We start from the raw sequence: 144,179 nt of genomic DNA, 5'->3' as shown, positions 1-144,179 counted from the left end.
TCTGAACGTGTTTTCAGTGCTGATGGTGCCATTGTAACTTCAAAAAGGACCTGCCTCTTGCCCAAAAAATGTGGAGAGGTTAACACTGATCAAGATGAATCAGCACTTCATACCACCAGAGTACAAAATACGTGAATGCACGCAGGAAGAAGAGGACACCGACTTAGGTGATGGAAGTTCTTCTCTGTTAGCTGACCTACTCCTGTCTCAATTCATAGAGTTTTAGGATGAGCTCTACTTCCCTGACACCAAGGCCTGAAAATGACTTCCTTTTTTTTCGTCCTTATTCACTTTTATTCCTGTGTGTCTTTCTTTGTTTTGCAACTTTTACCACAACAAAACTCTAATCACCTAATCACAATAAGTCCATCAGCAGCACTGTCTTCATCTTATTTTCCTTATTGATTTGAAGGTGTTGCAGTCTGCATTCCTGAGGTTCACAAGTTCACAACTCAATCATGCTCCTCTATCCTCCTCCTCCAGACTCCCCCTATCCATTTCCCTCAAGGCAGATGGATGGATTACGAAGAATAAAGAAACTTTGTCTTCGTAGACGAGTCCCCTCAAGCGGGACTGAAATTACTGACTGACTACATGCTTGCTGATTGCTGACAGAGTTACTTCTGAAATTGACAGGGGAGGCTGCCCTGTGGGCCCTCATTTTCCGAAGAAGATGCGGACAAAAAGTAGAACAGGTAATGAATCATGAGAAGATGGCATGCAGTGGACAGCAATGGCTGTCTGGTTCTGATGAAACCAATTGCTGTTTGTTTTTTGTGCATGAAATGAATCATATGTCTTGTCTTAGTTATTATTTAATCTTTTACACAGTAATTGTAACTCATGTCTACTACTCTGTTTTTTTTACCTTGTTTAATTCAAATTGTACTTCAACTTCAGGGGCCACTATGTTGCATTTTCCAATATGCAAAATGTCTTGGAGTGGACTCACTTACCAATATACCATGATGATTGATTAAATAATATATCTTTTTTCTTTGCAGTCACTCACTGGGATGGATGGATCATCAGCGTCGGTTTACGGAAGAACTATAGCCAATTCGTGAGTGGCAAACAGGTAAACCAGTCTACAATAACTACTACAGCAGAACTACATGTCTGTCTATTCGTGGTATGTAGTCGTCGAGGGTGAGGCAGTGTACTGTTGTTGTTATGCCAGGCAGAGTCCACTCCACTCCAGACAGCAGTTCATGTAAAATCGGGCTATGTGGCTTGCTGCATACAATTAGATATGCTTTGTCTGTCTGACAAAGAGCCTAGGTATGCTACATCAGGTTGCTTCACTCAGTGGTACCTGATTTGACCGTCTGCATGGCCCTGCCTCAAGCTTGGGCCAAACATCCGTTATGTTTGCGAAATTTGCTGTTTTTCGAGAATCTCGCGAAATTACCAAAAATTCACAAATTCTTGAGCGGAAAAGATTTTTGGCCCATGCTTGTGGCAGGGCCATGCAGACGGTCAAGGCAGGCAACACTGAGTGAAGCATCCTGATGTGGCATACCTAGGCTCTTTGACACAGACAGACAAAGCATGTCTAAGGTTTAGGGTTCAGTGCGATGTACTAGGGTTTTTGGGTTTAAGTTGGTAGGGTTCCCGCTGAGTCTAGGGCTCAGGGCCCGATGCAGGCTCGTTCATAATAATGTTGGCAAGGTTTTAGGGGGGTTTGGCGTTCTTAGGTTCAGAATTGGCAGAATTTTGGCCTTTATGGATGTTTTGCGGGCGTGTGTATTTGGGTGAAAAGTGAAAACTATTCGTAGACCTTCTTCTTCTTCTTCTTCTTCAAAGAGCGCAGTGGTTTGATTTTGTTCTGCCTTGCTGATATTCTTGGGAATCGCTGGAACAAGTGTGCAGGTAAGTTTCAAGTGGATCGAAGTAGTGGAAGTACTGAAAACAGCAATTTTTTGTGAACAGCACGATTTGCCATGTTTTGGATATACCAGTATTGCTTTTGGGGGGCTGTTTGGGGGTGTTCTAGATTAGTGGGGGTGGGTCGGGGGGTCTTGGAGCACTGCTGGAAGGTCTAATTTTGATTGCAAGTGATTTCAAGAAAATCCATGGTGGAAAAGGGGGGTTTGGGCCTAGTTGCAGACAGCATTTTGGCACGATTTAAACTGAGGCCTAGCAGTATTGCATGTTTTTGGGGGGCTTTTTGGGGGGGTTCTAGGTTTTTGGGCGTGGGTTTGGGGGTCTGGGAACACTGCTGGGAAAGTCTAATTTTGATTGCAAGTGGTGAAAACCCATGGTGGAAAAGGGGAGTTAGGGCCCAGCTGCAGAGCGCTTTTGGAGTGATTTTTGAGGTAGGGCTCAAATTTTCTGTCACATTTTCCATTTTTGGATGTACCAGTATTGCTTTTGGGAGGCTGTTTAAGGGTTTCCTAGATTTGTGGGGGTGGGTCGGGGGGTCTTGGAGCACTGCTGGGAAGGTCTAATTTTGATTGCAAGTGGTTTCAAGAAAATCCATGGTGGAAAAGGGGGGGTTGGGCCTAGTTGCAGACAGCGTTTTGGCACGATTTAAACTGAGGCCTAGCAGTATTGCGTGTTTTTGGGGGGGTTCTAGGTTTTTGGGGGTGGGTTTGGGGGTCTGGGAGCACCGCTTGGAAAGTCTAATTTTGATTGCAAGTGGTTTGAAGAAAATCTATAGTGGAAAACGGCAGTTAGGGCCTAGCTGCAGAGCGATTTTGGAGTGATTTTTGAGGTAGGCCTCAAATTTTCTGTCACATTTTCCATTTTTGCTTTTGGGCTGTTTGGGGGTGTTCTACTTTTTTGCGGGTGGGTTGAGGGGTCTGGGGGCATTGCTGGGAAGGTCTAATATCGGATGCAAGCGGTTTGGAGAAAATCCATGTTGAAAAAGTTTTTCCTTTTTAGCTCACTTGCAGGGTTTTGGGGGGCTGTTTGGGGGTTCTAGGTTTTTGGGGGTGGGTTTGGGGGTCTGGGAGCACTGCTGAGATAGTCTAATTTTGATTGCAAGTGGTTTCAAGAAAATCCATGGTGGAAAAGGGGAGTTAGGGCCTAGCTGCAAAGCCCTTTTGGAGTGATTTTTGAGGTAGGCCTCAAATTTTCTGTCACATTTTCCATTTTTGCTTTTGGCCTGTTTATGGGTGTTCTACTTTTTTGCGGGTGGGTTGAGGGGTCTGGGGTCATTGCTGGGAAGGTCTAATATCGGATGCAAGTGGTTTGGAGAAAATCCATGGTGAAAAAGTTTTTCCCTTTTAGCTCGCTTGCATGTTTTTGGGGGGCTGTTTGGGGGGTTCTAGGTTTTTGGGGGTGGGTTTGGGGTCTGGGAGCACTGCTGGGATATTCTAATTTTGATTGCAAGTAGTTTTAAGAAAGTCCATGGTGAAAAAGGGGGGGTTGGGACTAGTTGCAAACAGCGTTTTGGCACAATTTAAACTGAGACCTAGCAGTATTGCGTGTTTTTAGGGGGCTGTTTGGGGGGGGTTCTAGGTTTTTGGGGGTGGGTTTGGGGGTCTGGGAGCACTGCTGGGAAAGTCTAATTTTGATTGCAAGTGGTTTGAAGAAAATCCATGGTGGAAAAGGGGAGTTAGCACCTAGCTGCAGAGCGCTTTTGGAGTGATTTTTGAGGTAGGCCTCAAATTTTCTGTCACATTTTCCATTTTTGCTTTTGGCCTGTTTGGGGTGTTCTACTGTTTTGCAGGTGGGTTGAGGGGTCTGGGGGCATTGCTGGAAAACGTCTAATATCGGATGCAAGTGGTTTGGAGAAAATGGGGGGCGCTAGAGGGCGCACTGCGGAATGGCTGGCATCTGAGTCAGCTCCGCCGGACGGGTGCGGGAAAAGCGTTCCCTACAACCCCAAACTCGCCCCAACAGGCGCGATAAACAGACCCATGGACGTCGGAAAGCTATGACACTGTGAAGTGGCAGTCTTCGCTAAGTGGGGAAGGATGTGACAGGAGAAATCGGCGAATGCCCTGGTGAAGGTACGAGACTGTCCAAAATGGCGGCAGCCGATTGCGAAGACGAAGGGCGCAAAGGAACGATATCACCCCCGAACGCCTGCCTGCCTGCGCTGAAACCACCCCACCGACAACGGAGCCGAAGCGCCAGCGAGGAAGGTGTACAGGACGCTCGCTATGAGCGGCATTACTACTGCGGAGGGGATGCGTTCCAGGGCCGACAAAATGGCGGCGGCGGTGGAACGCACGGACAGCGAACCCGCGACTGGCACTGCCGCTGCCCTGATCGCTTAAGGCTGCTTGGGACCGGACATCAGCGGTGGGCGAGAAAGCTCAGCGGTGAAGCGGAGGAGGAGAGGGGAGTGGCGCAGCTGGAAGGGGGGCTGTGAGTGGAGCGCTGAGTCGGAGACGCCGCCGCACGCCATCAGGGGGTGCGCGGCGGAAGGCGCGACTGTGTCCCAGCATTTCCCTGCTGCTGGAATGAAAGAAGGTCCGCATGCAGCCAACACCTAGGGAGACAAACAGAGAACCCTGGGGTAAAGCGGCTATACCGGCGTCCCCGGCGCAAATTCCCGCGCAGCAGACAAGCCCGATGGGAGGCTAGTGCGCTACTCTGTGGTGCTGATCCGCAACGAGCCACTGTGAACAACTAGGCGAGGACGCTCGCTCGCACTGGGCCCCGCTGGTACATGCTCACCAGACACTGGCGTGGCATGACTGAACACCTACGAGACCCCAAAACAACACCAAATTAGCGTACACCCGAAGCAGACATTGCGCTGAGCAAGTATGTGGCTAGGTAGATGGCCAAATGCATAGGTCCGCGGCACTGGAGTCGGTTGGCGCACAACAGCGACGTAAATGAACGGCAGCCAAGCCCGCGGCCTCGACGAGCCCACGGATAAGTAGCCCAACTGCGTCTCCCAGTGAAATGGGGAAACCCGACAAGCAGCAGACGAAATTGCCCTTCGAGACCAGGAAGCAGACCACAAAACCTGGGTCTGCTCTGGAAGCCGACGGGGAGCAGGTACTGGGAGACGGCGCCAACATGGAGACGGTGCTACGGGCTATCAAGCAAAGCCTACAAGATATGAATAACAAGATGGATAATGTCGTAGCAAGGGTGGATACTATGACAGTGAAATTGGAAAACCTCGAGGAGAGACTGGTGAAAGCAGAGCAAAGGATCTCCACGGTAGAGGATCAGTCCAGGGATACCACGAGAACGTGCGGTGCCATCGAAAAGACCCTAGAAACCCTGAGAGCAAAGGTGGAGGACCAAGAAGCGAGGTCCCGCCGCAACAACGTGCGCATTTCGGGCCTGCCGGAGTCAACCAATACTGGCAAGATGGAGACATATGTGGAAAACATGCTAAAAGACATATTTGGAGCCGGGAGCTTCTCGAAAGACTTCCTGGTCGAACGTGCGCACCGCTCCCTGGCCCCCACCCCAAAGCCAGGGGCCACACCTTGGATGATTATTGCCCGAGTGCTGAACTATAGAGATAGGGATACTATACTCAGACTTGCAAGGGAAAAAGGCGCAATCAACTACCAGGGTAATACGCTGGAGTTTTATCCTGACCACACCATGGCGGTGCAATTGGCGCGGAAAGAGTTTGCTGCTGTCAAAAAGAAACTTCAGGAGTTGGAAATCGGATATGCGATGCTCTACCCAGCGAAACTCAAAATTCTAACAGAGGGCAAGCCGGTGATTCTTACGACAGTGCAAGCTGCACAAGACTACGTCAAAAAACTTGGAAAACGCCGTAAAGACCGGGAGAGTGCGGGCAGGATGAGCGACAACGACTGAAAACTGATGGCGGACCCGCATGGGCCACTGTCAGGGCTAGGGTGGCCTGTGGTCTAGGGTCCGCCCCACTCAGCATTCGGGGGTACCCGTGTGGCAAAATGCATCAGTCATCTTTGGGAGGGCGTTGGTGGTTGATGTGTTCTAGACCTACTTGTACATCTGTCTTGCATCCTTGTTAGAATGGCTGGGCAGGCTGCCTGTCCTTTGATTGCTGTTTAATGCTGTTCCGCCTAATGCGTGAGGTTTGGCATGTGGAAAGCGTCCGCCTAATGCGTGAGCTTTGGTTGCCTGGTCGCATGCGTAAGCGCCGTAGGCACGTTAACCTACGTGACCGCGCCCTGTTTCCTGTGCTCACTATTCTGGTTGTTTCGAGGGAGTGGCTGTGGGCTCTTCTTGCTCCCCTTCTTGTTTTCGGCAGATCCAGCTGTTTGGAGTAGGAGATCACCGGAGGCTTTCGGAGATCGTCTCAGGGGGCGTGGCAGTTTCCAGCTTGCTCCGTTTTCAAGATTCCTGAGTTGAAGAGTTGTATTGAGCATCCAGAGGGGACGTCTTGTCCTTCAGAGAAGTAGAGTAGGTCGTACTCTACAGGTAGGGAATAAGAAATCAGAGTTCTTGGCACGAAATGTCGAAAGTTAACTTTCTTGATTTAAAGGTGACTAATAAGGCTGCTAATTTACAATAGATGATTTTTAAGCACGGAAAGCCTGAACCTTTTACGTTATTTCTTTTAAAACTGTGAAATGCATCTCATTGCTGGCAAGGGTTGTGAAATGTTTTCTGAGGAGTGCAAAGCTAATTGAAGGCGCGTGAATTCATTTCTATCACAGATTATCTAGGCGCAATTCTTTCTTGTGATTTTGGGTGAAAAGGCCAAAAGGTGATTTTAGCTGGAGCAAATGTGAAAGACAACATTGTGATTTGTTATTGGGCTGCTCTTCAAACTTTGGTAAAGGAGTTTATTTACTAAAGTGTGATGTTATTTCTTAAAAGAAGAATCTGTCGCAATTCACAAGGAAAAAATGAGAATAAACAACATAGTGAATAAGAATGTGATTTATGAATATATATTTGCAAGAAGTTTATTGGATTCTTAGAGAATTGGATTAAGGGCTTGTGTTCTAGAAAATTCTCAGTCTTGCTTCGAAGGTCTTTAGCCAACTTTGGATTACGGAATATTTGGTTACTAACTTTTCCTTTTCAGATCTCCTTCCCCGCTGTCCCCTTCCCAATTCCCTTTTCCCCCCGCTTGATCACTCCAAGATTCTGTGTAATAATTACATTCGGAATTGGAGGTATCGAGAGGTGGGTCCTTATTACTTCACGACAGACCCTGAGGAAGACGTGGCCTGACAGAATAGTGAGCCCACGAATTATTTTCCTCCTGGTCTGTACGTGAAGTCATAATGACCACCATCAATGACATAATGTCTGCAATCATGCGTATGCAAGCTGATTTAAAGGAAACCATGAATGCAACTGCATTGTTAGCAGCTAAGGTAGACAATATTCAATTACAGAGTACTCCTCTTCCTGAAGAAGTTCAAGAAACTGGTGCTAGTAGGGGAACTACGAACATAGCTGTTACAGTGCCCCCCAGATTCCTTTAGCAGCTCCTGAACGTTTTTCTGGGGACTCTTCTAAGGTGCAAACCTTCTTGACCCAGATTGAACTGCATTTTGCTTGTAGACCAGCTGCGTTTCCAACCCCACAGTCTAAAATTGCATTTTTAATTTCTTATTTGACCGGAGATGCCGCAAACTGGGCAGTTCCTTTGGTCAGACAAGATGACACCTTGTTATATAACTGGAAACGGTTTGTGGAAGAATTTGAAAAGGTTTTCGATCGACGTACTGTAACTTTATCTGCAGATCGAGAACTACTTCAGTTAAAACAAGGTAATAGGGACCTAGTTTCTTATTTGTCTCATTTCAACAGATTGATCGCCGAAACTTCTTGGCCAGAGGAAAAAAGAGCAGCTCTCTTTTATCAAGGTTTAAAAGATGATCTAAAAGATGTTTTGGCGCAAATTGATCCTCAACCAACTATTTGTTCTGAATTGATTAATCTAACGCTGCGTTTAGATCACAGACTCTCTGAACGAAGATCAGATAAAAAAAGGACAGACAAACCTAATTGGAGATCTGAAGCCAAATCCAGACCTCAATTCACAAACTCTGAAACCAGTTCTGAGCCAATGGAAATAGGAACTTTAAGACAACCTTTGTCAAAAGAAGAAAAAGACAATTGTCGAAAGAATGGACAATGCCTGTATTGTGGTCGAAAAGGTCACTTCGTGAAGGACTGTTTGACTAAGCCTAAAGGAAGATTTCCTAACACTAGTAAGTCAGCAACTCTGGAAAAAACAGATCAAAAATCAGAAAACTAACTGGCCCAAGATGTTTGAAGGGAGATCTCTTGGGAACCATTGCCTTCCCTTCTGTGAACTCATGTGTCTCTAACTACAAAGCACATTTTAGATTAGTCGTGCAAATCAGGTTAATTCGTGAAACATGCCAAATGGAAGTCTTAGTTGATTCTGGAGCTACAGGTAATTTTGTAGATTTAGAAACTGCCCAACGCCTAGGAATCATCTGTGAACAAAAAGAGACTCCAGAAATTGTCCAAGCAGTGGATGGAAAAATACTAGCTGGAGGGCCAGTAACCATGCAAACTTCTAAGGTCATTATGTTTTGTGAAGATGCTAAGCAACAAATACATAAGGAAGAGCTTCAATTTGACGTTATCCAAGCACCCCAATATGGTTTTATTCTTGGAATGCCTTGGCTTTGTTTACAAATTCCAACCATAGATTGGCGGAAGAGAGAACTAATTTTCATGTCTGACTTTTGCCATTCTTCTTGTCTAAACGCCTCAAAACCAACTCTAAGTCAATTGGCCACTGCAGAAGAAAAAGAAACGCTTTTACCTAAAATGTACAAGGAATTCGCAGAGGTCTTCAGTGAAGCTAAGGCAGCCCTCCTTCCTCCTCATCGAAGTTATGACTGTCAAATTGATCTCGTACCAGGTTCTAGTGTCCCAAATTGCCGCATCTATGCTCTGTCTGAAAACGAAAACCAACATTTAAGACAGTATCTTGATCAATATTTAGAGAATGGTTTCATCCGCCCCTCCAAGTCTCCGGCAGCATCTCCGTTGTTCTTCATTCCAAAAGCAAATGGGGAATTAAGGACCTGCATCGATTATAGGGCGTTGAATAAAATCACTGTCAAGAATAAATATCCATTACCTCTCATCCCTGTTCTGTTGGACCAAGTTAAGAAGGCAGAAATTTACACTAAATTGGACCTCAGAGGGGCCTACCATTTGGTTTGTATCAGGCAAGGTGATGAATGGAAGACTGCTTTCAAAACTCGATATGGATTATTTGAGTACTTGGTAATGCCATTCGGGCTGTGCAATGCACCAGCAGCTTTCCAGTTTTTTTTTAATGATGTCTTGAAAGAATTTTTGGATCTTTTTGTTATTGTCTATATAGACGATATTTTGATCTATTCCGATTCTGAAGCTGAACATGAAGGTCACGTCAAAAAGGTTTTGAGCACTCTTCAGTCTCATAACTTGTATTGTAAACTATCTAAATGTGATTTTCATGTTCGTGAAGTTGAATTTTTGGGAGTTCTCCTCACTCCAACTGGAATGAAAATGACTGACAGAAAGATTAAAGTCGTTGCTGATTGGCACACTCCGACATCAATTCGAGACATACAATGCTTCTTGGGCTTTGCGAATTTTTACTGTCGCTTCATTGATCACTTTTCTGCTGTGGTAGCTCCCATCACACGTTTGTTGAGGAAGAAGGTGAAATTTGAATGGTCCTTAGAAGCTGAAAATGCATTCCAGAAGCTAAAAAAGGCCTTTACTGAAGCACCCGTTCTCATGCATCCCAACGTAGAAAAACCTTTTATCATTGAAGCTGACGCCTCTGATGTAGCCGTAGCAGCCATTCTTTCTCAAAGGCATCACACTACTGGTCAAATGCATCCGGTTGCTTACATGTCTCGGAAATTAAATCCCGCAGAGCAAAACTATGTTATAGCTGAAAAAGAACTACTTGCTATACTAGAAGCCTTCAAAGAATGGAGACATTACATAATGGGAGCAAAATTTACTGTGACAGTCTATACTGATCATAGAAATCTACAGTTCATGAGCTCAGCTAGAATGTTAACCCCGCAACAACTTAGGTGGATGATGTTCTTTGCCGAGTATGATTTCTTAATAACTTTTCGTCCAGGTCAAGACAATAAGAAAGCTGATGCCTTGTCCAGAAAAGACTCTTCTTTGCATCGCTTTGAAGGAACACCTCAACCTATAATCGATCCTGGCAAAGTAATCAGTGTGCTCTCGGCAGATCAATTTCTGGAGAATATTCATGAAAGTTTTCCTCTTTCTCAGTGGAAATCATGGTTGAACCCTGACGTTAATCAAACTATCAAGGAAGGGATACCTTTCCATGGAAAACAAGTATATCTGCCCTCTTTGCAACTACAGGAAACTGTGTTCAACTGGTTACATTCACATCCTATGGCAGGACATCCAGGCCCCAGAAAAACTGTGGAGAAAATACAAAAGATGTTTTGGTGGCCAACGCTGCAAAAAGATGTAATGAAGATGGCTAATGATTGTAAAGTCTGCGCAAGATTTAAATCTGATCACACGAAACCAAAAGGTTTTCTGCAGGCTCTACCTACACCAACTGAACCATGGAAACATATTTCATTGGATTTCATTACTGACTTGCCACCAATCAATCAGCATACAGTGATTCTAGTAGTTGTGGACAGTTTAACCAAATATGCACATTTCATTACTTGTAAGCAATTACCTTCTGCTGGACAATTAGCACAGTTATTCTTGCAACATGTGGTGCGCTTACACGGCCTGCCTTCAGTTTTGCTTTCAGATCGTGGTTCTCAGTTCTCTTCCAAGTTCTGGCAACAATGGTGTAAAAATCTACAGATCACTTCCAATATGTCCACCAGTTATCACCCTCAAACTGATGGGCAGACTGAAAGACTGAACCAAACTTTGAAACAATACTTGAGATGTTATGTTGCGGACTCTAAGAAATCTTGGTTAGATTTACTTCGGATTGCTGAATTTGCATACAATACTTCGCCTCATTCATCAACCGGATCTTCTCCGTTTGAGGCGCTTTATGGCTATGTACCAAACACCATTCCGTTGACTCTACCCAATGATGGAAGTGGTGTGCCGGCAGTTAGAGACTCTGTACAACTTATGCAAACTATCCATCGTCAGGTTCAAGATCGCTTGTTACAAAGCAAAAGGAAATATAAAGAGCAGTATGATAAAAAAACATCGTCCAGGTCCTAAGTATGTCCCTGGAGACAAAGTTTGGCTGTCCACAAAGAACTTGAACTTTAAACACAAGAGCATGTTTCAACCTAAGTTCATTGGTCCTTATCCAGTTCTGCGTCAAGTGAACCCTGTGACATTCAAACTGTTGTTGCCCAGGTCTCTACGCATTCATCCAGTGTTTCATACTTCCCTTCTTAAACCTGCTAATCAGAACCTGGCTCCCCGTCCAGCACCGATTTTAGTTCATGGTAATTGGGAATATGAGGTGCAGAACATTTTAGATTCTAGACGTCGGGGCTCCAAGTTGTGGTATCTTGTCTCCTGGAGGGGATACGGTGCTGAAAATGATTCCTGGGAGCCGGCTGACAATGTTCATGCCCCTCGTTTGTTACGCCGTTTCCACCTCCTTCACCCTCTGAAGCCGGGCCCTAGACCACTCTTGGGAGGGGGGAGTACTGTCAGGGCTAGGGTGGCCTGTGGTCTAGGGCCCGCCCCACTCAGCATTCGGGGATACCCGTGTGGCAAAATGCATCAGTCATCTTTGGGAGGGCGTTGGTGGTTGATGTGTTCTAGACCTACTTGTACATCTGTCTTGCATCCTTGTTAGAATGGCTGGGCAGGCTGCCTGTCCTTTGATTGCTGTTTAATGCTGTTCCGCCTAATGCGTGAGGTTTGGCATGTGGAAAGCGTCCGCCTAATGCGTGAGCTTTGGTTGCCTGGTCGCATGCGTAAGCGCCGTAGGCACGTTAACCTACGTGACCGCGCCCTGTTTCCTGTGCTCACTATTCTGGTTGTTCCGAGGGAGTGGCTGTGGGCTCTTCTTGCTCCCCTTCTTGTTTTCGGCAGATCCAGCTGTTTGGAGTAGGAGATCACCGGAGGCTTTCGGAGATCGTCTCAGGGGGCGTGGCAGTTTCCAGCTTGCTCCGTTTTCAAGATTCCTGAGTTGAAGAGTCGTATTGAGCATCCAGAGGGGACGTCTTGTCCTTCAGAGAAGTAGAGTAGGTCGTACTCTACAGGTAGGGAATAAGAAATCAGAGTTCTTGGCACGAAATGTCGAAAGTTAACTTTCTTGATTTAAAGGTGACTAATAAGGCTGCTAATTTACAATAGATGATTTTTAAGCACGGAAAGCCTGAACCTTTTACGTTATTTCTTTTAAAACTGTGAAATGCATCTCATTGCTGGCAAGGGTTGTGAAATGTTTTCTGAGGAGCGCAAAGCTAATTGAAGGCGCGTGAATTCATTTCTATCACAGATTATCTAGGCGCAATTCTTTCTTGTGATTTTGGGTGAAAAGGCCAAAAGGTGATTTTAGCTGGAGCAAATGTGAAAGACAACATTGTGATTTGTTATTGGGTTGCTCTTCAAACTTTGGTAAAGGAGTTTATTTACTAAAGTGTGATGTTATTTCTTAAAAGAAGAATCTGTCGCAATTCACAAGGAAAAAATGAGAATAAACAACATAGTGAATAAGAATGTGATTTATGAATATATATTTGCAAGAAGTTTATTGGATTCTTAGAGAATTGGATTAAGGGCTTGTGTTCTAGAAAATTCTCAGTCTTGCTTCGAAGGTCTTTAGCCAACTTTGGATTACGGAATATTTGGTTACTAACTTTTCCTTTTCAGATCTCCTTCCCCGCTGTCCCCTTCCCAATTCCCTTTTACCCCCGCTTGCTCACTCCAAGATTCTGTGTAATAATTACATTCGGAATTGGAGGTATCGAGAGGTGGGTCCTTATTACTTCACGACAGACCCTGAGGAAGACGTCGCCTGACAGCCACTGGATTACTACTACAAAGACAGCTGGGGACTGAGGACGCTGAATTTGGCACTGGGCTACGGACTGCACTCTGCAATGGAACGGATGTTACCACATACAGACATTATGAGGAGGACGAGCATGGCGGTAACGCAGTGAGTACATTTGGTGATCCTCGGTGGTGGGCTAATGTACGCGGCCCACGAGGTGAATGACTCAGGGTACATGGGCAGCAGACTGTGGTAAATGCGCTGCCACTCTTTAGAGCTGAGACAGTATCGGTAAAGGTGGGTCGGTATGGGTATGTGGAGGCGCCGAACCTGAAAATATATGCATCTCCGAGAGGTGGAAGGGGGAAGGGATCTTATTAGACACATATGAGGTGAAGAGAGGGGGAGGGGAAGAACCTGACGTTAGCATTGTGGAGGTACGCACCCGTCCACATCGACTATGTGGATGGAGATGTGTGCTCCGGGCGACTCCCCCAGGCGGGTGTACCCCAATTTCAGTTCTAATACAGTTTCGGAGTTATGGGGGATATGGCTTTGGCAAAGTTTGGGTGCTGAAGTGGGAGGAGGGGGGAGGGGGGGGGGTTGAGAATGGTTCAAATGAATGCACTGTGTCTGAGAAACATTGCGACCTCTTTTGTTGCCTGTACGGATATTTTTATGCTTGCATTCCTTAGCAGGAGACCGCAGCACACACACGACATGGGGCTGTCGACCTACAATCGGACTGCGATAGGCGGCGCAGCCGCAGGGAAGCTTCTACCAACCACACTGTAATGGCACGCCCTGACACACTAAACTTTCTAACATGGAACGTAAGGGGACTAGGGACTCCAAAAAAGATAACACAAATGTTTGCGTACTTTGACAGACTAAAGGTAGATGTGGCGTTTCTACAAGAAACACACTTGGCACCCACTAGCGCGTCAAGGCTGGGAAACAAATGGGCAGAATCAGCCACTGGCTCAAACTACTCGACATACTCACGGGGTGTAAGTATACTGATAAAGAAAGGGACCCACTTTAAGATTTCGGAAACGTACACTGACACTGGGGGAAGGTATGTCATAGTGGTGGGTAAGGTGAGACAGCAGCAAGTGGCACTAGTGAATGTTTATGGCCCGAACGTAGACGATGCAGCATTCTATGAAAGGTTGTGGCACAAAATAGCGGACATACGGGCGGAAAATATCATCTGGGGGGGTGATTTTAATGTCACGCTACAAGACGGGCACGACAGAGCACCACATACATTGGAACAGCATATAAAAGCAAGGGAGATGCTACTAGATGCAATGACCGACTTACATCTAAGCGACATGTGGAGGATATCGCACCCTGGGGAACATGTAGCGACACACATTAATGCGGCCAACAGGAGCTGGTCCAGGTTGGACTATTGGTTAGGCACGCAAGATATTATAACATGGGTAGAGAATATCACACACCTCCCTAGCACACTCTCTGACCACGGCCCGGTTCTCCTACAATTACAAATCCCGCACTATGTCACACCACCGTACGTTTGGCGGTTTAATGCACAGGCATTGCGTGATCCGCTTTATGTTGACACCATCCTTAAATCGATCACACACTATTTCGAGCTGAAATTCCCCACGACGGAGGACCCGTGCCTCCTGTGGGAAGCCTTCAAAGCAACAATACGGGGCGTATGCATCAGCACAACCTCAGGCATATTGAAGGACATACGACATCAGTTAAAGAGGCGGGAGGAGACGATACAAGAACTGGAACAGCGATACACATGCACTGGTGACACTGTGATATTAAGTGACGTTCAGGCATTACTGTCAGAGTATCACACATTTGCTGAGGATGAACTAAAATACATATTTAAAAGGTCAACTGCCAGACGGTATGGTGAGGGGGGAAGGCCTGGTAGGGCCCTAGCGGAAAAGATTTGTTCAGGCAGAGCACCACAGCACATACCAGTAATAAAAACTAAGGCTGGCACATGCACGCACGACATCAAGACTATAATGGGGGAGTTCATGGACACGTATGGGGCACTATATGAGGCGAGGCCACTAATACCACAAGAAGAACTGTTGGCCTACATGGCTGACGTGGAGATCGCCTGGCTGGCGGATGGTCACAGAGACTACCTGGCGCGACCTATCACACCACAAGAAGTTGTAGATACCATTAAAAGACTCCCTAATGGCAAAGCTCCGGGGCCAGATGGTTTCGTAATAGAATTTTATAAAGCGTTTGCGGACATACTAGCACCGCACCTGGTGAACCTCTATGAATCCGCCCACGAAGCACAAACGCTACCACCGTCAATGAGAGAGGCTAATCATCGCTCTACTGAAACCGGGAAAGGACGATGAACAATGCGACTCTTACCGCCCTCTCTCGCTGATCAACGTAGACACTAAAATACTAGCTGACAGACTGAAACCGCTCATGCCGCTGTTGACCAGACCCGACCAGGCTGGTTTCATACCGGACAGGTCGACCACCCACAACACTCGCACTCTGTTTGCTTTGGCGCACTACTTGGCCCCGGACATAAAGGCGGTGGCTGTCCTACTGGACGCGGCCAAGGCGTTCGACACGATCGATTGGCCCTTTCTCCATGCAGTCCTGGTTCGGATGGGATTCCCGCCATTGTTCATTGGTTGGATAACGATGCTGTACACAAGCCTGACGGCACGCATAAGGATAAATAAACATCTTTCGGCCCGATAGAAATCAGACGCGGCACCAGGCAGGGATGTCCTCTGTCGCCAATGCTGTTTGCCCTCATACTGGAACCATTGGCGTGTAAAATAAGGCAACACCACCACTACTCAGCCATTCAGCTCCCCGCACGACCCATACACATAGCATTATACGCTGATGATATGGTCCTTTATGTTAAAAACCCAGAGCTGCATCTTAACCCACTGCTGCGGGAATATATTATATTCGGCCAATATTCAGGACTGCAAATTAATTGGAACAAATCCCTTGTACTTCCATTGACGGATGGTACCCAGCCCTCTGAGCTGGATTACCCTCTGGAATGGCAGGATGAGCCAACAAGATACTTGGGCATATGGTTCCACAGGGACCCGGAACTGGTCATCCGCACCAACTACGGGAGAACTATATCAACGCTAGAAGATAAGGTCAAGAGGTGGATTGGGCTACCGCTGTCACTGGCGGATAGACTCGCCATAGTAAAAATGGTGCTGCTGCCTAAATTCTTATATTTATTCAACAACATACCTATCAAGCCCCCGGCAGAGGTGTTCCGCAACATTAAATCCCTCATGTTATCCTTGATCTGGGCGGGGAAACAAGCCAGGTTAGATCTACAGACACTGACACTACCGTACGCTAAAGGAGGTTTTAAGGTTCCAGACATCTACCTATATTATCTGTGTGCCCAGGCGCAATTCACGCATTATTGGTACCATGAGATACCATTTCTAACACACGTGGCAGTAGAAAAAGGGGACGCTGATCCCATCCCACTGACAAGTATCCTGACACATAAACGACCCAGATTGCATGATCATGACATCAACCCGGTGAACACCACGATCGAGGCATGGAGGATACTGAGCAAGATGGCACAAAGCACACCACTTTACGCTCCGGCACTCCCATTAGCCCACCATCCGGCCTTATCCGTCACACAAGAACAGGTAGGAATGGACCTCCTTAAACACGCTGGCATAGATACACTAGGCGATTTATATAGAGACGGGCAATTCGTAACGCTAGACAAATTAACATATATCCAGAATCCAACCCTGCTATTTAGTTTCAACTATTACAGATTGCAAAGGGCAGTGAGAGAGCATTTTCCGACATTCCCAGACGAACCACAGACACTTGCCCCTTTACAGCTTGTACTCACCACACCCTCGGCATCTCACTTAGTGTCCAGATTATACCACAGCGCACAAACAAGCATGGGGGGTAACACTACAAGGGCCAGGGAGAAATGGTGCGCAGCACTGGCAGATACCCTCACGGAAGAGGAATGGGAGACTTCCTGCATACTAACGGGGATGCTGACACCGAATGGTAATCTCAGACTCATCCACTATAAATACTTGCATCACATGTATCACACGCCTGACAGACTGCATAGGTTTGGCTTAAGGGATAACTCCAACTGCACTAGGTGCGGGCAGGAACATGCCGACTTTATGCATTTGGCATGGCATTGTGGTGCGGTGGCGCAGTACTGGGAACAAGTGATACAGACCATTAACATCATCTTGGGGGCCACTTTACGCTGCACAGCCAAAATTTGCCTATTGGGGATAGTGCCGCAATTGAAAGCACAACGGCGGAAACTGTGTGTGATCGCACTACTAATGGCGAAGAGGAGAGTATCCTTGCACTGGAATAGTAAGCTGAAACCAAGGGTGAAAAACTGGCTGGAGGACTTGACCTATTGTAGAGACACTTTGGCCACATACGAGGAGGAACTACCTGCAGGTTCACGTCCCAGAGACTACTGGGAGCCTTTTAGACAGTATCTGCTGACGGTAGCTTCGGACAAGGATACTTAATTGGTACAAACTTAAAACAGGTCTTATGCAGATACGCGTGGTTCATTACAGAGTAATGGGGGGGAGAATGTTATGACACAGTGCTTTGAGTTTTAAGGAGGTTTTTGTTAACTTGTTCCTCTAGGTTGCAGAGGTTCCTACTGTAATACATGAAAAAGTAAGACTGAGAGAACGTCTATACCATATTGTTACACTGTCAAATGACGAGCATGATCCTCACACCACCAACTCGCCGCCGGACCTACGGTTGTCGGCTGAAGGGCTGTGTATGAACAAACTTATGATTGTGGATAATGTCAACATGAACAGCCGGCCTTATCAGGTTGTAGGCGATACGATTGTACCTTATCTCTGTGGCAATGTGAAATAAATGTCTTACACCAAAAAAAAAAAAAAAAAAAAAAAAGTGGTTTGGAGAAAATCCATGGTGAAAAAGTTTTTCCTTTTTAGCTCACTAGCGTGTTTTTGGGGGGCTGTTTGGGGGGGTCTAGGTTTTTGGGGGTAGGTTTGGGGGTCTGTGAGCACTGCTGGGAAAGTCTAATTTTGATTTCAAGTGGTTTGAAGAAAATCCATGGTGGAAAAGGGGAGTTAGGACGTAGCTGCAGAGCGCTTTTGGAGTGATTTTTGAGGTAGGCCTCAAATTTTCTGTCACATTTTCCATTTTTTCTTTTGGCCTGTTTGGGGGTGTTCTACTTTTTTGTGGGTGGGTTGAGGGGTCTGGGGGTATTTCTGGGAAGGTCTAATTTCGGACGCAAGTGGTTTGGAGAAAATCCATGGTGAAAAAGGTTTTCCTTTTTAGCTCGCTTGCGTGTTTTTGGGGGCTGTTTGGGGGGGTTCTAGGTTTTTGGGTGGGTGGGTTTGGGGGTCTGGGAGCACTGCTGGGAAAGTCTAATTTTGATTGCAAGTGGTTTGAAGGAAATCCATAGTGGAAAAGGGGAGTTAGGGCCTAGCTGCAGAGCACGTTTGGAGTGTTTTTTGAGTGTGACATTTTCCATTTTTGCTTTTGGCCTGTTTGGGGGTGTTCTACTTTTTTGCGGGTGCGTTGAGGGGTCTGGGGGCACTGCTGGGAAGGTCTAATACCGGATGCAAGTGGTTTGAAGAAAATCCATGGTGGAAAAGGGGGGTTTGGGCCTAGCTATATTTGCAGAGAGCATTTTGGCACGGTTGAAAGTTAGGCCTAGTAGCAGTATTGCATGTTTTTGGGGGGCTGCTTGGGGGCGTTCTAGATGTTTGGGGGTGGGTTGAGGGGTCTGGGGGCACTGCTGGGAAGGTCTAATATCGGATGCAAGTGGTATGAAGAAAATCCATGGTGGAATCCATGGTGGAAAATGGGGGTTTGGGCCTAGCCCTAGTTGCAGAGAGCGTTATGTTTCAAAAAACAGTGGTCCCTAATTGTGGACACAATGGTATAATTAACTGATAATCACACACCTGATAAGTGTTATGTCTTTTGTCCACCCAGACAAGGAATTTATATAACAATTCTCTTAATAAAATAGAATGAGAACATTAATAACAAGTGGGCACAGCCGTGACCCACAACATTCAGACAAAACAACAAACAGAATGGTAAAAGGAGCAAAGCAAAAATATGTCTGTGTACTTGTAGTCAGTGTTACAGACAAAGATTTTTATAACCGCACCATTGCATTTCACAATATTTTAAATGTCATATGGCATGAGGGGGTTTTTTGGTCGATGACGTTTCGATGCCTTAAGTTCGATGAGGGGCATCATCATCAGGACAAGATTATAGTCATTGTTGTCTTTAAATATTACACTGCCTTTCAACACAATTCTATACATTTATACAGTACATTGGAAAAAGGAGGAGAAAAGGGGGAGAGAAAAAATTACATGAAGTTAGGCATGTTGTATTTGAAAACTGCAACCTCATCTCTTCCATTAAAGCAGAGTGTGTTCATGTGCTCGTAGTGAAGAAAAACGGCACATTGTGGATCTCCGTGTCCAGGAATTCGTGAGACAACCGGGAAAGGACTTAATCGTTTGGAAGGGGTGTATTTGAGTGCCAGTGATGACAAATTAACGGCGCATTGAGGAGCAAATTTGTCAAGTCCTGTGAGGGCAGACTATTTGGGCGCATTGATGGAGACCAGTCTTCCAAATTTTGATGTGACTCTGTGACCGGAGTGAGATCGGTCGGAAATGTGGGCAGTGAAGTTCAATTAGCCATAAAACAAAAATATAGATGGAGGCTGAACCGGGATCCGTGGCGCGGTCATGTAGTGAAGGGCACAATTGTTGTGAGTGCAAGTGAACATTATACGGAGCATGCGACTGGGGAGAATAAATGCATAAACCTATGCGTATTACAACAGGCAATGCATCAGATCAGCGGATATCGTGAACAATGGAGTAATCTTGAAAAATAATTGTTCAGCATTAAGACGGTCGAGAGCGACCAGGGGAGTGAGCGGCATGGCGTGCTACTGGTCGAATAATTACCTGTACTGCCTTGTCCAGCGAGGAGAGTCGTCTGGATCGGGAGCGTAATAGCTCAATCTGGGAAGAAAATTCAGTGGGGTCAATTACCCAGCGGGGCATGGAGGGACTGGGGTGAGAGGACACGGCGCAAGCGGGTTACTTACATGCAGCAGTCAACGGCGCTGTGGCAGATAGTGGGGTTCTGGTGTTAAAGAGCTCCCATGTGGGAAGTTTATTAAAAGGACCATGTGGTCTGCAGAAAGCGAAGATGGCACATTTGTCTGTACAAGAATAGACTTAATTCTGCTTAAAGTATCACTTCGAATAGAAGAGATATTCAAGGAATGCCATAACGCAGCCCCCATATCTGGATTGCTGTGTGGATACAATACTTGCATACAGCAAATGGCCCTGGAAGTTACAGGTGTCAGATAGGCTTTTCCTGGCAGCATGCCTCAACGGCTGTGGTCACTTATTAAAACGGAACTGCCATTAGAAAGTGGTCTAAAAAATGGCTCTATCCTTTTTGCAGGCGTGCCATGCAGGTGACATGAAAGGTTATTCGAAGACCCTTCGCGGGCTCCATGCAAATTAATACCCTGACACAGAAGTGTACCGCTTAGTGATTTTTTACAATTTCTACCACTAAGGAATACCTCCTTGTTCCCTTCACTATAACATCTGTGTGTATAAGGTAAATCCCAGGTTGATTTGATGTATTCTTTACCTAACCTTTCATACTGGCCTGCAGGTATATACTCTTGGCAGTATTTAAACTGGAAAGTTGTTATCCGAATTGTAATCGTTCCATGTATTATCCATACAATGACAGGTCTCTCTGACATTGTCAATGGTAATCTCTCAAGATTTTCAATGCTCAGAATCGTATAGTCTGCTTCTTTTTGTGCCAAACTGATTTGTTTATCAGTAAGGTTAAAAATACCGAATATTGACGTTGTGTTGATTAAACGCCATGGTACATAGCCTGAACGCAGATTTTGTAACGTCCAATCAAGTTGTACAATAGAACGTAATTGGGACTGACCATGTTGTAACATTAGTAAGTCCTGCTCTATTATAGCAAAAGCAGATGATACAATACTGTCCAGTGAATATATTCTGGAAGACAGAGTCGTTAACCTATTGTCCACAACAGAAAGTGATTTTTCCAAATTTATACGATCAATTTCTTGTATTTTCTCTGCTGTTTCAATTTGCATTAGTTTCCAAGCTTCGTTGTACGCAGCGTATATACCGGCCGCTATGAAACATTTTTGACGCTGTTTGCGTGGTCCCATTATGAAATCACGCAAGTCAGCACCGTCTCAGATGTGAGACCCTTGCTCATTGCACCATCAGGATTCAAGCAAACCGGGCCGAAGACGGCTGTAATGCCAGAAACCGGTCCCCGGGAGCTTGTTTCCTTCCCAGTGTAAGAATTGGCTTTTGTAGTTTGGTTTGCCCTGTTCCCATCATGCACTGGGACAGGAACAGACTAATTTGCATACAGCCAGGTTCTGAAACTGGGATGGTGCAGTGAGCTAAAAAACGGTGTTGGATCTAGCCCTGATCTCTTGACTGGGTGAGAGCTTTCTGTTTAATTCAGAGACTCTGTCCCTCACCACCCCTTGTTGTAAATATTTTTGTCCACCCTAAGCGTGGAAGGGTACTCTCAGATGTGAGACCCTTGCTCATTGCACCATCAGGATTCAAGCAAACCGGGCCGAAGACGGCTGTAATGCCAGAAACCGGTCCCCGGGAGCTTGTTTCCTTCCCAGTGTAAGAATTGGCTTTTGTAGTTTGGTTTGCCCTGTTCCCATCATGCACTGGGACAGGAACAGACTAATTTGCATACAGCCAGGTTCTGAAACTGGGATGGTGCAGTGAGCTAAAAAACGGTGTTGGATCTAGCCCTGATCTCTTGACTGGGTGAGAGCTTTCTGTTTAATTCAGAGACTCTGTCCCTTACCACCCCTTGTTGTAAATATTTTTGTCCACCCTAAGCGTGGAAGGGTATTCTCAGATGTGAGACCCTTGCTCATTGCACCATCAGGATTCAAGCAAACCGGGCCGAAGACGGCTGTAATGCCAGAAACCGGTCCCCGGGAGCTTGTTTCCTTCCCAGTGTAAGAATTGGCTTTTGTAGTTTGGTTTGCCCTGTTCCCATCATGCACTGGGACAGGAACAGACTAATTTGCATACAGCCAGGTTCTGAAACTGGGATGGTGCAGTGAGCTAAAAAACGGTGTTGGATCTAGCCCTGATCTCTTGACTGGGTGAGAGCTTTCTGTTTAATTCAGAGACTCTGTCCCTCACCACCCCTTGTTGTAAATATTTTTGTCCACCCTAAGCGTGGAAGGGTATTCTCAGATGTGAGACCCTTGCTCATTGCACCATCAGGATTCAAGCAAACCGGGCCGAAGACGGCTGTAATGCCAGAAACCGGTCCCCGGGAGCTTGTTTCCTTCCCAGTGTAAGAATTGGCTTTTGTAGTTTGGTTTGCCCTGTTCCCATCATGCACTGGGACAGGAACAGACTAATTTGCATACAGCCAGGTTCTGAAACTGGGATGGTGCAGTGAGCTAAAAAACGGTGTTGGATCTAGCCCTGATCTCTTGACTGGGTGAGAGCTTTCTGTTTAATTCAGAGACTCTGTCCCTCACCACCCCTTGTTGTAAATATTTTTGTCCACCCTAAGCGTGGAAGGGTATTCTCAGATGTGAGACCCTTGCTCATTGCACCATCAGGATTCAAGCAAACCGGGCCGAAGACGGCTGTAATGCCAGAAACCGGTCCCCGGGAGCATGTTTCCTTCCCAGTGTAAGAATTGGCTTTTGTAGTTTGGTTTGCCCTGTTCCCATCATGCACTGGGACAGGAACAGACTAATTTGCATACAGCCAGGTTCTGAAACTGGGATGGTGCAGTGAGCTAAAAAACGGTGTTGGATCTAGCCCTGATCTCTTGACTGGGTGAGAGCTTTCTGTTTAATTCAGAGACTCTGTCCCTCACCACCCCTTGTTGTAAATATTTTTGTCCACCCTAAGCGTGGAAGGGTATTCTCAGATGTGAGACCCTTGCTCATTGCACCATCAGGATTCAAGCAAACCGGGCCGAAGACGGCTGTAATGCCAGAAACCGGTCCCCGGGAGCGTGTTTCCTTCCCAGTGTAAGAATTGGCTTTTGTAGTTTGGTTTGCCCTGTTCCCATCATGCACTGGGACAGGAACAGACTAATTTGCATACAGCCAGGTTCTGAAACTGGGATGGTGCAGTGAGCTAAAAAACGGTGTTGGATCTAGCCCTGATCTCTTGACTGGGTGAGAGCTTTCTGTTTAATTCAGAGACTCTGTCCCTCACCACCCCTTGTTGTAAATATTTTTGTCCACCCTAAGCGTGGAAGGGTATTCTCAGATGTGAGACCCTTGCTCATTGCACCATCAGGATTCAAGCAAACCGGGCCGAAGACGGCTGTAATGCCAGAAACCGGTCCCCGGGAGCTTGTTTCCTTCCCAGTGTAAGAATTGGCTTTTGTAGTTTGGTTTGCCCTGTTCCCATCATGCACTGGGACAGGAACAGACTAATTTGCATACAGCCAGGTTCTGAAACTGGGATGGTGCACTGAGCTAAAAAACGGTGTTGGATCTAGCCCTGATCTCTTGACTGGGTGAGAGCTTTCTGTTTAATTCAGAGACTCTGTCCCTCACCACCCCTTGTTGTAAATATTTTTGTCCACCCTAAGCGTGGAAGGGTATTCTCAGATGTGAGACCCTTGCTCATTGCACCATCAGGATTCAAGCAAACCGGGCCGAAGACGGCTGTAATGCCAGAAACCGGTCCCCGGGAGCTTGTTTCCTTCCCAGTGTAAGAATTGGCTTTTGTAGTTTGGTTTGCCCTGTTCCCATCATGCACTGGGACAGGAAGACTAATTTGCATACAGCCAGGTTCTGAAACTGGGATGGTGCAGTGAGCTAAAAAACGGTGTTGGATCTAGCCCTGATCTCTTGACTGGGTGAGAGCTTTCTGTTTAATTCAGAGACTCTGTCCCTCACCACCCCTTGTTGTAAATATTTTTGTCCACCCTAAGCGTGGAAGGGTATTCTCAGATGTGAGACCCTTGCTCATTGCACCATCAGGATTCAAGCAAACCGGGCCGAAGACGGCTGTAATGCCAGAAACCGGTCCCCGGGAGCTTGTTTCCTTCCCAGTGTAAGAATTGGCTTTTGTAGTTTGGTTTGCCCTGTTCCCATCATGCACTGGGACAGGAACAGACTAATTTGCATACAGCCAGGTTCTGAAACTCGGATGGTGCAGTGAGCTAAAAAACGGTGTTGGATCTAGCCCTGATCTCTTGACTGGGTGAGAGCTTTCTGTTTAATTCAGAGACTCTGTCCCTCACCACCCCTTGTTGTAAATATTTTTGTCCACCCAAAGCGTGGAAGGGTATTCTCAGATGTGAGACCCTTGCTCATTGCACCATCAGGATTCAAGCAAACCGGGCCGAAGACGGCTGTAATGCCAGAAACCGGTCCCCGGGAGCTTGTTTCCTTCCCAGTGTAAGAATTGGCTTTTGTAGTTTGGTTTGCCCTGTTCCCATCATGCACTGGGACAGGAACAGACTAATTTGCATACTGCCAGGTTCTGAAACTGGGATGGTGCAGTGAGCTAAAAAACGGTGTTGGATCTAGCCCTGATCTCTTGACTGGGTGAGAGCTTTCTGTTTAATTCAGAGACTCTGTCCCTCACCACCCCTTGTTGTAAATATTTTTGTCCACCCTAAGCGTGGAAGGGTATTCTCAGATGTGAGACCCTTGCTCATTGCACCATCAGGATTCAAGCAAACCGGGCCGAAGACGGCTGTAATGCCAGAAACCGGTCCCCGGGAGCTTGTTTCCTTCCCAGTGTAAGAATTGGCTTTTGTAGTTTGGTTTGCCCTGTTCCCATCATGCACTGGGACAGGAACAGACTAATTTGCATACAGCCAGGTTCTGAAACTGGGATGGTGCAGTGAGCTAAAAAACGGTGTTGGATCTAGCCCTGATCTCTTGACTGGGTGAGAGCTTTCTGTTTAATTCAGAGACTCTGTCCCTCACCACCCCTTGTTGTAAATATTTTTGTCCACCCTAAGCGTGGAAGGGTATTCTCAGATGTGAGACCCTTGCTCATTGCACCATCAGGATTCAAGCAAACCGGGCCGAAGACGGCTGTAATGCCAGAAACCGGTCCCCATGAGCTTGTTTCCTTCCCAGTGTAAGAATTGGCTTTTGTAGTTTGGTTTGCCCTGTTCCCATCATGCACTGGGACAGGAACAGACTAATTTGCATACAGCCAGGTTCTGAAACTGGGATGGTGCAGTGAGCTAAAAAACGGTGTTGGATCTAGCCCTGATCTCTTGACTGGGTGAGAGCTTTCTGTTTAATTCAGAGACTCTGTCCCTCACCACCCATTGTTGTAAATATTTTTGTCCACCCTAAGCGTGGAAGGGTATTCTCAGATGTGAGACCCTTGCTCATTGCACCATCAGGATTCAAGCAAACCGGGCCGAAGACGGCTGTAATGCCAGAAACCGGTCCCCGGGAGCTTGTTTCCTTCCCAGTGTAAGAATTGGCTTTTGTAGTTTGGTTTGCCCTGTTCCCATCATGCACTGGGACAGGAACAGACTCATTTGCATACAGCCAGGTTCTGAAACTGGGATGGTGCAGTGAGCTAAAAAACGGTGTTGGATCTAGCCCTGATCTCTTGACTGGGTGAGAGCTTTCTGTTTAATTCAGAGACTCTGTCCCTCACCACCCCTTGTTGTAAAGATAGGCTTTTCCTGGCAGCATGCCTCAACGGCTGTGGTCACTTATTAAAACGGAACTGCCATTAGAAAGTGGTCTAAAAAATGGCTCTATCCTTTTTGCAGGCGTGCCATGCAGGTGACATGAAAGGTTATTTGAAGACCCTTCGCAGGCTCCATGCAAATTAATACCCTGACACAGAAGTGTACCGCTTAGTGATTTTTTACAATTTCTACCACTACGGAATACCTCCTTGTTCCCTTCACTATAACATCTGTGTGTATAAGGTAAATCCCAGGTTGATTTGATGTATTCTTTACCTAACCTTTCATACTGGCCTGCAGGTATATACTCTTGGCAGTATTTAAACTGGAAAGTTGTTATCCGAATTGTAATCGTTCCATGTATTATCCATTCAATGACAGGTCTCTCTGACATTGTCAATGGTAATCTCTCAAGATTTTCAATGCTCAGAATCGTATAGTCTGCTCCTTTTTGTGCCAAACTGATTTGTTTATCAGTAAGGTTAAAAATACCGAATATTGACGTTGTGTTGATTAAACGCCATGGTACATAGCCTGAACGCAGATTTTGTAACGTCCAATCAAGTTGTACAATAGAACGTAATTGGGACTGACCATGTTGTAACATTAGTAAGTCCTGCTCTATTATAGCAAAAGCAGATGATACAATACTGTCCAGTGAATATATTCTGGAAGACAGAGTCGTTAACCTATTGTCCACAACAGAAAGTGATTTTTCCAAATTTATACGATCAATTTCTTGTATTTTCTCTGCTGTTTCAATTTGCATTACTTTCCAAGCTTCGTTGTACGCAGCGTATATACCGGCCGCTATGAAACATTTTTGACGCTGTTTGCGTGGTCCCATTATGAAATCACGCAAGTCAGCACCGTCTTTAAGTAAAGTCAAGGGTTGCTTAATTTCAGCCAGTGTGGATTTCTCTAGCCACTCTAGGCATAGTTTCCCTACACTGTATGTTGTAACTATCCCTGGATGTTGTCTCTGGGAGTATCTTGGGTCTGGTCTGGTCATTTTGAACCCCTGTGTTTTGTTCAGGAATCTATCTTGACAGTTATTCGTGTCTGTTGGCCAGATCAACCACTTTTTCCAATCAGGATGTGTTCGGTTTTGGTGTAAAATATGGGATACGTCTATCTCCACATCTGTAGTGCTGTCACTATCAGTCATGGGTTTCGGAATAGACGGTGTATTTAATTCTTTTATCTTAGCTAGGCCAAGACAAGTAGCTTGTTGAATTGTGTCATTCAAGAATATCATTTGTTCTGGGATCATGCAGGTCCTAAATAATGCTTCTAGGCCTTGTACTTGCCAATCTTTGGAACCCCAGATCGTTTTTGTTTCAATGGTGTTTTTCCAAAATTTGAAACCAAATGTAGACATTTTGTCATAAAATTTTTCAGAATAAATCAATTTAGTATTTGTCAACATTGTTTTCATTCCTGTCCTACTTAACATTTTAAAGTAAAAAGTTCCTGGATTACTGTAATTAAACCCTGAGAAGTACTGGAATTTCTCATAAAATCTTTTCGAACTGCCTTTTGGTGGAGTTGGACAGTGTTCCCATTGGTTATAAGATAAAACATTTCTAGGCTGAGCAGTTTTATGCAAATAGTGATCACCATAATGATTATAACAGTATAACTCTTCATAATTCGATGAACCCTGTAAGTAATCATGTTCTGTAAATTTTGCTGACATCACTAAATCTGACATCATATTATTAATGTTTTCAAAGTCTCAATCATCTGAGAATGTACTTGTTGTCACAAAGTCACTTAATGAAACCTTGAAACGGTGTGGATATTTCAAGAGCTCAACCGGGCCAAAAATATCATAATCAGTTCTGTCCCATGCTACCCCTCCGGTTATTGGAATGGCTGAGATGTTTACTGATGTCAGTTCTCTTTTCTCGATGTGGGAGGATGTGTGAGGCTTTAGGACCAAGTTGATGTTCTGACTTGCTGTGTCCATTGTACTATATTTTCCATCAATGAATTTTCCCAAACATAGAACCATGATGAGCCAAAGCAGGAGAGTAAATACACCTAACACAATCCAAAATTCAATCCATGGTGAAATCAGATATGCTTCTTTTAGTTGGTGAAAAAGTTCAATTACTTTGTCTTTGAAAGTTTTTGTTAGAGGCGTTTCTTCATGCTCGCTTGGATCTTCAGAAAAGTCGTCGAAATTGATGTAGTAGCCAGATGCAGTTCTGTCAATTGTTGGAATTATTTCCGGATTTTCATTTGCTTTTGCATTTTTCTTTGTTTCATTTGCATAGTCAGGGGCATCATTGTAGACTGGTGTTTCTTGACGAACTGTTGCAATTTGGGTTTCAAGAGGCACTAGTTCCATGGCATTAATGCATAGTCCTTTGTTACTCACTGCAGATTTATCAAATGTGATTGGTCTCTCAGTATGAGCCTCTTGGATTGTAGCAAATTTCGGTATTCTGCTATTTCTTGGGAGTCCACTTGGCCTACTACTTATTATTATCCACATGATTGTGGTTTTACCAGTTCGATGGATACAACTCTGTTCTCCTTTTTACAAGCAAGGGGCGGTAGTACAACTGATCTTGTTCCGCTGATAGCTAAGACAGGTACCGCTTTTCTGTAAGAAGGCCCAAATTCCTTCTTTACCGCGATCTTCTCTCTGACCAGATCCCCAATCTTTGGAATCCAGACAGGTCTTGCTGGGACAGGCGGTTTTTCTTCAGTGACTGTCGGCTGTTGTTTCAACTTTATGTAACTCAGGTTTTTTCTTGTTTCATTTAAATCCTGTAAAACAGCCAAACGATCTTTGATATCAAAGGATTTTTCTACTACCACTGAAGTATGATTATCAAGATCCTGAATGAGCATTCTAGTTCCGAACAATAGTTCGTACGGAGTGAGACCTTTTAGAGAATTTCTTGGCAGATTATTAGGACTACGTTGGACACTTGTTAAATGTTTGACCCACCCATCACCCGAACCTAATACCCTCGCCGTTATAGATTGCTTTATGTCCCGTTTTATTCTTTCCACAACCGCATTTCCCTCAGGATGGAAGGGAGAAGAGTACCGCAATGCAATGCCCATGCTGTTCATGGCCTCTTTGTAAGCTCGAGAGCTAAACGCAGGACCCTGATCAGAATGTAGCATGCCAATTGCGTATGTGCCGATAAAGACTCGCAAATCTTTTATAACAGTTCTGGCGTCAGCCGAGTGCTGGGGTCTATATTTTTAAGTGAATTAAGTCTTTATTAATTATGGGACGCATTTTTCCTGCTGGCTTTCTGTGCTATAGATAGCCTGATGCAATCTAATAGTGGTATCTGGGCTATTGGCTGGTCCGGTTCACAACTGCGATCTCTGTTGCAGTCCTCACATTTTTTTGCAAATTTGTAGATATCTACGCTCATTCCCGGCCACCAGTACTCTGATTGTAGTTCCATCAGAGATTTCAGGACTTTCACGGTGCCTCAGGCCCAATCCCATATGTGCTTCTTGTAGCAAGAAGATTCTCCGGTTCGTGTTTGGAATTACTCTATCCCCCACTCCAGGGATTCGAGCAAACGGAACGGAGTTTGCATCAATTATGTATGTATTACTGAGTGGATAGTTGAGAGGTAATGCTGCACAATCGCCTTTTAATGAGGCTTTTACTGCCAGCACATTTTCTCCATCTATGTGTTTTTCTGAACGCTTTTCAGTGGCTATGGAAGCCGGTTAAACCGCTTCCTTCCGCTGTGGCTGTGTTAGCCAATGAATTCCCTGCAACGTGAACGCCATCACGTCGATGACTCAGTGTGTGTATCACGTGAGTCTTTCGTATTTCTTTCTTTAAAAGAACTACTTATTCCCAAAGCATTTCATGCTTTATTGTGGCACCTGTGTCATCTTTGTAAGCGTTTTTACTCCATGTCTGCATGTCACTGTTGTAAGATTTGACGCAGAAATACGAATCACACACACGCGATCGGTATTTTCAAGCGCCATCTTTAAAGATCTAATTTCAGATCGCTGAGCTGAACAGTTTCTGAGTGATTCAGTTTTGGTAATCATTGGTTTGAATTTACCAGAGTGGCAGCGACCTTTAACAATCGCGCACGCTGCATTGTAGGATTTTTTCTCTACATCGTAGTGTTGTGCGAATATTTCCATATAGATTACGCAGGTGTATTGTTCCAGAGGCAGAATTTCAGCTGGCAGAGGATATTCTCGTTCATATTCTAGATCATCCAGTTTTTTCAGTTTCGGGTCAAAATAGTATTTCACGTCTTCTGTAGCAAAATAATTTTCCCATTCTATCCATTTTGAATCTAAGGCCACTGTAATCAGATTACGTGGACTTGTTAATGCCTCAAGGGCTGATTCTGCTGAGAAAACAGCTATTCTTCTGCCTTGTGTTAGGGCTCTTTCTTTTGCTACAGCAGTTTTAACCACTGTCAGAATTTTTTCTGTTGAGCTGAATTTCATTTCAGCTTCAGTGTACAAATGTGATTTGTAAGCTATAGGTACCGTTTCTCCCTCATTAGAGGTCAGGCATGTGAATCCGCATCTTCCTGGGATGACTCAGATTACAAGATTGCGTATGTTTTTGCGAGTTTGTAATTTTGTTTTAGCTAACATGTCTGTTTGCAATGATCTCAAAATCTCTGTGTGTTTCTTAGTCCAATTGATTTGTTTGAAATCTGGTCTTATCAATTCATAGAGAGGTTTAACTCTCTCTGCATAATTTAGAATGTATGTTCTTCCGAAATTCAGGAAACCTAGTATTGATTGTAAATTCTTCAGCGTATTTGGTGCTTGGAGTACAGCACACTTCTCTAAGAAATTGTCTGCCAGGCTTTTGCCTTCACTTGATAATTCATATCCTAAAAACAGGACAGTTAGATGGGCAATTTGTGACTTTTTAAAGTTGAATTTGTAACCCTCTGATACGAACCCAAGTATTATGGTGTTCACTCTTTTTAAGTGAGTCTCCAGGTCATCATCTGTGAGATAGATGTCATCGACATAGGATAATGCCTCATCATCATATATTTGTAGTAACTCTGTTACCCTTGCTGAGAATAATCCTGGGCAATTCTTGAATCCCTGTGGAAGTCGGCAAAATTGTTTTTGCGATCCCATTATTGAGAAAGCGGTCAAATACCTGCTTTCAGGTGCAATGTTTTGACAGAAGAATCCATTAGAGATATCTAATGTCGTTTTATATTTTTTGCGCACAATGTTATTCATTAGTGCTGCACTATGTGAGTTTTGTACTGCAAATGTTTTACAACAGGAGTTAAGGTGTCTGTAGTCCAAAACTAGACGATATGAATCGTCTGGCTTGGAGACAGGAAACAAAGGATTGTTCATTTGAGAGGCGCATGTTTCGATCACCCCTTGATATTCAAGTTGATCTAAGATCTCCCTGACTTGCTTTTTAGCTTCTTGTTTAACTGGGTACTGCCTTTGTGCAGTGGGCTGATTTTTTAACTGGATTTTGTGGTGAGGAGAGTCCCCATCCCATCCTACATGATTTTTGTATAAAGCAGGAGCTTGGGCCACTGCCCATTTTCTTGCCAATGTGTATTTTTTATGAATGGGATATGATTTGAGAAGGCAGGCATAATCATTTCTTCACCACGAGGGCACTCCCTGACAAACTCTGGTGGCCAGTCTTTCTCAGCTAACAGGATTTCATAGCCTTTAGAAATTTATCCCAAAAGAGACCTTTTATTTTCCTAGTTTTATCTCCCTCTATACGTAATGTTATTTCATATAGTTTATGGGGCACACTAACTCGTGTGTCTGCAGTTCCACCTGAATGTATTCATTCGTGTCCACTGTCTCCAGAAGATTCATCAGGATCTTGCGAGCTATTGTCACTTCTGCTGCGCTGTCTAGCATTGTCTGGGCCCACTCTCCGTTTTTCAGTTGTGTCCTCAGAATTCTTGGCATGTTTAATTTTAATACTTGCTACCTTCTTTCTGGGAAATTGTAATTTTTTACTTTGATGAGCAGGTTCCTTGTCTTTGGACTTAACGTGCTCTTCTCTGTGTTCTGACCGTCCTCTTCTTCCCGATTTCTGTGAGGAAGTCTGAAAAGATCGAGAGGGACGTGTATCAACATCTTGATATCTATCAGGTTTTCTTATTTATCCCTATCTCTAAGGTTATATCTTTATTCAGAGGGTTCCCTTTGGGGAGAGTTGTCTTCTCTGCCTAGAGATCTCTCTCTCCGCTGAGGAGACCTTCCTCTGGACTGGAAATGTTTTTCCCTGGGAGTGGATTGTCTATTACCATCCCAACTCTTTTTTGGAGTTTTTAAATTATTTTTAATAAATATCTTTTCAGGATTTTCAGTTAGTTGGGGTTTTACCGGTTTCCCACCCAAACTATCTCTTACTAGCTCTTCAGAGGATTTTTCTGTGATTCGGGCGAGTTCAAATGGTTGGTCTGCTCTATCTGTTTCCTTTAATTTCTGGAGGTACTTTATATCGTCCCTTGCCAATTGAACTAATTCTCTATATGCCTTTGTTAGTTCTTTTAGTTTAATTAGGAGTTCTTCGCTTGACATTGTTTCGATGTCTGGGTGTGTTGCGTAGCTGCATAGGACCGGCCCCGTTGCTCCTGGTCTACCTAGTGGACCGAGCCTGGTAATGTGATTATTATGTTTTAGGGCGCCATTAAACCAGAGAAGGTGCTCTTGGTAATTTAGTGGGATTTCGATCTCCTCGAAAGGAGTGTATTCTCCCGGAGGTTCCTCTATTTTGTAATAGTGGAAGTCTTTTGTCACAGCGTGTGCTGCTGGAAAATTAATCCATGAATAGAATACCTCTGTCAGCCGATATTCATGTGCCCCTACCATGTACCATCTCTTGGTGTCAGTCCATTTTCTATAAGTTTAAGAGTTATAGTTCTTCTTATATTGACCGGAATGATTATAACACTCTGGTCATTTTCTTGGAGGGTTGTGTCTTCCTCTAAGAGTCGAGCTGCTAAGGCTTCTCTTTCTCTTTCTTTGTCACTTTCTGACATTTTACTGACTGAAAGTTTTTTTGTTGCAGATCGAGTTTCAAGGAAACAAAGATTAGGTGCACAATATTTTGGAACACTGTATCCTTCAAAGTTGATCAAACCAAAAACTAATACATAGGAATCTCTTCCTACTAAGTTCCGGCGGATATTAACCTTTTACCACTCCAGACGTCTATTGGAGTTTTCACAGAAAAAGGGTTCTGTGTGAAAAAGCACGACTGAGTTACTCTAGTGTCTTGCGTTAGATTATCGCCTTACCAAATGTTGGGCGCCATGTAGTGTAGTACCTATTTTCCCAATAGGCTCTGCGCATTGGAATAACATAAACAACAGTGTAGACGTAGGATTGAGGTCATCTAGGTCTCTACTGACTATGTTAAACTTAATTTAGGTTTGCGCCAGCTAGCTCAGAGGTCACTAGAAACTTTCTTGAATGAATAGGGAGGGGTGAACTTCCCTGACTCAGACAAGAAGGGATTAAGTTTCTGACAACCGCATAAACATGACAACTTTGCTCCCTCAGAATAAGAGTGTATCTCTAGAGTCGTGTGAAAACAATAGGCAGCTATTTCACTCAGTCAACCGTGCATACTTAGTTTCACCAGAGTGCAGAGAAATAGAGAGACGGGCGTTTTCAATAAAAAGGTGTTATTTTTCGAGCAGTTTTCTTTCTCATGCAAGAGAAATGAATTGCCACAATTGCAATACTTATCATGAAGTAAAGTGCGTACAGTAAAAGTAGTATTATGAAATAATACTGTAAAAGCATTGATATGGTTTCTTAGCCATATGATACTTTAAAATGGATAAAATATATACATACATAAATACATTGACTAACGTACTCAACTGGTGCTTCTAACTAAGCCTACCCCGGTGTACCTGACCTAAGCCTAATACTTGGGAGGGTATGAGTAAGTAGCAGTTTAAGTTAAGTTGGTTAAGATTGTTTTGCCAAGAATCTGCATCAAGAATTCTCTCAAGGGTTTAGTCAGCTCCGTACCTCGGTAATAGAATGTGTGAGGTCTGGTATCTCTTTCCTCAGGACTCGATATCCCAGCCACCCGCAAGAGTAGGCTGGAAACACCGGAGCTGGATTTTCTCGGCTGGAGAAAAAGACAGCGTCTCTCTCAGTGCGTCAAACGGGAGGGGCCGCTTCCGGGGGCTCTCGCATCAGCTGGGCTCTCTGGCAAGTAGATGGCCGCTCTGCTCCAAACCACCGTGTGTTTGCTTAAGGCAACTGTTAGTATATTTATACCTGAAAAGTGCCGGGTTTGACGTAAGGTTGGACATAAGACGTCACTAAGAACTAACAGTTCTTTCAGGACTCCAGGAGTTCTTGTTCAAATCAAAACAAAAGCAGGGGGGATTTCCCGGGCTGCTGGAGGCTTAGTTTGTTTAAAGAACGCGTTGTGCTTTCTAGGAGTCGATGGGAGTAGCCGTGCTGTGCTTTGGACTGCATGGCCTATTACTGAATATTGATCTGATTCTTATGCCTTTATCAGGATATTATTGATTATAACCTCATAAGGGCATGAATCGGGAATATCGAATTAAGGTCCTAGATATAAACACGACATTACTGTCCAAGGAGATTGCTCAAATGCGAGGCGGAATTTACTCCCGGGATGTCTGTCCTTGAAGTACACTTTGTCTCCTGCACGGATGCTTGACACCTTTGCTTTTCTGTCGATGTTGGACCTGATATTTGTGGTGGTTCTCTTTGCTAGGACTCAAGCCCCGTCAATGGGGGAAGGGACCCACGTTGGGTGATGGGTTTAGTGTCTCTTACTACCCGGCCAATGCTTGTGGGTCCCAGTGCCCTTTTAGTTGTGAGATGGGGCTTTAGACAGTATTCCCTCAGGAAAGTGTATATGGCTCGTTCCAGGGGCGCTTCCTTAGCATGAGCAATGCGGATGACCTTGTTGAGGGTAATCCTGGGCGAAGTACTACGCTACGCTTGCGTAATTTGCGAAATTTGCGCTACTTCGCACTACACAAATTGCACGTAGCACAGTGCAAACATGAGTACCTTAGCGGTAATTTTTTGCTTGCTCGCGGTCCTCAACGTCAAGTTGGCGACCACGAGCGAGCAAAATGACATCCCAGCGAGACTTTTTGCTCATTTGCAATCAGCAATATCAAGTTGCCAATTGCGAGCGTTGAAAATAAACCTCCCGGCAAGATTCCTAACACAGGGAGGTCAGGTTTGCCATTGAGAGTGGTCCCGTATGCTCACGACCACTCGCGATGAGAAACTAACAGTCCGCGTTGAGAAAGCTGCAGCTCAAGTAGAAATCTATTTGAGCGGCAGAAAACGACCACTTGCACTGTGCAAGATTCGGTTTGCACTGATTGCACAGTGCGGACAAGCATCTGGCACTGTGCAATCAGTGCGAACAGCATTTTGCACAGTGCACTACGCAGTTCGTGAAGCTACGCGTAGCTCGCATAGTGCGAAATGCACTTCGCATAGCTACACGTAGCGCTACAACGCGAACTACGCCCAGGGTTAGTTGAGGGTGCGCATGAACTGCTCAACTTCTCAATTTTCTTGAGGCCAATGCTAGGACCGGTTTCAGGCTATCAGCCCTCATCAGCCAGGTTAGCTTGATTCCAGTTGCATGGACAGCACAGGACTCACGTCTGAGCATACCCGTACCACTCGGGGTGACAAATGCGAAAACAACAGTTGATGGACAGAATGCAGAACAATGTCATACATTCACCCCAGTACAGAGATCTAGGCCTAAATCCATCGTTTTTTTGCTCACCATGCCATTCCAGTTTGAACCCAGCCATATGGAAATCAGTCTTGACCCTGTGCCCCATGGGAACAGTCCAGCCTGAACTGCCAAGCCAGTTCCTTCCTGGACTGGAAACAAGCATCTTAGGACCGTTTTCAGGCTCTCAGCCCTCATCATCCAGGATAGCTTGATTCCAGTGACATGGAGAGCACGGACTCACGGCTGAGCCTACCGTCCCTCTCAGGGTGACAATTTCAAAAACAACAGTTGATGGACAGAATGCAGAACAATGTCATACATTCACACCAGTACAGAGATCTGGGCAACCATGTTTGGACTTATGTTTCACCACATCCGCGCTCTAGTTGTTACTATTAAGCCCTTCAAGCTGTAGTTAAGTATTCTGTCCCCTTGAGACACTAGCACATTCCATGACAGCTGAACGCAGGGTAGGTCTCCTACCTCCTGGAGCACCAATTGATGTGAGTGTCTTCGAGAACTCCCACATAGGCACTTTGAGGGTCTGCAATAGTTTGCAGCCATACTGACGCGTGAGTATGTGTTATGACAGAATGTGAGCTGCCCGCTCCTTCTCGGTTTGATTACCTTACCGGATTTCATAGCCTACAATCCCCCTCTGATGAGCGGGCCTCTCTACGGTATTTTTGAGACCTGGCACTCTCGTTGCTGCCCAAGCCCCCCGGGGGGCTTCCACTGGTCTTGTCTTGATCATGACCCTCACCAAGAGCCCCCTGCCTGACTAATCTTGGAACCAGACCTGTCTTTTCTTGTTACCGGTTATGTGGCTAATCCACTGCCCACTACATAAATAATGGAGAAAAAAATTATAAACTGTACCTCCTGATTCCACCTAACCCCAGCAACGATAATTTGGGCTCTTTGCTCTCTGAATTGTACCTTTCCTTTTAGGCTCTCAAACTTCACCAATGTGCGAGTACTCCAGCTTTTATGACAGGAGCAAGTAGCCCCCCCTCAGTAGGTAAGTCATCATGTAGCATACATGCCTTTGCCTGACAACCCCTGTGGCGGGATTTCAGGGTTACATGTGCTGTGGCTCATCCGCAATGGTACACAACCACTGCCTTCTCTGTGGAGCTTCGTATTGAGTGTCACACTAATGTACTAATACAGCCATTCCCTTATCAATACCGACAAGACAAATTGCATGAATAACAAGTGAATTCACTTTTTCGTACTTTAATGGATCTATACTTGTTGTTGTTTTAAATGAATTATCTTGATTTTATAACCACAAGTACTTGTTTCACTACCCCGATGATTAATTACTGATTTTAGAGTGCTCTGCAACGTTCTCTAACCAAATATCATACACCTCAGCCATGATATAATTGATGCCTTGGTTGCTTAACTGTGTCGATGTTCGTTCCCCCTCCAGGTGCACCCAGAATGTACATTGTATATTTGTATATGTTATACGATAAAACAAATCTAAATTATAGGGTACGGTACTTCACGGACACACACCTACACCATCCCTACTTTAGTAGACAAGGATCCCCTAGTTTTGATATATTTCTGAAATGGGAATGAAACATAGAGTTTAGATGTAGGGGTTATTTGCACATTTCCAAAATTGTGGGTACCCATACAAGCATGTGAATTAGAGGTCATTTTTCAAAATGACTTCTGATTCACAAATTGTCTTACATTTGAAAGGCAGACATGCTAAGAAAGGAATGCTATGGTTGTTTGTATTTGTAACTATACTATTTTCAAGCACTTTAGCCCATCAGCTGTCTGACGTTCTGGAATAAGTGTCACAGCATTTTTTTTCATCTCCTTTCATCGCAAGTGTGACTAACGTTCTTTTCAAGAAGGGATGCTCAGCTATTTATAACTTTTGCCACTCTTGTCTGAGTACTACACAGTGATGCCATGCTGCATAGTCTTCTCTGCAACACTTAACAGTCATAGTGGAAGTTCATCACCAACGTGGGGTTGCTCTATTCTTTTATTTCTCGAAATTATTTTCACGGGTGGACCACCTAATTATTTACTGTAGTGTGTTGGGTTACCTTCTTTAATCCATAGATATTTTCACTGCATACAGTAATTGTTTCTTCTTGTCTTCACCATGCAGAATGTACAACCCCCTCCCCCTTTTTTACAGCTTCCAGGTTATCCACCAGACAAGTGGAAAGTGTGGTATAGAGCCTTCGTGAAATACCTAGGCGCCAAGGGGGGCTCAAGATTTAGCGCTGAAAGGAAGCGTTTCATCTTAGAGCATAACCTGGTGTTCGCGGGACACGCTGTTTCGGAGCATCTTCCACCTCTAGTTCTAGTTGAGGGTGAAGAAGAATTGAATGTGTATGATCAAGCTGTGGGCATGCTAGCAAAAAAGTTTGATGTGGCGAGCAGTTTAGTTGTGGCTAGGCACAAGTACTTTACCAGAGAGCAGGAGAGTGATGAGAGCTTCGGGCCCGATTCAAAGAACTAACTTGAGACAAAATCCTATACTTACTACTTTTGGTATTCACAGAAGTTAGGATTTTGTCTTAAGTTTGTCTTAAGAGAGACTTAAGTTAGGATTTTGTCTTAAGTCTGTCTTAAGTCTGTCTTAAGACAAACTTAAGACAAAATCCTAACCTCTGTGAATACCAAAAGTAGTAAGTTTAGGATTTTGTCTTAAGTTAGTTCTGTGAATCGGGCCCATGGTGTTTTATGTAGCTGCTTTGCGCATTCCCTCTTCAGAATGTGAATTTGTCCATTTCACATCTCAACTCATTCGAGATCAAATTGTGGCACATTGTAGGGACAAGAAGGTCCAGGAGAAATTGCTCACTTTAAAGAATCCTTCTTTGGAGGAAACGATTACTACTGTCAAGAGTAATGAACTCTCCCAAAAAGTCTTGAAAGAACTCAAACCTGAGAAGAATTTTATGGGTTTGGTTAAGTATTATGAGGATATGAGTGAAAAAATACAGGCAGACAAAGCCAAACCGCAATCTGAACAAAGGCGGAACAGGTTTGTTTCCACAAAAACTGAGAAAAAAGGTTCCGAATCTATGTACTAAGTGTGGGTTAACATCGCATTTCCCTAACTCCGGTTGTGTCCCGCAAAGAATGCCTCTTGTCGCAAATGTGGGAAACAAGGCCATTTCAACAAAATGTGCGGTTTCCGGGGGAGTGTAAATGTGTACTCTGAGGAACCTAAGAGTGATCTTGTATGCGAAGTCGTTAGCTCACTTACCGGTTTTGTGGTGGTTGTTAAAGATGATTCCGAAGATTGTGTCGATTCCATTGTAGATGTGGTGGTGGATGTGAAGTGTCTGCAACTGTTGGTGGATTCGGGGGCACTGATGACTATGATTAGGGTGGAGTTTGAAATTACATGGGGGAACAGACCTCTCAATCTTCCTGACAGAAGTCCCTTCTCTTATGAAGGGAGGAGAATTGATTTGACGGGGCTCTTTGTGACCTCCCTAGTTTTTAAGGACAGGCACATCCAAGGAAGGTGTATGTGGCCAAGAAGGGCCTTAACATTCTTGGTTGGAATCACCGGGGGTTGTTCTGGATGACTCTCAAGCCTGGCACGTCTGAACAGGTTTCAGTGGTGGGTGAACAATCCAAAGGGGAGAGTTTAGTTTCCTGGTCCATGAAGTTTCCCAAAGTCTTTGGTGACAAGCTTGGCTGTGTTAAAGGGTTCAAGCACTCTATCAAGATCAAGGAAGGGGCTCTCCGAATCAAACACAAATTGCATAATGTGCCTTTCAGTATCAGGGATGACCTGTCATTGGAGCTTTAGAAAATGTGTGAATCAGGAGACATTGAGCCCGTCGAGTCCTCACTTTTTGGTTATCCGCTTTGATGGAAGCGCGCAAAAAGAATGGGACTCTCAGGGTCTGCATTGACTTGTGCAGCCTGAATAGGGAAATTTGGGTAGATTCACACCCCCTTCCCCGTATCGACGACATCCTTTCTAAATTTGCTGGTGCGAAGTACTTCTCCAAGATTGATCTAGCATCGGCATACCATCAGGTTGAGCTGGATCCGGTTTGCAAGCACTTGACAGCTTTTGCGCCACCCGTCAACACTTTCCAGTTTCGGAGGATGCCGTTCCGGCTTACTTCAGCAGTCTCAGTTTTCAGCACGTTATGAAGAAGGTTTTGGAGGGTGTCACAGATACGGTTGTCTTCCAAGTTGACATTTTGGTGGCTGGAAAGAACTAGGAGTCGCATGACAAGAATCTTGTGAAAGTTTTGGAGAGATTGGAGGGTAAGGCTATTGTGGCTAATAAGCTCAAGTGTGTTTTTAGTGTTGAGACCATTGAATATCTGGTACAACGTATTTCTAGTGATGGTATTGTGCCGAGAGAGGGTCTCATCAAGGCCATTTCTAACGCTCCTTGTCCCACCTCCAAAGAACAAGTCTCCTCATTCTTATGTTTCTGTGAATTCTACACAAAATGCATTTCCAACTTTGCCTCCAAGACAATCCACATGAGAGGTCTCCTCAAAAGAAAAACTGAGTTTCTCTGGGATGACTCCTATCAGGAAGAGTTTTCGTAGATTAAAAAAGAGTTAGAGTCCTCCAACATTCTTGCTCCCTTTGACCCTCTCTTTCAATGTACGGTGTCTGTGGATGCCAGTCTAGATGGTCTTGGGGTATGATCTCCCAGGTCAAGCACGGTAAAAAGAGTACACTGTAGGTTTCACCTCCTGAGCGTTATGCTCGAGTGAAAAAAACTACTAGGTTATTGAGCGAGAATTACTGGCTTGTTGCTGGGCTGTTGAGCGTTTCAAATGCTTTATGTGGGGGAAGGCGTTTACGCTTCTTACTGATCATAAGCCTTTCATCCCCATCCTTGAGGGTAGGATTGTCAAATACCACACTCCCAGAATCGCTAGATTGAGTTCTAAATTGATGCAGTAAACTAGACATCCTGGGCAATCCATGATAAGGTGACTTGCGTGGTTCTTACCAGGTTCTCTTACCCAGAATCCTCTGCAAACCTCACACTTTGTAAACAAAATACATTTTTCTCACATTTCTGCAATGGAATGTTCTGGAATCTGTGGGGGACCACTCAATTCCAGCTACCCAGCATTCCCCAAGATCTCCCAATAAAAATGGTACCTCAATTGTGTGGGTGGGCCTAGTACAAGCGACAGGAAACAGCCCAATACGCAATAAGGACTCCTCACATTTGTGAAGAGCCAGAAATCACGAATACCAAATAGGTTGACCACTGGGCAGGAACTTTTGACTACGTTTGACTACAAAGCTACCCAATCACATTACCATTGACAATTGCATTCTCCTCTTATTGGGCGGTCTTTTTCGATACCAGAGGAAGGGTGACAAGTATTCTCCTGACTGATATTGCTTTTATTGTCACTTTTGTCACAAAGGTTGCAGCTTTCTGCACCTCCACCATTTATATATAGGTCAAGAAAAGTGTTTTGATCAATACCAGGGAGGGAATATTCACTGGGCCCTGACGAAAGCCCAGGACCACTTTTAGCTACAGAATTTTTGGGCTGAAACATGTTGGCAGTCTATTAGGGTCTTAGGACCATAACCTCCAAAGAAGACCAGTTTTTACCATTTTTAATATCCACTACATCACCACCAATAAAGGGGTACCTTGGGGGTGTAGTAGGATTTTTATCTTTAGGTCCCCCTGGTCTACATTTCCTAAGAGCTCCCTGAAATACGGTTGAGCCCACCCTGACCTTTAGGAGTCAGGGTGAACCCGATGATGAAGCATGACACCAATAGGGTGTGTGAGGGTTAAATAACAAAAGGAATTCCTTCCTTTCCGCTTTGTGTGGTATACACCACCAAAAGGAGTTGAGAAGGCCTTTAGGAGCCATACTAGGGTTTGGATACATTTCTGTGAGTACGGCTTAACAATGCAACCTACGGGCGGAAATAGCTGACCGCATATTGGGATTTGAAGCCAGTGAGGTACCACCCCAAGGATGTGTGGTCCTCCTTAGAGTTGTACCTTAGAGCCTAGGATGCACTCAAGAACTCTGCAGACAATACAGACAACACTTTAGCTAGTAGACCCCCCAGCTGCAGGTTTGACTGCAAAGAGCCGCGCCGGTTGCCATGTTTAGCAGGAAGCATTTTGAGGTTCCCAATGCTAATTGACTCCCCCTCCCTCCAATTTGTTTTTTTTTCCTCCCCCTATAATACGATGTGACCAACTGTACAGGAACTGCTGCTCTTCGTCTGTGAACAAAATGTATGAAACATGTTGGGTTGTGCATTCTATGTTTTTGCTCTTTTGAAAACCTCAATAAAACAATTTTAAAAAAGTCCCTCTTTCATGCTCTTTGGCTAAAGACGAGCACAGAGGTTTCAGAAAGCAACCAGTGGGCAGAACGAAAATCGGGAGTGTAACATAGATTGGATCTAGTCTCATAATATGACCAGAATTTGTATAAGGGAGCACAGGCCATTGATGGCCGGTGCAGGTGAGAGCGTTTTGGTGGGGCAGGTGGGGGAGTCGACAGAAAACAACGAGGGAAAATAAAATTAAAATAAAGAAAACCACTTACCTTGCATTCAGCGTATAGTAAGTGGTTTTCTTTTATTTCTTTTATTTCTCCTCATTGACATCTGTTGACTCCCCCCTCTTTCTTCCGCCTCACCACTCTTACTTGCACAGGCCATCACAGGCACATAGAGGAAGAGGTAAGACATAGTTCTGGGTGTAATGTGATTAGCCAAAAGTCTCCTCTCCAGCTCTCATCATAAGGTAAAGCATACAAGCACCATAATGGAATAGTGGTTGATAAGTAAACCTTTAATACAATCTGGAGTGGATTTAATTTCCAAGAGGGTTTGAACACTGAAGTTTTGCACAAGTTCCAAACTAGTGTTCGCAATGACAGAAGGCTTGCAGAAGGTCTTCAAGTAGTATCACCCGATGGCAGGATCACAGGATCGTTGAGGAAAATTGAATTTTATATGGCCTAGTATGTCCCCTATCGTGTACCCCAACGTTCAATGTATGTGCATGACATCCATGCATTTTCCCTCTATGGCCGAAAATGAAGACGCATATGCATTTGCGTCCAACGTTAATATGTCATCTACCAGATCCTCCATGAATGAAACGATAATTCAGCCTTAAAACCTACGTTGCCAATGCATTTACATGGTATACGTTTTAACATCGAGAAGCACACGTTTTGTGGTTCAGCCGAGCCAGGCCCTGAATTCTGGCTCCGAACCTCTTCTGTCTCAGAAAGCTGCAGTTTAGGTATGCATCCCTGACCTCTACCTTACTTCCTGCTCAGGCAAGCGGTACCCGGCTCGGCCTGCCCTGCCTGCCAAGACGGTATTTTGCCTACAGTTATCTGCTCAGCCTCCGCAAAAACACATTCCAGTCTAGTGAAATAGGTAAACATATTCCCGGCTGCAGAGCAAAGGGCCCGGCCTTCCTGTCTCCTTAAAAGTAATTTACTGCACCCGTTGCCATAGTAGGCCCATGGCCCCGCGCATTGCACTAAGACACGTATGCACCCACTAGCATTCAGTGATGAATGGCCTCTGCCCGAGAGACCTTTTGCTTCAGATAATACATCCTCTAAACACCAGATATCAGATATGCTATAGGTACGGGTTGTTCTGACATCCCAGACACCAGTCTCCTCTACTAGTGCTAAAGTCAAGCCCCCCAACTCTCCCCAGTTACACGTCAATACCACGTCATGCTCAGTTGCGCGCGCATATGTAGGGTAAAGATTTCTGCTGACCCTGCAAACTTTCCTCTATGTATCCACCCATCTATGACACTTCTGTGACGCATCTAGCACACACCTCCGTGTACGCCCTATTACACGCCTTCTTTTACGCCCATATGTTCTTATCTCTCTTCTTTTCACTCGTTATGCCTACTGTATTCAATGCAACTGTTCAGTTTTACTATATATAATGTGTGATGTTAATAAAATGTTGAATATCCCTTCCTGAACCCTCGTGGTGATGGAACCCAATGTCCAGTGTCTCGAGCCACTTAATTAAAGCCCGTATGACTCAGATACCACGGACTCTGCCTCTCATTTATTGAGCTATTCTTATTGTCATTTAATGTATAGAAAAATAGTCCCGGTAATTTTATTTACCACATAATCTGGTGCCCGAATAGGGACCCCTCCCCTTCCCCACACGCCGGCGATGTAACGCAGGCCCCTGACCCCTTCTACAGCCGTGACGGACCCCTTTCTGTGCACACCTGCGGGTTTTCCTGCTAACTCCCTCAGGCCCACGGAGGAGACGGAGACTGCGATCCAGCATCCAGACGAGGCGGTGAGGAATGCGGAGAGTCCCGACCAGAGCCCAAGCCGAGAGAGCAAGGTCCGAGGTATCCGGAGGCCCACCTGTTCTGAAGCGCATGCGTAGTGCGTAGTAGCAGCCAGACGTCGTAGCAGTCCAGTCCAGTCCAGTGTCGAGTTTCCGAGGCCTTCAGTTTTGCTTCCCGGTGAGTACCGTTGTTGGGAACGCATCTAGACGGGTTCATTAATTTGTGCCCGGTCAAGACGGGTCTGGGTACGCAGACCCGGTCCGACGTGTTCACTTAGGTGGATACGGTATGACGTGTCTCTTTATGGGACCGGTATGTCTGTACTGTTATAGCAGTGCATCTAGTAAGTCAGTATTCTAGTATTGTCTCTCGAGATTTCAAGAATTATGTCTATTATGTTTTTCTATGTACCAGATAGTATCTTTCTGAAATGTTTTTAATGTGTTCAATGTCGTGGTATGAATGATTGTTTGCAATTTATTATTGTGTTCATTGTGTTCGCGTTCAAGTAAGTTCAAATATGCCGCTGTTTTCGAAATTACGTCAGATAGGAACCAGGAAAGGGATACTCGAAGAAGCAGTTCCTGTCCCGCCTAGGGACACTCCCGGACATTTTATGTATCACAAGCATGGCTTAGATGCCATCCTGTACTTAGACTTATGGGTTGACTACACCAAAGATCTGGAAGAGAAATATAGATGGCCTGTTTCAGGGACATGGGATGCTGATTGCATCATGAGAGTAGAAGAAGCACTGTGGAAAAAGAAAGCCAGACAATCCCAGAAAGATGCCATAGAATTATGGCGTAAAGAAGCGCATAAAAGAACAGAGAAAGAATTCAGGCAAGCAGAGAGAAATAGAGAATCATCGGAAAAAGCCCAAGAAAAAGAATTACTAGAAAAAGGTGAACAAGTTAGAGCAGAACAATTAGACAGACAAAGAAATGCCCTTATGAAAGGCATGTATCCCCTTCTTGCCGAGGGCAACCTAAGGCGACCCCGGAAGTACCCTGTAATTTGCCGCCACCATTGGTCCCGACTAAGCTACGTCATAAACAGACCGCAGCGGAAATTTCCCTTTCTTCCTACTTAGACGACACTGTCCCAGAGTATGCAAATACAAATCCTCCTCCAAATATTCAACCACACAACCCTGTTGATAACACGATTCCCCCTACTGTTCCTCCTGCCACTGGTCCTGGCAATCCTTTTACTCTACCTGTAACCCAGGACCAACCTACTTTTCCTACACCTACTTTACCAGCACCGACATTTCCTGCAAACCCCGGTGGCTCACATCTAGGAGCCGCGGGAGGGGGTTTCTCTACCCCTCCTCAAGTAAAACGAATATCATTACGAGATTTAGCACTGGAAAAAATGCCAAAGGCAACATACGTAACCCTTAGAAAGAACCTCACTGACTGTATATATGATCCAGTACCGGGTGAAGACTCATTGGTCTTACACTCATTACGATTAAGGCGCGTTACAGATTATTTGATCACTTTACCAGGCATGAAAGAGAAATTAGACAAGATATATCACTTCATTAGAACGGGGGCGGGACCTGAAAGTATACAGGAGGCCATGGCACATAGAAAGGTGGAAACTCAACGTCTGATTTTACAGTTCTTGATAAACTGTTTGATCAGGGAACAAGATCAACCACACAGAGAAGTAAATAAGCGTATGTTAAATTGGAGTGATAACATAGCGGTCGGAAAGCATGATAAACAAAGTAGTATAGAATCGATGTACAGGAAAATACGTAAGGAAATTCAAGACATACGTGAGAAAGAACGTGCCAACGAAAACGAAACCGAGAAAGAGGATGAAGTCTCAGAAGACGATGATATAGAAACTGAGAACCCAAATAGAATAGTGTACGTAGGTAGGGCGAGACCCTTTGAGAAACCCATACGTCTAGAATGTAAGAAAAGTTTTCTTTCTCCCATACCAGAACAATGTTCTCTTGAGCATCTATTCCAAGCCACCGATAAAGTACTGAAACAACGAATAGGTTACAGTGAGCTTAGTACCATGCATGAACAGGAACTAGCCCGATCAGCAGTCCAATGGGCTAGCAATTCTACCATATATAAAAATGACGTAGTTGCCCAAACATTTTTGAATCTTTCCCCAGACGAACAGCGACTAGTTGCTATGTACATGATCCAACATCTCATCACATTGTACGAAAGCCAGCATTCTGATCCAGGTCCCCTATATAATGTATTGGAAGAGTTACTCCTGAATAGATGGAGAGGCCTAGGTACCGATTTAATTAATGTCATTCTAGAACAGCGACACAAGTACAGGACTTTCCTGACTCCACATTCCGTTCCCGTTCCACCCCCAGTAAGGAAAACATTTTACATAGACAGACAGAATCCCTTACGAGAAGTTCATCCCGTACGGGCAACAGGTGGTGAGCTTGAACGAGTATTTGTTTACACCCCCTTAACGAAAATAGAACTATTGGAAATGAAAAAATTAGTGCCCTGTCACGATAAAGATCCAGGAGGGTTCCACCGTGAATTAAAAGATATGCTCCGCATGGGGGAGTACACGTATCCCGATATCATTAAAATGTTAAAGGTACTGTTGCCAGCAGGCATTTACGAAAAACTTAAAGAAAAAGAATGGGAGGTGGGAGAGAAAAAGATTGACTGGGCAGAATTAGAAAACGAAGATAATACACGAATCCCTGGTACTGGTCTCGGGGAAAAAGCCAGAGCATTGCCCGAGTTATTAATACAGGTTTTGCCAAGATTACTAACTACTAAAAAGGAAGACTGGGATGCGATCTCAGCCTGTAAACAGAAACAAGACGAAGACACTAGTGATTTTTATTCAAGATTCGAGAAATGTTTCATTATTATTAGCGGGCTAAAAACAAGTAGTGAATCATACCCACATCTTTTTTTGACAAAACTAGTAGAGAATTCCTTACCACAAGTTAAAAATAGAGTACTAAAGGTTGAGAGTACTTGGCAAGCTAATACCCCTTCCCAAATGTTACAAATGTTACAGTACCACCAGAACCGAATTAGAGAGGAGCAAGAACACGAAAAGAGACGCATGAAAGACACAAAAATGAAAGTACTAGTTGCGCAGTCTGTCCCAGCTGATAGTCAGAAGAGGGGTACGACACCGACCAGTCATTCTGCAGCTCCTGTAAAAGGGACATGCAATTACTGTAAACAGCCAGGTCACTATATAAACGAATGTGCCGTTCTGAAACACAATATAGCTACAGGTAAGACGAAAGAAAGACCGCGTCCTCCTAGACAGGAACATGTTCCGCAGAATACGCAACCGCCTCAGAATACACAACAGACAGTAGCCGTACCCCAGCCCATAGCTGCCACACAATAAGTTACACAGCAAATGTACCAGTATGCACAGTCAGATTATCCAGATTATCCACAGTATTCATGAAACAGCCTAGAGAGGGAGGTTGGCTTGCCCCTTATCGAGGTTCCTGTAGATCAAGAGGGTCCCTATGTACATAGTCAGGTATTAGGGAAAGACAGAAAATTTTTGATTGACACAGGGGCAAGCAGAACTACAATCAGTCATGACGAGGTTCCAGGGGCTCCCCTCTCAGGCTCAAGAAATGTTTCCCTGGGATTTTCAGGAAAGCCTATTGTTAACGAGGTGTCAAAGCCAGTTTCCCTAGAAGATGGTCCATTGTCCCGCACTACAGACTTGTTACTTACGAAAACATGTCCAGAAAACTTGCTTGGTATAAAAACATTGAAAGAACTAGGAGCAGTGATTTGTTGTTCTCCGGAAGGAGTGAGATTGTTTTTACGTGATTTTAAAGGACATTATGTGTTGAGAGATTTTGATCCAAGATTACAGAATGTACCACAGCATTTATGGGCGCAAGGTCCAACTGATGTAGGTTGCATGCACATTACACCATACCGTGTCACTCTCAAGCAAGGAATTGTACTGCCCCGAATCCGACAATACAAGTTACCACCTGAGGCTGTAGCGGCCTTACTGAAAATTATTGACAAACTCATTGCTCAAGGAGTGGTTGTAGAAACTGACTCCAATGTGTGTAATTCTCCTATTATCCCGATTCTTAAACGTACTGACCCAAATGCACCTCCAGTCTACAGATTGGTGATCGACCTTCTAGAACTAAACAAATGCATCATACCTCAGTATCCAGTGGTCCCAGATATTTCCTCTCTATTGACTGCCATTGATTCCGAAGCTGCGTTCTTTACTGTAATCGATCTCAAGAACGCCTTCTTTAGTGTTCCCATCCATCCGGAAAGCCAGTATCTTTTCGGATTCTGTTTAAGTGGCCGAAGCTTCAAATTTGCACGTGCTCCTCAAGGGTTCACAGAAAGCCCTAGTATTTACAGCCAAGCACTGAAACGACAACTAGACAGTATTCACATGCCTACTGACACTGCCCTGCTCCAGTACGTTGATGATCTATTGATCACAGCCCGAACAGAACGTGACTGTGAACATGCATCACTGACAGTCTTGTATTTTCTGGCCGAAAAGGGGCATAAAGTATCCCCTTCGAAGCTACAATTCTGTGCCCAGCAAGTGGTTTACCTTGGACACTTGCTGTCCAAGAGGGGTAGACAGCTGACACCTGACCGTATCCAGTTAATTGCACATCTTCCGCAACCCAAGACACAAAAGGAAGTACGGGCCTTCATTGGCCTCACTTCTTACTGTAGACAATGGATTACCCAGTATGCATATCTAGCCAAACCACTCATACAGTTGACAACACAGGAGGCAGCGACTTCGACTGTCCTCCCTTGGACTCAGGAACATACACTTGCTTTTGACGAATTGAAGAAAGCCCTATGTCAAGCACCTGTTTTAGCGACACCATGTTACAGCAAACCTTTTACACTTTTTGTCACTGAACGAGAAGGTACAGCATTATCTGTTCTCACACAAGATCAAGCAGAAAAACACAAGCCTTGTGCTTATTTTTCTAGTACATTGGATCCAGTAGCCCAGGCCTTGCCTGTGTGCCTAAAATCAGTTGCAGCAACAGCTTTAGCTATCAGACAAAGCGATTCCATAGTGTTAGGACATCCCCTGACAGTACAGGTTCCACACTCCGTGGAAGTCCTCTTGAACAGAACACAGACTCAGCACTTGACCATAGCACGACTGACAGGATATGAATTGACTCTATTTCAGCCACACATAGAGATCAGACGTTGCAACATATTAAACCCTGCTACACTGTTACCCTCGAGTACAGCAGACCTTACACCACATGACTGTGTGGAAGTCATTAACACCATGACGAAGCCAAGACAAGACTTGACAGACATTGCATTACCTGACCCAGATCTGACACTTTATGTGGATGGTTCGTGTATGAGAACAAGTACAGGAGAGTTAGTGGCCGCATATGCAGTGACCACTGAAACTGAAGTTATAGAAACACATCGTATTGACACCCTGTCTGCCCAAGCAGCAGAGCTCATCGCTCTGACCCAAGCCTGCATTCGGGCCAAGAACCTGAAAGTAAACATATATACTGATTCACGTTATGCCTTCGGAGTCGTTCACGACTTCGGAGTCCTCTGGCAAGAGAGAGGTTTTATGACTTCTCATGGAGCCAAGATACAGCATGGTCCCCTCATTCAAGATCTGTTAGACGCAATACACTTGCCTACAGCCATAGCCATCATGAAGTGCAAAGCACATACGAAAGTTACTGATACCATTTCCCAGGGTAACGACCTGGCAGATCGAACAGCCAAGCTTTCAGCTCAGACTCATACAGATATTCCAGCTGACACGACGAAGTCCGAAGTACCATCACTGACGAATTGCATGACAGTCAGGGATCCCACACAAGATGTACTCGACATACAGACACATGCTACTCCAGACGAAATCAAGAAATGGACTGAACAAGGAGGGGTCCAGACAGATCAGGGATGGATGACAAAGGGAAAAACCACATGGTTTCTCCCCGATTCTATGGTTCAAGTTATCATTAATACAGCACATAGTCCAGCACACTTAGGAGAAAAAGTTATGTTAGACAGCATACAGAACGTTTGGTTCAACAAGCATTTACGAGCAGCAGCAAAACAGAAAGTGCGTACCTGCATGATCTGTTGTCAGTTCAATCCAGGCAAAGGCATTCCCGTGGAACGAGGTGGATTTCATCCTCCTGACCACCCTTTTGAAGTCCTCCAGATGGATTATATCCAGATGGATCGATGTCGAGGTTTCAAGTATGTCCTCGTAGTTGTATGCGCCCTGTCCAGATGGACAGAAGCGTATCCAGTCCCAGATTACACTGCCGTGACCACTGCCAAACAGTTGGTTCGTGAATTTTTCCCACGATATGGTTTGCCCCGTGTCGTGTACTCAGATAATGGACAGCCATTCTCGTCCGAGCTCATGAAACAGGTATCACTCCTGTTAGGGTACCAGTGGAAGTTTCACTGTGTACGACATCCTGAGGCAGCTGGCCTCGTCGAGCGACACAATCAGACTCTGAAAACACGATTAGCGAAGGTCTGTGCAGAAAAAGGTGTAGATTGGATGGTAGCCTTGCCGGTTGCCCTCTTTTACATGCGTATGGTAGCCCATTCCAGAACCAGATTGTCTCCATGTGAGATTGTTTTCGGTCGTCCCCCAAATATGTGGGGTACGCCTATGCCTCGAAAGATCACTGATGTTGAAAGTAACATGCTGACAGATTACCTGGCTTCCTTGATGTCTGCACTACTCTCTTGTCGTTCACAGGTCGCGGCTGCTTTCCCGGACAACACCCAAGTGAAACCGCATGAAATCGTTCCGGGAGACTTTGTTTATATACGGAACTTCGATCGCTCAAGCCCTCTGGAGCCCAGGTGGCGGGAGCTGAAACTGGTGTTGATGACCACGAGGACCGCAGTAAAGGTGAAGGGACGCAAAGGCTGGCTCCACTCCAGCCACATCAAAAAATTCCATGGACTGTGTCCAGAGACTTTTCCCAAGGACTGCCCAGATCCAGATACTGACACTAAACTCCCCCTGTTAGAGAAAACTCCGCAGCAGGAGTACAAAGCCAAACTAAGGTCTAATAAGTCAGGCAGCGTTTAATTGTTTAAGTCCCCCTCGGGTGAAGCGGTTAGACAGGTTTCTGACATGTATAAGATAGACCCACATAGTGAGAGAGATAGACAGGAAATTAAGAAAATGAAATATTGTAAAAATCTCCGAAGTAGATGTATCGTTACATTACTTTTTATGTTTTTTCTGAGTCTTACGATCATATGTATAAGCTGGGCGTTACATGTATTCTTTCCTCCGCTTGGTTCACATGTACATTCCTCCTTTAATGACACTGTAGAGCACACATTCAGTGACCTGCCCCCTCACGAACTTTCCTATCGACTTGCACTGCGCAACAACACTTTTATCCGTATGTTACACCATTCTCACCAGACCAGCAATGTCACGAATTGCTGGGTATGAGGACGACTCCCACCTTACCAGAAAATGAAGGGAGCTCTGCCCCTTTTTCCTTATCCGTTTTCGCACAATGGTTTGTGCGGAGCCTGGTTTGCATTAATGTCCTCATTAGGCAGTAAGTCCACAGTTTCCCAGAGCAATTGGATATGGGGAGACCTGAATACAGTTATGAATAAAGCCTGTTTCCCAGACAAGGATGGTCTTCCCCAAAGGACAGGGACCGATCTAGAAAATGAAGTGTATGATTTAGGTAATTTTTCCTTTAACCTCATGATTCTGAATGTTCAGTCCGAGACTAATTCAGACTTGCCATTTATAACAGTTTTACCAGTGAAAGGTGAATTATGCGTTAGAAAGAATGGTTCAGTACACCTAGGACACAGTGATTGTACTACTGTGGTCGAATTCAGTGATAAAGGAAAGTCCACTTTCAAAGCTTCCCGTCATTCCTATTTTATTTGTGGTCAGACAGCTTATGTACGTTTGCCATTAGATTGGGATGGAACATGTTATATTGCATTCCTACTGCCACCAGTATTTCTAGCCCCATCCGATTATCAGCGAAATACCCATCTAGTACATGTAAGACATAGGAGGGAGATTGAGTCCCCAATTGTCGACCAGACTGAGACTACATTGGAACAATATACGGATTTCAATAAAGGTTTCTTTTTCTTCATAGGTCCCATCCAAATTATTAAATTAATACGCAGGTTGACCAGAACCCTTGAAGCAGTAGTGAATGAAACTGCTTCTGCCCCAGGTAACTTAACCGAAGAGCAGTCTGCTATGAGACTTGTTGTTCTTCAAAACCGCCTTGTTCTTGACGTCATCCTGGCCGATAGGGGTGGAGCTTGTAGAGTGATCGGCTCCAGTTGTTGTGTGTTTATTCCTAATAACGCACCGTCAGTGTATTCAGCAATAACAAGGCTTCATAAAATAGCTCATCAGATACACCAGAATCCAGGCACCTGGACTTGGTCCGGTTGGCACTGGAGTGTAATATCAGCCTGGGGTTGGAAAGTACTGGCATTCTTAGGACTAGTATTTCTTATAATATTCAGTTGTTGTCTCTGTCTACAATGTGGCCCAGTGATTTGCGGCCTGTGCGCCACGGCTTGTATTCCCCGTCCACGTTCACGTTCTCGTGCTCGAAAGAAAAAAGACGAGCAAATGATGTTATATGAACAGATAGATGGTCTCATGAAAATAGATATATCTTGAAGGGAACGTAGGGGACAAGGAGGGAATGAGGAAAATTTTATATGGCCTAGTATGTCCCCTATCGTGTACCCCAACGTTCAATGTATGTGCATGACATCCATGCATTTTCCCTCTATGGCCGAAAGTGAAGACGCATATGCATTTGCGTCCAACGTTAATATGTCATCTACCAGATCCTCCATGAATGAAACGATAATTCAGCCTTAAAACCTACGTTGCCAATGCATTTACATGGTATACGTTTTAACATCGAGAAGCACACGTTTTGTGGTTCAGCCGAGCCAGGCCCTGAATTCTGGCTCCGAACCTCTTCTGTCTCAGAAAGCTGCAGTTTAGGTATGCATCCCTGACCTCTACCTTACTTCCTGCTCAGGCAAGCGGTGCCCGGCTCGGCCTGCCCTGCCTGCCAAGACGGTATTTTGCCTACAGTTATCTGCTCAGCCTCCGCAAAAACACATTCCAGTCTAGTGAAATAGGTAAACATATTCCCGGCTGCAGAGCAAAGGGCCCGGCCTTCCTGTCTCCTTACAAGTAATTTACTGCACCCGTTGCCATAGTAGGCCCATGGCCCCGCGCATTGCACTAAGACACGTATGCACCCACTAGCATTCAGTGATGAATGGCCTCTGCCCGAGAGACCTTTTGCTTCAGATAATACATCCTCTAAACACCAGATATCAGATATGCTATAGGTAAGGGTCGTTCTGACATCCCAGACACCAGTCTCCTCTACTAGTGCTAAAGTCAAGCCCCCCAGCTCTCCCCAGTTACACGTCAATACCACGTCATGCTCAGTTGCGCGCGCATATGTAGGGTAAAGATTTCTGCTGACCCTGCAAACTTTCTTCTGTGCATCCACCCATCTATGACACTTCTGTGACGCATCTAGCACACACCTCCGTGTACGCCCTATTACACGCCTTCTTTTACGCCCATATGTTCTTATCTCTCTTCTTTTCACTTGTTACGCCTACTGTATTCAATGCAACTGTTCAGTTTTACTATATATAATGTGTGATGTTAATAAAATGTTGAATATCCCTTCCTGAACCCTCGTGGTGATGGAACCCGATGTCCAGTGTCTCGAGCCTCTTAATTAAAGCCCGTATGACTCAGATACCACAGACTCTGCCTCTCATTTATTGAGCTATTCTTATTGTCATTTAATGTATAGAAAAATAGTCCCGGTAATTTTATTTACCACACACACGCCCAAGCACAGGAACCGGGGCATCTTGTTGGATACCACACTGAACCTTAATTCCCAAGTCTGCCATTAACCAAAACAAGCTTTCATCAAATACCGCTGCTAGGAAGAGTCTTCACCTTTCTATAATTTGCTCATAGAATCAAGGAAGATAATTTATTTGTGTATGCCAGACTATATTATGAGAAGGCAGTTTAATTGGCAGCCCTAAACCCTCACTCAACCATCACCAAATTATCCAGACCTGCCTAGTTAGCTTCTGAGTTTTGAGTTCACCTCTAGTCACCTATGATTATTTAATTGACTACCTATTAGGAAGAGATTTCCCTTCAAAACTTCTTGCATAATGTTGAAAATGTTCATGATGAGTACCCCCCTCTACACTGGCTACACATTTCGGAAATATCAGCAAGGTCAGTAGACAAAAGCGTGCCTTTAGGGTACGTGGTCCCAAACCTTGGAACTCTATATCCGTCAAAATCATTGATACATCGGAAATGCTCAAGTTCATAAAAAGCCCTTAAAACATAGTGTTGTAACTTTAGAATGATCTCTCCCTGCCTGTCGTTTCCCCCCTCCCCTTTTCCCCACGATGGTTCTACCCAAGCTGTCAGCCTGGAGGCAGCCTTGGAATGTTGAGAATTGTTATGCCGCCCAGCTGGGTGCACCTGAGGATTTATGCTTAATAAATCATACTCATCTTCATCATTGTGTAGAGTGTCTTTACTACACGTAGCTTTTAAATCAGTAAACGAACTTTTCCTGTTTAGCTTTGCTGAGCACACTAGCAGCAATAAACTCTACTTGAGTGTGTGTTGAGCTTTATAAATCATATGTAATGAAACATATTTGAGGAAATGAGCAAGGAAAGAAGTTGTAAGCATAACGCTCAACCAATCAAAGTGTTTACTATGTATGTAGCATTTTGCACTGCTTTTATAACTAAATGTAAAGTGATTCATTGTTCATTGTGGACTGATGCTTTTTTGATGTTTGGAAAAAAGAGATACAAGGATAAGAGTGACATGAGATATGTGCAGGAACGGCTCCTTGAGTGATCAATGGCTTCAAAATAGGCTGAGCACTGCTTTCTCTAGTTCCGTATTTATTTCTGTGCCTTTCATTGAATTTGAGTTTTGAACATTGTGGACAGAACATCATGGTGCGACAAAAGTCCAGCTTCAACTTCCGGTCAAGCCCAGCCTGCCTCACTTCCTCTGGGTGGACAACATGATGCTGAATTAAGAAATAATAAAGCCACCTGGATCAGAAGGATGGCAGTGCAGACCTACACTGGTGAGTCCAGTAGCCCCTTTGCTTTCTGTTTTGCGGCACGGCACCCGTTCACCCCATGCAAGCACACAGCAGATGATTGGCTTAGAATGATGGTGACAGATTTGTTTCTTCTGTGCAGTTGCCCAGTTGCCCCAACTTGACCCTGTCAATGCTTTTTGCTGTGGAGGAGGCGGTGTTGGCAGGATGTTCTTTTCTAGCGGCTTGAGTGTGAGTGAATGAATTGGGGATTTATATGGCGCAACTTAACCTGAAGGCATCAAGGCGCATCTGGTGGAAAAGCAGCTGAGTGTTCGGAGGCACCTGGGAGAGGCGCATTCACGGGTAGAAATCTGCGAAAAGCCAGGTTTTTAGATTTTTACGAAAAAAGGGCAAGAGATGGCTGGCTCTTAAGGTCAGCTGGAAGCGTGTTCCACAGTTTGGGGGCAAGGGAGAAAAAAGCCCTCCCTCCCCACCTGGCCTTGACGGTCCGAGGGATCGTCAGAAGATTTTTGTGAGCCGATCTCAGGGCACTGCCCGGGGTGTAAAAGGAGTCGATCAAGTCCTTTCCTGACGGTCCCCTGAGCATCCCCCAAACATAATTTGAACCGTCCGAGCCAGATGGATTGACAATAATGACTACTAGTGAAGTTAGTCAACAATTCCTCAGTGGCCCGCCAGTCACTCACATTTTAAGGGGGTGGAGGGCCAGCCTGGGAGTGCAGTGTGTCTGGTCCCAGTAGCAGCATCAGAGAGCACACACTAATATAAGAGCTGACCAGCCAGCCTTTGCCCTGAAAATGGATCTGAGTTTAGGAGAGGCAGAGAGGGCACAGCCTTCCTGCTTGCCTACCAGTGAGACAATGCCACTAGCAGCTAACAGGCAGACAGAGCTGGCCTTACAGTAGAACAGGCTTGTGAGACAGCCCTGCAACCAGAGCAGAAGTTCAGTCTAAGAGCAGGCTTCCTCAATGGCTGGCACCAAGCTCAGCCTGCCTGCTGTCTGCACAGTACAGGGCAGAACAATCTGCAGCTCGGTAAGTGGCCAACAGAGTGAGACACCGCAAAGGAAAATGGGGTGAAGGGAAGAAGAGGATTGATTAAGAAACTCCAAATACCACCCCCCCTTCCACAGACCTAGAATTGTTCAATTCACAGCTCACATTTTTCCCAATTATGGCATTTACAATTGTAAGCATTAACAAAATCATTGTTGTTATTCATCGATCTGATTCTGCTAATAATCATTGGTGCATCAATAGGCCTGGTTTGTTTTAGATGAATGTTTATTGCTTCATGATGTCTGGTTACAGCGAAAACTCCCAGAGAGACACACAAACACTGGTTATTGCTTTCTTTGATCTACTCATGAGAAAGTGTCACACATTTGACAGTAGAATGACACTCATAGCCAAACAGAAGCCATAGAAATGTCATATAAGTGATCTGAAGACTTGCCTGTTATGAACTGACCATTTCCTGAGAAATCTTATTTGCATTTGTATGTCATAGGCTTTTCTCTTAATTTGCAACAACCTGGGGCAGTCAGTTAGGGGATGGAGGAAAAGGAGAACAGCTGTAAACCACCAAGCCCAGGTTACTCCAGTTCATATAAAGACAGGAAACTGACACATTTTCAGGGATGTATGGCATTACAACGCATGCTTTTACCACGCATGCTTTTACAACGTAAGTATAACAACCACACCTTTACAATGCATAGTGCTTGGGGGTGCTGGATAGTGAATAGTTTAATTTACTATTCCAACTCCAGGCCCCGTGGACACTAGGGAAGGTGTTGGATAGTAAATAAAATATATTCCCTATCCTAGAGCGCCCCCCAGCGCAATGCGTTGTAATGGTTTGCGTTGTAATAGTTGCGTCGTAAAGGCACTGCATGGTAAAAGTTGCGTTGTAAAGGATGTTTCCCCATTTTCAGGTGTGGAGCCTCAGTCCACTTCACCAATGGAAACTCTTGACCCAAAAGTCCAAACCCCAGAAGGAGATTCAGTTTACAGTTGAAGTTGACGTGTCTTATTTATGGCAAGGCGACAATCACTGGAACCCCGCCAGGTAAGCAGAGGCGTAAAAGTACAACAAGCAGTCTTCTACCAGGGCCAGAAGCTAAATCCTTTACCAACCCAGCATTCTTGTGGGCTACCCACCAAAAGGAAATAGGACTACAACTAAAGTTTTGGTGCAAGGATACATTTTCTGTGGCAGAAATTCAGATAATAGAATCCATCCATGTGACCAGAACTTGCCTAGATGCCCCTGTAATAGTGGAGGCTCTGGTCACGAGAGGTGCAAAGTTCTATATATCCTTCGACATAGGTCTTAGAAGATGCTTCTCTTCTGAAAATAAATCTAAAGTAATCATTTTGTGGGCGTTTTTTCTGTGTTGATCTGAGCGACTGCTATTGTTTGTGCATATGCTAATTTTGCCTTGATGTCTGTACTATGCCCATCAAAAGTATAATGCACTGGTCAAAAGGCATCACAAAGCAACATAGATATTTTATAAGCTCTAGAAGTAGGTCTGAGATTCTTCAAAAACTTTCAAACCTGTGATATGATCAACAGGGTTTTCAAAGATTGTGTTCCTTTTGATTGTATATTATGTTGTCTGAGAATGAAATATGTCAGGATATTTATTGCCTGAGCAAGAACTGCTTCGAGAGACCTCTACTGTACATCACAGTTTAAATCAGTCTGGAAAAATAACAGAAGAATATGTGATCTGAAACTATATGAAGTAGGTTAAACTCAATACACATTTCAAAATAACATTTGTAATTTTAAAACACAGGTTTAGAGGAGAGTGGTTTGTCATTCATCTAATTATTCAATCATTGTTTGCATATAATTGATTATTGTAGTCTATTCATAGTACTTCATGTCCATGAGTGTTACATATTTTTTTTCGTAATCCAAGGTCCCCAGAAGGCAAGGCTCCTGCCACCCTCAGAGTTTGTTTAGGGGTAGGAATGTACTAAATGGGCAGGCAGTGGTTTCCCCACATTCAATTTGTGTTTAGATAAAGACTGGGTCATAACAGAGGTCCTGCACCTCCTAAGGTGCAGCCTCTTTCTCGTTAAATGGGACCTCCCTCAGCCCAGGGCCCATGAACACCTGGGCAGTACATGGGACTCGCAAGGGCAGCTAACTGCATTCTACATGTTGGACCCATAATTTTGCTTTTCTTCACTGGAAAAAAGCAACATTTTTGTATAAGAAATTCTAGGGGCGATTTTCCCAAAATTCAGGCAGCGCATCCCCAAGCGAGTCTGTGCTGCGTCGTGCGACAGGGAGGGAGCAGTAGAGCACCAAATCTTCAGAGATATGGCTCTCCGTTCCCTTGCGCCGGCGTTGATTACAGCTGCTGTGCGCCACTCACACACCTTAGCGCCATAGGGTTAGGGTGTGTGCATTAGTCCAGCATTGGTTTTGTGTACAAAATACGATATACATACACAATGCGAAGTTTTTCCCACTTTGTATGCATGCTGCACAGTGAAGCACGGCTACAAAGTCGGTAAAAGGAAGGAGAAATGAAAGCATTTTTCCTTCCTTGTGCCTACTTGAAAAGGGTGCAGTTCTCTCACGCTAAACTCAATCTACGTTATTTAGTTAATTGGGTTTAGCATGAGAAACATTGGATGGTTGCATGGGAACACCCATGCTCCACCCTTGGTATGCGCCGATGGCACAAATTAACATGAACAAGTGCTATGCTCTGCTTTGCATTACTTTTCCATTATTTCCAGCACTAAACAAGTTTAACGCTGGGAAGTAAATTGGGAAAAAAAGATTTTGCGCCAAATTGCATCACTTTTGTGAAGCAAATACAGCACAAAATCTTAGTAAATATCCCCTTCTGTTTTCCACAGTTAAAGATGCAAAATAGAAGCAGCTTTTAGTGCATAAAAGTTGGGTCTATTTTGTGCCTTTAAATTTGGAAAAAGTGGTAGCAATGGGATGCCTGCATTGTATTCTCCATTTAATTCTGAATTTACTGTAATTTCATTATTACTCGTTATATCAGAATGGGGCCTACTATCTCTCAATGAGGGTTGTGCATTTTTTCCATGGGTTTAATTGTTTGATGTCAGTGACTGAAGCTTCCCCTTCAAATAATTTCTGCTGTTCAGGTCAGGCCGGATGACAATGATGTAACACTTGGGAAGAAATATGCAAACTACAATCCCCATTGAGGATGAGATGATAGCGAAGACCTCCACAGCAACCATGTACTTCCCTTTGGTGTTCTGATAGGATGGAAGGAACAGTGTCCAGACGGTTAAGAAGGTCACCATGCTGAACGTGATGAGCTGAGCCTCATTGAAGCTGTCAGGCAACTTTCTTGCTTTAAATGCAACCAAAAAACTGGTGAGGGCCAGAAGCGCCATGTACCCCAGGACACACCAGAAGGCTGTGGGAGAGCCTTCGTTACATTCAATCACGACCTTCCCTGTCTGGGACTTCATATTCAGTTCAGCAAAGGGACGGAATGAGGCCAGCCATGCTGTGCAGATCAGAGTTTGAATGAGTGTGCAAACAAAGACTATCATGGTTGGTATCTTTGCGCCAAGTCCACTTCTCAAGGGCGTGTTGGGGTGGGTGGCTTGGAACGCCATCAGCACCAGGACAGTTTTGGCCAGCAAGCATGAAATGCACATGACAAAGAGGATGCTGAATGTGACCTGGCGAAGCATGCAGGTGATGTCAGTAGGACGTCCTAGGAAGAGCAACGTGCTTAGAAGGCAGAGTGACAAGCTAATTAGAAGAAGGTAGCTCAGGCCCCGATTGTTTGCCTTGACTATTGGGGTTCCTCTGTGCTTGACAAAGATAGCAAAGATTGAGATGACAACCATGGTACTGGATGTGGCCACAGCAAGCAAGATGAAACCCAGGGGCTCTTGGAAGGAGAGGAACTCCACATATTTCAGGATGCAGCTATCCCGGTTCTCATTTGACCACTGGTCATCTGGGCACTTCAGGCAGTCAGGTGAATCTAGAACAAGAGACAGGTATCAATGAGACAGGATCAGACACACCATATTGATGTATTTGGTTGGAGTGAAAACATTCTACAATTACTCCTCTGTCGTGTTACAGCTAAATGTTTGTTAACATCTGATTCTGATGATATGAATGTGGTGACAAGGTATGGAAAACTGTCAACATCTTTTGCATAAGTGGTATTTGTGCATATATCCGGCTTGCACTATGGGTAGCTTGTGGGCTACTATCAGCTCTTCATCTACCTATACATTGTTCTTTGTGTGTGTAGCTCTATGTGCATTAAAGATTATGTTTGAAGAAAAATGATTGAATTTCCCAAATATATTTAAAGCTAATATTTGAGTGACAAATGATGTGGCATTGAAGACTTACTTCTCATAGTATTATCTTGGTGCCAGGGACATTGCAGCTATGGTTGGTATTCGTTACCCATGAAGAGGCCTTTCAAATTGATAAAGCCCATTTAGCAATACTATTGGCAATCACTGCTGACAATCCTACATGGGCAGGCCACCAGTACTTGTATTGAGCAAATGGATGCAGGTGGGGCCCTCTAGCACTGATTTTGTTGGGGCCGACATTTATTTTTTCTCAACAGATTTTGAAACAGAGCACAAGAGAAAAAAGCATGACAGGGGGTAATAAGGAGAAGGGGAAAGATGGAAAAACAGTGACAAAGTGTTAAAGAAGGGATAAAAAAAGAAACCACAATGGTAATATAATAGTGCAGGGAATGTCTGGAGATGGGTTAAAAGAAAATTAGGTGGAATCAAGACTACACAGCTTTAGCATTCGGCACCCCAACCTTTGATAGCACCAGCCATGAGCTTCAGAGCAAAACCTTGGGCATCACACTTATTTGTTTAAAAATTAAGCACTGGTGGTGTATAAGAATTTTATGTGTTCATAATTTTGTGCTCCAACAGTATGCAAAAAGCATTTTTACACTTGATTTCACATAGAGATACTTACTTCGTTACTGTTACAAATGAAAAAATGTTTCTATGAGGACTAGAAGTGTGTGTTTCTGATGAATATCGAGTAGGCCCCAGTTTCAATGCAAACATCATATTTTCCAAGACTGAAGTCTCCCCTATCACTCATGCTTCTCCCCTTCTGACCACTATCTCTCCTCAGCAATTCCACAGCACACAGTAAAGCTGAAATGTACTGGTGTATTTCCACTGCTATTGTTATTGTGTTCTCAATTAACTTTTCCCAGGCCAGCCACTACTCTAAAATCTTCCCAAGGTCTTTCCACTTGTTCACTGTGCATAGTCATTCTTATAACACATAATAGTTCATATATCTGGTTATGATCTTGTATCTCCAGATGACATTAACATAAAGGGTGCTAAATATTCATTCATGTATTTAGTTAGTGCTCAGGTGTTAATGCAATATTATGTTTATTTGCTTTATATGTGCTCTGATTTGCTGATGAAATGCTACATTTGCTCACACCATGGGCATAGAAAGATCACTAGAGGGCTTCCTGGCTGACTTGCATCAAGGTTTGGAGGCATCGGTTAGAGTAACCAAGGATGGTAACCTTTTAACTCGGAGAGAGGAGTGGGGCAAGGATGTATCCTTGCCCCTCTCCTCTTCACACTGTATATAAATTCACTCGAGTCGGTGCTCTCTACCCTGGAGGCCGACGTTCCGCGTGCAGGAGAGATTAACATCCCGGTCCTCCTGTACGCGGGCGATGCGGTCCTCTTGGCACGAACAGGTGTTGCCCTTAACAAGTTATTGGCCTTGTTTGGGGACTTTATGATCTCCTTAGATTTAAAAATAAACACGCAAAAATCGAATGTTATGGTTATGGGACTCAGTGGTAGGAAAAAGAAGCCCATAACTCTTGTTTGTACAGGAAAGGAGGTACACAGGGTCCCTTCTTTTATTTACTTGGGGGTTTTATTTGATGATAAAGGTACTTGGGGTGCTCAACATGAGGCCAAATCAAATGCAGTGAGTAGATCTGCTGGAGCCCTCTTGAATTTTGCCAAGAAATTGGGGTCACGACCAACGACTGCTATTCTTAAAGTGTATAACGCCAAAAGCATGGCAATCGCCACCTATGGGGCCTCAATATGGGGATATACAAATCCAGTCCTCATTCAGAGGGCGGAAAACAGGTTTTTTAGATCATTACTCTCTGTCCCCCAGTCTACCCCTACATTTACTATCCATTCAGAGCTGGGTACTGGGTATGTTTCTGACATTATAAAATGCGCCCCTGTTATTTCTTGGCTAAAAACTTGGCTAAACGAGGAAATTTCATTAAACCATAAAATCCTCGAAGATTGTTTAAGTATGGATGGAGCTTTAAAGATTCCGTGGTTGTCATACATAAAAACTATGTTAGCCAAGGTGGGACGTATTGATCTTTTTAACTCCCCAGAGGGCATCCAAAAGGAGGATGTCAAGACGATAAAGACATCACTGATAAATCTTTTTATAGCAGAGCGGGAGGAAATAGAATTAAAAAAGATAACGGTTAGAAGAAATGTTGCTCTTAAAACTGCTCCAGGCCCAGAACCATACCTGGTTTTTGTTAATAAACCATTTCACCGCTTTCTTCTCATTAGATTTCGTTTGAATTTAATACATTTTTTGTTGGGCACATATCACAGATGGGATACACCTGATAACAATAAGCCATGTGATTGTGACCATTTTTCAACTCAGTACACACTACATTTTATTATGTTTTGTGATCACTACGCTAAAATCAGAAGAAAATATCTTGTACCCATCCTTAAAGAGGCTGGCTTTGTACAGGTTAGGCCAGCGCTCCTATTTTTGCAACTTTTGCACATGGTACAAATTACCTTCCATGTTGCTAACTTCTTAGTAGCAGGAGTTCGTATTAATAAAATGCATAGCAAAGGTGCCAACGGACTAATTATAAACAAAACACTCTAAATGCATCTATTATGGATACCATGATGTTTTAAAATGTTTTAATACCTCTTTTTAAATAATTGGAATGTATTCTTTAATATACTGTGTGTGTACATGTTATTTTAAAGTACTTTCTGATGATTTGATATATGATTTATCATGTAGATATTATATGTAGATATTTTTATACTGTCTTTTTTTACCTTGTGTATTTCATGAACTGTATCCTGTGTCTTTTTATGATTCTCAAAAATCGAAAAAAAGTGATTGACTGACTGACTGGCTCACACCACAATGTCTTTGGATTCTGTAATTTCATATGCAAAAATTATTTTTAAAAACCATTGATTTTTTGGGATGAGTCAGGCGACGTTCTTATTCTACTAGGGATGCTGGCCATTACGTTCATGATTTTTGCTGTCCACTTGTAATTTATAATCATTTCTGGTCTCTCCATTTTCTGTATAACTCTGCATTGAGACCCTTCATGGAATTGACTCTGTACTGCTTTACTTTAGAATTCTGTAATAAAATCATTTAACTTTTCATTGATCTGCAACTCAGATATTGAATGGGCCCATTCAAGTAATATCATTTGTTAAATTGTTGGTATCTATCTGATTTTGATGTTTAGGAAGTGACTTAACATGGGGGGCGAATTGCCGTATGACATTGAGGTTTAGGTGGAGGAGGTAGAGCTTTTGCCATGAACAAGATGTCCAGATTCAAAACAGCTCCTGTGTCTGGCACCTATTTTGCCTTATTGCGAGGGCTTATCAATTTGCAATAATGACCACATTCATGAAGTACCTGACAGAGATGGCCTCCACTGTTTACCCGCTTCTGTCACATGCAGTTCTAAGCTACTGTGGCACACGTTGTAGCCTAGTAAGAAGGAGGAGAAAATGTGATCACAAGCTCCTGCAACCGGCCCCTCAGACCTCAACCACCTCCTGCTTAGAGGGTGGCTCCCTAACCTTTACCCCTCCTGCTGGAGATAACACCCTCCTACTTCAATATCCGCTGGTTGTATGATAGATGCTTGCATGGCTAAACCACGTGTACCTTTACAACACTGTCCTTAGAATGAATGTGTCTGAACAACAAATTCTTTTACCACATAATGTCGTGGTAAAGGCATGACTGGTAAAGGGATATGCATGGTAAAGTTCACACCCGAACCTCCCCATTACACTAATAACTACCGTGACCCCCATGAGCCATAAAAAGTGACCCACCCCCAACCTCTGAAATCTACTCCCCCCAGCCCTATAAAAATTCCACCCGTCCTCCCCAGGCCTAAAAAGTATCCCAAACCCTAACAAGTACCTCCAAGCCCTAAAAACTAACCCAACCACCTGACCCCTAAAAACTTTCCCAACCACCCTCCTGAGTCCTAAACACATCCCTGACCCCCCACCCAGCACTAAAAAGTACCCTTAACTCTGTAAGCCCTACAAACTTCCCTGAGCCCTAAAACAACACCAACCCCAACCCCCAGCCCTAAAAACTACCCTCAAACCTTGACAACTACACCACAGCCCCACTTACCTCACCACATCCTCTCCTGATTCTTCCTGTGCCTGCCCATTACAGCACCTAGACCACACACTGCTTCAACACTCATATGCGTGGTTAAGGCATATGAGTAGTAAAGGCAAGCATGGTTGCGCTTGCTAGGAAATGGCACACGTGGCCTAGCCCACATGGTAAAGGCCATTTCCCCTATCTGCTTCAGGGATGCCGGATGCCGAAATATAAATCACGCAAACAACTCTTTTTTTCTGAGACAGTTGCCCTGGCAATAAAGGTCTCCTGTCTGTGCCTGCTTCTCCAACGATGTCAATGTTTACATTTGACTTTTCTGATGGCAGAATAGAAAGGTCTGAAGATTAGCATAGATGCAGTGGAAGCATCGATCGCCTGTACCAATCAAGAAATTACTCCTGAATAATAGGTGAACTGTTTTCTAAGCCCACCAAAAGGCTACTGTTCAGGACCTGGTTGACCAACTGTCAAATGGACTTCGAGGGCAAAGTTTGGTCCGAAATTCTGCTGGCTCTCAGCAGATACCTGAGGGAAGCACATATGATATTCTCTTACTTAAAATGACTGCATGACTGGCACTGGTCACTCCATGAACTATAGAGGGTACACCGTCCTCATATTTCTGGTGCTGTGGTCAGATGTGAACGAACATGTTAAAAGGGGGCATGGGTCCTGCCCCAGGCTATAATCTTTCTGGACCGGTGTTTGATCCTCTTTAATGCTAGTAGGGCTGGCATGCATTCTAACCTTCAAGGACCTTAAGGCTTCCATAACTTTGATAAAATTGAAAATCTGACACAGGGAGAGATAGTTAGCATCAACTTTGGCAATGACAAAACTGGAAATCAACCACTGAGCCAATCATGGCAGAATGAATGGATGAGATGAGGGCATTTGCTTCCTATAAAATGATCTATAAACTTAATGACCAATTGCTGACCTTTGAGGCCATCTGGACTCCTTTTCCTGACTCCTTGTCAACCTCACGTGGGCCCTGAAAAACATCAACATGGTCTGATCTCTGATGTACCTTTCAATACAGACTTTTACATTAATTCCTAGAGTGTAGGGCACTTATGTTTAGTGGACAATCCTGAGCATATTAGGAAGTAGTCCTATATATTTTGTAGGATTGCTGGGAGTAAGGGTGTTCTTTCTGTAGCAACAGCTGAGGCTGTCATTCAAGGTGTGCAGACAGATGCATGTTAATTTTTTACAGTACCCTATACTGGTCTTTGAAGTTTTTTCCCTTCCTATGTTGAACACTATAAACCTATGTCATAGTTCGAGCTGCATTGCAAAGTATAATTGCAAGAGGTCTTGCAAGACCTATATCTATGATTTATCTAGGATTTGTTCTGATGTAAAGCCAAATAAAAATATTCAAACGCTGACAGTGAGGTTAAATCCTACCTCCACTCCAGTAGATGTGGAAACATCAAGATTGAGGTAAGTTTTGGGGTGTCTAAAATGTTGGGATGTTGTTTTTCTATCACAGTTTTGGTGCCCCCCCGCACCACTATGAGGAAGTCAGGGAAGACACCTAATAGGGGAACATCTTTGGTGCCAGATCAACCCTCCCCCGCAAACTCAGCCCCACAAGACCAAAGAACGGTTCCAGCAATCTACACCAGGCAGAAGGTATTCTTTCTGAGACACACCTACAGCTGACTCCCATGGACTCTGACATGAGCCAGACTATAAACCTTGAAAATACAGTGAAGAAAGAGGCAGTGCAGGCTCCAGCAGGATCAGGTGGTATGGCAGGTATGTCTTCAACAGAATGAAGATGATCTACCCACAGCTGGGGTTTCCGAGGTATACCACGTGCCTGGTCCTATTGTTAAGGCGGATGTTCTAAGTGCTGTCAACTTCGGGCCTGGAGCAGAAGGGGGAGATACATTTCAGACTGGCGTGACTCAGATAGTCAGGGCCATCTATCGGACTCTAGCAACTTGAATGGGGGACAAGATGAAATTCCGGTCAATATTGCCACAGTTAAGAAGGGGAGGAATCCTTGTGATAGAGGCAGAAAAAATGAAAATAAACCGGAGGTCTTCTCTGGGACTACTCCATCTCCTCAGCATTAAAAGGAAACATGGCAGCAGCCAGTAATACTGAAGGAGCATCTGAACCCATCTCCCTGGAGTCTATACACTAAGTATCATGGCCCACAGAGAAAAAACACACACTGAGAGTCAGAGAGTTCAGGCAGCCTGTAGGAAGATGCAGGGACCCATTCATAAGATCTCCAAGACCTGCTCTGAGTTTGTGGAAAGAATGAATGAGGAGGAAGGCAGAGTGAACATGCTGGAAAAGGAAACCTCAACTCATAGAGAAATGACAGTGACACTGGACAATCGAATGTCAGATACCCGATCGAAGCTGGAGGACTTCGAAAATAGAATGAGACGGAATAACTTGAGGGTCTTGGACTTTCCAGAGGAGGATGAGGGGGTGATGCCTTACAATTTACTGGTGATCTTTCCAAAGGGGCTCTCCCTGAGTTAGGAAATTGGGACTTGGCTCAAAAAGTACAGCGTGCTCAGGTTCCTCTTTAAGCAGAAGAATCCTTCACAGTCAGCAGGGAGCAAACATTGTGTTATTCTGATCTACATAGGTAATTTTCTCCTTCGTCAGGCAATTTAAAATCTAGCCCATCCACACCGGCAGCGTTCTTTTAATGGGCATACGTTATTTGTCAGGCCTGATCACTGCCTTTCAACAGTAGGACGTCCCTGGCGATTTGACCAGCTGATCCAATCCTGTCAAAATAAGGGAGCTCAGGTCTTTTTATTGAATCCTGTCAAACTGAATGAACGAAGCAACATTTATTGAGCGCATGGCTACCCTGGGGCATCCCAGCACCAAGACAGTAGCAGAGAGGAATGGCACAGCATACTTAAGGGAAGATCCAGGTCTTCAATGATTTCCGGAAGGCTAAATGGCTAGTTTCCCTCCGTAGGCAGAGGGGAAGAGTATTCCACATCTTAGCAGCTTTGTAGGCAAATAGGTGGCTCTCTTAATCTTGGGTACAGTCGCCAGATGTAAATCATCAGAGCGCGACCGTCTATTTGGCACATAAGGATGGACCATGGAGTGGTTGATCGGGAGTCCATTTCCGGTTAGCGTCTTATGGTCAATGCACATGGCTTTAAAGCTGACTCTCTCCAAAACTTTTAGCCAATGGAGCAACTTCAAGGCGGGTTTTGCGGATTCTTTCGTGGGCGGACGCCGTTCATGGACACACATCGTGATTCAGTGATCAAGGGGACACACACTCATGCCTCACTGAAGGATTTTTGTTCCTTGCAACACTCTGCATGGAACTTTACGTATAATATTTTTGCCGCTTACTATTGAAATTAAACTTTATCCGGCGTCTCGACTCTGAGTTGCTTTTTGATTGGCCGCCTATTTACAGATACGCACACTTCTATTCAAGACTCATGGTACCCTGCCGGGTTGGAATTAGCACCGGACGTGGCTTTTCAAAAATTGTAAAACAGCAATTGAGCCCTGTAGAGTTGTAGAAGACTCTTTTCTACAATGAAACACGTGTCGGCTGGCTGTTTATAAACTTTATCGGATGCATGATTAAAGAAAAGATTAAGAACTAAGACTTCATCATTGGATTTTCCTGAATTGTTCCATAAATTAGTTTTCTATCTGTAGAGTAACTGTTTGTGTGTGCACAGGATTATCGTAAAAGGGTTTTGCGGATTGCTGGTTCGAGATCCCCATAAGCATCCTTGCAGCACAGTTTTGCGCCATTTGGAGCTTTATGAGGATTGAGACAGGAGCTCCGAGGTAAAGGGCATTCCAGTAGTCCAGGCGGGAAAGAATAAGCGCCTGTACCATAAGTCTTCTTGCCTGAAAGGGGAGAAGAGGGAGCACTTTACGGAGCATCCTTAGGATGTTGAAACAAGCAGCCGCCACCTTCCGTGCTTGGACCATGAAGCTACGATCCTGGTCGAATCAGAAGCCTAGACTCTTCATCTGGGTCTTAGGGACCGGAACGGGGCCCATACAGTCTGGCCAAAGAGCATCTACCCTGAAGAGGGAGGGGTTACCAAGGAGCATCAACTCGGTCTTGTCACAATTTAGCTTTAGGTATGATTGATGCATCCATTTGACTATCTCTTCGAGGCAGAGACAGAGGCCGATAGAGGCTTTGTCAGCATGGTTTAGTGTTAATACCAGTTGGGTGTAGTCAGCGTAAGTCACTAGATGAATCCCAAATGGGAGCACAATCTCTGCAAGTGGATTCATGGAGACATTAAAAAGAGATAGACTCAATGACTACCCCTGTGGGACTCCACATTGGAGAGGTAGAGGTTTTGAGGAGACATGACCCTCAAAGACCTGGAAGGATTTCTCGTCCAGAAATTATTGCAACCATGTTAGCGCTACCCCAGTCACCCCCAAACCTCTGAGTCGATGGATCAGAATTTGCTGGTTGACCATGTGAAAGGCAGCGCTAAGGTCCAAGAGAATGAATGCTTTTGATCCTCCAGCATCGAGAATTTTTTTTAGGCACGAGCAAAACCCAGTTAGAGAGGGATGAAGGAGATTGTGGGTGTCAAGAAATGTCGAGAGCTTTGCGATCCTATGCTTTGTTTTGTTATGCTATGCTATGTTTTGTTTTGCTATCCTATGCTTTGTTTTATTACACCATGCTAAGTTTTGTTGTGTTTTGTTACGCTATGCTCTGCTTTGTTATACTATACTATGTTTGTTGTGTTTTGCTATGCTATGCTATGCTTTGTTTTGCTATGCTATGTTTTGTTATGCTATGTTTTGTTTTGCTATGCTATGCTTTGTTATGCTGTGTTTTGTTATGCTATGCTTGCTATGCTTTTTTATGCTATGTTTTGTTATGCTATGCTTTGTTTTGATATGCTACGTTTTGTTGTATTTTGTTATGCTATGCTATGTTTTGCTATGCTATGATATGTTTTGTATTGTTATACTATGCTTTGTTTTGTTATGCTATGCTATGTTTTGTTGTCTTTTGCTATGTTTTGTTATGTTATGCTTTGTGTTATGTTATGCTATGTTTTGTTATGTTATGCTATGTTTTGTCCTGCTATGTTTTGTTGGGTTTTGTTATGTTATGCTATGTTTTGTTATACTATGCGATGTTTTGTTTTGCTATGCTTTGTTTTGTTATGCTATGCTTTGTTTTGGTATGTTATGTTTTGTTATGTTATGCTATGTTTTGTTGTGTTTCGTTATGCTATGCTATGCTTTGTTGTGTTTTGCTATGCTACGTTTTGTTTTGTTATGCTATGTTTTGTTCTGCTATCCTAAGCTTTTTTTTGTTATGATATGCTATGTTTTGCTATCCTATGCTTTGTTTTGTTATGCTATGCTATGCTGTGTTATGTTATGCTATGCTATGTTTTGTTACGCTATGCTATGCTGTGTTATGTTATGCTATGCTATGTTTTGTTATGCTATGCTATGTTTTGCTATGCTATGTTTTGTTATGCTATGCTATGCTTTGTTGTGTTTCATTATGCTATGCTTTGTTTTGCTATGCTATGTTTTGTTATGCTATGCTATGTTTTGTTATGCTATGCTAAGCTAAGCTTTTTGTGTTTTGTTAAGCTATGCTATGTTAGGTTATGCTGTGCTATGTTTTGTTATGCTGTTCTGTTTTGTTGTCTTTTGTTATGCTATGCTTTGTTGTGTTTCTTATGCTATGCTATGTTAGGTTATGCTATGCTGTGTTTTTTGTGTTTTGTTATGCTATGCTATGTTTTGTTGTGTTTTGCTATGCTATGCTATGTTTTGTTATGATATGTTTTGTTGTGTTGTGTTATGCTATGCTTTGTTGTGCTATGCTATTTTGTTGTGTTTTGTTATGCTATGTATTATGTTATGCTATTTTTTGTTGTGTTATGCTGTGCTTTGTTATGCTACGCTGTGTGTGTGGGGGGAGTTTGTGTGTGGGGGGGTTGTGTGTGTGGGGGGGGTTGTGTGTGTGGGGGGTTGTGTGTGGGGGGTTGTGTGTGTGGGGTTGAGTGTGTGGGGGGTTGTGTGTGGGGGGATGTGTGTGTGGGGGTTGTGTGTGGGGGGTTGTGTGTGTGGGGTGGGTTGTGTGTGTGGGGGGTTGTGTGTGTATGTGGGGTTGTGTGTGTGTGTAGGGGGTGTTGTGTGTGGGGGTTGTGTGTGGGGGGAGTTGTGTGTGGGGGGGTGTGTGTGGGGGGTTGTGTGTGTGTGTGGGATTGTGTGTGTGGGGGGTTGTGTGTGTGTGGGGTGGTTTGTGTGTGTGTGTGGGAGGGGTTGTGTGTGTGGGGGGTTTGTGTGCGTGGGGGGTTGTATGTTGGGGGGGTTGTGTGTGTGGGGTTGTTTGTGTGGGGGGTTGTGTGTGGGGGTGGGTTGTGTGTGTGGGGGTTGTATGTGTGGGGGGGTTGAGTATATGGGGGTTGTGTGTGTGGGGGGTTGTGTGTGTGGGGGGGGAGTTGTGTGTGGGGTTGTAAGCTTTTAAATACACCTCTTTCCCCCTGTCGACTGAGGCACAGGAAGCAAGGAGGAATGCACTCTTTAATTGCTCATCTAGCGTCAGTCAATATTAATGGTGTAATCAACACGTGACTCCAACGGGAAGGGCAGCACAGATATAATCAGGGCCATTACATTTTCTGGACAGTAGGCAGTTCATTGTAGGAAGTGAACTGTAGTGAAAACGTGATGTCTGTGACTGTTTATCTCAGGAATTTTGAAACGGGACCACAACATGTGGTGGTGAAGTGTTGGTGGTACCACATGGATGGTACAGCAAGTGGAGGAGGGTGAAGGACTGGGTGGGTGTGAGGGCTAAAGAAGTAGCGAAGCCTTTGAAACAGTTAGCAGAAGATGACTATTTTGAGTCATGTGGTTTACCTGTGTTCAGCAGGGCGCAACGTGTGTGTAGGTGTGTGTGTGTACGTGTGTGCGTATGTGTGTGTGGGTGTGGGTGTGCGTGTGCGCTTGTGTGCGCATGTGCTTTTTTATGTAATTATATGGGACGAGTCCAAGAATGGTAGAGGTCCAAGGGAACCGGAGTAATACAGGACTTTACAAAAAAGACAAGGTACTCAATGTAAGCTAATGCCTGTGGGCAGAACGTGCACTGATTAGCATGAGTAAGAGTGGAGAGAGGATGATAGTAAGGGAAAGGGAATTATCAATGCAGTTGAGGGGATTTCAAACATCTGCTGGGTACTAGCACAGTGTTCACTCAAGGTAAGGTGCATAAAGTAAGCGTTTGCTCAATCTAAAGGGTGGAAATTATGCTCACTTAAAAAAGCACATTTATCACCAATGTTTGAAAGGCGAGACCTAAAAAGCGAGGTGTAGCGAGCAAGTACGTTTGTTTAGGGAAAAAAAATGAAATTGGTTTGGCAGGACAGAGGAGAGTCAGGCATAAAACAAGCTCTCCGCATTGCTGTGGCGGAGGGGGGGGAGTGCATTCCTTTGAAGTCTGATGCCGAGGCACAGACAAATGGTGATGCGCGATGTGCACGCGGGGGCGGTGGAGCGGCAGACTTTGAAGTCTGATGCCGAGGGACAGACAAATGGTGGTGTATGACGTGGCTGGCATTATGTGTGCACAAGCATAGATCACATGAACTGCATGCGATCTGCAGCCGTTTTATTAGACTTTTCTTTTCCGCTTACTATAATCTCGCCGGAGCAATGAGCAAGCGTATTGGCTCGGGCGAGACATAACTAGGTTAGATGAAAGAGATTACTAAGGCGGGGGAATTCCTCCTTTTTGAAGAAGTGCCCTCACACACCCATGCAGTTATCATGCTTCATCATCGGGCATTTGCTCCTCATGGGGGGTGGTCCCCCATGGGCTCCGCAAGAGGGATCTTTATTGGAGTTCTTTTTAGGAGAAATGCCGCAGTGGTGAGTGTGGGTGTTTGGGCGAGGTAAAAAAGAGTGAGTGAATTTTAAAGTACTGCACTGATACCCAAAAAAACCTTTATTCTGGGGTCCGTGTAGTACGGTTAAAAATCAGTCACAAGAGAAGGCTTTTTGATCCAATTTTTCAGAGGGGTAAGTATTTTCCTTCTGCTTAGTCAACGTGAGGGTGATAGTGAAAGATGGGTCGGTTAGGTTGACATGTTTCCCGCCTAGAGGAGGTCCCTAATGGATCCAATGGCACTTCATCAGGATCGTGCAAGTAGTGAGAAAAGTGTAAAAATAGGGGTCTGAGAAGGCGACAGTCAGTAACCCCTATGGTACCTACAATCAGGTGTATTCACGGTGTCAATGCACCCAAAAGAGGAACGCCCACTTGTATTTTTTAAATCCAACCTAAAAAAGGAGAGAAGAGAGAAAGCAAAACTAATCTTTTAAACATGGTGGCCATCGCACTTATTAGTATCAAACTCTAAAAGTGCAAATGACTCATATACTGCATGTGCATCAGTGTTATGGACAGCAAGGCATGCTGTCACAATCATAACTTAAGTACCGGAGACCCGGCTCAAGCAGTGTTCACACACACTGCACATTGGTGCTCTTGATATTAACATTTACCGCAATTTATTGGTATCTCAGCAAACACAGTGTGCGTAGGAAAGACAGCATGCTAGGGTTCGCGTCCTTGGGAATTAGCACAAAGGCATCTGTCTGTGATAGTGAAAACATCTCTTTGGTGTGGGGGCCATGATTTGTGCTGCTACCAATGAAAACACTTGTCGTGCTGATTACTATAAGAAGAAGTTACTCCTGTGTGAATAATCGCTTTCAATACCATTATGTCACACACAAAAACATAAAAACACACAGACATATGGCATATACATCCTACCACAACGATTGGAAGTGGCTGGCCTCATCGGCGTGGAGCGCGGAATAGAAAGGGCTACCTATGAGTGAGATGGTAGACATAAACATTTGGCATTTATTTGAAAACATACCTCTCTCGTTGTGGTTGCATTGTGAAAAAAAATCACTAAGCCTCTCCTGGAACGCAGAGCAATACCTGACCACTGCTGCTCGAATGTCGGTAAGAGGCAGAAAACGCTGCTTCCTTATTTAGGCAAACCTGCATGAGAAATCGAAGATCCGAGTTGCGCAGAGGCATAGAATGTTACCTCACGTAGCGTGACTTCCACATCGTGGCGCCCATATTGGAAGTAGTATTGCCTAATTGGTGGGGCTGTGTTGTGGAAACCAAAGGAATCTCGGTATTAAAGCAAAATGCATAAGATGTATAAGATAGAAAAAGATAGAAAAAGAGCACAATAGACACAATCCCGCCAGGAGTTCTGGTAGAAGGAAACGGGTAATGATTAACGTACAAGTAAGAGAAAGAGTGTAATAAGTGTCAGTGGCCATCTTGACCATAATGCTAACGGATTCGCGATTGGCTTGTGCTCATCATTAACACAGCAAAACGCCTCTCAGACGCCCTACTTATACAAAATAATGTGGCAGAAAACGCCACAGTGATCTAAGGAGATACAGCCAAAAGGCTGGTTAGAAATAAACAGTTGTGTTTGTGGTGGACGAGACACAGTAGAACATTTAATCTGTTGACATATGTCACAACATAAAACATATTTTCTAGTTTTGTGGTATAAACCTTGCAACTAATATCTTTGCTGTAAGAGTGAATTGTTGGCAGCCACACTGGTATGTGGCAAAGCTATTCCCTACAATTGCTGCTACAATTAAAGCATGTCTGCGGTCCAAGGAAAGTAGATGCAATCTTTAGTAGCCTTCTCAGCAACCAAAATATAATTGTTGATATGAATCTTAGAGTGAGTTATCACTGCTATTTCAGCTGTGGCAACTGCAGATTTGGCAGCTTCATCATCCATAGAATTCCCTACGGTGTATGCTCAAACACGTACATGGACCGGTATACGCATAACATGAGTCCGTGGCAACCTATCCTTAAGATCAGCCACTTTAACCCAATGCAAATCCTGCTTGATTGGTCTACTCTTGGAATCTCTGCAATCAATTTGTTTCCAAAAATGAAAATTATCATTGAAAGATTATACCCATTAATACAAATCACACACAATAAGCGTGGGGATTTTAAAATCTGCATTTTCACGTGCAAGCAGTAAAGCCTTCAAATCAGCAAATTGCGCAGTGCAGGCGCCAAGAGCCTGTGTGCGAGTAATATGTGGGTGAAAAACTCTGTAGGAGATAGCACCAAGAATGTTGGTTCATGCTGCAGAATATTGCTGCTTAGAACCTATAGCCTGTTGTGTAGATCCTCCATTATAAATGACGGACCTATATTGGTCAAAAGGCAGAATTGAAGAACGCAATGAATAAACATGTTAGTATTCCCAAATCTCTTGTGTTTGTAAAGATAGGTCAAAGATGAAGTCTACATCCATGGCTGTAAAGGATGTAGCTCATTGCATCCAATGAGGATGGAGTGCTATGGAATTTGGAACACTGGCGTTCGTTACTGCCTCCATGGTGGGCACAGGTGAAACAACAATAATTTGTTTACGTTGAGCAAGTGGTTGTTCCTTCAAAATGGGCATCTTTACAGTAGTCAGATTTTTTTCAGTGGAAGCAAAATGCATTTCAACAGGTGAATACAAATGCACTTTATATGAAAGGGAACTGTTTGACCTTCATTAAAGGTGTCATATGTAAATCCAATTGCACCCGCTAAAATATTGAGGACTATTGTAGTGTTTACGCATGTATGTAAATTGTGTGATTCAAGCAAATCAGACTGGAAAGATCTGAGAGTTGCAGTGTGTTCCGACATCCAGCACAAAGCGAAGCAGAAAAATCTGGGCAGATTAAGTCATATAGTGGCTTAATACTTTGTGCTTAATCAGGTATGTATGTCCTTCAAAAATTCAAGAATCATAGCAGAGACTGCAATTCTTTAAGTGTGTTCAGAGACTGTAACTGTACACACTTTTCCAAGAAATGAGAGGGCAAGCCTTATTGGTGAGTTCATATTCTAAGAAAAGGCACCAAGAAAAGTGATATAAGACTTGTTGAAGTTAAATTTGTAATCAAATTCAGAGAATTGCAAAAAAATCAAATCCACTGGATCACTGACATAATATTGATTACAAAAATATCCCCATACACAAATATCAACACATAAATATTGATGTCAAAATTATTGAGATCCTATCTTTATAATGTAAAGTACAAAAATATCGAAAAAATAATATTGATGTAAAAAATATTGATGTACAAAATATAGTTTTTTATATATAAAAAGTAATGTTGAATACATAAATTAATAAAATGAACTTTAACAAAAATTATTTAGATGTAATACACATTTAACAAACATACATATATAAAATGTAATATATATATATATATATATATATATATATATGTATATTTACTTTATAACAATTAATAAACGTATAATTTTAATTCATTTTATAATGCTAAAAATATATAAAAATGTACACGTATATATATATCCTGAACTATTTACACCCCTGGCGCTGAGGAAGGCAGTGAATACGCCGAAATGCATTCGCCTGTTGAGGGTGTTGGTGGACTGATACTTACCCATGTGATGGAATAAAGCCGTTTCCCTCACTGTTCCCCTGGTGTGGCCTCTTCATCTTTTCTTCGGTAAAGGTTTGGAGTGTGGATATTTCAGCGCGGTTTCCAGTTACGCGCTAAAAGGCCCCCGCTTTGTCAAGCAGGCTCTGGACAGCTGGGTTCCGCTTCTGTGGAGGATTGTATCTGGGTTACCGGAATTACCAGAGCCACCCTGCAAGTTCGGGACACGATACGGCGGTGTTGAGGTATTCTGCCTCACGCTGGACGATGGTTTGATTCCAGCCTTGTCCCCGTCTAAAGTACTCCCGGTGACGGCAGGGTAAAGCGGTTGAGGAGATGAGGAGACAGCGTGTTCCGCCAGCATGGAGATAAGGAAGGTTCCCCTCAGCAACTCTGTGCACCCGCCCCACGCAACAGCATCCAGACACGAACAAGAACAATGCAACCTGGGACTGGTAGGCGCTGAGACATTAACGAACCACCAGAGCTGTTAGCGTTAGGCATAAACCTTTAAGGAGCGGGACACTGGGCCACCTATCAGGAAGGACGGGATAATATATCTGTGAAATGAGAGCCTTCCTGAACTATTTACACCCCTGGCGCTGAGGAAGGCAGTGAATACGCCGAAATGCATTTGCCTGTTGAGGGTGTTGGTGGACTGATACTTACCCATGTGATGGAATAAAGCCGTTTCCTTCACTGTTCCCCTGGTGTGGCCTCTTCATCTTTTCTTCGGTAAAGGTGTGGAGTGTGGATATATATATATATATATATATATACACCTATAACATAACATCTAATAAAAAAACATATTATAAATTAAAACATTACAATATTTAATAATTTTTAAACTTACATTTTGCACTCCATTGAGTGCAACAGTAGGGAAACTGTTGGACACCGGAGGGGAAAAAATTACTATTCCCACTCCAATGAGTGCAACAGTAGGAAAAGTGTTGGATAGCGGAGAGGTAATAATTATTATTCCCACTCCAGTGAGTGCAACAGTAGGGAAAGTGTTGGATAGCTGAGGGGTAAATATCACTATTCCCACTCCAGTGAATGCAACAGTAGGGAGAGTGTTGGATAGCGGAGGGGTAAAAGTTACTATTCCCACTCCAGTGAGAGCAACAGTAGGGAAAGTGTTGGATAGCGGAGGGGAAGAAATTACTATTCCAACTCCAGTGACTGCACCAGTAGGGAAAGTGGTGGATAGCCGAGGGGTACAAATTACTATTCCCACTACAGTGAATACAATAGTAGGAAATGTGTTGGACAGCTGAAGGGTAAACATTAATATTTCCACTGAAGTTAATCCAAAATTAATAACAAAATATCAACTTCAGTACAAAAGATGTTAAAAAACAATAAAAAGAAAACATATATAAAATATTTAAAATTACAAAAGATAGAAACATATTGCAATGTTAAGAAAAAACATTTACAAACAAATAACTATATTTAATAGAAATCAATTATAAACAAAAACATTAATGGTTACATAAATGTAATATTTTTTTATTTCCTACCCTATAACACCACACAGTTCACAACACATTTCTGAATTTCTATAAAATGGCCTCCATAATTAACATAAATAATTATCAAATACATAAATAGTATTAATTAAAAAAACAAATTAAATCATAAAAATTAATTTACTCACCAAAAAGTCACCCTATAAAACCAAAATTCATACTAAAAAAAGCAATTACCATAAATCTTTATCAACTAATGAATTAATATTAATGAGCAATTCAGAGAATTGCAAAAAAATCAAATCCACTGGATCACTGACATAATATTGATTCCAAAAATATCCCCATACACAAATATCAACACATAAATATTGATGTCAAAATTATTGAGATCCTATCTTTATAATGTAAAGTACAAAAATATCGAAAAAATAATATTGATGTAAAAAATATTGATGTACAAAATATAGTTTTTTATATATAAAAAGTAATGTTGAATACATTAATTAATAAAATGAACTTTAACAAAATTATTTAGATGTAATACACATTTAACAAACATAATAAATAAATGTAATTTAAAAAATGGAAACATACATATATAAAATGTAATATATATATATATATATATATATATATATATATATATATATATATATATATATATATATATATATGTATATTTACTTTATAACAATTAATAAACTTATAATTTTAATTTATTTTATAATGCTAAAAATATATAAAAATGTACAAGTATATATATACATATATATATATATATATATATATATACACCTATAACATAACATCTAATAAAAAACATATTATAAATTAAAACATTACACTATTTAATAATTTTTAAACTTACATTTTGCACTCCATTGAGTGCAACAGTAGGGAAACTGTTGGACACCGGAGGGGAAAAAATTACTATTCCCACTCCAATGAGTGCAACAGTAGGAAAAGTGTTGGATAGCGGAGAGGTAAAAATTATTATTCCCACTCCAGTGAGTGCAACAGTAGGGAAAGTGTTGGATAGCTGAGGGGTAAATATCACTATTCCCACTCCAGTGAATGCAACAGTAGGGAGAGTGTTGGATAGCAGAGGGGTAAAAGTTACTATTCTCACTCCAGTGAGAGCAACAGTAGGGAAAGTGTTGGATAGCGGAGGGAAAGGATTTACTATTCCGACTCCAGTGACTGCACCAGTAGGGAAAGTGGTGGATAGCCGAGGGGTACAAATTACTATTCCCTCTACAGTGAATGCAATAGTAGGAAATGTGTTGGACAGCTGAAGGGTAAACATTAATATTTCCACTGAAGTTAATTCAAAATTAATAACAAAATATCAACTTCAATACAAAAGATGTTAAAAAAACAATAAAAAGAAAACATATATAAAATATTTAAAATTACAAAAGATAGAAACATATTGCAATGTTAAGAAAAAACATTTACAAACAAATAACTATATTTAATAGAATCAATTATAAACAAAAACATTAATGGTTACATAAATGTAATATTTTTTTTATTTCCTACCCTATAACACCACACAGTTCACAACACATTTCTGAATTTCTATAAAATGGCCTCCATAATTAACATAATTAATTATCAAATACATAAATATTATTAATTAAAAAAAAAAACTAAATCATACAAATTAATTTACTCACCAAAAAGTCACCCTATAAAACCACAATTCATACTAAAAAAAAGCAATTACCATAAATCTTTATCAACTAATGAATTAATATTAATGAGCAACTAATTATTAATTAATGAAACATAAAATACTTTCCAGCCTCTAACCCAATAAACACCACAACATGCACCTAAAAATGTAAATCATTACACAATTTCCATACCTATTTTTACATTATTAAATTATTATCAATGAACAACTTATTAATCAATTTAAAGTAATTTACTTCCCAATCTTTACCACTATAAACCCCACAACTCATATCTCAAAGTATTTCCACAATTGTCATATTTATTTTTTAATAATTCATTACCCTTAATCATCAATTAATTATAAATAAATTTCTTCCCACCCTATTCCCCTATAAACCTACAACCGGCTCCTACAAAAATGACACAATCCACATATTTACCAATTAATTAATAATAATTAACAACTAATTAATTAAGATTTCATCATAAATTAATTCTCACAATTAACATTATAAAATGTATATTAAATACATATTAATACATTAAAAATAGTAATAACTTGATTACAATTAAATTACTTTCCGTCCTATCCCCCTATAAACCCACAAACCGCTCCAAAAAAACAATTAACATAATTAGCAATTAGTTAATTAGTAACAATTAAAATTAACAACCAATTATTCATTATCTATTAATACATTTATTCACACACAACACTATAAAAATCTAAATTATATAAATAGGAATAAATAAAAAATAATTATTAATGTATTACCCCTATTCCTCTATACACCCACAACCCGCTCCTAAAAAAATACACACAATTAACATAATAACCAATTAATTAATTAATTAAAAATTTACAACCAATAAATAATCAACTAATAATAACCTTATTCCCACTATTAACACTATAAAATCTAAATCAAATAAATACTAATAAATGCTAAATATAAATTAGTTTATTATAATTAAATTACTTCCCACCCTATTTCCCTATGAACCCAAAACCTGCTACAGAACTAAAAAACACCAAATTTAATTAACATAAAATTAATAACTACTAAAAATTTAACAAATATATTTTTAAAAAAGAAATACTTATACAAAAAATAAATCATAAACTTTAAAAATACAAACTAAAATACATAATACTAACTTAAAAATCTATATTTTAAACAACTATGGGGCCGAATCCGATCTGGGTCAGAAAGCACTCCGACCGAGCCGGATCCCGGGGGTTTTCCGACTGATCCGGACTCCTGCAGTCCGACCGAGCGAGTACGATGCAACCGTATGCTGTCGGAGTCAGTTCGGTTGGACTCCCATTGAAGTCAATAGAAGCTGGTCGTACGATGCAAACATGGGCTCCCATTGACTGAATGGGTATGTCGCGGACAAGTGCGCCCCCTACAGTGGGAACGCGTCAGTGCCATCTTCATTGTACCTGCCTGCGTTGGGAAGAGCCATGGGTCTTCCCCTGTGTCTGAGTCGTACGGCTGCGGGTAACAGGGGCGCCAACTCGATCCGGCTGTCCGATTCGAGCATCGCACTAGCTAGGTCGTGAAAAGTCTCTATTGCGTGTCATAGTTTGCTTGTGACCGAGTCGTACGGAGCGGTTCGGACCCGGAAACAATTCGGACGGAGATTTCGTGATTGTTCGCATCGCACTTCGACGTCCAAACCTGTGTATGACTCAGATGGAAATCCAGCCTCCGAATCGGATCCGCTGATGCCGAACCCGATTTGGTGCCCTTCCGACCAAGATCGGAATCGGCCCCTAAATATTTGCATACAATATTACTAACTTCAATATTTTCAAAATAATATTTTTTACCTTAAAGTAAATATTCTTGCCCACAATATTTTTGCTGTCGATATTTCTGTATCACGATATTTCCAACTTGGTATTTGTGTATGTTGATGTTTAAAACTTGATATTCTGTCTATACACCGTCAATATCATGAAGAATCAACATAATTTGCCCCACAAAAACACCTAGGCTGTTTTTATAGCCCACAGGAAGTCAGACATAGCACATCTAAAAAAAGAGGGCGCTAAATGCAGACCAGTCACGGCTCTCTGGGGCCAGATTGTGATTGAAAAAGCATTGAAAGTATCGAAGCTGGTTTTATATTTTTTATGGACAATGTTGTTAATCAGTGCATTACTATGGTAATTTTACACTGCAAATGTGTGAGTATGACTATTCAAATGTCTGTAATCTAAGACTATGCGATAAGAATGTTCAGGTTAATAACATGATTCAAAGAATCCATATCCCAACCTGTATGATTACGATAAAGAGCAGGGGCCAATGCAAGGGTCCATTCATAAGCATAAGCCTGTTTACCTTTGTCAGGGACATGGTGTGAGAAAGAAGTGAGAAAGTCATAAGAAGTAGTTAAATTGCCCAAAAAGATTGCGTTAATGGTGCCTTTAATTTCACCTTCAATTTGAGAATCCAAGTGATATAATTTGTCTGGTGAGGCCATACCGGTGTCAACGCTTTCAACTGTAATAAATGTTTCAATATCTTTCTCCACCCACATCTGGCGTACTACGGTGACCTCTGCCGTGCTGTCAAGGAGAGTCACCACCCAACTCCTGTTCAGACGGAGGGTTCTCACCATCTGTTGAATATTTATCTGTTAATGCTGCAACTTTCTTTTTCTGAAAAGAGGCTTTATGAGGAGCAGGTCTATCCTCTGTCTTTATTTTCACATCAGACCAGCGTTGTGTCTCCCTTTTCAGTTGCACATACTCTGCTTGCCTGCGATCAGATCACCCTCATCTATTGTACTGATGTTTCAATGATTCCTGAATGGAACGAGGAGAACGGGTGTGAGGAATCTGATACCTATCAGGAGTTTTTATTTTGCTGCTATCACAAAAACCTTATCATCTTTCAGAATATTCAGGGGGCGGAGTACCTCTGCGATGTCTAGGCTTATGGTGTTTAGTTTTGTCCCTTTGTTTCTTAGGCAAAATCGTGCCAGCCTGGAATCCTTATCAGAACCTGGCTTTAAAAGAGGTGGAACTGTAGTTCTGGTACCCAAACTATTGCATCCCAAAGACGTTTATACTTTCGCAATAATACAAGGCAACTTTTGTTTGAAGTCTGCAAACTACAATGGCGAGTCGCTGGCGTATGGCCAAGGATGCTGCTTTACCTTTAACATTAGAAAAAATCATTTCAGAGACAAGGGGAAAATTTTCCACAAGTTTCATCCCCAAATCGGGGGCAGGGCCTGCCCCATGTTCATTCTTTATTTATTTGAGGATGTTCAGTAGAACGGCCATTGAGGAAATGCAATGACAAAGAGTGTAAACGGTGGGAAAAATAGTCCCCCTAGTGTTGCAGTTAAAGATAGTTGGAACCAGATCATTAGGAAAGCATATAGTAAGAAGTTTGTGCTTATCTTGTGGTGCCATAAGTGGAAAAACAGCATTAAGATGATCTATTTTCTGGGCAATCCAAAATGGAATTTCTTCATTATTTGTGGGTCGTTTGCGCATAAGTGAATTAACAACTACAGGACTGATGAAGAGCCCTGTAGGCTGTTGAGCCGGCATTTACAAGCCGATACTGGCCGGAGCAGCCAACAAAGTACAAGAAATGAATTACGTAAGTTGTCTATGTAGGCCGACTTAATGTTAAATAAAGCACATGTCTGAACCAAATTAAGGGCATTTAAATCTGAATATAGGGTATAACCCTCTAACATCGGCCATATGACCCCTTCAATTAGTAAATGGGCACATTTGAACATTTTCAAAGACATGGGGAAGGGCACCATAAACCAAGTTTGGTGTTCCAAACTGTAGAAGGAATCTAAAGCAGGGCATACAGATGATAAGCACCAGAAGCCCGAGGCACAGTATAGTCATAAAAATTATTATCATTAGCATCAACAGCTGGAACTGTGACCCAGGAATAAAAACAATTCAAAGCGGAACTCAGCTTCCACTTCTACCGCAAAAATTACTGGAGCCCCCTCATTAGGGATTCATATTGAAGCAAACACTGAGCAACTGCCAGAAGGCAATTAACATTAATAGCCATGACCTGAACCACAGCTAACTGGAAGAAGATTCCAACGGTAGCACACGGTGAGTATGGACCTTTTAATATTCAAGTAAAAAAAAACTGGGTAGGAGAAACCCCCAATGCCACGGACGTCTCAGAGAAAAGGGTGCTAGGGTATTGTGGACAAATGCAAAGAGAACAATTGATGGACAGAATGCAGAACAATGTCATACATTCACCCCAGTACAGGGATCTGGGCCTAAATCCATAGTTTTTTTGCTCACCATGCCATTCTAGTTTGAACACAGCCATATGTAAATCAGTCTTGACCCTGTGCCCATTGGAAACAGCCCAGCCCTAACTGCCAGGCCAGGTCCTCCCTGGACTGGAAACAAGCATCCTAGGACCAGTTCCGGGCTTTCAGCCCTCATCAGCCCGGATAGCTAGACTCCTGTGGCATGAAGAGCACAGGGCCCACGTCTGGGCATACCCGTCCCACGCAGAGGGACAAATGCAAAAAGAACAATTGATGGACAGAATGCAGAACAATGTCATACATTCACCCCAGTACAGTGATCTGGGCCTAAATCCATCGTTTTTTTGCTCACCATGCTATTCCAGTTTGGACCCTGCCATATGCAAATCATTCTCGATCCTGCACCCAATGGGAACAGTCCAGCCCAAACTGCCAGGCCAGGTCCCCCCTGGACTGGAAACAAGCATGCTAGGACCAGTTTTGGGCTTTCAGCCTTCATCAGCCAGGATAGCTTCACTCCAGTGGCATGGAGAGCACGGTACCCACATCTGGACATACCCGTCCCACTCGGGGTGACAAATGCAAAAAGTACAATTGATGGACAGAATGCAGAACAATATAAAACATTCACCCCAGTACAGAGATCTGTGCCTAAATCCATCGTTTTGTTGCTCACCATGCCATTCCAGTGCAGACACAGCCATATGCAAATCAGTCTTGACCCTGCGCCCAATGGGAACAGTCCAGCCCGAATTGCCAGGCCAGGTCCTCCCTGGCCTGGAAACAAGCATCCCAGGACCGGTTTTAGGCTTTCAGCCCTCATCTGCCAGGATAGCTTGACTCCAGTGGCTTGGAGAGCACGGGACCCACGTCTGGGCATACCCGTCCCACTCGGGGTGACAAATGCAGAAACGAGAGACACCTTAACATACAGACCCTGGGAACCCCTGGACCATATAAAAGGGACTTATGAGTAAGTTAACTTATTCCAATTGTGGGCTAGTCAATAAGAAATGCATGTTTTAAGGTTCAGAGCACTGGCATTGTGGCATGTTTGGCAGACTCAGTACACCTTCATATTTAAACAATCAGCAACTGTAGTCCAATAACCTGGGGGGTGATCATGCAAAAATGGGCATTTCCATACAATGTTGCCTAAATATTCATGTAGTGAGTTAGTGCTTATGTGTTAAGGAAATGTTGTGCGTAAAACCAAGCAGAATGAAAAAATAAAACCAATTCTGGTAACAGCCGAGGAGGATGGATATGAAGCAGAGGCCTCCAGCAACCCAGCACTATATCCTGGAAGCTGCCAACCCCACCTATACTTTAGACCGGTATCCTTTGAAGACGCACGTGCCTGGTCTGTCTCGACTTCAGAGTTTTATGGAGGCACTTGGGTTTACTGACGTATCGAGATGGCACCACTGCAAGGCAATATACATTCCACTCTGGGGTACATAATAGCCTATCCAGAATAGACTACTTCCAAGCCTCAGCAGATAGTCTCAGGAACATTGATAGTATAGAGATTAGGCCTAGAGGTATCTCCGACCATTTTCCGGTGCTATTAATATACACAAATCACCACAAAACTTGGAGGCATATTTACCCCATTTACCCTGGCTATTTACAAGTCCCGAAGTTCAAAAGAGCTATCATTACGGCGACAAAACACTACTTCCAAGAGAATGTCCTGTCGGTCAGCCCTCCGACTACCCTATGGGAGGCCTATAAAGCTGTCATTAGAGGGCAGGCCATTGTTTCTATTGCACAAGCGGGAGAAGCAGCAGGAACTGCATGATTTAGAGCTAGAGTTGCATGACGCTGAGGCACAACATTCCAACAACCTACGCTTGATACATCCCAGACCTTGAGTATTAGGCAGCAACAGTACACAGAGTATCTTAGAGAGGCAACCAAGTTGCGGTTCACAGCCACAAAACATAAGATATACGAAACCGGTGACAAAGCAGGAAAGCTTCAGGCGTGGCTAGATAAAAGGGAATGGGGTAATACATAGATAGCACGGATTCAGATGGGAGAGGGGCAAATGACAACAGACCCGCAGACAATAGTACACACACTAGCACAGCATTTTCAACAAGTGAATACGTCGTCCTCCACAATGACAATGGAAGAAGTGCTGACTTATATAAAAGATATAGATATGCCTAAGCCCACCCCGGAGGCATGCCCTCGCGCTTGAGACAGACCTCACAATGGAGGAACTAAAAGGGGCGATCCGGTTATTGTAATCTGGCAAAGTGGTAGGACCTAACGGTATGCCTATTGAGCTATATAAAAAGACGGCGGGGAATATTGCCCCATACCTACTGCCTATGTACTCTGATAGCCTGCAGGTAGGCAAACTACTGCTAGATCAGCGACTGGCCACCATAATGGCGATGCCTAAACCGGGAAAGCCTGCAGCAGAATGTACCTCGTATCGCCCGATATCGCTGATCAATGCAGAGGCTAAAATCCTTGCAAAGTTATGGCGATTAGACTAACACTGCATCTTACGACCTTGATACATCCGGATCAGTCCGGTTTTATGCCAGGCAGAAATACGGCACTGAACCTGAGATGCCTGCATGGGGTGATGGCCCGTATTCCATATCTTCAGGAACCAGCCGTCATACTCTCCTTGGACGCACAAATGGTGTTTTATATGGTTGAGTGGCCCTTCCCGTGTGCAGTGCTTCATCAATTGGGCTTTGGCCCCAAATTTTGCGCATGGGTTCGTCTCCTGTACACTAAGCCTGTGGCGCATGTTGCGGCCAATGGACATATTTCTGACGACTTTCCACTGGCACGGGGAACACGCCAAGGCTGTCCCTTGTCGCCACAGCTTTTTGCCCTGGTGCTGGAGCCTCTGGCAGCGTGGATTAGGTGGGAACCAAAGATACGGGGACTCAAGTGGGCGGAAGGGTGGGAAGACCGCATCTCCCTGTATGTGGATGATGCACTGTTATATATGGCCTTCCCCAGGCGCTCCATACTGATTCTCTACGAAATCTTTGGGAGGGTATCTGGATACACCATAAACTGGTCCAAATCTGTCTTATACGTACTACACGCCCCCCCACCGCAACTCCCTGAAGACTGCCCGCTCCAGGTCACTGATGACACATTTAAATATTTAGGAATATACATAGCAGCCAATCCAGATGATTTCTTTAAAAGAAATCTGATGCCCCGTTAGAGCGCCTAAAGAGAGATACAACACACTGGGGATCATTGCCGCTGACACTGTTGGGAAAGTCAGCGCTTTTTAAATTAATGGCACTTCCTCGATTTCTGTATGCGCTGGAAAACACGGTGCACAGACAAAATATTGACTCCAAAATATCGAATGGACAAAATATCGAGTTAAAAATATCGACAATAATAAAATATCGATAACAAAAATATCGTTGGTCAAAATATCGAATAAAATAATGATTAAAAAATATCGAGTACAAAAATATCGACTCAAAAAAATTGACAAGACAAAATATCTATAAATAGTCAAAGTAAAAATTTTTGATAATATGTAGAAAAAAGGTTAAAAAAAATGTATTAATAGTAATATAAATTGTAGTTAATGTTTAGGAGCAGGATGTTGGGTTGATAGGGGATAGGGGTGGGGAGTAATTGAATAATAATTAATTTATTAATATATGTTTGTAAATATTTTTATTAATAATTAATTGGTAATTAATTATTATTAATTAGTTAATTAATTAATATAATTTTGTACATATTTTTATTTAGTAATTAATTGGTAGTTAAATAATATTAATTAGTTAATTACATTAATTAGAGTAATTTATTTATATATATAATTTTTAGTTATTGTTAATTAATTAATTGGGAAAAATAATATTAATTATTAAATTAAATTAATTACAGCTAATGTGCTAATATATTTACTTTATTGTTATTGTTAATTAATAATTAATTGGTAAGTAAATAATATTAATTAATTTTGGGTAAAGGAGTATTTTTAGGGTTCAGGGTCAGTTTTCAGTGTTTGGGTAAAGGGGTATTTTTAGGGTTCAGGGTCAGTTTTCAGTTTTTGGGTAAAGGGGTATTTTTAGGGTTCAGGGTCAGTTTTCAGTTTTTGGGTAAAGGGGTATTTTTAGGGTTCAGGGTCAGTTTTCAGTTTTGGGGTAAAGGGGTATTTTTAGGGTTCAGGGTCAGTTTTCAGTTTTTGGGTAAAGGGGTATTTTTAGGGTTCAGGGTCAGTTTTCAGTTCTTGGGTAAAGGGGTATTTTTTGGGTTCAGGGTCAGTTTACAGTTTTTGGGTAAAGGGGTATTTTTTGGGTTCAGGGTCAGTTTTCCCTACTGTTTTATAGTATGTTACTATATATATATGTTTTAACAAATAAGATTGTAAAAAATTATTTTTATTATTTTCATTTATTATTTAATTATTATAAGTTAATTTAAGTATTTTTAAGTATATTTTAGTAATTAAATTTGAATATTAATTTAATTTAACACTGTTTTTAATAAACTCGATATTTTTTACAACTATAGTATTGTAAACGATATTTTGTACTCAATATTTTTGTACTTACCTGTTTGTAGATACAAACTCCATATTTTGACTGTCGCTATTTTGTCCACGATATTTTTGCAAGTCGATATTTTGTCCCTCGATATTATTTCAGTGATCCGGAAAACACACTGTGCCCAGTACCTCCAAGCTACTTCTAAACGATAGCAGCCCAGGTTTCCAACCTGTTGAGGGGTAATAACGGCGCGCATAGCGCAGAACAAGTTGACTTGTGGATGGTACGATGGTGGGATAGCACAATTATACAACTGGGCGGCACAACTAAATATAATCAACCAGTGAATACATGCCCCACAAGTAGACCCCGCATATAAAGCGGGCAGGTTCATATTGGGAACCGGAAATATGCTCTCTGCTATTTACAACAAGAGACAACCCCCTGCATTAATACGGCCCACACAACACACAGTCACCACATGGCATGCTGCACAGGCTAAAATGGGCTGGCAAGGGGTTATAACCCAACTCACTCCTCTTTGGGACACAAAGTGGCTGGGAAGGCTCAGGAATAGTAAAGGCTTCGAGCAGTGGGACGCAATAGGCAAATCCACGGTGGGTGACATGTGGAATAAGGGGGAAGTAATTACATTTGAGCGCCTCCTGCAACAATATGAACTGACACCCTCCGAAATCTTTAGATACATGCAGATAAAACACGCACTGACAGCAGCCATACCACCTGGTACTGAGGTACCGGAGGCCTCTCCCTTGTAGGACAGGTTACTGACAGATTGTATGCATAAGTGGGCTACATCATTCACTTACCGGAAGTTAGTGAACAACCTTCCGGACCCCACGGCGCCACTCAGGGACAAATGGTCCTGCGATGTAGGCGACCTTGACGACACAGAATAGCAGGAGGTATATGCCTTGCTGAGGGAGGTGGGCATACCTTCACGGCACAGACTAGTGCAGCTTAAAATCCTACATCGAACCTACTACACTAGGCCCACCCTGTGTAAGATGGCAAAAACATGACATCCATATTGCTTACGGCGCTGTCGGGAGGAGGGTACTTTTTACCATACCATATGGCACTGCCCGAAAATTGCTGACTACTGGAAAAAAGTGATGAGAACAATATCGCAGACAGAGGGGGTGTCATTGGTACCGGAGCCCAAGAGGTGTTTGTTAAATATATCGGAGCCAAATGACCTTACTCACCCGGCACAAGACCGGTTGCTAAAAGCAATATCGCGCAAAAATGGGGGGCGGAGGAGGTGCCGTCTCTAGCCGCTTAGTGCAAAGACATGGACACAGCGATGGTGGCCGAGAGAACAGTGTTCATTAATCGTGGATGTCCCCGGAAATGGAACAAGCTATGGGGAGCGTGGAATGAATTCAGGGGAGACATTTGTGAACCACCGTGGGAACAGAGGGAGGAAAGTACGGTTAAAGAACACTAAGGGGGGCAGCATGAAGAACACGAAGGGGTATTGTTATAGATTCTGACGAAATGTACACCAACTGGAGGTCTTCAGCCTTGCTGACTATGAATATAATACAGCAGAATCTAAAAAAAAAGGGGGAAAGGGTTTAAAAGGATTCCTCCTTTTTTTCAAATCCATTACCAACCCCACTAGGGAGTCTGTCACTTTTCAATTAAATGTGACTGGAACTTGGGTTGCATACCATTAATACACCTTATAGCGTATCACAATTTAGAATGGCTACCCAATCTACTTCCCAACTGTGAATCGGTATCCAGTCGTAAACCCACTTTAGAAGTAGGTAAGACTTGAACAATTCCTAAAATTGATTTGTTACACTGAAAAAAGTATACAGTCACCAACACCGAACATCAGTGTTTGTAACCACAAACAATTTTACATTCTAGGCCACTCTTACCCATCAAACAACAAAAAGTAGTTATTGAGTATGCAAAAAACAGCTGATAATGTGTGTTAATGGTACTTCATTAGGCAGCTACAGAGCTCAAAACCAATGTGGCACATGGAAAGGGGCTGATAATGTACATGCTTGCTCAAATGATTAGCCAGAGAGAATTGTGGTTGTTCAAAATGCCAGTTCTAGAGATCCTACAAAAGGCCATAGTTCTTCAAACAGTCATCCTTCTAAGATTCCTTTAAGCTATTAATTCCTTTAAAATAAATCCTCAGCGAGATATCTCTGTCACAGAAAGGTGTCAAAAATGCACAGAGGTATAATTCTGGCCGTTACTGGGCCTCACTAAACTCACTGGTGTGATTGGAAATCTCCCCCTCTGAGCATGGGATGCAGTCGTAGCAGCAGACTCCTTGGCCTTCTCGAGTGGATTTTCTGTATCCAACTGGGCACATTTCACTGCAGGAGGACTGAGGGATCTGGGAGAACAGAAAGACATCACTTTAAATGACATGAGGATGTACAGTTGAATTTGAATCAGGTTTACACAGTGCCTTCTGCTGAGACCATGATAATAATCCATGTTGCATCTTTGGTTTTTCCAAGAAACAAGCCTGTGTAAATCTCTCTTGCACAGCAAGAATAATGGGCCTCAGTTATGAAAAGTGACGCATCCCTGCGGGAAAACAGTGATGCGTCACTTTTCATTGCATCCTCCTTGCAACATGCTGGATGCGTCATATTTACAATATGACACATCATGTTGCAAGGAGTTACAGATATGTCAGTATTTCTGATGTATCTGTAGACGAAAAAATGACGCATTGCTGGAGTGTGTCACAAAATTGACGCAACTCCAGCAGTGGGTCATTCCACACAGGCAAGTCCCATGTTAAATGTGCCTGCGTCAGTCTTACGCCTGCTGTGAGGCAGGCGTAGGATATTGATGCATATGCGTTCTAGAAGTGACGCAGTGAAATCTCATAGTTTTACCTGCGTCACTTCTACGAGGCTTAATTGCATCAGGACATCCCCCTGCATACATTATACCTGGTGCAGGTATAATGTGGTTCAGGCGTTTAAAAAGTGACGCATCTACATAGATGCGTCACTTTGTAAATATGACGCAACGCGCATTTTTACCATGTTGGTGCATCACAAAAAGTGACGCACCGGCAGCGCAAAAGTGACGCTAGGGGTCATAAATAAGCCCCAATGTGTGTCATATTCCTGCTCTATCCAATCAGCACTTGTCAAGGACTGTGATATAGAGTCTTTGGCCCAACTTAGGCCTACAGTCAAGCATTTGTGCGAGTCAATGCAATTGAAACATGTGCCTTTAGAATGGCGAGTTCGTACCTGGACCCAGTGGTGGTTTCAAAGCAAGGGGGCTCCGTGTCCCAGATTGCCTTGCCTGGTGGAGGAGCCGGGTGCTTTACGCGCACGTGCTAAAAAGCACTGCTTGCCTCCTCCGGCGCAGGATGCGCCCAAGACCGGAAGAGGCTAGAATCCGCTCTTGGTCTTGTGGCTCTAGAACCTTGGATGGAGATATTCGTCGCCACCTCAGAACAAAAAGGGGATCCTTGTGAAGGGCTGTCCGAGGCTCTTGTGCACCAGACTTTGCTGAGCAATTGGCTGGGGTGGGATTTGGTCCCCCAGCATTCTGCTGTGTGGCGCGGGAGTCAGTGTCAGTCCTCTCTGCGCCGAAAAGGCAGCCCTTCTCTCTCGCGGCTGCCTGAGGCTGGGCTGGGACCATTTTCTCAGGTCTTTGATGTCACGCCTCCAAATTGAATTGAAGTCTCTTAAGTTATTTAAGATACTCCTGGAATTTAATCGTCAATAGAAAGATACTGTTATAACTTATAACTTTAACTAGTAGCCTCCCCCTTATCTCAGGAGTTTTTAACTGTGTGTAGGCTTGCTGCTGTCTTGGACTTCCAGTATACATATCATCAGCCTAGACCACGGGCAGGAAAAGAGCAGGCGATTGCCCTGCGGATTCATCTCTGCTGGTAAATCTAACCTCAATTGATTGGATGTTAGAATGGGCAGTTAGTGCCATCAGTAACAAAATTACCTGTACAGAGCAGAGGCTTTCCATAAATGTGGATGGCAACAGCAGGGATGTAATTGTTCTCTCACCTCATTCTCTTCTGGACACTCCCACAGTTCCACCATCAAATGGTGCGGTTTCTCTCACTACCCAAGGATCTACAATAAATCGTGAGGCTATTCCTCCCTCAGTCGTTCCCTCCTCTACCTCTAACAATACACACGATAAGTCTGTGCACACTACATTACGAAAGAGATCCAAACGCGGCAAGGAACGCAAGCAGATGGTTAGTCCACTTTCACCTCCTACTTAGACTTTACAAGTGTTCCAGACAGAGCCCGTGGCTGTTTTAATATCAAACCCAGTAGTCCCAATTTTACCCCAGGAAGACAAGTCCCCTATTATTAATGCCATCAATGATCTTTAGATAGTCACCTGGAGGCTTTCTCAGAGAAACTGTGAACAATGATTAATAGTGTATTTTCTCCCTTGACCTCACACCTGGAGGCTATTGAGTCCACATTGGCTGCACTTGGTACTGGCCAATTACAATCTCACTCAGGAATCATAAATAATGCTCCCAATAGGCAATATACCTGATGAACCTTTGGTAGAGCATATTACATCAACACAGGCTCCGCTTTCTTTCATTAACCCCTTCGTTTATACAGTTCATTCTCAATAACAAAAACATTCAAACCAGACAGAATGTAGTTCAATTGCCTACCTCAATTTCTAAATGTTTTAATACCAAGAGGGACACAGTGGATAAAGTCATCCCAGCACAGCCACAGACACAATTACCAGTTATTAATCTTCCTCCAACTGTGTGTCCATACGGGCTGTCCTGACAAGGGTACTCTCACTGAACTCTGATAAGCGTGAACATAAGAGCAAGTTTTTGTTAAAACCTTAAACTGACTGGTACAACATAGAGGTATGCTGCTCTTTCATGCAAAAGATATCTTGCATGTAAGGAGATGTGCATAGATTGTGACAAATCCTCCGGGAAATTGTATTGTGGTAAATTTTAGATCTCCAAACCTACATCATCTGTTATTTAATGTCAGACCCAGTACTCTGCCAAGTACCCCGATTAACCTACGTCCCACTAGGTTTTATCTATAGACCCCTTTCCATTTCAGGCAATGCCCATGTAATTTCTCTCTAGGTCGCAGTGCACATGGCATTAGTCCAGCTACCCAATATGGGTCGTTAACCACATTCAGATATTTGTAGACAGCCAGACACTGTCAGCAGACCATCCTTTAAAGCAAAAGTCCATCTTTTTCTTTGTGGTGATTTCAATGCAAAGCTCAGTGAGGGCCTCAGGTCACAAGATGCTCACATAGAAAGACACTGCAACACTCAGGACATAAGGTGGCTAGAGCTTCTTAAGTATCTTACTGCCCACGGCTTGGTTGACTTACTCGAAACCCTAGGGGGAGCGAGCAACATGCTAACATCCTTTAGGGGGGGTGATGCTCTCTTATAGCCTACATGTTTGTAGGCCCCAATGTTTACCCTGGTTTTCCTAAGGAGAGATCCTGCCCACAGAGTGGGGTGATCACAATGCCCTGAGCGCCTCTTTGCTTTTACCGATTAAGGGACTAGCTCGTAACAGGAATCTAGCCTCTGTCGGATTAAGTTTAATTTGGCGCCTGAGAAAGCCTAAAGACACATTAGCATCCTTACTTAAGTCACGCTTAGAAGTAATTCTCAATTGTCTAGCGGAGAGCAAAGAAGAGTTGATGTCTTCATATTATAATAGTTTAATATGCACAATCAGGGAGGCCACGCTCAAACCAATACGTACATCTAATGTGGACCCGAGTTGGTTCAATGTGGCTTGCTCCTAGGCAAACTGAATGCTGAGGAAAGTAATTAACACTTGCACCAGGGTAAGGCGTGATATCTCCTGACACGTATTGAGTATAAAATCGCTCTCACAGCAGAAAGAGGGAAGAATTCAACTATGACTGGGAGCTATTGGAACAAGCTTCCTGGGGAAAGGACAGCAACTCCTTCTGGTACCTAGTAAAACAAATTACATCTAGGAACTCCCCTACCAACCCTCTCCTGCAAAATAACATCTTGGGCTCGGACTGGGTTACCCACTTTGCTTCTATCTATTACATTGAGGACACCCCAATCATGTCAGCCATGCAGTGCAATAGATTGCAGAGTGGAGTTGGCCATCCTCCATAGTAAGGGTAGGAAAATGACAGGCCCAGACAGGGTACCTATGGATCTGTTGAAATCCATATATGGATTTCATATATGGATATATATAGTATATGAGATATGGGCTCCCTTATAACTAATACATTTAATACCTGCTTATCAGTTCATATCCCTCCTTTCTGGACTACCGAAACGATTGTGCCTATATTTGAAAAAGGGAGACTGTATGTTGCCTAAGTGCTATCGACTTATTTTCTTTATCCACAGCACTATTAAAATCATCAGAAGAGTTATTTATGACCGTTTGGTCAAATGGGCAGCTGACAGGGACATACTCTTCCCTTTTCAATTTGGTTTCCGTACTAAATTAGGAACTAATGAACAGTGTCTGAAACTGGTTTTGCCAATTTCCAAATACACTAATGATAGGCGCTCTCCGATTTACTTAGCTTTTATGGATTTATCCACCACCAAACTCTGGCTAATGGTGCTGGATCAAGGCACGGACCCTCCTTTGTTAAACTTTCTGCACTCCCTACATACAGGTCTCTCAGCTAGAGTCACCTTAAATTCTTATGGTGAGCTCTCTTCTGATTTCCCACTAAAGATTGGAGTGAGGCAGGGGTGTATACTGGCACCTTTATTGTTTATTTTATATATTAATGGCTTAACAGCTCATTTATCTTCTTCCCATCCAGATATACCTAAAATTGCAGGCTACCCAATTCCATCATCAGGTGGACTTTATGCAAAACCTGAACCTGAAAACCAACTATAGATAATGCACATTTGTTCAGAACAATTGAGCAATCTATTGGCAGGATTATTTGGCCAAAAAATTAATACCAACATCTTTCCGGATGATTGGAAAAAAATCTCCATTAGACCACTATTAAAAAAAAACAATCTGGACAGAGACGAACAAAGCAACTACAGGCCCATAGCCAGAATTCCATTTGCTGCCAAAATATTGGAAAAACTCCTGAATAAACAACTATCCCGCTATTTGATCGACGGTAATTGGCTGGATGACTCTCAGTTTGGCTTCCGCCAAGCACACGGAACGGAAACTGCTCTAATCACAGCAGTAGAAGAACTCCGAAAAGTGATGGACAACGGAGCGAAGGCCGCCTTGATATTACTTGACTTATCGGCGGCCTTCGACACGGTCAGTCATGAAATTCTTTTACAACGATTAAAAACTGCATAAATACATGACTCAACGTGTACTCTTATTGAATCTTATCTTGCCAAGAGAACTTTCACAGTAGAAGTAGGAGGTTCAAAATCTAAAGCCTTCTCTCTACCATGCGGAGTTCCACAGGGATCATCATTAAGTCCTACCCTTTTTAACCTATATATCACCCCACTTGCAGAAATAATAAGAAACTGTGGTTTTACACCAATATCATACGCTGATGACACTCAGATTGTAGTGACCATCAACAAAGACATAGATGAAACAGCAGAAAAATTCCAACACTGTATGATACAGGTTAGCCGATTGATGGAGAGGAATTGTCTGAAGCTCAATGAAGACAAGAGTGAAGTGATGATAATAGGGGGTGACACAAACATCTGGTCCACCGCATGGTGGCCTAAGGACATGGGCAGATGCCCTGGGTCATCAGAAAAAGTGAAGAATCTGGGCTTTACAATGGATATGAATTTATCATTTGAAGCTCAAGCCAACAAACTGTCATCATCACTCTGGTACATCTTAAAAATGATAAAAAAAACTATTTCCATTTATACCACAAGACTCTCGTAAAACGGTAATTACAGTACTAGCACTAGCAAGACTGGATTATGGAAATGGCTTATATGCCGGAGCCAGGAAAAAGATTATAGACAAACTACAACGCCTACAAAATACAGCGGCTAGACTAGTACTAGATGTACCAAGGTTTGAACCAATCAGACATAGACTGAACAATTTACATTGGCTGCCAATTGAAAAGAGGGTAAAATTCAAATCACTCTGTCTAACTTACAAGGCACTTCAGGGAAAAGGTTCAAAATTTCTAAAGGACCACTTGAAACAGTATGAACCCATGAGACCTCTGAGATCGGGACAGATGAAGTTAATTGCTGTTCCCAGATTCAAAAGAGCTAACTGGGGAGGGAGAAGTTTCCTGTTACATGCAGCACGTACATGGAACAAACTACCTTTGAACATAAAAACATGTCCATCTCCAGAAACCTTTAGAAAAGAAGTAAAAACATGGCTTTTTTCCGAATAAACATCAGACGCTGCCATAGAGCTGGAAAGGATTTATCTTAGCGCCAAGACGCCCATGGGCAATCGCTGCACTCTATAAATTTACAAATCAAATCAAATCAAATCAAACTATACTAAGTCACATATTATGTCTTATGGCCTGGGTAAATTAAGGCTAAATAAAATGACTATGAACAGGCAAGAATTGTTATCTAGGGATAACCTTCAGCTCATCAGGGTTTTAGAACCCCCATCGAACTCAGGCTAGCCTCAAACTAAGCAAATCTGCCTATACAGACTTTAACCTTATCAGATCAGACATTAGGAGGACTGTCCTACCACCATTGAAGATATATAACTAGCGTGTATCAGTGCAGCTATTTATGGTTCAGGAGATGGGCTTTAATAAATGGTGCTCTTTACAACCCCGAGAAAAAACGCTTCTTGCAATGGTTGCAGAACTTACCACTGTCCACCTCTAGCCTTATTACCCACTTTGAGTTAAACCATAGATTCATAGCAGATAAGGTTCCTCTGGCGCCACTCTAACCATGGGTCAGCATTTGGTTGAGACCAGCAGCGAAGCTTTGTAAGCACATTATACTTGACTGCCTAATGCTGGACAAGACCCATTATATACCATGGTTAAGCTAAAACACTGGACACTTTAGAATCCCTGGGTTTATCTTCCTGATTAATTGAACCCAGCCGTATTCCCAAGAACACTGAAGAGGAGGTTACCATATTATTTAAGTACTATTATGCAGACTCAAGATTGAAAAATTAGTTATCTAAACCCTCCGTTTTGAACTATTGCAGTCTTTTATACACGGGCAACCCTCCCATGTTCTTACCTCTGGATTTGTCAAGATGTGAGTGATCACTTCTGTTTCAGTCCAAAGCAGGGTCAATTTATATGTCCTTATTTGTTAAAAAAATCATCGAGTCAGACAAGGTTGTATCTTAGCACCCACCCTCTTCTCGCTCTTCATTAATAGGGTAGTGGGGCATTTGCACAGAGATGGGTGTGATGCCCCTAAAATCGGAGAGAGAAGGGTTCCGGCCCTACTCTTTGCCAATGATAAGTTATTCATTTCAAAGTCCCCCCAAGGGCTCCGACAGCTCCTAAATGATTTTAAACAGAACTGTGATGAGAGTGGTCCAGAGCTACATGACTCACAAACAAATTATATGGTTTTTGCCAAAGGAAAAGAGAGACCTTCTAATAGAAGTATGTATGTGGGGGACCGTACCATTGAGTTAGAATCTACATTTGATTACTTGGGGATTTGATTAACCCCAAATTTGTGCTGGATTCCCCATACAGAGAACGCCCATCTGTTTCTAATCCAACAGACAGCCAACATATCTAAGATCCATAGAAGCAGTCTATGACTGTAGCTCCAGCACTAGAAATGTATCAACTAAAAGCCCCAGGATCAGCCATGTATGGTGCTGAACTATGGGGGAGTGGGAAAACTGATTGTCTCTCAGTGATTGAAAATCGTTTTATAAGATCCCTCCTTAACTTGCCTGCCAGTACCCCACTGACCCCATCTTCCTCGACTTGGCTCAAAGGAAAATAGTGCATTAGATAGATTAGAGGCATTTACTGTTCAGGCACCACCTTTGGCTACCGAGGAGCTTTCTCCCTATCGAGTAGTCATTAGGGACCTTATGACACAGCCTAGGATTAATACGATTCCCTGGTTCAACTCTCTTAGGGAACTACTGAGGTCACTGGGGATGGAGGAATATTGGGCTAACCTGGAGAAGCTATGTTTGATCTCGAAGAATAGGCTAGAGGTTATCTATTGGGAGTCCACAATGGTGAAGAATGTGTCAAACAGTATTGGCATACTAACACGAGATTTTGTAGCTTTTACAACCTTTCCACTCTTTGAGGCCCCGGTTGATGAAATTTTTCCACCTCTTGCACGAAAACTGTTTCTCCAATTTCGCTTTAAGACTCTCCTTCCCAAACTGCTTTTTTTACAAGTAGAGTAGCTATAAATCACAGGATGACACATGCCAGCCTGCACGAGAAGCCCTGAGTCCTTAGCTCATTTGTTTTTTTTTTTAACACATTATGGGAAGCTAAGGGCTAAGTGGATCACCCCGTTGTGTAGGCTCCTTGGACGTGGTCATTATTTAGAGGTGTTAAGAATCTTGAACACAGACACTAGGAGGGTAGTAGTTTGCGGCCTGGCAAAATATTTGCCGGCTTTATGGATCAGACACTCAAAGTGCATCATGGAATAAACGCCTACAGTGCCCTGTATAATATTTTTTAGTATGCAGCATTAAATAATATATTTTACTTGAATATGTTGTTTTATGTTTGGTGCTATTTTTAATATGGTATTTAAATTCTTTCGTATGTAAATTGTACATTTTTAGTACCTTAATCAATTTTTCCATCAGTAAACGTATGTATTTTTTTATTAGGAAATGTATACTTTTAAAGATCTTTGTGATCGAAATAACGTGATGATGATGATGATGTGAATGTATTTCAGTTCAGACCTGGAGTTTAGTTCAGTACCACACTTGGCCAACCACTGCACTGATACATCCTCCCACGGCAAATAATGGAGGAAGGGATTTCGAGCCTTCAGGAAATAATGGTATATAAATATGCATTTTCATTAAAGTTAAAAATATATATAGAAATAAACAATACATATTATTTTAATCTCAATATTTTAATAATGATTTCTAATTTTAAAATAAATGGAACAATTGTTTTCAAAACAATTACTTTAATTTTTGTCATTTCTATATATAAGCATGTGAGTATATTAATTCTGATCCGCGCCCATATTAAATAGCTTAATGAACTGCCCCAACTCTGTCCCTGCCAATCGCGGGGCTCATTCTTGTCTGAAGCAGCCACATTGCCATGTATGCTGTCCTTGTTCAGCTGCTACAGAGGATGGAGGAGACCGAACTGGGTCCTCAGGGACAATGTCAGAATCTGCATTTGGCGCTTGGTAATCCTCCACCATACAGAAGTCAAGTCTTTGCCATGTATATTGTAGTTGTATTTTGGAGATCGTAGATGCGCTGGGAGTATTGGAGGCTGCATTGAGGCACAACGTACAACAACAGTGCTGGAGTGGTGCATGTCCATTGCACTAGGGCCCACTGCTCCACTCGGTTGTCCCTCCACTGGCCACAGTAACATGCTCACGCCCCCCCCCCCCCATCAGGGGGTGTAGGCAAAGTGGGTTTCCTGGGGTTGGGGGTTGATTGGGTTAGGGAACGTTTTACTAGCTAGCTAGCTGGAGAAGTGTGGCTCACTGGTTAGAGCAGGCAGACCTTGAAGCAGAGGTCAGACCCGGGACCAGGGTTCAATTCCCGACGCGGCAGGGTCTTGAGCTCAAATGTCCATGGACTCGATAATTCTCGCTTCGGTGCCTGACCTAATCATGGGTTCACACTCTGCAATTCTGGGCATTAAGCTTGCTTAATCTCCACAACGCCCCCCCCCCCCCCCCCCCCCCCGCGGCGGGATGCCTGGCTTTCACCTTGGGGATGCCCTGTAGGGGCTATCTCACAGGGGAATACCAGGACGGGTTCCCAAGGCAAGCGCGGAGATACCCCTTCGGGGGTCGATTCAGGCGCTATATAAGAAACATAATAATAATAAGTGGCAGCCAACACAGGTGGAGAGAGAAGCACTAACATCAAATTTCCCAAAGTTAAAATGTGTAGCTGTCTGTGTATTACAGAGGCACGTGGAGGCGTTGGTAGCAGCAAGCAAATGCGGATGTAAGCCCCAGCTTTTACATCAACCTTTTTCTTGAACTAGTTTGTTCAGTTTAAGTTAATAGCTGAATGACTGCCTCAAAGATGGTATAGGGGGAAAATGGTCCCAAGTAAAGCAAAAGCAAAAACACGCAGAGGCCACAGTACAATAAATTGGCGGGAAGAAATTTCAGTAAAAAGGCACCCACCACAGGAGCCCGACATAGCGTTTCAATCGAATCACTATTATTAGCCCCTTAGAAGGAAATATGGCTCTTAGAATACCAGGGGAGGAAGATCCCAAAGGTACCCAGGCGTGCCCTATGGAATCAGGCACAGCGCCCCTGGGACAATCCATGGACCAGGGTCAGCGGACTCGATAATTCTCGCCTCGGTGCCTACTCTAACCAGGGGTCCCACTTGGCAACTCTGGGCATTAGCTTGCCTAATCTCCACAACGGCCCCATCAACGCCGGGGATGCCTGACTCCACCTTGGGGACTCCCAGTAGGGACCATCCCACAGGGAAAGCCAGGACGGGTTCCCCAGCGGTATACCGCGCCAGGATACTCCGGTAGTAATTGTGCGCGTTACAAAACAGCTTATAACATATAACATATAACATAACATATAATAAAATTTGTAGTGAAATATTTCAAAATGAAACCCGGAATCCAAGGACTGCCCACATCGTCAACAAAACCACTTAGTGACAAATGGAGAGGGGACCAGGGGAATGCATTCAGCAACTCTATCTCTCTGGAATCAGCTCCAGAATTGGATTTTGGTTTTAGGGGGTGGATTGGATAAAGAAAGTGGAGGTATACTTTTAGCCAAACCAAGATGCATATTTACAAGGGCTTTATCTCCACTTTTCTGGCTTAAAAAGCCAAAAAAGCAGAGATAAAATTATCTCCCTATTTACAAGAGGGTGCTAACATACTGAATCGCATGTTAGCACCCTTTTTCCCAACGCCTCCCTTTGTATCTCTAATGAGATGCAAAGTGGGCGTCACTGGGCGTACCCCGGATGGGCTACCTTGCAAATATCGCTGATGTTCACATCGCAATATTTACAAGGCAGCCCACAGGAAAACCACTGTTTTCTCCATAAACTACCGTCTGCTAAAATGCAGACTTACCTATCCCTGATATTGGGGTGGATTATGCTGATACGGCCCTGTGGGTCGTATCAGCAAGGTTATCGCTATTTTGCAGGGAACATCGCTGGAACACCAGCGATGTTCCCTGCAAAAACGGTGATTTCCCCGCTATCTCTGGAATTTTTATCGCCCTGGAGTAATGCCTTGTTAATAACGCATTACCAGAGCGAGAAATTCCAGAGATAGACGGCGATAAATGACAAAGTGCTAAGCGCGCTTTGCGTTTATTTATCACCGTCCTTGCAGATATGCCCCCAAGGTTGTCCTCATCACTTCGTCTCCCTTCCTTTGTGGGTATTAGCCTCACGGAGGATAGTGTTTGCCAGTCTCATGAGACGGGCACTCCTGGGGAGGAGGAACAGAAAGAACCCTGAGTGCATTTTAAAATAGATCGTATCACCTGCTTCAATCACCACAATTGATCCAGGAGAAAGGGCTTCCTGCATAGGGGCTGTTGCTCCTGAGAGTGGTGGAGATGAGGTTAGGAAAAAGAGCAGGACCAAATACCCCCACTTCCTCAACTGTATAATCTCTTCACCTTTTTCCTCAGAGAAGGTGCCACAGGCATTCCAACATACAACAGTATCAGGGCTATCTCCGAAGCCTGGCTATCCTCCTTTTTCAAGGTGAGTGCCACTCCCCTTTGCTGTAGAATTGAGTGAGAGAAAGCGGAGCAAAGGTCCCATTGAGAGCCTGTGTTTGCAGTTGCAGTGCTGGCAGTACCTCCCTGCATCTATTGGTCAGGCCACGCCAAAGCACCATCTCTATCTCTCTTTCAGTAGGCATTTGTCCTTGTCTCCTGCTCCTTCTCAAAAAAGCACTCCTTTTCCAATGGGCCAAAAGACTATGTGAAAACCTCTCCACTCATTTCTCTGAAACCAAGAAACACATTGGGAGAAGACATTGGGGAGAGGTGATTCATTCGCCAATGCAGGTGCCTACTGGAGGGCGGGAGGTAGTGCCCGGAGACTGGAGCTAGCACCTCTCTGCAACCTGGATCCTATCCCATTTTTATCTCCATAAACAGTTGATAAATAATCACACATTCCAGCGTCAGGTGTATGACCAAGGAGATTATGTAGGCAAGTTCGTGACATGGCGAGCTAAGGAGAGCAAAAATCAAAACCTGATTCAGCAGGTCAAAGATCCATGTTCGGGCCAGCTTACGGGTAGGGTAAAGGATGTCAGGCATATTTGTTTCTATTATTACTCTATCCTTTACAATGGGGATAGAATAGGATAGGGGGACAAAGGGGTCAAGCAGCAGGAAATAGAGAACGTTTTGGCAGGTTGGTTTTGCCCAGTCTGGCACAGGAGACCATTTCAATATTGATCAACCCTATCACCGAGTGCAAGGTTGATGAAGCAATAGGATATTTGGCTAATGGCAAGGCACCGCAGGAAGATGTTTGGGCCCACAGTTTTAGAAAGCTTTTTCAGAAAAACATTTAGGGCCTTAGACCACTCTGTTTAATTATCTCCTGGGGGGTGGTCGGTACCTGGCTCTTTCATTAGAGGAATTTTGACTAATAGCCATGAAAAGGGAAAACCTGCAACTGATCCACGGTCATATTGCCCATCACCTTATTAAACAACAATTATAAGCTATATGCAAATATTTTAGCTAATTGCATTGGATTGGTAGACCCTGCCCTGATCTCATCAGAGAAAATTGCCAATTCACAAAGACATATAATATGGCTTAATTCATTGGCTTAGTTTTGACAGACTCTGTGTTGGCAGTCATTATCCTACCAGATACAGAAAAGGCATATGCTCTTGTGAGCTGGAAGTGTCTTTACCGCTTCATTAGTTAATCCAGTCAAGGACAATCAGGGTTTGCAACTAAGCAAGGCAAGGATTACATGTCTAAAATATCCCCTGCTCACCCCTTGGCATGATCAGTCAGGTGTATCCTAGAGGCATTGTATAAAGCATTTCTACATAACATACAGTAATACAGTGAAAATACTACAAAAGGACTCCACACCAGTTTTAGAAAAATATCCAATATTTGACTGTGCAAAACAAGACAAAAATTAAGCGTGGGCGTAAAATCCGTTCCGCTCGCGGAATTTGCGGATTTTCGGCAAATTCGCAATCCGTGAACTCTCGCGAATTTGACGAAAATTCGAAAATTCGCACGCAGCGGATTTTTTTGCTTGGTGATGCAATATTGCAGCGCGCGGCGTTCACTTACCGTCATTCAGCGTATGCAGAGTTGTTTTTCTCCATGTTTTGCGTGTGCTGCGCCATTTTGGATCTTGCTGCGGGATCCCGCGGGAGTTTGTCGACCGCGATTACGTCATCGCGGCTTGCCACCTTGCACAGCGAGAGTTTGTCAACGCGAGTACGTCATAAAGGCCCGTGATCACGCATCGCGGGAGTTTGCGGGAGTAAACACTTGCGAACACGTAGATGCAGCGGGCAGCGACAACCTCGCAATTGCAAAATGGCAAAATTTGCAATTTTGCACTAGAAATCCACCAGCAGGCAGCATAAACCTTCTGAAAATGTTAATTTTTATCTGAATAACTCCTCAGGTTGAAAAGGGACACTTGTTACACCTTACAACCTTGGGTTCAAGGTAGAAGAGTACCCTCAAAAGACTCAATGCAAATCTGAGTGCGGTGTATGTGTTTCATCCGCCCCACATTGAAGTTCTGGCAGTTATCATTGGGATTTCTTCAGTGCGTTGGCTGCCAGCCTCATCCAGAGGCACCTCTGGGTTGTTTGGTGCAGTGTACAGAGATTGAGGGTTTCCCCACTTACAATGTGAAAAAAGAAAAAGAAACTTGATGTGCAGAAAAGTGAATTAAAAATGAGAAAATAACCCCAAGGATTTATTGGGGGGTAGATTCCCAGTTAGTTTAAAAAAGGGGTGGTACTTACTGCAGACCGAGTTACTGGGTCTGTAAGTATTGGAGTTGTTATGAATTCGTCGACATGTTTCAGCTCCTCAGGCCCGAGGGGTCTGTGAAGCTTTCGTCAGGACTTACAAAAAACAAAGATATACTCACACTATTTGTGCAGTATCAGTTTAGTCTTTTCAAGCTAGGAGCAATTGTCCGGTTTCTGAGTTTGTCCAGCTTTTGGCTTCAGCGGGGGAGGTCGCTTATTGAGCGCAGAGCCGCGTGTGGAGGGTTTCCTGACTGGTGCTGGCTCTGCCCCCGGATATAACATATACTAATACTGCACAAATAGTGTGAGTATATCTTTGTTTTTTGTAAGTCCTGACGAAAGCTTCACAGACCCCTCGGGCCTAAGGAGCTGAAACATGTCGACGAATTCATAACAACTCCAATACTTACAGACCCAGTAACTCGGTCTGCAGTAAGTACCACCCCTTTTTTAAACTAATTGGGAATCTACCCCCCAATAAATCCTTGGGGTTATTTTCTCATTTTTAATTCACTTTTCTGCACATCAAGTTTCTTTTTCTTTTTTCACATTGTAAGTGGGGAAACCCTCAATCTCTGGACACTGCACCAAACAACCCAGAGGTGCCTCTGGATGAGGCTGGCAGCCAACGCACTGAAGAAATCCCATTGATAACTGCCAGAACTTCAATGCGTGGCGGATGAAACACATACACGGCACTCAGATATGCATTGAGTCTTTTGAGGGTACTCTTCTACCTTGAACCCAAGGTTGTAAGGTGTAACAAGTGTCCCTTTTCATTTTTGATAAACCTGTACTCCTACTCCGGGGAAAGAAACGGACACAGTAATTCCTCATCCCTCCCTGTTGATGAACCTCTAACTCCTCAGGTTGACATTTGCCTACACTTTTTTTTGCAAGGAGTCCATTTGGGGGGTGGGGTGGGGGTGTTTGGAAGGAAGTGCCCCACAGTCTCCAACTTCCTGTTCCTGTCCAGCAGGCTCCTCCCAGTGCTTTCTTCATGTGCTGGTCACTTTCATTTGGATCTTGACCTAGAAGGATTACTTTTTGTGGATGCTGCTGGATATTTGGATTTGAGGCCTTTTTGACTTTCTTTGGATCACTTTTGGATTAGAAATCACATTTCACAAGTAAGTTTGTTTGGGGCATTACAGTTGCTGCAACTATAATTTTGGAACTTTTTCAGAACATTAAATAATAGTGTTGATGGGGCCTGTCCATGTGGGTGGGGGCCATTTTGAGTGCTGGTACAGGCAGGGCCTGGCCATGTGCTGTGGGGCAAGGGGCCATTTTGAAGGCAGGCAGTGTTCTCAGGCCTGCACCCATTTTGCCTAGCTTTCATCCATTATGCCCAGGGGTAGTGAGTGGTGCATGGGCCTCGTCTTTCTATGGGGTGTCTTGAATTTAAACATCATTGAGGGCATAGATGGCATGGGATTGTGCTGATTTTTGTGTGTTTTTCAATTTTTTTGGCTGCTGTTGGGGCCTTTTGCCCAGGGGTACCCAGTGGTGCATGGACTGAGTCTTTCTGTGGGGTCTCTGTAATGTAAACATCATGGAGGGCATGGATGGCATTGGATTGTGGTGGTTTTTGTGTGTTTTTCGATTTTTTGGGGTGTTGATGGGGCCTGTCCATGTGGGTGGGGGCCATTTTGAGTGCTGGTACAGGCAGGGCCTGGCCATGTGCTAGGGGGCAAGGGGCCATTTTGAAGGCAGGCAGTGTTCTCAGGCCTGCACCCATTTTACCTAGCTTTCATCTATTATCCCCAGGGGTAGTGAGTGGTGCATGGGCCTAGTCTTTCTGTGGGGTGTCTTGAATTTAAACATCATTGAGGGCATGGATGGCATGGAATTGTGCTGATTTGTGTGTGTTTTTCGATTTTTGTGGCTGCTGTTGGGGCCTTTAGCCCAAGGGTACCCAGTGGTGCATGGACTGAGTCTTTCTGTGGGGTCTCTTTAATGTAAACATCATGGAGGGCATGGATGGCATTGGATTGTGGTGATTTTTGTGTGTTTTTCGATTTTTTGGGGTGTTGATGGGGCCTGTCCATGTGGGTGGGGGCCATTTTGAGTGCTGGTACAGGCAGGGCCTGGCCATGTGCTGGGGTGCAAGGGGCCATTTTGAAGGCAGGCAGTGTTCTCAGGCCTGCACCCATTTTGCCTAGCTTTTATCCATTATGCCCAGGGGTAGTGAGTGGTGCATGGGCCTAGTCTTTCTGTGGGGTGTCTTGAATTTAAACATCATTGAGGGCATGAATGGCATGGGATTGTGCTGATTTTTGTGTTTTTCGATTTTTTTGGCTGCTGTTGGGGCCTTTTGCCCAGGGGTACCCAGTGGTGCATGGACTGAGTCTTTCTGTGGGGTCTCTTTAATGTAAACATCATGGAGGGCATGGATGGCATTGGATTGTGGTGATTTTTGTGTGTTTTTCGATTTTTTGGGGTGTTGATGGGGCCTGTCCATGTGGGTGGGGGCCATTTTGAGTGCTGGTACAGGCAGGGTCTGGCCATGTGCTGGGGGGCAAGGGGCCATTTTGAAGGCAGGCAGTGTTCTCAGGCCTGCACCCATTTTGCCTAGCTTTCATCCATTATGCCCAGGGGTAGTGAGTGGTGCATGGGCCTAGTCTTTCTGTGGGGTGTCTTGCATTTAAACATCATTGAGGGCATGGATGGCATGGAATTGTGGTGATTGTTATGTGTTTTTCGATTTGTGGGGGTGTTGTTGGGGACTGGCCATGTGAGTGGGGGCCATTTTGAGTGCTGGTACAGGCAGGGCCTGGCCATGTGCTGGGGGGCAAGGGGCCATTTTGAAGGCAGGCAGCGTTCTCAGGCCTGCACCCATTTTGCCTAGCTTTCATCCATTATGCCCAGGGGTAGTTAGTGGTGCATGGGCCTAGTCTTTCTGTGGGGTGTCTTAAATTTAAACATCATTGAGGGCATGGATGGCATGGGATTGTGGTGATTTTTATGTGTTTTTTGACTTTTTGGGGTGTATAACTGAAGTTCCTCTGTCTTCGATTGCTTTTAGGTGCACAGGAGAACCACCAGTGCCAGGAAGAAGTCCTGCAGCGGTGTGTGCAGCATAACGTCACGCGACGTCACGTGTGGCCACAGACAAGACAACTCTGCAACTCGTGCAACTGCGGCCTGCTGTTCTGACATCTGAAGAAGATGGCCCCAAAAAAAGTTGCCCGTAGCTCCTCTAGCAAGAAAGTTGACAGTAAGGAGCAGAAGAAGCAAGTGGCGCCACTTACCAAGGAGACTGGTGTGCCGACCGCCGCATTTTTTGGGGAAAAAAAAGTACGCCTGCAGCAGCAGCGGGGTCTGCTGGGGTCCAAGCTGGGAGCAGCACCCCCGCTTCATTGGGCTCAGTGCCACCACCACCACGCCAACTTAAGTCCAAGCCCTTGAGTGCTGCAGAGGCAGCCAGTATAGTTGTTCAATCACCATCGACCAGTGATGTTGGCTCATCGCAAGAAAGTAGCAGCATCCCTCAATCAACACAGGTTGTTGTAACTCATCTGACGAGTGTTCAACAACCACAGCCGCAACAACAACCACATGTGCAAGTACAAGCCCAAGTACATGTGGAAGGAGAGGCAGCGCAAGGAGATGCGCAAGCTGAGGTGCATGGAGCGCCACAAGTGCCCACAATAGTTGTTCCTCCCGCAGTAGGGGCACATCAGGAAATCGACATTCAAGCCGAGGTATCATTTGAGGAAGCTACTCCTCCTGATCATTCATTGTCTTCCAGATCCTGAGCAAGGAAAAGACCAAGGATGGTGTCTACATCTTCTTCAAGCCCCCTTCCTTCTGATGATATGGATCCAAATTGGGAACCACCACGGCCGTCTGAGAGTGAGGCACACCATGATCTGACAAAGGTAGCTAAGCGTAAAAGGAAGGTACCCGAAAGTCTCGTACTTATGGAGTGTGATGATGACGCTGAACAAGAAGTGGCGTATACTCCTGCTGATGAAGACTCTCACGACGACAACGCAGTCATCATAGACGTCACTGCAGCCCCAGCGGGCATGCAGCAAACAGACATTTTTATACTAGCCCGAAATGCTGCTGAGCGTGATGTTGTCGACGAGGCAATGGGACCACCACCAATGCAGTTAACTAGTACACCACCACCTACCGCTCCCATATTTTCTCGCCAGAAGGGACCTCCATCCACCTCGACCTCCATTTCCTCAATTAGTGGTGCTGCAAGTGCACAACGTAGTAAAGTTCGGCAACACACATCCTCCACTTCATCTGGCATTAGCATTCCCAGTATTGCCTCCTCCGCCCCCCACAGACATTTGAAGTTCGCAGTTTGGGACTTCTTTAGTGTTAGCCCAACAAGGGAAAACATAGCCATTTGTACCATTTGTAAGCTTGGAGTTAGTCGTGCTAAGCTTGGTACCAACTATGGTACCGGAGGCCAGAGAGGTCATCTTGAGAGACAGCACACTGTCAAATGGCATGCGCACCTAAAGGAGATCAAGGAAGCCCGAATTGCAAGACAACAAACTGTATCCGTTAATGTTTCATCTGATGATGACGAGGAGGAAGAAGCGTCAAACATTTCTTCACTTACACCCAGTACCCCTGTCAGCAGCACACCCCCTGCAAGATATATGAGCCACACTAAGAGTGTGGGAGAGAGTGAGACACCAATGCGAAAAAGTTAATCATCACTGAGCGTAACTGGGTCGAAGAAGTCATCATCATCCCGTAAAATGGTCCAGCCCACCATTAGAAGCATGTTGTTTTCAGATGCGCCATTTGAACGCAACCACCCAATGGCGCGTCAGTATAACACTAAGCTGGCTAAAATGCTAGCGCTGGACCTTCTCCCTTTTTCTTTTGTGGAAGGGGTTGGTTTTCTTGAATTAGTGGCAACGCTCTGCCTTAAATGGAAGGTTCCTAGCCGGTTCTATTTTGCCAGAGTTGCGGTTCCAGCACTACATGAAGATGTGCTGGAGGTGATTGGGGCAGCTTTGCAGAAGAGTGCTGTTCACACTATACATCTGACAACAGACATGTGGACCAGTTGCCAAGCCGTTGATTACATGTGCATCACTGCACACTGGGTCTGTTTTTCAGGGGTTAAAGCAAAGCTAAACGCAGGTGTTGACCCGAACAACGTTTTTAAAGCTGCTCGGAAACATGCAACACTAGCCATGCTTGGCATGGAGACAAGTCATACAGGAGAAAACATTTTGCATGAGTTTAACACAAAGGTCTTTCAATGGCTGTCCCCAAGAAAACGCATGATTGGTTATGTTTCCACGGATAATGGCGCCAATGTAGTTAAAGCCATGGATAAGGGTAACTATTTCAGAGTGCCGTGTTTGGCGCACTGTATAAACCTGGTTGTCAAAAAGTTCTTGAGTGAAGAAAGTCCAGTGTGCGAGTTACTGACCACCTGCCGAAGAATGTGCACACATTTCAATCATTCTTTTAAGGCCCGGAAGCAGCTGAGGTGCTTGCAACATGAACGTAAACTGCCAGTGAAAGCACTCATCCAGGAGGTGGTAACACGTTGGAACTCAACCTTCTACATGCTTGAGCGTCTGTATGAGCAGTATACGGTAGTCGATCAGTATTTCTTTACACAGGGTACACCTATGATGGACCCGAGGATGCAGGTGGAGTAATGGAAGCTAGTTAAAAGCCTGACAGACATGCTTCGTCCTTTTGAGGTCTTCACGCGTGCAGTCAGCAGGGAGGACTGTAATTTGGGAAAAGCTATCCCATTGCTGCGCATGATAGAGCACCAGCTGAAGGCGGTGTCTTCTACGTTTGAAAAAGAGGGAAAAGAAAAAGCATTTGAGTTGGCGGAGAAGTTATTACAGCGCCTACTTTGCGATAAACGTCTTCAAAAGATCCACACAGAACAGCATTACATTTGTGCTACTATTCTGGATCCACAGTAAAAAAAGGCACTGGCAGGCAGAGTATTCTTTCCTTTTGATGACGCAGATGTTACAAAGTACAAACATTGGCTAGCTGTGGCAGCCAGTCGGTTTGAAAGAGAACGGCAGGAAATTGAAGGAAAAGGCAGTACATCAGCATCAGCAGGCCATCCGGAGTCAAAAAAATCAACTTCTGCATCTGTGGCTCTGGCAGAAGTGAGTGATTTTCCCTCTCAGCCATTAAAGACACCAGCAACCGTATCATCTGCACCAGACTCAACAGTAACATTGTGTGAAGAAGCAGATTGGCTAACTCAGCTTGGGTTTGCTTCTCAAAAGGTCCCAGCAAAAAGTAAGCAAAGTGGAGGAACCCTGCAGAACCTTGAGTCGATGGTGCAGGACTATCTGAATGACTCAACAGACGTCTATGTTCATGATGACCCATTGGCGTATTGGCATGGGAAAAGAGAATTGTGGCCAGAGATCACCAACCTGGCTATAAATTACTTGTCTTGCCCACTCGCAAGCGTGTCTTCTGAACGTGTTTTCAGTGGTGCTGGTGGCATTGTAACTTGCAAAAGGACCCGCCTCTCGCCCAAAAATGTGGAGAGGTTAACAATGATCAAGATGAATCAGCACCTCATACCACCAGATTACAAAATACGAGAATGCACGCAGGAAGAAGACGAGGAGGACACCAACTTAGATGAGGGAAGTTCTTCTCTGTTAGGTGATCTACTCCCGCCTGAATTTGCAGAGTTTGAGGTCGAGCTCTTCTTCCCTGACAACGAGCCCTGAAAATGAGTCAGTGAATCACTAACTTTCTTTTTCGTCCTTATTCACTTTTATTCCTGTGTGTCTGTCTTTCTTTGTTTTGCAAAATCTATATAAAAAAAACTTTAATCACCTAATCACAAAAACAAGCCCATCAGCAGAACTGTCTTCACTTATTTGCTTATTGATTTGAAGGTGCCGCAGTCTGCATTTCTCAGGTTCACAAGTTCACAAGAACATGCTCCTCTATCCTCCTCCTCCAGACTCCTATTTCCCTCAAAGAAGATGGCTGGATTACGCCCAATGAAGAAAGACTCTGCACTTGTGGGGGTGTTCTACTTCTTTGCGGGTGAGTTGACGAGTCTGGGGCATTGCTGTGAAGGTCTAATACCGGATAAAAGTGGTTTGGAGAAAATCGGAGCAGAAAAAGATTTTGCGCTTTTGATCACTTGCCTGTCTTTGGGGTGCAGTTTGGCGGGCTTTTAGGTTGTTGTGGGTGGGTTTTGGGGTCTGGGAGCACTGCTGGCACAGTCTAATGTTGATTGCATTTGTTTTTCAGGAATCCATGGTGGAAAAGGGGAGTTAGGGCCTAGTTGCACAGCGTATTTGGACAGAATTGAAGGTAGTAGGCCCATTTTTGCTTTTTGCCTGTTTGGGGGTGTTCTGATTTTTTGCGGGTGGCTGCAGGGGTCTGGGGCCATTGCTGGGAATGTCTAATACTGGATAAAAGTGATTTGGAGTAAATCGGAGCAGAAAAAGATTTTCCGCTTTTGATCACTTTCCTGTCTTTGGGGAGCTGTTTGGCGGGCTTTTAGGTTGTTGTGGGTGGGTTTTGGGGTCTGGGAGCGCTGCTGGCACAGTCTAATGTTGATTGCATTTGTTTTTCAGGAAATCCATGGTGGAAAAGGGGAGTTAGGGCCTAGTTGCACAGCGTATTTGGACAGAATTGAAGGTAGTGGGACCATTTTTGCTTTTTGCCTGTTTGGGGGTGTTCTGCTTTTTTGCGGGTGGCTGCAGGGGTCTGGGGCCATTGCTGGGAATGTCTAATACCGGAAAAAAGTGGTTTGGACAAAATCGGTGGTGAAATATTTGTTGCGTTTTTGCTGACTTGCTTGTCTTTGAGGTGCTGTTTGGGGGGGTTCCGGTGTTTGTGGGTGGGTTTTGGGGTCTGGGAGCACTGCTGGGTATGGATACTTTTGATTGCAAGAGGTTTGAAGCACATCCATGGTGGCAAAGTGGAGTTAGGGCCTAGCTGCAGAGCGCCCACGGAGTGATTTTGGAAATTTGCCTGAAAATTTCAAAGTCCCCATTTTTGTAGTTTTACTTTTCGGCTGTTTGGGGGTCTTCTACTTGTTTACGCCTGGGTTGACGGGTCTGGGGCCATTGCTGGGAATGTCTAATACCGGATCAAAGTGGTTTGGACAAAAGCGGAGGTGAAATTTTGTTTGCGTTTTTGCTGACTTGCTTGTCTTTGAGGTGCTGTTTGGGGGGTTCCGGGTGTTTGTGGGTGGGTTTTGGGGTCTGGGAGCACTGCTGGGTATGGATACTTTTGATTGCAAGAGGTTTGAAGCAAATCCATGGTGGCAAAGGGGAGTTAGGGCCTAGCTGCAGAGCGCGCGCGGAGTGATTTTGGAAATTTGCCTGAAAATTTCAAAGTCCCCATTTTTGTAGTTTTGCTTTTCGGCTGTTTGGGGGTCTTCTACTTGTTTCCGCCTGGGTTGATGGGTCTGGGGCCATTGCTGGGAAGGTCTAATACCGGATAAAAGTGGTTTGGAGAAAATCGGAGCAGAAAAAGATTTTGCGCTTTTGATCACTTGCCTGTCTTTGGGGTGCTGTTTGGCGGGCTTTTAGATTGTTGTGGGTGGGTTTTGGGGTCTGGGAGCACTGCTGGCACAGTCTAATGTTGATATCATTTGTTTTTCAGGAAATCCATGGTGGAAAAGGGGAGTTAGGGCCAAGCTGCACAGCGTATTTGGATAGAATTGAAAGAAGGCCGAAAATATTCTAAGTATGAGATTTTCCATTTTTGCTTTCTGCCTGTATGGGGGTGTTCTGATTTTTTGTGGGTGGGTTGGCAGGTCTTGGGGCATTGCTGGGAAGGTCTAATACCAGATAAAAGTGGTTTGGAGAAAATCCATGCTGAAAAGCGTTTTGGCACATTAACTTAGGGCTTGTTAGGGTTAGCACTAGCAGCAGGATTGCATGTGTTTTGGGGTGTTCTAGATTTTTGCAACTGAGTTCTTGGGTCTTAGAGCACTCGTGGGAATGTGTAATTTTGGTTGCAAGTGGTTTGAAGAAAATCCATGGTGGGAAAGAGGGGATTTGGCCTAGTTAAAGAAAGAATTTGCCACTATTCTTAACTTAGGGCTCGTTAGGGTTAGCAGTATTGTATTGCATGTGTTTGGGTGGGGGGCTGTTTGTGGGGGGGTTTGCGAGTCTTGGAGCGATGCTGGGTATGGATACTTTTGCTTGCTTGCAAGTGGTTTCTAAACAATCCATGGTGGGTAAGGGGGAATTTGGGCCTACTTTACTTTCAAAGTACGTTTTGTCACCATTTTCTACTAGGCCTCGTTTTTGGAGATCTGATTGGGGGTCTTCTACATTTTTGCTACTGGGTTTAGTAAGGGTCTGGGAGCACTGTTGGGAAGGTCTAATTTTGTTCTAAAACACAGTTTACATTACACCTAGCTTGAGGGGAAAGATCCGCTAAATTAATTCGCCCATACTTATTTATCCTTCAAAAGGAGACTCAGACAGAGTACGCACTTTCAAAAATATTGTACTGTCTATTAGGAAACTCAAAGTGTGACTTTTTGCACTACACAGCGTACATACCTTATATTTATTTGTCAGTGGTGTTCTAATATCACTTCCTGTTTTTCCATCAATAATTACAGGCCGGGTTTCAGCCTGTGCAATGGGAAAAAAAGGATGAAGTCAGGCTTCACATTAGCGAGCCGCAATTCAGCATCCGCCAGGCAGGCAGTGGACAGGGTGTCTTCTGGACACCAACATTGATGGGCGGAGCGTCAGATGGAATGGAGGAGTCCCGCTAATAAGAGGAATGGTTGGATGCATGCAACTTACCAAATTCAACAGGACAACTACAACAACATACAGATACAGTATCCATTCTTTTCTAATTATCTTTTAAGTAATGTTATTGCTGTGAACTTCTATGAGTGTGACTCTGCATTTCTTTGATCTCTGCTTCTAAATTCATCCCTACAGCCATTCTATAGGTTTTACTTCTGCTATTTTTTAAACCTAATTTAATGTAGGAAGTGTTTCTATGAGTGCAGAGATAGGGAAGTGAAAACGCATAATTATTACTGCAGCCCTGTACTGTCGCATTCTTTCATTCACGGTTGTCGAAAGTACTACTTACTTTTCAGTAACCATGCATGCAGTAGTGCATGCACTTCCTTTATGTCACTTAAAAGATTTATGGTTAGCTTTGTACCCGAAGATTTGTTTATCTTCAATTATTGTTTGTCCATGCTGTGCTTTTCTTTTCTTCTCTCAACAAAACTTTCCCAAAAACCCCCATTCCCATCCATTTTCCAAACCCTAACCCTCTTCCCCCGGGTGTGTGGTTTTGATTGATATGTGACTAAATGACAGCAATAATTCCACACACTTGCTGGGGAGGATAAGGTCATAGCAACAGGCTGGTGAAGGAATCCGAGGATATATTCTTACTCAGCTTGACACTGAGTCACTATTGGCAAATGAAAGCAGATTTTTATGTGCGCCATCAACTTGATTGGTCATCAAGAACATCCTCCTCCTAGACGTGGCAAATTATTACGCTGCTGTGTCCTTCACATTCAGTACTATTTCTTGTAGTAGTAGCCAATGTCAAAGAAATTCAACGCAAGTACTAGTTATACTTTCAATCCTTTACCATTTGTTAGGCTACATTGTGGCACTGTTCTAGTGTACTGTCACCTGCTATATTCTCTATCGTACCGTTCTAATGCTACGGTAAGGACAAACCAGGTTTAATTTTCTTTTTTTTCAGATGCTGCAACTGCCACTGTGTAACACCACAAGTACCACCGCAATGATGACATTTCATGTGCCCAGGATTGCCAACCTTAATCGCCATTTCGTGTGCAGCCAGCCCTGTGCCTAGCCCTATTTCTAAACACAAATTACAGGTAAGATAAGCGTTTTGGGGGAGGTAGGGAGTATTAGGAGAGACAAGAGACTGACGGTCCTAGGAATATTGAATTCACTTACTCTGTGAGAGGCACTTAGTTTTGAAAACATTTGGGCAATTAGTACTTACACAACTTGAATCAAGATGCCACTTAAGTTTCAGGACTGTTAACCCCCCACCCACCTGCCTCAAAAGCAGTAAAAAACACGTATGCTAAGATAAAGTTTAAAGTATATTTATATTTCCCTAACATAAAAAATCTCCCGCAAGACCCAACCCACCCCCCCTCCCGAACCCCAACGAATGTCTGTGAAAACTAAGTCCAAAAAAGTAGAAAACCCAACTCCCAATTCCCAGCTCCCAGAAGTCTTTAAAAAAGGGGTAAAGGACAGTCTCCTCCTACTGCTGGCTGCTGTTGAATTTTCGGGCCAGGTCGGCATGCTCCTTGCGGAGGGTCTCGAGCAGGGTTTTGGTGTTGAGGAGCTCCTGCTCGAGGTAGGACACCCTGAGGGAAAGGCGGTGCATCCTTTTTTTGCAACTGCTGTGGGGGGCAGCTGATTTCTTTGCTGCTCGGTGGTGGCAGGTGGCTGCGGTACCCCGGCTCCATGCCGCTGGGGACCTGCTGCGCTGACTGGCTGACCCAGGGAGCGCGGAGGAGGATGCAGGTGTCGCCGTGGATGTTGTCGACGTACTCTGCATGTCCTCCTCCTCCTGGGACACCAGCCACCGATATTCAGCAACAGTGGCCTCCAGCCTCCGTTGCCGGGCCCTTTTAGCCAGCTCCTTCCGTGTTGGTTTGGAAGGAGCATCTATATGAAGAAAGAAAGACATAGTCTGTAACCAATGCTCTTTAAGATTAGCACAAAATGATTCAGCAGAAAGTTGTGTCACAGTAGAACTAGCAACTTGCAAGCGCAGTACATAACTATTGTGGCCAGTATCTATCTAACCTCCCACTTCTTCATCCTTGCTCTAACATTAGAGGGAGTTTAAGGAATCAATTCTACGAGCACTATGGACTCACTCCATTAGAGTCGACTATGACAGTACACCAGTCTTATTCTTCTTCTCTCTTGTTTAGCAAAATTGGTAGGTTAACTTCTGCAAGCCGGCATAATGCCAGCGCAGTCAACTTGCACCCGAGAAAAGCAGATGCCCGCCATGATGAGTGAGACAGACTTGCGTTACTGTACCAGTCCAGTACACGCAGGTGGTGATGCTCTTACTTTTCTATTACGGGTGGCACTGAAAATACTCTGTTACAAGGGCTACTGCTTAATTAATTTAACTTTCACCCTACAGTGCCAATGAATACTAGAAAAGGAAAATGAAGAAGATAAATAATCTGATTATCTATCACTGCACATGGTATGTATTTGCTTACATACGGGATGACTTTAGGTGCTTTGCTTTTTTTTTCAAAACTCTTTTTATTAAGATCGCAGAGATAAACATACACAGTGCTCCGATCCCTGGAGGGGCTGTGACAACGATTATGCTTCATAATGTGCGATTCATTTAACTGTCATACCCTCCACCCTCCACCCCACACCCCAACTACCCAACCCTCCCCTCCCCCTCCCTCCTGCTGCACAATGTCTCTTCAATACTGTTTAGGGTAATCATACATAAGTCCGTATATGTAACCTTGTCTCGACATGCCCATTACAACTGCCCTTCCTCGCCCCTCGGCAGTGGTGGAGGCTCCAGCCACAATCCCCTGTAGTCTGCCCATCTTTTCCATATTTTATAGTGTTTTGCGGGGCAGCCCCTGGCCTCAAACACCGGCCACTCCAGTCCCATGCAAAAGTCCAGTCCTTTCTTCCACCCAATCACCTTGGGAGCCCTGGGATCCTTCCCGGCCTGCGCCATATCTCGTTTGGCTAGTGTAAGACCCAGCAGCAGCAAGTGCCGTTTGTAGACGTTACCGCCCACTCCTTCTAGCACATGGAGTAGGCCCAATTTTGCCGTACGGGGGAGGTCCCATCCCAGCACTTCGGACAGACAGTCCCACACACCAGTCCAAAATCTCGCCAGGCCACTACATTCCCACACTGTATGTAAGAGGGTGCCTATTTCATGGCCACACCGCAAGCACGCCGGGGACTCAATCAGACCAGCCCTCCACAATCTCTCTCTGGTATAATAAGCATGGTGCAGGTATTTGAATGGTATTAGGCGTAAGCGGACAGCTATTGCTGCCCCCCTAGGGGACTCGAGAGCCACCCGCCAGTCCTCCTCCTCTAACTCACCCACATCTCGCACCCAGCGATCTTTCAGGGGCTGTAGATCCAAGGAACAGTGCGTCACCAATGTCTGGTATATTTTGGATATCTTTTTGTCTTCTAGATCCCCCATAAATACCTTCACCTCTATCGGGCTGAATTCGGGTAGAGTATCTAAACCCACAAGTGCAGGTACCAGAGCGTGCCTAAACTGTAAGTATCGAAAGAACTGTGTGCGGGGCATGTCAAATTCTGTGCTGAGGTCTTGAAAGGATTTAAGTGTGGTGCCCTTCAGGACATGGCCCAATGTCGAGATTCCTATCAAATCCCAGCCCCCAAATACCGGAAGGGACATCAGGGCCGGCAGTTGCCCGTTATACCAGAGTGGGGTCTCCCACGTCAGTTTTCCCCACCATCCCATATGACGCAGTGATTGTCGCCATATCTGAAATACTACTTGTGTCGCCCTAGGCAATCTCTTTCGCAGCTGCGCCGAGTATAAGACCGTGTTTAGGGCGTCCGGTTCCATTAGGTACCTTTCTAGGGCATATGCCGGATCCACCCTGCCACTGTACCACCAATCATTCAGGACAACCAGGTGTGATGCTTGGTAATATGATAAAATATCCGAGGTCGCCAGTCCCCCACAGTACGTGGACAGAAAGCAGGTCCGCAGAGCTACCCGCGACGCCCCACCGGCCCACAAAAATCGTCCGAGTGCCGAGTTGACCAGTCGGAACCATTGCGGCGGTATTGGGAATGGGTGGTTTTGCAGTTGATACAGCAAACGGGGAAGGGCGACCATCTTAAAGATGGCGGATCTACCATATATATTAAGGGGCATGCGGGACCAGCACTTCATCTCCTGCTGCACCTTGTCCCATACGGGAATCACATTGCGCTCCCAGGCAATCGCCGGCGTGATCATCAGAAATACTCCCAGGTACTTAAGACCCCCGCCGCTCTTTGTAGTGTCGAGGCCCATGGCCCGACCTCAAAGTGGTCTCCCAATGTCTAGAGGGTGGACTTCTGTGGTTTCAGGCAAAGTCCCGAGACTTCTCCGAAGATTGTCATTATGTCTAGGACCCGCGGCCCGGATCGATTCACATTCGTGAGGAAGAATAGGACGTCATCCGCATATAGTGCGATTCTGTCCGACGGTCCCGCTTGCCACTCAAAACCCCTCAGCTGTGCATCTATCCGGATCTATGCAGCCAGCGGTTCCATAGCTAGAGCGAATAGTTACGGCGAGAGGGGGCATCCCTGCCGAGTGCCTCGCCCTATCGGGAAGGCTGCCGATACCTCCCCCACCACCCTCACTGAGGCCGTCAGATCGGTGTATAAAAGCCGGACATAGGACATAAAGTGGGGCCCTAGATTGAGGCGTGGAAGGAGGGCAAATAAGTAGGTCCAGCTCAAGGAATCAAAGGCCCTGTCAATATCTGCTAGTAATAGTGCCGCTCGATCTCCGGTTCTACTCATCGCCTCTACCGCCACGTGGGCGTGTCGAATATTATGCTGCGTCGCCCGGCGGGGCATGAATCCGGCTTGGTCCGGATGGACCAAGTCTGATATGTATGGGAGAAGGCGGTTCGCAAGTGCCTTGGCTAGTATTTTGGCCTCTGTGTTTAGAAGAGAGATTGGCCTATAGGTCTCATGGCGGTCCGGTGGTCGACCGGGTTTACAAAACACTACTATTTCTGCATGTCTCCAGTCCGCCGGCAGAAGGCCTTCCTCTCTCGCTGCCTCCAGGGCGGCTTTGTAGTGTGGCCCCAGCTGGAGATGGTAGCGCTTGAAAAACTCACTAGGGAAGCCGTTAGGTGCTTTGCTTTTTATTGAGTGAACAGTGATACATCCACACATGAATGACCGAGTTCTACTAAACTTATTAACAGAGGTAGTGAGTGGCCATCGTAATAGCCGGATATATGCTGTGCTTGCAATACAAACTACTGCTACTATTCATGGTAGTATTCGGACAAAATTACAACTTCTTTTCCTTGCCTTTCCTACACTGGGAAGGACGTGCGGGTGCGGTGTTACATGCTCTTCAAAGTAACACTTAGTTCATCCAGTGACCGTCTACTCTCTCTAAATACACATATGCTATCTAAGAGTCAGATAGTACCATGATCCAGGCATCCATCCATTCAAACTATATGTCAATCATTCTTCTTCATGTCTCTCACCTGGACAAACCTTACGTTTTCTCACGGGGAGCACACTATGCAGTCTGCAATCTCAATCAGTAAGGAATATAAGAGCTTACCACTGCCCGCCACTACCGTGGCAACCCGCACAGCAGTTTCGTCCGGCACTTGCACCGCCTCCTCCCCAGAAGTCTCTTCCTCCACCTCCGCGCTGGGCCCAGCACCAGATGTTCCACCTACAAAGTACGTTTAAGAATGTTAGATGTCATTCACATACACCACTCACTAGTATTTTGTCTAGGAATGAAGAAATGTGAATACAGAAACCAATCTAATAATTTGTGACTGTCTACTCTAAAGTAAAAATGTCCCTTTTTCCAGGGAAGGGTTTTGTCTTGCTGCACTTTTTGGCACAACTGATGAATGCTTGCTTTTTAACACGCACCATTTTTCTCATAACAGACAGAAGCTTCACTTCTAAGAACAAATCATCATCACTAGGACCGAGTGACCAACGATTCAGCACCAAAAAGAAAAATTAAAGTTCAAACCAGGTGAGGGCTCGGCTCGCCCACAATAAATGTGTGAAATAAATCACTAAGCACTTTTCCATTTTTAATCAACCGTTCATGTTTTATGACAAGCTTGATTTTAATAAATATTTTTACTTTTAATAAAGCTTTAAAACTTAAATAGACTGTGGTTTTTGGTCAAGAGTGAATGAGCAAAAGGTTTTGCAATTTGCAAGCATGAGTCCGTGCCTCTGACACTTCTGGACTCTGACTCCGTACTCTTGTCCTGCGTTGGTTAATTATCATTGGGGATCAATCATCGATGAATTTGGGAGCTAAATGACTCTGCCACACTATCTAGTCAGTAAGGAGATTGGGGGTTCTTCAAAGTCTGATATCACTGAGGTATGTGGAAAGTCTACCTGCGCCTATTATAATTGATAAACAGTGCACTATTTAGTGTCCATAGTTCTGTTTGTGCAGATTTGTCCCTGCAACAGTAGTAGTATGGATTGTCCTCCTATCCAAAACAAAAGTAAAGTAGTATCTTATTCTTTCTTGGAGGTCATTCACCTTTTTATTGTTGGTAATTGTCAAAACATAAACATTTAGAAGACTTTAAAAGACATTATGGACAATCCCAGAGGACTGCACTCAGTGCATAGAGCTATTGCTGACTAGAATGGGAGTTTAGTTTAACACCTTTTGCCAAATGTGCAATCTTAGTTAGCTACACAGACAGACTAATAAGAATAATCTAGTAATACCACAGGGAGTCATAGTAGAGGCAGGATAAGAATTTAGATACAGTCTACAAGAAGATCAAAGACGATTTAGAAAAAATCGAATGAGGAACACTAGGAAAAAATAGGTACTCTATATTAAAATTAAAACTTACCGGGGCCAGCAAAGGAGCCCTCGCCTGACCGATCCTGGCCTTGAACAGCAGCAGCAGCCGATAACCCCTCCTCCTCCTCTGTCCTCTTGCCCCTGGGGGGAGCTGATGTACAACATGAAAGAAAGAAAGACCCGAAAACATGGATGATTGTTGTCAACCAAATCAAACATTTCAAAAGAACAATTACAAAATATTTTGGCGAAATAGCAAATAGACAACTATTCCACAGGATATATTGACCTATCTCATGTGGTCTACTACGATATTGGTATTGCTTGATTTGCGGACCGTCGACTTGGAAAGTTATGTAACTCACTAAACAAACCACTAAAAAGGTTTGCCTAGGACTGGCAGGCAGCAGTCCGCAGCACGCGAAGTGACAGACAAACTCCATCGTGATTGCAGATTAGCGACAACACTAAAACTTTTCCTACTACATTAACCAGTCATTAAAATACTCAAACTATCAATCCACCACCACTATTTCTTCTTATTGCCAGGTGTACAAAGGAAGGACTTGAGTCTGTAGGGGCAGATTTACAAGCCCCTTGCGGCTCTTTTGCTCCATTGTTGCATGACTTTTGTGACGCAGCGGGAGAACAAAAGAGGCGCCATGGTGCGGTGTATATTAACAACGTGACGCATATGGGAGATGCATCACGTTGTAAAGCCCTGCGCCATCAGGGGGCGTTCCGGCGCAAGAGAGGGCGTTCCTGCTCAGGAACTCATCCTAAAAGTGGCTGAGGGAAATCTACAAGATTTTAGTCAGTCACTTTTAGGACAATGATGCGTGACTCAAACCCTGTGCCTGCTTGAAGCAGACGTACGGCTTGATGCAGCATTGGGGAGATAGTGCACCCCAGAGCATTGCTGGAGCGGCGCCATCGTTGCGACGCAACTCCAGCAATGCGCCGCCTTTACGGCACAGATTCGTAATGCTTCGGTGACGTTTTGGGCCCATGGTGCGCCGCATTGTTAATACGGCGCACCATGGGTGGTGGTGGCGTGGCGCACAAATACTGGCGCATCCCTGCTACTTTGCAGGGATGCGCCGGTAATTGAAAATCTGACCCTTAGTGTCTAGCATTACGCAGTTCTTTAAACTACACTCATACATAATTTCTCAGGCCAATGAAATGAACACAAAATCGAAAACAAATAAGCATAGTAGCAACGCTACTGAGAAGGAGAGCAGTGCACCTGAAATGCCCAGAAGATTTTGAAATATAATGAAATTTACCTAAAATGTAATCGGCAGCATTATTGCTCTTGGTAAAAAACAAAAATTTGCAATATAATAACACACAGAGCAGGAGAAAACAGAGTAGTGATGAAATAGCTACTACTACTGACCAAGTCCGGGGATCTCGAGGCCGAGCAGGTTGACCAAGTCGCGTTCCCGGTCCAGGAGATCCGTCCAACGGTGGGTGGTCTGGTTGTAGGTGCGCCGGACCCGGGAGTGTTGGTACATGTCCCGGCACACGTTCTCCCACCGCTTCCGGCGCTCCCGGATCCCGTAGCCGCTAGCGATCTTGCCGTCTGCCATGATGGTCCTAGGGAGGCGGCGCTGGACATAAAACACTAGTGCGGCCACCTCCTCCGCGCTAAAGATCTCCCGGGCTGCGACTGTCTCCCCCCTCAAACGCCCGCATGGGATCCGGGCACGGGGTGCGGGACCCTTCCCCTTCTCAGGCTGCTTCCCGGCTCCCTTTACCATGGTCTGGGCAGAAAGGAAGGTAAATAAGAAATAAGAAATAGAATAGGGAAGAAGAAAAGAAAAGAGTTTAAAAAAGTAGTTTAAAATTAACCAAAAGTAGCAGAAAACACAAAAATATAGAGCTAGAAAAATAGAGGTATGGATAATAAGTAAAATAGATTTAAAAAAACTTCAAACAAGCAAAGGATGGCAGAGATTGACAGAGGATACAGAAAGCATGCCCAGAACCATAGCAATGAATGAGAAACAAGATGGCCGCGCCCGTTCACGACCACGTGGGTAAGTTCGTGCGAGATTTCCCTCGCGATCACACGCGAACTTGTACTAGCGAGCCGCACACTTTGCGAGATTACACATAGCGCCCGGAAATGGAAATACGTCACGCAAACAAGATGGCCGTGCCCGTGTACGACCGTGAGGGTAACTTTGCGCCGTTGCGCTACAAGCAGCTCGCTAAAACGCACAAAACCTTGCAAACTAACACGCCGCAAAAAAACATATCGCATATTCGCACAAAATTTGCGGCTTCCGAATTCGATCTCGCGCAAATTCGCGCTCCGCGAATCCCGCGAAATTGCAGAAAAACGATTTTTGGAAAACTGAAAGCACTCAGCAGGTGCAAAAGTTCAAACTCATCATTAGTAACCATCCCCTGTAGTGCTTCCTGAGGGGCCCCTCCAGAGTTCAGTTGCCTACTTACAACTATTTTATGACCCTGCTCTGACCCTCACAGCAGGCTCAGAGAATCGCTGCAAGTATGCCACAAAGGTCCTGTTAAAAAAAATTACACTGCAACAGAAAGCAATTACAGATAAGGAAGCAGGTGCCAGACTGGAAATTCAAATTCAATGACACATTAATCAAACCCTAATTCATTCATGTCAGTGCAGGGCAGGTGTGATTTTCCCCCCATAATCTACAGTGATGAACCAGAGGGTGGCAGTGATGTACCAGAGGGTGGCATGGGTGAGACAGAGGGTGGCAGTGGTGAAACAGAGGGTGCTGTGATGAACCAGACGTAGAAACAACATGGTCGCGACCGTTGCGACCCAACAAGTAAGTTTGCATTTGCGAACTGGTGAAAAACCCTCGCGAACTGGCAGAAACCCTTGCGAACACAAAAAAAAAATCTGCAAATTCGCGAGAGTTCGCGAATTTTGCGGATTGCAAATTTGTAAATACGCAAAATTCGCCCATGCTTAACAAAAATGATAAAAATCCAATATACAGTAAACCACAATAACAACAAAGCAAAACTAGACATTATATACAGTTCCTTGAAGTCAATAGATCCGTCCGAGGCTGTTACGGCATCATGAGCAAACAAATCCAAAAGTTCTAGCCGACCACAGCATCGCAGGTTAGCTACGGTGTCGGGAAGACCAGCAAAGCAGTACCTTTAGAGATGCAGAGTGTCGGGCCGTGTGGTGCACTCAAGAGGAGCGGTATCTGCTGGCGTTGGTTCCAGGAGTAGGTGCAGAAGACTTCGGGTCTTTGAAGAGACAGGTTCAACTCTTTGAGTTTGAAGTCAGGAGTCCCGGTGTTAGCAGGAATCAGGGCTGTGGTGCGAAGTGCAGTGGGGCAGCGTGCAGTGCCCTCAGGTCATGGTGCAGACAGCGGTGACACCAGGGCTGTGGTGAGAAGTGGGGCGATGCTCATTGTTGTGCTGGCAGGTCACGGTGCAAGCAGTGACGGTATCGCTGCTAAAGCGCTGTTATTGGTAGACCCAAGGCTGTGGTGCGAGATGGGGGCAATGCATTGTGCGTGGCCGACAGGTTGCAGTGCAAGCAGCGGCATTGGTTGATGACCTGCTGTTGATCGCAGATGTAGGTACCATTGTCCAAGTAGGGACCCTTGCTTCTAATCAGGGTAAGGGAGTTACACCCTTAGACAAACCATGCTCTACCCCTTGGTAGATTGGAACAAGCAGGCAGGCTTATCTAAGAGGCAGTGTGTAAAGCATTTGTGCAAACACACAGTAACACAGTGAAAACACAAAAAATGGACACCAAACCAGTTTAGAAAAATAATCTAACTTTGTCAAAACCACAAAATCCAACATACAGTTAAAAATATATGACTTTTCAAAGGTAAAAACTGTTCATAGAAAATGCTGCATGCAACACTTTCAACACAAAGTACCTTGGATGCTTGAAAACCACAACCAAAAAGGGTCGCAGGGTAGGTGATGCATCACTTCCTTACATACAGGGAAGGTGATGCAACAGTTCCTTGCTCCTTACTGCTGCATAGGGGTGGCTAATGCATTGGTTCCTTACTGGAGAGGAGGTGATGCTTTGGTTTCTTACTGCGTGGGGAAGTGATGCATCAGTTTCCTGCTGCGTCCCCCAGTGATGCGAGAGACTTGGTGCCTCGGTGCGATGCATGATGATCGGGAATGATGCGATGCGTGAAGATCTGGAAAGTTGCGATGCGTGAAGATCTGGGATATGCTGGTGGTCGCGGCAAACAGGAGCTGCGTCGATCTCAGCCGCATCCCCTCGATGCTTATGTTCTTGCACAACAGGGCCTGTGTCAGAGTTGGTGTGGTGATCTTGGACATCAAAAATCAGTGCACGGGACTCGTTACACGGCAGACACTTCAGCCGCAAGCAGGCACTGCGTCGGTTGTTCAGTAGCATCGATGTGTCAGAAATTCTTCTTGTACTGCGGCGATGTATTGGAACCAGGCGGTGTATCAATTTCACAGTTTTTGAGTCTTTTGCAGTTTTCAGTCCCAGAAACAACCTCCAGAGGCCCAGAGCACTGGCAGGCACCTCTTGGCAGGTGAGAACTCCCAGCCAGGGAAATCTAGGGAACTGGAGGTGAAGCCTTTGTGTCCTGAGACTTCAGAACAGGAGGCAAGCTCAACCTCAAGCTCTTGGATAGCTTCCTCAAGCAGGAGACACAGCACACAGCAAAGTGTGAAACTTGTTGTTTCCTTGGCAGAAAGAGCTACTGCAGACCAACTCCAGACAGCACACAGCAAAGGGCAGTACTTCTCCTTCAGTTTCACCAGCTCTTCTGCTTGGCAAAGGTAACTCTTGAATCCCAGAAATGATCTTAAGTTGTGGGTTCTGTTGGGCAGAGAGGTGCTGTGCTCAGTTCAAACCAGTTCTGTCCTCTCTGGCCCAGCTTCCTGGCAGGAGGTGGAGAGAACATTGTCCAGTGCCGACCAGGGCTATTCAGGTACAGAGAAATCTCCTCCCGCCACACTAAATACAGCGCAGGTTGTTTCAGGCCAGCCCAGACTCATCCAGGAAAGGCAGGGCACACCTCAACCCCCCAAGTGGCTGTCTGAACAGAATGCACACTCCCAGCTCCTGTCATTTCCAAGCCAGACAGGTGAACCACAAACCAGCAGTGGCACACAGGATGGCTAAGTAAGAAAAAACCCACTTTCTAAAAGTGTTATTTTCCAACCTAGAATATAAAAACCATCTTCACCACAAGATGCACTTTTATATTCTGAATTCAGGCATACCAAACTTCATCTTTCTATCTTATCCCAATGTAGAGTTATACTCATAATATGTTTTAAATAAATGTCAATTCTATTCTATGGGACAGATAGCCTTTCAATAGTGAAAAACAAATCACACTGTAATTCACTATCAGGACATGTCACGCACACCAGTACATGTCCTACCTTTTAATAACTGCAACCTATCCACATGGCCTACCTGTGGGGTATCTTACATGTAGGAAAAGGGTAGGTTAGGGCCTGGCAAGGGAATGGACTTGCCAGGTTGACATAGCAGTTCACAACTGCACGCAGAGACTGCATTGGCAGGTCTGAGACCCATTTTAAAAGGCTGCTTGTGTGGGTGGCACAATCAGTTCGGCAGGCCCACTAGCAGCATTTGACTTACAGGCCCTGAGCACACACAGTGCACTGTACAAGGGACATAGTTATAAGTCAAATAATTCAATCATGCAATCATGGAAACACCAATCCATATGCACAATTGCCATAGGGAGCACTTGCAAGTTGGCATTGATCAGCAGTGGCAAAGTGCCCAAAGCATCTAGACCAGTAAAAACAGAATCCAGCATACAGCAAAAACACAGAAGGCAGAGGCAAAAAGACAGGAGAGAAACTTGCCAAGGATGCCAGGTCTAAGCAATGGCGTCGATATCAGCTTGGAGCCACATTGTTGGTGAGACCAGGGCTGCGGTGTGAAGCAGGACCGTACTCCATGTTCTCCACAAGCGGTGTCCACAGGTCACGGTCATGGCAGCAGTGTAGGTGACAGCATTGCTGCATCATCTGGGATACAAGGGCGGCGGTGTGAAGTGAGGCGGTGCGGAGTGGGGTGCCCACAGGTCATGGTGCAAGCAGCAGCTCGGTGGCAGCGGCTGGTGGCGGCGGGCAGCAGTGAGACCAGGGTTCCAGTGCACAGTGCGCAGCACTGTCAGGTCACGGAGCTTGCAGCGCTGTTGTTGATGATGTTGGGTTACCTTTTTCCTCTGTGGCAGCTAAAACATTCAGTTCAAGAAGCCGGTATCCAGAAGATCTTGAATTCTTTGATTTCCCTGAGACTTCCAACAGGAGACAAGCTCTATATCAAGCCCTTGGAGATACTTTGAATGAAGAAAGAACAGTCCAGTCCTTTCCTTACTCAAGACAGAAGCAGCAACTGCTGGCCAACCCAGTAAAGCAAACAGCAAAGGGGCAGAATTCCTCCTGGCAGCTCTTCTTCCTGGCAGGTTCCTTAGCCAGCAGTAATCCTAAGATCTGGGATCTGGGCACCAATATTTAAACCACATTTTCCTTTGTCCTCTTGTGGCAAAATGTCTCTGAGTTCAGTCCAAACCAGTTCTGTCTTTTCTGTCACAGCTTCTCAGCAGGAGGAAGAGAGAGCATTGTGCAAAGGAGACAACCCCTATTCAGGTGCAAGTGAAACTCATCCAACTACTCTAAATGCAGTACAGCTACGAGTCACCCAGGAAAGGCAGGACACACCTCATCCCCCTCCTGTAACTGTCTAGAGAGAATGAACATCCCCTGCCCTTTTCACTCCAAAACCAGACAGTGAAATCACAACCCAGCAAAGGTGCATAGGATGGCTAAGCAAGAAAATACCCACTTTCTAAAGTGGTATTTTCAAAAATACAATATAAAAATCATCGTAACAAAAAGATGATATTTAAATCCTTAGTTCAGGCATATTAAACTCCACTTCCCTATCTTGTCCTAATGGATAGTTATGCTGGTAGGATGTTACAAAGCAACTCCCATTTTAGCCTATGAGGCAGACAGCTTTGCAATAGCCTTTGCCCCCTTTTAATCTTATAAATTTGTATTGCCCACTCACCTGCAGCATAATAGTACAAAGCACCGCTGTTTGGCAGGTCCCGTTCCCGGCACTCCAGAGTTAGTTGCTTTTGGCGGCCATATTGGGGGGGTAAAGGTACGCCCGGCGGCGCCTTTCAGACGCGGTGACGGTCTAGTGGTCACCAGGACGCTAGCCGTGTACTTAAGCAGGGTAAATCTAGGGAGAAGCCCTGTTTGCGTTAGCTGAGCGAGCTGCGCTGGTGAATTTGCATAGCTTGCCTTATTGTAGGCTTTTAATATTCACGTTTTTGATATTTGTGTTTTACTTTCTTTTGCCTTTGCCCCCTTTTAATCTTATAAATTTGTATTGCCCACTCACCTGCAGCATAATAGTACAAAGCACCGCTGTTTGGCGGGTCCCGTTCCCGGCACTCCCGAGTTAGTTGCTTTTGGTGGCCATATTGGGGGGGGTAAAGGTACGCCCGGCGGCGCCTTTCAGACGCGGTGACGGTCTAGTGGTCACCAGGACGCTAGGCGTGTACTTAAGCAGGTCACGCTGAGGACGCGCTGCTGGACGAGCCTCGCGGGGAGGATGATGTCTCTTCAGTAGCCTGTCAGGTAGTCCGCTTTTATTCCCTTGCTGATCTGACAGCTCTGAAACCCTCTCCCTTACCCTGTCACCATAAATCTACTCCTGAGAACCTGGTTAGCTCTTCCATCTGCCGTATCTGTTATAGTGACCCTCCACCTATCTCTGCTTTCGGAAGTTTACAAGCCCCCTCCACCGATGGGGTCCCCCTCTACTCGGAAAGGGGTTTTCTAATGAATGCTCGATCGCTCATCAAAAATAACATCGCTTTCCATGACTTTGTCTCGGCTAGGAATCCTTCCTGGGTTTTTATAACGGAAACCTGGGCTTCGGATTCGTCGGGTCCGGACCTTTTGAATGCTATCCCGGAAGGTTACGCGCTACATAGATCTGATAGAGTAAAACGTAGAGGGGGAGGAGTGGCGATTCTTTATAAATCCTCTCTTGTATGTCGCATAAAAGTCCTCTCTGAGCCCTCTGACTCCTTCCAGGCCCTGTACTTCTGCATATCGTCCTCGCCTTTGATATCCTTTACAGGTCTTCTTATCTATAGACCCCTGGGTCCTAGATCCAATTTCTGTCATGATTTGTTTAGAATTACGGTAAACCTCACTTTACCATTCTAGGGGATTTAAATTTCCATCTTGACAACCTGAATTCTAAAGACACTCTCTCTTTGATGGACCCTCTCACGGCATGTGGTCTTCTTCAGCTGGTGACCAGCCCCACCCACTTGGCAGGGCACATCCTGGACGGGGTGTTTTCCAACGACCCCAGGCTTTCCTCCGGCCCCCCCCCTACCACTGGTCAGGCCTGATCATCTGGCCGTGCCCTTAGAGTTGATTTTCTCTCTAGGACCTCTGACTTCCCAGGCTTCCGCTAATAGAATCCCCAAGAGATGCCTTAGGAATATTACTAATGAGGCACTTGCCCCCCTACTAGGATCTGTGGCCGATCTGGCTTCCAGAGACGCCGGTGCTGCTGCACAGGAGCTCGACAATTCCATCATGAGAGCAGTTGATGTTCTAGCCCCAGCATCCCTTCGCTACTCAGCAAGTACTAAACCCTCTGCCCCCTGGTTCACAGAGTCCTTGAGACTCCTGAGGCAGAAGTGTAGGAGGCAGGAGAGGAAATGGCGGAAATCCTGGGAGCCGACTGAAAGAGATTGCCACAAGCGGTTACTGGGAGAGTATAAGGCCACGATCATCAAGGAAAAACAGGAGTTCTTCTCAAAACGCACGATGTCCCTTACCTCACCTAGGGAGCTCTTTAAGATTGTCGATTCCCTGTGCTCCTTACAGGAACCGGACCCAGTCGTAGGCTCGCAAGATCTCTGTGACAGGATCTCTGAATTCTTCAACTTTAAAATTGTGGATATTTACATCATGTTAGAAGCACAGAGAAAGACGCTTGATGATAATCCCAGTCCTATCCAAGATAATATAGAGCCCTGGTCCAGAGACTCGGCTAAGACCCTTATGGTCTTTCCCCTCCTTACCATCGAAGACCTTGATTCCTTGCTGAACAAAACGAAGTCGGGCTCTCCTCTGGACCCCTGCCCTTTAAAAGTTCTGAGGGACTGTAAGGATACCTTTTTACCACCATTACTGGAGGTGATGAACGGCGCTATCCTTCAGGGTACCTTCCCGGCAGCTTGGAAAAAGGCGATTGTTAAGCCCCTTCTTAAAAAGTCTACCCTGGACCCAGAAAACCTCAAACATTTTAGGCCTATCTCCCTGCTCCCTGCCCCTGCTAAGGTGCTGGAACCAACACTGCACCCTGCCCACAGGGGTACCTTGGGCCTGCCTTAGGTGTGTCTTAAATGCGAAAAAAGGGAAGGTTGATGTCTGGCAAGTGGTTGCACTTGCCAAGTCGACATGTCAGTAAAAACTGAACGAAGACACTGCAGTGGCAGGTCTGAGAATCCTTTGAAAGGCTGCTTGTGTGGGTGGTGCAATCAGTGCTGCAGGCCCACTAGCAGCAGTTTATTTACAGGCCCTGGGTACACAGGAACTAGGAACTTATTAGTAAATCAAATAAGCAAATCATGGAAACACCAATCCATAAACATAATTTACATTGAGAACATATGCACTTTAGCACTGGATAGTAGTGGTAACGTGTCCAGAGTCCTAAAGCCAACAAAAACAGGAGGCCAAAAACCAAAAAGTCTGAGGATAAACCAGCTGAAAAGGCCACGTCTAAAAGGGAGTGATAGCTGAATCAATTTTAACAATACTCAGGCAGAGGAATAGTGCTGAACTATGGGACGAGGTGGGGGGGCTCTCTCCCTGTTATTATCTGTCCTGTTCATTGAGCCATTGTCTCAAACTCTGTCCCAGTATAATACGATTTTGTCATCAATCTCAGAGATCCCGGTAATAAAGTTATATGCAGATGAGGTGGCACTGTTTTTAAAACCTACAGTGGATAACATCAACAGAGCACTTCAATTAATCACAAAAGCGTCACAGTTCTCAGAGGGTACAAGATAAATGAGAGTAAGGCGGAATGCTTACTTTTTGATGCCTCTCCAGAAAAGCTTCCACATAATTGTTAAGATGAATTGTAAACCGGGCCCTATGATGTATCTAGGTATCTACTTCTCTGACAATCAAGAAGCTTTTGTCCATGACAACTATAAACCAGTCTTTTTTTTTTTTTTTGGGGAAAACCTTTATTTGACATTTCAACCAAGTACAAACATGGGCCTACAACCCCCAGGGCCGGCCGCTAAGCAGTTGCAACACAATAAAACAATCAAAACCCAGACTCAGCATCCCGGGGAGCAGATTCACCACGTCCACAATACGTACTGGGTGTAAAACATATCAAGTTGGTAACAGGATAAAAAGGTTCCATTTTATAATGTAAGATAGAAGGATCAGGTGCCATACAATATCTGAAGTTGCGGAAAAAAAGGGGGGGGGGGCCAAATAGCAATATGTCCACAGTTAAATCATCTTTGTGTAAGTCAGCGGCGTTAAGACATACTATTCAGGATAAGCGAGCGTACAAATACAGTTCGCGCCGGCTAAATGTCCGCCCAGTAGCACTGAAACATCGCGAGAATTGAGGCACATATGAAACAGCAGAGATGGCCATAAAAATTAACCCGTTACACTGACCCGGAAAAGAAGAAAAGAAAGGAGCAAAGAAAGATAAGAAGAAAAAAGGCCATAGAAATATAACGAAAAATAAAACTCCCATTCCCCAGCCCCCCACCCTGCACCCCTGCAGATGACTACGGCCTACCCCCCTAGCCGCGTGCCTGTCGCCCAAGAAATGGAACCCGAAATATTATAAACCAGTCTTAAGGAAGATTGATAACCTGCTGATAACTTGGAGGAAACTCCCACTCTCCATAATTGGTGAGATCTCCATAATTAAGATGTTGATTCTCCCTTTATTTTTATTCCTCTTTTTGTCTGTGGCAAATAAGTTAGATATAATTCTATTTTCATTAAACAGGACCGGTCTCTAAGCTGAATCATGTGGAATCAGAAGCATCCTCAAGTTAACATGAGCATCTTGCAATTGCCAAAGAATAAGAGCGGGTCTCCCAGATCTAAGCCGCTATTATTTGGCATCCTTCATATTACAAGTACGCCTTTTGTCAGTGGAGTCTTCTAGCTTTGACAATTCAACCCTTGCCCTAATGTTGAAAGTGCTGAAAATATATGGTATTACCTGGTTTGTGAGGACCCCAGTATGTCTGAAAAAGTGAGATATAAAACGCTATACCAACTGATGTTTTGTAGGAAGAAGATTTTCTGAAGCCAGGGTATGGACAGTATTAATGCAGAAACTCCATTAGGCCTCTGAAGTTTTCTATCACCTGCATTTACTAAGGAAATGCTGGATAAATGGGCAAATCTAGGCATAAAAAAGGTGGTAGACTCTTTTGATGGCCCTTTGCATCCGCTCAGAAATTGTTTTTGGGTTGAAAATCTCAAAGCCAGCAGTATTCTTTTATGTATGCCCAAAAGAGTTGAGTTGGGTTCTTATATAGCGCAGCTATCACCCTACGGGTATCTAGGCGCTCAGAGATTGAATAAAAGAACTCATCAGAAAAGTTGCATATAACAGGAGATAAACTCAGATCTTAGGGAAGAGCCATGTTTTCAGGCTTCTTCTGAACATCATCAGTGAATTGACCTGCCTTAGGGATTGAGGAAGCCCATTCCAGAGATGGGCGGCAGCCACACTAAAGGCTCTGTCTCCCAGCCTAATGCGATTGGATCTAATGATTCTGATCAGGCCTGTGTTGGATGACCGGAGTTGCCTAACAGGCGCATACCAATTGAATTTCTTTTGCAGTGGGACTGGGCCTAACTTATGTAGTGCCTTATATATCATGCACAAAGATTTAAAGTGGATCCTTTCCTGAATAGGGAGCCAATGGAGATCCCTTAATGCTAGGGAGGATGAGGATCTGCGTTGTCTATTAAGTGCCAATTTTGCAGCCATTGATTCAATCCTTTGCAGTCTCTGAATGATGTATTGTGGGGCACCTAAATGCAGAGAGTTACAATATTCCAGCCTGCTAGATATTATACTGCTTACCACGGAAGAGTGTGATTCACTAGGAAGCAGCGGAAGAACTTGTCGCAGCATCCGAAGTAATGATATACAGGTACTAGTTGATTTGTTTACCTGAGACTCCATCTGGAGGTTGTTGTCTATCAGTACTCCGAGATTTCGCACTGTATTTGTTGGAATCAGAGGTTCATCGGTTGGGGTAAGTCTAAAGTTGTTTAGATTTTGCCTAGGAATTTTGGCACTCATACAGTATATCACTTCTGATTTACCTCCGTTTAGTTGAAGTGAATTGCTTCTCAGCCACTCAGCTGTCCGACCCATACACTCCTGAAAGGTGTCCAGGGAGATTGCCTGTTTTCCTTCCAAGGAGAATATCAGTTGGGTATCGTCGGCGTAGTTGGCTAGGTCAATTCCGAAGGGTTTAATCAGAGGGAAAAGAGGCTGCAAATAAATATTAAAAAGAATGGGACTTATTGAAGATCCCTGAGAGACTCCATGATGTACTAGTGTTTTCGCTGATGTAAATGGTGCCAGTGTTACCATTTGCTGTCTGCCCGTTAAATAGGGCTGGAACCACTTAAGTGCTAGTCCTTTCACTCCGATCTTATTTAAACGTTCCAGCAGTACCACATGGCTCACCGTATCAAAGGCGGCTGACATATCGAGTAGCACCAAAATGGTGTCACTACCGTTGTCATCACGCATCTGTAAATTATCCATCACGGTGACCAATGCTGATTCGGTTCCATGACAGGGGCGGAAACCAAATTGATCCTCATCCAGCAGAGAGTTGGTCTCTAGACATCGTGAAAGAGTTTTGCTGACAGCTTTCTCTAGAATTTTGATGGGATAAGGGAGAAGCGAGATGGGTCTAAAGTTTGCTGGAAGCAAGGGATCTAGTGTGGGGTTTTTTAAGTAGTGGTGTCACCACAGCTTGCTTCCAAGCATCCAGAACTTCTCCCAGCTCCAGAGAGCCACACTGGCCAATATTATTGAGGTAGATATTGGATCTTTCAAGGGGATAGTGTTCAAGTTCAAGTTCAAAAGTACCTTTATTCGATTTTATACAGAGAAAATCACATATCACATATAGTGATAGTGAAATATATGTGTAGGGGGATGGAGTCAAACTTTAACTTAGATTCTGGTACCAAGTATTAGCCCAATAGTCTACATTGGTATTTGAAGTAGTACGATGTAAATGGCTGCAGTGCGTGGGTTGGACGTTGGTGCCCAACAATGGAAGAAGTACTTCACCCTGCGCCTCACTTGTTCTAGTGGTGCAAATTTCTAGCATATGACTTCCTTTAACAGATGGATGCTGTATCTAACGCCACAGTCTCTGAATAAAATGTTTCCCTCAATTGCAGAGAGATGCCCAAGATGTAATTCTGAGGGAGATTGACTCCATATGTTTTGGTCCGACCGTTCTCTTAAACTTTTTTGGGGAAGGGTATTTAGCAAGGCGAGCCAGGCCATTCAAGAAAACATCTATCCGTCAATGAGAGTGGCTCTTGTAGGTCTGGTGGACCAACGTTTTTGTAGAATTCCAAAAGCCGGAAGATTGTTTTTATAGCAACATTGATTGTAAGGTTATTAATAACTATCTTATGGAAGTCCCCGGTAGGGCCCAGTTTCTAGCAATTGAGACAAAAATGAAGAACGTCAGCCAAAGGGAAGCTTGGTGTCATGTGGCTCCTTGGTACATTGGTAATATTGCTAAGTTAGCACAAGTCTGGCTGCCATGCTACTGCTTTTGTGCATGTTACTCTTTGACTTGTTGTTGCACTATATTGTCTTGTCCTTTCACATGAGAATAGTTTGCTTTCCACGTTTTGCCTGTGTTGGAATTTAGTTTGAACACAATGTGCAAGGTCGACCAACAATCTTGCTTGTTATTCTGTTCTGATCAGTCACTAGTGCCTAGCCAGCCCATAACATGTTAGACACAGCTGCAGTTCTGAAGACTGACGCTTTTGATATTACATGGTTGCATGTTTTTCAACACACTTGGAGAAAGCTGTTCCATGGAAATGAGCTCTGCTGCTCCTATGATGTAACCTAATAGGCTTTCAGGTATGGGGTCTGCTATCAACGCCTAGAGATCTTCCTTTATATAAAATATTGTTTTACTAGCAAGGGGAGGATGGACTAGGCCTAAATAGCCTGCAATACACTGTCTTTAGAGAATGATTTCTCCCTTTATATTTTATGGAATTGTATCAATGCTAACTGTACTTAATTTATGCATTCTGTTGCTGCTACTGGCTTGCATACTATATTGTAAAGCACAACAGTCTTAATACACATTTGGTACTATTTTAGTGACTCTGACAATACTCTTTGTGGACATGTATGAGTGAGTGAGCGAAAGAGTGTCTTGCTCCCACAATTCTGAAAGAATCGGGAGTGTTGTGTTCTGGGTTGTCTAATCATTGGTAGCCTCTTGATATTTGAAGGGGAACAAATGAGACACTATAGCTAGTCTGATGGGAGTTTGGGCACTAAGGTGGTAGGTTGGTACACCTCTATTCACTGAGGTCCTGGTTTTCTGCGAATAGTTCTGTGTAGGTGCAGAATCCCTGCAACATGGCGCCGGCAACGTTTTGGTCCGGTTCTTATCTGCGAGACGCTTGAGTAGCGCTTTTGCTTGTCCACAAACCCTCACTTCTGTTTCCTGAAACAGCTGTGAAGGTGTAACCTCCTATATTGTTTGATTATAGGTTTCTTTCAAGCTTGATGTTTTAAAAGGATCTTTAATATGCACCCTTTCTTACGCTTCCACTTTTTAAGTTGTTCCTTATCTTTCATGATGGCAGTGGGTGTCCCGGCTCATAGCAGAGGTATGCTCAAGGCATACTTGTGGCGTGCATACTATTTGTAGGTGGAAGCGAATCCGGCTTTCCACTTTGATGTGTTTTATTCTTGTATACAAAAAGTGAAAAACCCCAGCACTCTAACCATTCATATGTATAATTTTTATATATGATTCTCTAAAGCAAGGAAAACACCATACTGATGAGAGAAGCTTTCTATCACAGGAATCATATGAGAGAACAGATTTTGTCCATTTGTTGCAATAATTTATTTGCTAATAAATAACAAAAAAACGATTCTTGACTCAATAACACTACAACCAGTATTTTAACATTCACAAAGGACGGGTTCTGTGATGTGCTTAAAATCCCAGTTCTTTGTCATGTAGAATGAAAACAGCCAACGTGCGTTTCGTCACCACCGTGACTTCCTCAAGGCTGTAGAGATAAGCATAAATACAATTGTTAGCACATGTATCAAAGATTATAAAACCACAGTATACCTCCTTACATTGAAACAGAAAAATAGTGTTAACTGAAGTAACCATCACACAAGCAAAGGAAGACGAAAAAGAAAGGACACCCAGAGCAAAAAAGAGGAACACCAAATCTGAAGACACCAAACAGTGAGTAAAACATAGCAGCACACAGCCTCAACACTGTGCAGCAGTGGTTGCCATGACAGATGTAATCATATAGTGAGTCTCTTCATTGTAGAAATACGTGAAAAGAGAAAGCAGAGAAAAAACGAACCCGGTGTGTGTCCAGAGAGGGTTTTAATGTAAGAATGAGGAATAATAAACTTTGATCATGTTGACAAAGAGCCCAACAAAAACGTTCACCTGGCTCTGAAATCCCGAAATACGTAGAGTCCTTGGTCCTCACTCAAAACTCTGTAAAGGCGAACTGTAATTATAAGACAGTATATTATACCAGTTAGTAACAGTTATGGTTTGCACATGAAAAAGAACCTTACATTTCAAGTCTTAGGTTATAATCATGTCTAAAAGAGCTCACTTGTAATAACTGCTTCTGGTCCCCTTCCCTTCTATTGTGTCCTGTGCAACGAAGCTCGGTTTCACATATATTTCATGCACCGAAAATATATAATGGTTCTAGAGGATTTGCGGTCAGTAAATTCTGAAATTTCACCACAATGGTCTAAGACTGGTTACCTTTAGACAAAAATCTTACATAAGCCACATACATTATTTGTTTCCTTGACTGATGTTGAATCAGGTATGAATAAGAATAGAATCCAAATTGTGATTGTTTTGAAAGATTACTAATGGCAAAAACCTAAAGTAACAAGAGATACGGAAAAAAACTGTTACTATTCAAGCATAGGATTTTCCCTTACGGTATGTTAGGAAATAATTTCGCATTACTATCTAAGTTTACTGTCACACCGATAACAAAGGACACTTACAGATAATACAAAAAGAGTCTACATTGTGAATATCGTCCATCATTCAGAAGTCCAGATTGTTAAAGTACCATAGATAAGATCCTATAGTTTGAAAGAATCGAGGAAATCTGTTAACACTTTGAGACAAGTGACCAATAAACTAGAACTTGACCATGTGCAAGAAGTCTTGATGAGGAAACTTACATTTAGTGAACGGAGTTTTCATCCTATTCTGTGGACAAATGAGCTGCAGTATTCAGGGTGCTGTGATAAGACCCTAGATGCCAAAAGGATACACACATTAGGTCAATACGAAAGAATCCCATTAGACAGTTTGGCGCCCACACCGACACTAGAGCATAGTCAATTTTTTTTTATATAAGTAGAAATTCGAGTAATGTAATCCTATATGCGTATGTAAAGAATATTCTCTCTTTGCGAGAAGTCAGAGTAAAAATTGTAGCTCATATAATGCTAAAAATACCACATAAAATGCGTAGTAAGGGCAAAGTGCAGGTGAAGTAGTTTAAATGTCTGTCACAAAGAGTAGATATCGCAAACAAACCATTTTTACCCTCATTGCGTCAACCTGCTTCATTGTTTAAATTGTAAGCAGTGAGGGTAGTACATATACACACGATACAAAAGAGAGTGAATGCCAAGAAATTAATGTAAAAGTGCTCAAAAGTAAAGAGGGCATTTGGCTAGCCTTTTTTAATATCACCCAATACGGCCCCTAGGTCCATATCGATATCCGATATCATTTAAAATACTCGTCCAACGACTGTAACAAGGTGCAATTGTCAGGAGACAAATGTACAGTACGTTTAACCAACAGAAACAGTTTAAAGACAACCCAAGACATCAGGCGGTAATATTTATGATTTAACAGACTACTTGCTATTGCCAAGATAGTTGCTGGTAAACACGCCCTCCTGCACTAACCTGTATATATGTCGACAGCGGCTCTTGCAACCTGCACCCGTCTAATTTTGCCGAACCAAATACTACTCACATTGCAGTGATATTTGAATTCAAAGATAACCCGGAAGTGTTCGCGATTCGGCGTTTAGAGAGAAAGTAAAAACCAACGACTGACTTGTTTCCTTCTAGTGGTAAAGGCGGCCATATTAGAATGGTGTCCCTCTTAGCCTAAAGAACAAACCCCTATTCACTCATTAATATACGTAGAGCTCTATTTATAGTATGCTGATTATTTCTTCAAAACAGCGGGTTTTATTAAATAAAAACACCTGATAGTACTCGAGGTCGAAAACCCAACTAACAGTGAAGCCAAAGAGATAAAAAAATAAAGAATCTGAGAAAAGAGAAAAAGAAAAAAGACCTTGTTTTAAAGCTACAGATTAGGGATGGAAGAGAATCATATAAAGAAGAGATACACCTGCATTAGAAGGGTGGCATGAGTTGCAATGAAAACACATACCCAATACTCATCGTGTGAAGGCTCAAACAATACCTTATATCACGATGTAACAATTTGCATTTTCCAGGTGCATAGAATATTGTGATGGAACACAATAACCGGACCAGATTAAATGCCCACAATCTAAAGATACAATGCTAGAAATAACCACATCTGATTACATAGAAAAGACATTCTCCTAGCACATTTTATATACAGTTCACAAGGCAATTTGGAACATTCTGAAATTAAACTGTCCCTAAATCACATCAAATGTTATATCTCTTGGTACACATTGTTGCAGTTTGGCATATGTTCCCAACATCTATAGCTGCAAAAGGGTCAAATTGAGAGCTATTCACAACATAGCCCTATTCTTACTAGGTGACCTGGGAATGGCTGCGGTGCACCACGCCACGTAGTCAGAGGTGAACCGTGCCCCGCCCCCTTGCAATGGTGGATTGCTGTTTGGCGGCCGTGTGAGAGGCTGGCGTCCTTGTGTTTTTTTACCTCCGGTTTCCTCGGCGGAGCCTGGATCTGAGTGGGTCTGAGTGGCTGTACTAAACAGAATGTTCCTTTCCTGCTCGGCGATGGATTTCTTTTTTCTTTTCCGATTAAGGCTCGTTTAAGATTCTGCAGCGCTCGGATGTGTTGAAGCGCCACGCTCTGCCAGATATCTACAGGAGAGGGAGGAGAGAGAGGCCACGGTTGCAGCTTGATGCACGAACGCTGCCCATGAACGCTGCTCATTTTATTCTGCTCAAACTGTGGTAATTGAGGCAAATTCGAAAAGCGACTGGAATCTCCTGGATTTAGTCGGCGTCGGTCTAGTGGAGGGGAAGTGAGGGCTTTTTTTTTCTGCAGTGGAGGTTTCCGTTTCCATTTGCAATACAGCCCCTGGAAGCTAAACCTTTAAAAACCTTTTTGGAGAGGCAGCATGAGGAGAGATGAGCCTTGAGAAAAGGTACTGACGGAGCTGTGACTTTTGTGGGAGGCTCGTGCTAAAGTAAATATCGAGACATTGCTACAGCACGATAGCGCACCTGGTAATACGGAGGGGCTTGTGAATATTCTGCATCTGTCTTTGCATCTGTCTTTGCTTTTGCCTCAGCCTGATTGTACTGCCCAACCCTGCCTGCAAGTCTCCGAGGGGGGAGCGCTTGGTACTTGAAAGTTGGAAGAGAAATCTCTTGAAGTACAAATATTACACTCAGTATTGAGATTTGGTGTAATGATTAATAGCGCCTCTGGGGGGTTTCAACTGTTGAGAAAAGAAAGAGCTGTTAGCCGGTTGAAGAAAAATCTCTCTTTGTAATAAGTTTTCAAGGGGGGAAAAAAAGACTCCTTCTCGCTACTGCAATTACAGGAGACTGTATAGTGGAAAAACAGCAAAATAATCCAGGGGCCTTATGATTTTGCCCCTTCAGGCAATGGTGGTAACAGCGGTAGGCATCTAGCTGACATCTTTGAGGGCCCAGTCCAATACCTCGCCTGCTAGTAATCTACACAGGAGGCACCCTTGGAACTTATTTAAATAACAGCCTTCTCTTCAGTGTCGCAAAGAGCGATTGAAGGGGAATAATGGGTAAACCACAGAAAGATGGAGATACGGTCAACAAACCCAGCAAAGCTGAGGTAGTCGCCCGTCTCAAAGAAAGCTACACGTCAGGCGGTCAAGGATAAGGATAAGGATAAGACTAGGGGGGACAACGCAGCCTCCCCCGTATTGGACACCACCCTAGAGAGCTCGGAGGACAAGCTCCCGTCCACCTCCACATCCTTGCACAGTGAAGGACATGTTGATGATATAGAGTCAGGGGTCGAATATGCAAAGGAAACACCAGAAGAATTGGGTGTCCCGGCGGCATCAACATGTCCAGCTCAAGATGGTCTGAAGAAAGGCATAACAGGCGGAAAAGAATTGAAAGACTTTCCTTTGTTTATAAAGAGAACCACCCCCAAATCTCTAAACCCACAGTCTTCCATAATCCAAGACACTGCCTCTAGGGCATCTAATACTTCATCACCTGACTTAGGACAGATCATAACAGCATCAATATCCTCTGGGAATTTGGGATCAGAGCTACAGTCTTCTGAAATGATCTGTGTGGAGGTACAGCAGCAACAGATTGATCAGACTCAAGTCCGGTCCCAAACACAAGTGTCGCCGGTATCCCTCACATCTTCAATCCCCCTGATTGATCAAGTAGCAAATGGAGTTCCCAATCAGGGTCTACCCTCAGTGCAAGAAATAACTGGTAAAAGCAGTGAGCCCCTGCTGGAGACTCCAGTGAATTCAGGGGCACATCAACCAGTAGTACTACAACCCCTTTTGCAGCCGGTAGCCACGATAATTTCAGACACGACCTCAAAAAGAGTACCATCTGAGGCTCTATCAATTTTACCTGCTCTATCGGCACAGCTCGACTCCAAGGGGGAAGCGCAAACATTGATACCGATATTCTGTGGAAAATTGCAAACAAAGCTGATCAGAGTTCAGAAAGCGAAGGGAGGTACCAACTAGATATTCAAGATATGTTGAATCTGATCCTTGAGGAGATACGAGAAATGAAAAAAACTCAGCAAGTAGAGATCGCAGCCCTACATTTGAGGCTGGAAAAGTTCGAAGAAACAATGTCTGGACTGCCGAATAGACTGCAGGAGGCTGAGGCTAGAATTTCCGTATTAGAGGACCAAATGACTTTGGCTATGGGCGAGGCCAAAGAGGCGGCAAATAAGAACAATTTCCTTGAAAGTAAACTGGAGGAGCTTGAGAATAATTCTCGGAGGTCGAACCTCAGGATTGTGGGGGTTCCTGAAGTCATGGAAGGCTCTGACCCACTCTAATGGGTCAACTCATTTATCCAACAGAAAGTTTTGCCAGAGTTTGAGGGTGATCTCACCATTACAAGAGCCCATAGAGTACCTGCACAGCGTTTCCCCAATTCTACCATTCCCAGACCTATCCTGCTGAACTTTGCTGATTTCCGGATTAAGGAGAAGATCCTGTCAAAGGCCATTCAGCAGAGACAGTTCTCTGTGACAGAGACAAATAAATGTCACATATTTTTGGATATGACTGCCGCCGCTGCACAGAGGAGAAAAGAATTTGTAAAAATCTTCCATTTATTTAAAGCACATGGCACGCAAGCTTCAATTGCTCAGCAGTCAAAGCTGAGAGTTTTGGTGAAAGTAATTTTTTTTATGTTTTCAGACCTAGAAGAAGCCCAATCCCTCCTGAAAGAAATCTCAGCAGGGGCAAGCATCTGATTATCAATGTATGGGTAATTTCACCAATTGTAATAGTAAAAGATCTCCTTTTTTAATATATTAGCTGACTGGAACACTTAGAGTAATCCTACGATATCGAAGAAGATTTCTAGTTGGTTAGTCTTATTATTTGGTAATATATGTGCCTTTTTGGTCCTAAATATTTGTAGTGCTTGTAAGCAAGCCACGTATCTAATAGAGTCAATATTGCGGGAGGGGGGGCTGGGGATCAACGGGGTCACCTAGGGTGTGATTCCATGACACCCAGGTTAGAAGGGAGGGGTGAAATGTGGTCAGCGTGGTCGGTAGGTGGGTTTTCACATTTCAGAGGTGGGAGGGGCTCTGTTAGGGGAGGATTCACGAGGGGTTAGATGGGAGCATAAGGAGGGAAAAAATGAAGTCCTTTTTTTGCAAATGCATTTATGTTTTTTATACATCCATACTTTAGCTTGACTCAGGGTAGGCTGTTAAAAAATTGTAGTTTTGTTTTCGTAAAGGTATTCAGGCTCTATACATTTATTCGTTAATTCGATTTTGGGTAAGATGTTTAGTGGGTTTAGGTTCTGGTTAGGTTTCAACTATGGCTAGTAAAGAAGTGCTGAACGTGGTTTCTTTTAATGTTAATGCTCTCAACAATAAATAGAAAATGCGGGCAGTTGAATCTTGGATTAAAACAGAAAACCCAGCGGTGATATTTTTACAAGAAACCCATATACCTGCTGTAAAACTGCCAGATTTGTCTATGTTTAGGTCTTGGGCAGATTATAGGGGTTCTATATATTGCTGTCCCATAGAGGGACAGCAATATTTTTAAGTAAAAAACTTCAGGCGGAGGTTCTTAATTTTGAGAAAGATCAGCATGGGCGCTGGTGTTGGGCTACCTGTATTCTTAAACAAAGCCAGAGACCGATAACTTTTGTTAGCATATACGCCCCAGTCGAGGATATCTCTAAGGTCTATGGGGATCTGTTTCAGTCCCTAATGCAGGTACCTAGTGAGCTGATCCTGGGGGGCTATTTTAATGTCTTAATGAATTCTAAAATAGACTCTTCAGTACAGGCCAAAAGGCAGCTGAAACCTAAATCCCTTAGAACCATACAAAATTATGGAGTAACCTTAGACCTACAGGATCCCTGGCGTGCAGCCTTTTCATCTAAAATAGCGTACACTTGCTGGTCAAGTAGATTTCGTACCTCTTCTCGGATTAACTTTTTTCTGGGCTCCCGGAGGTTGTGTTTTAGCCAACAGAGATTTCTACATAACGGATTCTCTGATCATGCTATGCTGGTGCTCGAGGTGCAGCTAGGAAATTGTGTCAGGTCCCCTAAACGTTGGTCGTTGAACAGACAGTATCTTAATGAAGAGGACTGGGTGGGTTTTATTGGGATTGAGATTAAGGAATTTTTATTACGAAATAGTGAGTCTGCACCTCTGATCGTGGTGTGGGATACACTTAAGGCCTTTATCCGGTGGATAATTATCGGTAAAAATGCAGAAATTGTAAAAAAAGCTTGGGAAGATAAGAGAATCTTGGAACAGAAAGTCCAAGTGTCCACATCTGCATTTCTTAATAACCCCTCTGTGTTTAACCAGCACCAGCTCGATCAGGCTAAGCGGGAGCTTTGTGCTAATTACCACATTCAGAGTAAAGCCTCCTTCCAACAACTTTGCCAAAAAACATACGAGGAAAGTAATTTCACCGGTAGATTTTTAGCTTGGCAGGCCAGGGAGCAAGCCGCCACAAATCAAATCAATGCGTTAAAATGCCCCCTAACCACCTTGCGTACAGACGATCCAGCCAAAATTGGGGAAATAATGCTACAGCATTATGAGTCCATTTATGGTCAACAACAGACTGTCGACAGGACTTTGTTAGAATTTTGTTTGCAAAATAATGGATTACTGACACTTTCGAGCCTAGAAAAATCATCTATGGCAAGTCCCTTTACGATGGAAGAGTTGGAGGGGGTCATTAAGAATCTACCGAATGGCAAGGCCTGCGGCCCGTATGGGTATCCGCCTGAATTTTTTATACGTTTTTTTTCGCTCAATTGAAGAATATTTCCTTTGACTAGTACATTTTTTGTTGGAGGGGGGGGGAATACCAGAGACCTTTAGACAAGGTAAATAGTTAGCTTTTTGAAAAAGATAAGAACAGCGAGGAACCAAACTCATATCGTCCAATAACGTTATTAAACTCAGATTATAAAATTGTCACCAAACTGCTATCACTTCGGTTTAATCGATATGCGACGCAATTGATCCATTTGGATCAGAATGGTTTTATTGCGGGTCGGCAGCTGGCCACTAACACACATTACTTAACTGAGGCACTGGACTATTTTGATACACAGAGGATACCCATGTTAGTCCCTCTATTAGATGCTGAGACGGCTTTTGACATTGTTTGAGATTTTAGGTCATTTTGGTATTCCCCCCAAGATTACGACGTTGATTCATAA

At 44.0% G+C, this 144,179-nt stretch overlaps 1 protein-coding gene across 1 annotated transcript; it reads right to left on the bottom strand.

Moving 5' to 3' along the window:
* Nucleotides 1–59,004: 59,004 nt before the first annotated feature.
* Nucleotides 59,005–133,520, bottom strand: LOC147678061 (vomeronasal type-2 receptor 26-like). The gene is made up of 4 exons (XM_086945613.1): nt 133,341–133,520; nt 132,915–133,241; nt 90,126–90,249; nt 59,005–59,924 (listed from the first exon to the last, which is right to left on the bottom strand). Exons 1-4 carry the CDS (start codon nt 133,518–133,520, stop codon nt 59,005–59,007), a joined length of 1,551 nt encoding a protein of 516 aa, XP_086801739.1.
* Nucleotides 133,521–144,179: the final 10,659 nt, after the last annotated feature.

This window comes from Lissotriton vulgaris, chromosome 12 (assembly GCF_964263255.1).
Source record: "Lissotriton vulgaris chromosome 12, aLisVul1.2, whole genome shotgun sequence".
Classification (NCBI taxonomy): domain Eukaryota; kingdom Metazoa; phylum Chordata; class Amphibia; order Caudata; family Salamandridae; genus Lissotriton; species Lissotriton vulgaris.
This window is presented reverse-complemented; position numbering and strand designations above follow the sequence as displayed.

What these genes read in the sequence shown, in the direction of transcription:
- LOC147678061 (XM_086945613.1), bottom strand. Translation starts at nt 133,520, where the DNA reads ATGGATAATTTACAGATGCGTGATGACAACGGTAGTGACACCATTTTG. An exon ending in ACCTCCAGATGGAGTCTCAG is followed by an intron (nt 90,250 to 132,914) that starts GTAAACAAATCA and finishes CTGTTCTCCCAG; the next exon opens with ATCCCTCAGTCCTCCTGCAG. An exon ending in GGAGATTTCCAATCACACCA is followed by an intron (nt 59,925 to 90,125) that starts GTGAGTTTAGTG and finishes CTCTTGTTCTAG; the next exon opens with ATTCACCTGACTGCCTGAAG.